The 143,198-nt window shown below is 57.8% G+C and overlaps 1 long non-coding RNA gene across 1 annotated transcript; it reads left to right on the top strand.

The window, feature by feature from the left end:
* The first annotated feature begins 78,726 nt into the window (after positions 1 to 78,726).
* On the top strand, positions 78,727 to 135,286 carry LOC140399334 (uncharacterized). The gene is made up of 2 exons (XR_011937679.1): positions 78,727 to 78,942; positions 133,409 to 135,286. It is a non-coding gene; the product is annotated as an uncharacterized lncRNA (long non-coding RNA).
* The last annotated feature ends 7,912 nt before the right edge of the window (positions 135,287 to 143,198 follow it).

Here is a 143,198-nt window from a genome sequence, read left to right as displayed (position 1 = left end):
CATACGTCAGTCCCGTCATCCCAGGAATCAGTCTGGTAAACCTTCTCTGCACTCCCACAAGAGCAAGAACATCCTTCCTCAGAGAAGGAGACCAAAACTGCACACAATACTCCAGGTGTGGTCTCACCAGGACCCTGTATAATTGCAGCAACACATCCCTGCTTCTGTACTCGAAACCTCTCGCAATGAAGGCCAGCATACCATTTTCCTTCTTTATCGCCTGCTGCACCTGCATATTTACCTTCAGTGACTGGTGTCCGAGGACACCCAGGTCTCGTTGCACATTCCCCCCTCCTAATTTATGGCCATTCAGATAATAGTCTGCCTTCTCGACTTTGCTACCAAAGAGGATAACCTCACATTTTTCCAAATTATACTGCGTCATTTTTCCCACTCACTCAGCCTGTCCAAATTACACTAAAGGATTTCTGCATCGTCCTCACAGCTCACCCTCCCACCCAGCTTTGCACCGATCCCTGCGGTACCCCACTGGTCACTGCCTGCCACTTGGAAAAAAACCCATTAATTCCTGCTCTTTGTTTCCCGTTTGCCAACCGGTTTCCTGTCCACCTCAATACACTTCCCCCAATCCCATGAGCTTTAATTTTACACGCTAATCTCTCTCTTATGTGGGACTTTGCCGAAAGCCTTCTGAAAGTCCAAATAAACCACACTGTTATGGCCCAGGGTTTAGCAAACTCCAAAGTACAGCATGGAGTTCACCTGACCCACAACTTTTAATAGCCTGTGGTACGGGGAGCACACGGCCCACTCTACAGGTGTGATGCAACCGAGATCTAAAGTACTTTTAAAACAAAACCGTGTTATTTATGAATCCAGTTAACCCTTTATAAACCCACAGTAAACATCTTAACAACAACACCAATAATCCCCACAGATACAATATTCTATAAGTAACCCTTCATAACTTTCCGAACAACATTCATAAGACCAAAAGACCCAGTTTACAGAAAGACAGCAGGTTTAAATTCTCTACAGAAATAAGTATTACTTTGAAATCACCCAAATAAACACTCTTAACTTGTAGAGATATCCATACACATCTGCACACTTTCACTGCAGCTCTCCACTCTGAAAACTAAACTAAAACACACGACTTTGTGCCGTTCCCCGGCCTTTTCCCCGTAACCCCCGCACATTGTTTCTGTTCAAATAATCATCCAACACCCTCTGGAACGCCTCGATTGACGCTGCCTCCACCGCACTTCCAGGTCGTGCATTCCAACCACTCGCTGGGTGAAAAGGCTTTTCTCACGTCACGTTTCCTTCTTTCGCAAATCACTCGTCCGCGTTCTCTCCTTCTTGATCCGTTTACGAGCAGGAACAGTTTCTCCCCGTCTACCCTCTCCAACCCAGCTCGTCACCTTGAACATCTCTTTCAAATCTCCTCTCAGCCTTCTCACCTCCAAGGAGAACGGACCCAATCTCTCCAATCAATCCTCAGTTTCTCAACCCCGGAACCGTTCTTGTGAACCTCTTCTGCGCTCTCTCCAATGTGTTCACATCCTTCCTGTAGAGTGGTGCCCAGAACTGTGCACAATGTTCCAGCTGAGGTCTAACTAGTGTCTTGTATAAGTTCAGCATAACCTCCTTGTTCTTGTCCTCTCTACCCCTATTAATAAACTCCGACTTCTATCTGCTTTATTAACTGCTCTCTCCACCTGCCCTGCCACCTTCAATGATTTATGCACAGATGCACCCAGCTCCCTCTGCTCCTGCACCTCTGTAAGAATTGTACCCCTTGTTTTAAACTGTCTCTCCATGTTCTTCCTACCAAATGAATCACTTCTCCCCGCTAAATATTATGACCACACTCTACAAAGAAAATATTCATGTGGCTGGAAAGCACTTTGTGACATCCTCAGGCTGAGAAAGGTGCCATATAAATGCAGGTCTTCTCTTTTTTTTATCCTCGCCTCAGCTCGTGCGTCTCCTCAGGGTTGAGCAGGGCGCTGACACTCAGAGTCCAGGCCGCAGGGGGGCAAGGCAGCAGAGAGAGCCTTCAGTGCGGCCGAGAGCTATCTCTCAGCCTGAGTCAACACTGCCTGGAAAGAAGGGCAGGAAACAAAGGCAGAAAGTAAACATCCACTTGTTCTCTGAACTTTCGATCGAGGCACCTGAACCATTTCCCAAGTGAGTAGTCCCTCACCATCGCAGTCCTGGAGCTTCTGCTGTGCGCTGGGTGCGCTGGTGGAGATTGTTTCTGTCCTGGTACCGACCCTGTACAACAATCAATAAATAGGTCGAGTTATTGAGTTACCGACTGGCTTTCTTGCCTCACGATTCTTCACTTTGGATCAATACCTGAGAATGTAAGCTTGCAAAATTACCCGCTGCAAACAAGTCAGGCTGGGGGCACGAAGTAATTGTTCCATAGTTAGCAACAGGGGAACATTCAGGGGCTGACAATCCTTCAGGATTACCCAGCAATTGGAGATTAATCTCCAGGATTATCCAGAACAGCAGTCTTGGGGACAGCATTAAAAAATTCCATGCACTTTTCTTAAAATACTTCACTCTATTAATTATTAAAAACATTTATTCAAGGCCCACTCCAGGACTCCACTTGAGTCTACAACGGTTATTGATGGAGCAAAGTATTTCCGGGTCAGGAAGAGGAATCATGGGGCCTGGTTCTTTTCCTGCTTCCAGGCCCTTTATTTCCTGGTTCTGTGCCTCTATTTATAAAGGCCGTGGATAGGTTGGGTTTCAGAATGATGCACTTTACAACCACCAGGCAATTAACACAACTTGGTCAGTCATCTTATACAAAAGCTCCGTTTCTTTGAACCTGATCCTATGCAATGATCAGACAACATCCAAAAGACTTGAATCTCAAGCACCACAAACAACAATCCCATGTACAAATGAGAATATCTTGAACTGGCAGCTGTATATTCTATTGGCACAGGACTCGAGGATTCACATCCAAATTTAATGGTAAAACCATCCAGTAAATTAGCACCAGCTCATTCCCCTGCGATAACGTGCTATTACTACACATAGAAGAGGGCTTTGTTAACAGAAAAAATACACTTTGCTTTGAGTGATAAATATTTGCTCATTTTAAAGTGAAGCTAACCACATTTGCAAACGCCCGGATCATTCAAAAGGGAAACAAAATCCCGCAGATGCCGTAAATCTGAACTGCAAACCGAAAATTCTGGAAATGTTCAGCAAGTTGGCGAGCATCTCGGGGAGAGAGAAACAGATTCAATGCTTCAGATCCACCAGCTGCACTAGTCCTGGTGAACGGTCACCTCTCTCTCCCTCTGACAGGCATGTTGAGTGTTTCTAACATTACCCATTCCCATTGGAGCAAAAATAACCCCTTTTCCCAGCCCTCGACAAACAACGCAAACCTTACTACCTCTCATTTCCCTTCAGTAACAAACCCAGCATCAACTGCCTGAGATCTGCTTAGGCACAACATTCAACAAATTTCCAAATGAAAGTTGAAGTATGAAGAAAATATAAACAGTGTCAAAGCAATAAATTGATAATTAAAAAAAAAATTGTGATTAATAAAAATGGCCACCAAAGAGAGCCAAGCAGCAGATCTAACCAATAAAATCAGTTTTTGTCTTTTCACTTATGGGGCAGGGCCAGACACAGACTCGGCCCCAAATCCTGGTACCAGAGAGTGAGGAGGAGACCAGGGCTGAGCGAAGTAATTGGGTTTAATTAATGCCAACCTTGCGTTTGCTACTGGCAGTGCAGAATCCGTGCCAGCCTCAGCATATGAGATGATACGAGGAATGGGCTCTGAGGAGAGAGTGGTCACTGATGTCGAACTTGTCCTGCGCCCCAGAGGTGATATCGAGCGGCCACCACCCAGATGACCTTTCACATGTGAGTTGTTCATGTCGGACATAAGGATCCTCCCTCCCACTGACCACATGTCCGTTCTCCTGCAGGATCTCCAACCGAGGGGCCACCCCTCCTCCCGACTTCCAAGAGAACACAACGGGCGGAGAGCTCCGAGGATGCCACCATCGATGCTGTCATCCCACAGCGTAGAGGCACACACACTCGGTGGGCGGAAGTAGTGGACAGGCTCCTGGGGCACCTTCTGGTGAGCACCACACAGTTTCAGATGCACATCAGGTGAAGGAAGGAATGCCTGGGGGGGCGGGGGGGGGGGGGGGGGGGGGGGGGTTTCTGCTGGATCCAGGACGCAGTTGGGTCCCAGTCAGATGCTGAGCCGCTGGGCCAGGTTTACCCGGAGCTGTGTCAGTCGCTAGGGTGCGGCCTTGAGATTGAGAGGGGGGGGTGTCAGCGACACTTCAGCGGGTCCATAGCCGATTGGAGGAGTCCCAGAGGCTATGAGCGCAGGAGATCGCGTCAGCAATGCGTGGCACTGAGGCCAACACTGCTCAGCAGCATGAGTGGTGGGGTCCAAGGCATTGGTCAGTCAGTGACGGCCTTGGCCTCGGGCCTGGACTGCAGGTCCCAATCACTGGGGAACGTCTCCTTGATGCAGGTGGACCTTTCCGAGGTGCCCCAGAGCATCTCCCGGTCACTGAGGACCGTGTCCCAGATGCAGGTGGACATTGATCAGGCACTGCAGAGCGTGGCGCAGTCTCAGAGGGGCATCGCTGAGGGCGTCGACGCCGTGGTGACAATGGGCAGCCGCAGGGTGGGCGAAGCCAGATATTGGAGGGGCCACTGGAGCTCACTCCAGCCACCCAGCCTCCCCTCCACCCAGCCACCCAGCCTCCCCTCCACCCAGCCACCCAGCCTCCCCTCCACCCAGCCACCCAGCCTCCCCTCCACCCAGCCTCCCCTCCACCCAGCCACCCAGCCTCCCCTCCACCCAGCCACCCAGCCTCCCTCCACCCAGCCACCCAGCCTCCCCTCCACCCAGCCACCCAGCCTCCCCTCCACCCAGCCTCCCTCCACCCAGCCACCCAGCCTCCCCTCCACCCAGCCACCCAGCCTCCCCTCCACCCAGCCACCCAGCCTCCCCTCCACCCAGCCACCCAGCCTCCCCTCCACCCAGCCACCCAGCCTCCCCTCCACCCAGCCACCCAGCCTCCCTCCACCCAGCCTCCCCTCCACCCAGCCACCCAGCCTCCCCTCCACCCAGCCACCCAGCCTCCCCTCCACCCAGCCACCCAGCCTCCCCTCCACCCAGCCACCCAGCCTCCCCTCCACCCAGCCTCCCTCCACCCAGCCACCCAGCCTCCCCTCCACCCAGCCACCCAGCCTCCCCTCCACCCAGCCACCCAGCCTCCCCTCCACCCAGCCACCCAGCCTCCCCTCCACCCAGCCACCCAGCCTCCCCTCCACCCAGCCACCCAGCCTCCCTCCACCCAGCCTCCCCTCCACCCAGCCACCCAGCCTCCCCTCCACCCAGCCACCCAGCCTCCCCTCCACCCAGCCACCCAGCCTCCCCTCCACCCAGCCACCCAGCCTCCCCTCCACCCAGCCACCCAGCCTCCCCTCCACCCAGCCTCCCCTCCACCCAGCCACCCAGCCTCCCCTCCACCCAGCCACCCAGCCTCCCCTCCACCCAGCCACCCAGCCTCCCCTCCACCCAGCCACCCAGCCTCCCCTCCACCCAGCCTCCCCTCCACCCAGCCACCCAGCCTCCCCTCCACCCCAATGTGATCCCCAGGTCCCTATGGGCACCGATCAAGGAGGAGGGAGCGTTGATGGGGGTGGGGGGTGATGTTGGGTTGGATGGGGAGGGGGGGGGTGATGTTGGGTTGGATGGGGAGTGGGGTGGGGGGTGATGTTGGGTTGGATGGGGAGGGGGGAGGGGGTGATGTTGGGTTGGATGGGGAGGGGGGGTGATGTTGGGTTGGATGGGGAGAGGGGAGGGGGTGATGTTGGGTTGGATGGGGAGTGGGGGGGTGATGTTGGGTTGGATGGGGAGGGGGTGATGTTGGGTTGGATGGGGAGGGGGGGTGATGTTGGGTTGGATGGGGAGGGGGGGAGGGGGTGATGTTGGGTTGGATGGGGAGTGGGGAGGGGGTGATGTTGGGTTGGATGGGGAGGGGGGAGGGGGTGATGTTGGGTTGGATGGGGAGGGGGGGTGATGTTGGGTTGGATGGGGAGTGGGGGGGGGTGATATTGGGTTGGATGGGGAGTGGGGAGGGGGTGATGTTGGGTTGGATGGGGAGGGGGGAGGGGGTGATGTTGGGTTGGATGGGGAGGGGGGGTGATGTTGGGTTGGATGGGGAGGGGGTGATGTTGGGTTGGATGGGGAGGGGGGTGAGATGACAGACAAAGCCACATGCTATGAGATGAGGACCAGGGTGAGGGACTCCCTGGCCCTTTGGGAATGCCGTCTCTCGCCGTCGCATGTCCTCCATCCTCCGGCTGCTCCCGTGGGTCCTCCCCGGGCTCGTCTTCCAGCCCCTCCTGGTCTGGCTCCTCCTCGGAGGTGTCCGCATGTTTCTCCCCTCCTCTACATCCACCTGTCGTCTCGCGTAATCATTAGTACCCATCCCTAATTACCCTTGAACCGAGTGACTTCCTCGGCCACTTCAGAGGGAATTTAAGAGTCAGGCATATTGATAATCATTGTGTCGATATTTATCCCGGGGGCCACGTTCACTGGTGTATCTCACTCGTGCATTCAGCCAAATGGAGAAATACACTCACTGAATCTCTGGTGCTGGATTCTCTGATTTCGAGACTGTGCTGATGCTGTGGTGAAAACGGTGGCCTTTTCCGCCCCATTTTGCTGGGGGCGAGCAGGGAGGCAGCATGGAGCTCGCAGCTTTAGCTGCCCATACGGGCCCCCACACATCCGGTTCAGAAGCGACTGCGCCGTGCCCCATGGCGGACAGCCCGCGAACGTGGACCGCCAAAGTAGTGCCCCCCTCCGACCGTGCGCCCCGGGCCGCCCGCCAACATTGCCCCCAGCCCCGAATGAAACCCGCCCTGCCCGCTGATCGGCCCAACCTCCGACTCTGACCGCGCCAGGCCGCCAAGCGAGGATCCCGGGCGGCGTGAGCACACGTAACCCACGCCGTTGGGAATTCGGCCGGTCGGCAACGGAGCATCGAGTGGTGGGACTCAGGCAATGGCCTGAGGCGGTGAATACGCGGCGCGGCGCACTCCTAGAGTACGCCACTTTTCAGGGGGGGCGGAGAATTGAAAACCGCGGAAATTCAGCACCAAAACTTATTCTCCGCCCCGTTGCCTAACGCGATTTCGGGGTGTGTTGAATCCGGCCCCTGGTTTTTGAGTTTAAAATGTGATTACTTCTAACTTATGGGAAAGCGAAAAGAAGGAGGCGGCTATTTGGGACTGTGAGGAGCAGATGTGTCATTCCCCGGAACGTTTGTGAATCTTTGGAATTCTCTCTCCCAGACAATCGGGGTCCTCAGTGGTTGAGCAGATTCGAAACAGAGGTCCGCAAGCTTTTTTGGAACACAGGAAATTAAGGGAATTGGAGATAGGGCGGCAAGTGGAACTGAGGTAGAAGATCGGACATGATAGTATTGGACAGTGGAGCAGCCTCGAGGGGCTGAATGGCCTCCTCCTGCTCCTGTGACCTCCCCTCTCGCTGTTCAGCTTCACACAGGAAGGAAGACCACTTGGGTGAGGTTGTCATGCACAGGGATCCAGCACAGACCATTCCCGACAGAATGGTACTTTGCCCAAAGCACCGATGCATAGGAACTAGAGGAGGCCATTCCGCCCCTCCAGCCTGTTCTGTCATCCCTTCAGGCCGGGCCTGATCTGTAACATAATTCCATCTGGACTTTGTCCAGTCCTAACCTATCAATCCCAGATTTAAAATTTATTGAGCAGACTTTGGCTGCTTTTTTGTGGGAGAGAGTGCCACACTTTGAGCAGTTTTTGTGAAGTGTTTCTGAATCTCACTCCTGACTGGCCTGGTTCATAAAGAAAAAGCAGCTTCCTCCCGCTGAGGAGTGCACGGCGCGATCGGAGGCATCAGGTGTTTCGCAGTAACTTGCCCGAAAGTGGCCTCGCCTTCCCCGGGGTTTGAAAGTCTTTCACTCGGAGTGATCAAGGAAAACTCTGAAAGCCTTTGATCCTCGTCTGTGCAGACCTGTGTCGACAAGCGAAGGCAACAGCTGCAGACGCCCCTCAGTCAGGCTGGGCAACTTCACTTTAATCACCGCAGAGGGAGGGAAGGCGGAGGAACGAACAACGAGAGGGAAAATAATCCAGAGGAGACTGAAACCTAGATCAAAGCGGATCAACGAAGAATGAGAAAGCAGATGCCAGAGGAACCGTCACCGTCTGCACTGTAAATTCGATGATAAATTCTATGACATTTGCACAATTCCAACAGTTGCCCCATGCAAGGGGAACTCTTTAGGTACAGACCTGCTTGTTGGTTGGCAAGCTGTTCGACTCTGCTGGGCATCGCTCCTGAGCCGTCATCTTCCACTTATTGGGCAGCACAGAAGGAGGATGGAGATGGAACCCAATCAGTCAATCCCATTCCCCTGTCCCAGCCCAGCGACTCAACGTGTTTATTTCACTCAAGCACCCATCCAATTTCTTTTCAAAATGATTCTTTTTTCCCCCTTAATAGAACATCGAACATAGAAAAATACAGCACAGAACAGGCCCTTCGGCCCACGATGTTGTGCCGAACCTTTGTCCTAGATTAATCATAGACTATCATAGAATTTACAGTGCAGAAGGAGGCCATTCGGCCCTTTGAGTCTGCACCGGCTCTTGGAAAGAGCACCCTACCCAACGTCAACACCTCCACCCAACACCAAGGGCAATTTTGGACACTAAGGGCAATTTATCATGGCCAATCCACCTAACCTGCACATCTTTGGACTGTGGGAGGAAACCTGAGCACCCGGAGGAAACCCACGCACACACGGGGAGGATGTGCAGACTCCGCACAGACAGTGACCCAAGCCGGAATCGAACCTGGGACCCTGGGGCTGTGAAGCAATTGTGCTATCCACAATGCTACCGTGCTGCCCTTAAGAACAAATAAATCTACACTATATCATTTTACCGAAATCCATGTACCTATCCAATAGCTGCTTGAAGGTCCCTAATGTTTCCGACTCAACTACTTCCACAGGCAGTGCATTCCATGCCCCACTACTCTCTGGGTAAAGAACCTACCTCTGATATCCCTCCTATATCTTCCCATTCACCTTAAATTTATGTCCCCTTGTAATGGTTTGTTCCACCCGGGGAAAAAGTCTCTGACTGTCTACTCTATCTATTCCTCTGATCATCTTATAAACCTCTATCAAGTCTCTCCTCATCCTTCTCCGTTCTAATGAGAAAAGGCCTAGCACCCTCAACCTTTCCTCGTAAGACCTACTCTCCATTCCAGGCAACAGCCTGGTAAATCTCCTTTGCACCTTTTCCAAAGCTTCCACATCCTTCCTAAAATGAGGCGACCAGAACTGTACACAGTACTCCAAATGTGGCCTTACCAAAGTTTTGTACAGCTGCATCATCACCTCACGGCTCATAAATTCAATCCCTCTGTTAATGAACGCTAGCACACCATAGGCCTTCTTCACAGCTCTATCCACTTGAGTGGCAACTTTCAAAGATGAATGAACATAGACCCCAAGATCTCTCTGCTCCTCCACATTGCCAAGAACTCTACCGTTAACCCTGTATTCCGCATTCATATTTGTCCTTCCAAAATGGACAACCTCACACTTTTCAGGGTTAAACTCCATCTGCCATTTCTCAGCCCAGCTCTGCATCCTATCTATGTCTCTTTGCAGCCGACAACAGACCTCCTCACTATCCACAACTCCACCAATCTTCGTATCATCTGCAAATTTACTGACCCACCCTTCAACTCCCTCATCCAAGTCATTAATGAAAATCACAAACAGCAGAGGACCCAGAACTGATCCCTGCGGTACCCCACTGGTCACCCTGTGTGGTAGTATGTATTGGGGGTCATGTGGGACTGGAAGCCCTAATGTCATTGGCTGACAGATCCCGGGTCCTGGTTGGCCGTTGACCTCTAGCTCCGCCCTGAAGGCGGAGTATAAGAAGCCGGAGTCTTCCCCCGCAGGCCAGTTTACTATCGAGCTGCGGGGGAACAGACACGCTTAATAAAGCCTCATCGACTTCACTCTATTCGTCTCACGGAGTCTTTGTGCGCTACACCCTGATAAGTAGTGAGTTCCAGGTCACTATCACTCGCTGCCTGAGAAGGTCCTTCCTCACATTCCCTCCCCCCGCATCTCTACCCAAAGCCTCAAATCAATGTCCATCACCTTGGACCATCAGCCAAAGGGAAGAGCTTCTCTCTCTTCCTTATCTGAACCTGCTAAAATCTTGTACCCCTTTAACAAATCTCCCCGCAAACTCCCTCTGGAATTAATTTCAGCCCCATATCAATGTACTGGCTTCCCATGCAGTATAAGTCCTGTAAAGCTCACCAAGGTTCCTTCGACAACACCTTCCAAACCCACGGCCACTACAATCTAGAAGGACAAGAGCAGCAGATACCCGGGAACCCCACCACCTGGAGGTTCCCCTCCGAGTCACTCACCACCCCGACTGGGAAATATATCGCCGTTCCTTCACTGTCGCTGGGACAAAATCCTGGAACTCCCGCTCTAACAGCACTGGGGGTGTACCTACACCACATGGACAAGAAGGCAGCTCACCACCACCTCCTCGAGGGCAATGGGATGGACAATAATTACTGTCCTAGCCACCGACATTCACATACTTTATAGGAATAAAAAGTCCTCCCTTCGACACAGCGACGCAATCGCAGATCGAGCTTTCAGTGACCTGTGCCAATGGAGACGGGACACTGGCCTCATCCAGTCTCCTGTTCTTCAAGCTTCAGATATTACCAGCTTCCCTCCTGAAGCTGCTGAATCCTGTCGGGTCAGGGTTCAACTGGTGACTCCCCAACACCTCATCCAACTTGCCACGTGTTGGCTGAGATGGTGCAAATCGAGGCCACTCCATCCCTCCAGCCTTTTCTGCTATTTATAATAATAACCCACTCAGTCCCACTCCTTCCCCCCCACCCTCCCTGCCTTTTCACTGCAGCCCTGCATTTTTCTGCTCTTCAGATATTAATCTAATTCCTTCCTGAAGCTGCCTCCACCGCTCTCTCAGGCAGTGTGTCCCAAACCCTAACCACTCACTGTGTGTGAAACCGTCTCCCCATATTCCCCATTGCTGCTTCTGTCCATCACTTTAACTCTGTGGCCTCTGGTTCTCGATTCCTTTCGCAATGGGAACACTTTCTCTCGATCTACTCTGCCCAGGCCCCACATCATTCTGAACACCTCACCGCTCCAATTTCCCCTCAACCTTCTCCAAGGAACGTCGTCTCAACTCCTCCAATCTCGCTCCGTAACTGACGTTTCTCACCCCTGGAACCAATCTTGTGAATCTTTCCTTGAGGATCATCCTTAACTCCACTTTCCTGCCTGTTGCCCGTAACCTTTGACCAGGGCCCGGGTGCTAGGTGGGTGTCTGCGCTCATTGCCCGAAATGGATCCTCAATCGCTGTCCAGACTCAACAACCTGAGACTCATGGCTGAACATTCCGGAACAGAAGAAGACGGGACCGACAGCTTCTGGTTTTTAAAACAAAAAACAGCCCACAGGAAACCCACAAAGCCGCCAAAAGATCTTTTGCCGCTCTCAGCAACTGTCAGGTTTTTAACAAAAACAATCAGTTAAACCGTCAGGGAACAACAGGATTGATTCCAGTCGCAAAACCTGTGAAGAAATTCTTCAGGAAGAATGAGAGTTCCTGGTCAATGTTGAGGAGTTTGTGACGTTAGGGAGACCTGTGGACAGCAGCATTCAGGAGGGGGCCAGAAAAATCCTGGCCAGAAGTGAAGGGCTTCAATCTTCAGCAAGATAGATTGGAGTCACCTCACTGGAATAAAGGTAAAGGAACTCGTTGATTTGAGAGGACCCCGTATGGGGATCTCGAGAGATCTGGTGAAATTCCTTCCTGTGTGTTTCCATTGTTCCCATTTATTTTATTTTATCATTTATTGTCTGTGGACCCATAACCAGGATGTGTCTTTAAGCAGAAGAGTGCTTGCCAGGACAAAAATTCTGAGGTGGAAATGACAAACGTTCGCACGCAGCGACCCGTCCTGTGCAACCACGAGGAATCTGTTCAAGCCTTGCACCTTTTTTGAATTCCCCGGGGGCTTGGGATGGCCTTTGCTTTCTCCATGCCAACACCGCAACCAATCAGAATTGACTTGCCAATCAGTCAGAACCCTTTTCTCCTCTAACATAAATTGTTGTGATGGTTTGAAATTTGGAATTCTTGTGTTTGTCCTGATGAGTGCAAGGTTAAAAACTTCAGCAACATGTGTCTCTCTTCAGCAAAATTGAAGTTCTGCATCACAAGCCACTGAATGAAGATTTGAATGCTACACCCGCCCCCGCCCCCCCCTCCCATTGGGCATTACAATGCGAGGCTGGAGTTCCCACATGAAGGTCAGGAGTGTTGTGGGTGACTGGATGGAGATGGGTCATTTGTACCTGGTCTGTGGAAGGATTGAAAACCTTTCCCCACTCTGCACTTCCTGCTGTTCATGGTTCTTTTCCCCCATTCCCAAAACATTTGGCAGCAAAATACCAACATTGAACAAAAAGACAACCAAAAAAGACACAAAATCTCTGCTCACCGTCTCCATTTTACGCTCTCACCCTGATGAAAGAAGGTAGACTCTGCATTTCTATAGCACCGTTCACCACCTCAAGACATACGAACATATGTGTCAGGAGCAGGAGGAGGCCTTTCGGCCCCTCGAGCCTGCTCCGTCATTCAATAAGAACAAAGAACAAAGAACAAAGAACAAAGAAAAGTACAGCACAGGAACAGGCCCTTCGGCCCTCCAAGCCCGTGCCGACCATGCTGCCCGTCTAAACTAAAATCTCCTGCATTTCCGGGGTCCGTATCCCTCTATTCCCATCCTATTCATGTATTTGTCAAGATGCCCCTTAAATGTCACTATCGTCCCTGCTTCCACCACCTCCTCTGGCAGCGAGTTCCAGGCACCCACTACCCTCTGTGTAAAAAACTTGCCTCGTACATCTACTCTAAACCTTGCCCCTCTCACCTTAAACCCATGCCCCCTAGTAATTGACCCCTCTACCCGGGGAAAAAGCCTAAATAAGAAATAAGATCGTATCTGACCTGACTGTGGCCTCAACGTTCCTGTCTGTCCCCCATAACCTTCGACTCACTCGTCAATCAAGAATCTATCCAAAGATAAAAGCAAATTACTGTGTATGCTGTAACCCAAGAACAGAAAATACTGGACAATCTCAGCAGGTCTGGCAGCGTCTGTGGAGAGAGAAGGGGGCTAACGTTTCCAGTCTGGATGACTGTCAAAGCTTTGTCATGGCCACCTTTACTGAGACTAACTTTCAAATTCAGATTGAATAATTGAATTTAAATTCCACCATCTGCCGTACTGGGATTTGAACCCTCGTCCCCAGAGCATTAGTCTGGGCCTCTGGATTACTGACCCAATTACATTACTGCTATGCCACCATCTGCCCATAAATCAGGCAAGTCTGAACTGCTTTGAAAAACGGCTAATCTGTCGACAGACGTAGCTTTAACTGGAGCGCAGAGAGCAAACTGCTTAATGTCTGCAAAATGCCCGATAACTTAGCTCCACCCTGCAACATCACCATCTTATCGACCTGAAATCTAATTAACTCCACAGGGAATTCCCCTTAAAACAAGCAAAACTGCATTGGTCCAAACTTTCTAAGATGGTTTAACGGTACCCCTGGCCCCCAGAACCGTTGTTGTCTTACAAACTAGGATTTATTTTAAAACATGACTACAGCAGTCGCACACACTAACCCAGGACTTTAACCCTTACTGCTCCAAATACCTATAATACAATAAATCTGAAATAGAAACAGAGCCCTGCAGACTCACACAAACTCTTTTTCTCGCTCCAGAAAATGCTTCTCTGTTTTTATTCCCTTTCACAAATCCATGTTGACTCTGCCCGGTTAGGTTGGGATTTTCTAAGTGTCTTCCTATAATCGGCTTCATAATCGATTCCAGCATTTTTCCAATTACAGGCTTTAGGCTAAGTGGTCAGTCGCTTGCCTTATCCGGAAGAGTGATGAGTAGATGGTATCCCTTCTCGTAGGACTGAAACTAATTTGTGCACAGCAAGATCCCTCAAACGGCAATGCAATATACCAAATAATCAGTCATATTTAGTGAGGGATAAATACTGGGCAGGAAGCTAGGGAAACCTGCCCTGCTCTGAAATAGTTCCTGTATCCTTTAAATACACCTGACAGTAGGTATTTAGGTCAATACTATCTCCAACAGCACTCGCTCAGTACTGACCCTCTGACAGTGCGGCACTCCCTCAGTACTGACCCTCTGACAGTGCAGCACTCCCCCAGTACTGACCCTCTGACAGTGCAGCACTCCCCCAGTACTGACCCTCTGACAGTGCGGCACTCCCTCAGTACTGACCCTCTGACAGTGCGGCACTCCCTCAGTACTGACCCTCTGACAGTGCAGCACTCCCCCAGTACTGACCCTCTGACAGTGCGGCACTCCCTCGGTACTGACCCTCTCACAGTGCAGCACTCCCTCAGTACTGACCCTCTGACAGTGCAGCACTCCCTCAGTACTGACCCTCTGACAGTGCAGCACTCCCTCAGTACTGACCCTCTGACAGTGCAGCACTCCCTCAGTACTGCCCCTCTGACAGTGCAGCCCTCCCTCAGTACTGACCCTCTGACAGTGCAGCACTCCCTCATTACTGACCCTCTGACAGTGCAGCACTCCCTCAGTACTGACCCTCTGACAGTCCAGCACTCCCTCAGTACTGACCCTCTGACGGTGCAGCACTCCCTCAGTACTGACCCTCTGACAGTGCGGCGCTCCCTCAGTACTGACCCTCTGACAGTGCGGCACTCCCTCAGTACTGACCCTCTGACAGTGCGGCGCTCCCTCAGTACTGACCCTCTGACAGTGCGGCACTCCCTCAGTACTGACCCTCTGACAGTGCAGCACTCCCCCAGTACTGACCCTCTGACAGTGCGGCACTCCCTCGGTACTGACCCTCTGACAGTGCAGCACTCCCTCAGTACTGACCCTCTGACAGTGCGGCACTCCCTCGGTACTGACCCTCTGACAGTGCGGCGCTCCCTCAGTACTGACCCTCTGACAGTGCGGCACTCCCTCAGTACTGACCCTCTGACAGTGCAGCACTCCCCCAGTACTGACCCTCTGACAGTGCGGCATTCCCTCGGTACTGACCCTCTGACAGTGCAGCACACCCTCAGTACTGACCCTCTGACAGTGCGGCACTCCCTCAGTACTGACCCTCTGACAGTGCGGCACTCCCTCAGTACTGACCCTCTGACAGTGCAGCATTCCCTCAGTACAGACCCTCTGACAGTGCAGCACTCCCTCAGTACTGACCCTCTGACAGTGCGGCACTCCCTCAGTACTGACCCTCTGACAGTGCGGCACTCCCTCAGTACTGACCCTCTGACAGTGCAGTGCTCCCTCAGTACTGACCCTCTGACAGTGCAGCACTCCCTCAGTACTGACCCTCTGACAGTGCGGCACTCCCTCAGTACTGACCCTCTGACAGTGCAGCACTCTCTCAGTACTGACCCTCTGACAGTGCAGCGCTCCCTCAGTACTGACCCTCTGACAGTGCGGCACTCCCTCGGTACTGACCCTCTGACAGTGCGGCGCTCCCTCAGTACTGACCCTCTGACAGTGCGGCACTCCCTCAGTACTGACCCTCTGACAGTGCAGCACTCCCCCAGTACTGACCCTCTGACAGTGCGGCATTCCCTCGGTACTGACCCTCTGACAGTGCAGCACACCCTCAGTACTGACCCTCTGACAGTGCGGCACTCCCTCAGTACTGACCCTCTGACAGTGCGGCACTCCCTCAGTACTGACCCTCTGACAGTGCAGCATTCCCTCAGTACAGACCCTCTGACAGTGCAGCACTCCCTCAGTACTGACCCTCTGACAGTGCGGCACTCCCTCAGTACTGACCCTCTGACAGTGCGGCACTCCCTCAGTACTGACCCTCTGACAGTGCAGTGCTCCCTCAGTACTGACCCTCTGACAGTGCAGCACTCCCTCAGTACTGACCCTCTGACAGTGCGGCACTCCCTCAGTACTGACCCTCTGACAGTGCAGCACTCTCTCAGTACTGACCCTCTGACAGTGCAGCGCTCCCTCAGTACTGACCCTCTGACAGTGCGGCACTCCCTCAGTACTGACCCTCTGACACTGCAGTGCTCCCTCAATATTGCCGGGATATCCTCAGCTGATCCCTTCTTGCATCACTGATGATTGATTGGGAAAGTGTGGCTGAGGCAGTGTTGTAAAATTAAACCTTCCATATTAATCTTTCAACGACCCTGTTTGATGTTTTGCTCGGATCCAGCGCCAGGTCCTGTTGGCCACAGAAGGAAGATTCAGGGCCGTTTACCGCCTGATATTCAGCTGGGGAGTCCTTCCCCCTCTGTTCCACAAAGGTGGACACAGCAGTGTCGGTGAGAGGATTCGCCAACAACATGCTGCTCAGTTTAAGAGCTTGTTGACAGAGTCGCAATCCTCGTTCACTTTCAAAATAATTTAGAGAACTGAATAATCAGGAATACTGGTGGGTTATTTCCTGGCCTCCCCTTCCCTGGGAGTATTGCTGCATCTGGGTACATTTGCAAAAAGATAAGACAGCATTTAGAACAAGGGCTTTGCTCAAGGCACCTTAACACAGCACAGTATTGATCAGCACTGTTTGCACTATTGCTTCTCCAAGTCACTACTTTACCTTCAACTTTTGTTGGGAACTCAAGGCAGGTCTGGGCGTAAAGCCTTCTCTGGCCTGTGATGAGTGTTTCAAAACCAACAGGATTTGAAATTCATGCTCCGATCTTGAACAGCTGGGCTGCTTTTAGATTCTTATCCTTACCCTCCTGCCTCACATTCTCCCTGCCTCGATTTTCTTTTTTAAACGATTTAGAATACCCAATTCATTTTTTCCAATTAAAGGGCAGTTTGGCGTGGCCAATCCACCCACCCTGCACATCTTTGGGTTGTGGGGGCGAAGCCCACGCAGACACGGGGAGAATGTGCAGACTCCACAGATATGCGGAGGGACAGGTAGTTGAGGAATCAGGGAGGCTGCAGAAGGACTTGGACAGGCTAGGAGAGTGGGCACAGAAGTGGCAGATGGAATACAATGTGGGCAAGTGTGAGGTCATGCACTTTGGTATGAAGAATAGAGGCGTAGACTATTTTCTAAATGGGGAAATGCTTAGGGAATCAGAAGCACAAAGGCACTTGGGAGTCCTTGTTCACGATTCTCTTAAGGTTAACGTCCAGGTTCAGTCGGCAGTTAGGAAGGCAAATGCAATGTTAGCATCCATGTCGAGAGGGCTAGAATACAAGACCAGGGATGTACTCCTGAGGCTGTATAAGGCTCTGGTCAGTTCCCGATTGGAGTATTGTGAGCAGTTTTGGGCCCCGTATCTAAGGAAGGATGTGCTGGCCTTGGAAAGGGTCCAGAGGAGGTTCACAAGAATGATCCTTGGAATGAAGAGCTTGTCGTACGAGGATCAGTTGAGGACTCTGGGTCTGTACACGTTGGAGTTTAGAAGGATGAGGGGGGATCTTATTGAAACTTACAGGATACAGCGGGGCCTGGATAGAGTGGATGTGGAGAGGATGTTTCCACTTTTGGAAAAACTAGGACCAGAGGACACCATCTCAGACTGAAGGGACGATCCTTTAAAACAGAGATGAGGAGGAATTTCTTCAGCCAGAGGGTGGTGAATCTGTGGAACTCTTTGCCGCAGAAGGCTGTGGAGGCCAAATCACTGAGTGTCTTTAAGACAGAGATAGATAGGTTCTTGACTAATAAGGGGATCAGGGGTTTTGGGGAGAAGGCAGGAGAATGGGGATGAGAAAATAATCAGCCATGGTTGAATGGCGGAGCAGACTCGATGGGCCGAACAGCCTCATTCTGGTCCTACGTCTTACGGACCCAAGTTCAAACGAGTTAACGGTAAGTTCAGGCTGGATATCAGGAAGTTTGCTTAATGCAAAGAATAATCAACATGTGGGACAGACTTCTGAAAATCCTGGACTCATTTAAGAAACATTTGGACATCAGCATCGGGGGAACAGGCTGGTCTCTCTGAATTGGGTTTCTAGGCACTGGGCGGCCTTTCTCCGGCCTTTATTTCTTGGACCATGTCAAAGACCGTTGGGAGGTTTGAGAAATTACATCAAATTGTGTTACTGGGAAGAATAAACAAGCCTGCGGATAGAACCAAGACTTTCTCACTGGATCCTCTTTGACGTAAATGTCGTTGCAACTGAAGGTAAACAGGACTCCGATCGGTAAACACGCACAATTAAACGGCAGCCTCGGAATTCGATTGGGCTGGTAGTGTGGGTGTGTGGCAGAGGCATTAGGGCGCTGGCAAACCTGCTCCCAATGCCAACCACTCTACCAGTTCCCTTGTCAGTGCCACATTGCCAGCTGGGTCAGCCTCGCTCTTCTCATGTCGGGATGCTGCTCTCGGTATCTGGGGCCTTGGCCCAAAGCTGCCTGAGGTCACCCACTCTGAGAACCCCGGGAGTGTAGAAGGAGGCCAATCGGCCTATCAAATCTGCACTGACCCTCCGAAAGAGCGCACCAACTAGGCACAGCACCCCCCCCCCCCCCCCCTCCCGCCCACCACCCCAACCCCGTGAACCTAGCTTTGACACAGGGTCATCTGGTCTCGAAACGTTAGCTCTTTTCTCTCCCTACAGACGCTGCCGGACCTGCTGAGATTTTCCAGCATTTTCTCTTTGGTCCCCGCGGATCTGCACATCGATCGTGGCATATCCGAACCTGCACATCCTTGGACTGTGGGAGGGAACCGGAGCACCCGGAGGAAACCCACGCAGACACGGGGAGGACGTGCAGACTGCGCTCAGTCACCCGAGGCCGGAGTTGAACCCGGGTCCCTGGCGCTGTGAGGCGGCAGTGCTGAGCGGTGTGCCACCGTGTCACCACGTCCGAAATATCCTGAGTGAAAGCACGGCAGCCATTCACTGCCCAGACTTCCCACAGGGAGCGGCTGAGATGAATAACGTAGGTGTGCTTAAAGTGACGTTGGATTAACACATGAGGGAGAAAGGCACAGCAGGCTGTGGTGATGGGGCGAGAGCAACAGGGGTGGGAGGACGCTCGTCTGGAGCACGAACACCGCATAAAACAGATGGGCCGAATGGCCTGTTTCTGTGCTGCAGATGCTGAGTAATCAGTTGTACCGAGGAAACACTTTCAACGAACGAGGCCAGATGAACGAGGCACTTCGTCCCTCTCCTTGGCAGTCCCTCAGGGTCTTCCACTGCAGGGGGATGCGTTCTGCGGTGGTTCAATAGTTCCAGCAGAGGGCGGCAGAGTGGAGCCGCTGATTGGCTGTTGTGGGGAGAATTTGCATCAGTGCATCGCGGTCACTGTATCCAGAAGGTGTACCTGAGCAAGACACCCTCCGTGTTCAAGTGAAGGCAAGCATCCAGCAGAGGGCAGCAGAGCGGAGTTGCTGATTGGCTCTTGCGGGGAAAATTTGCAGCAGTGCATTGTGGTCACTGTATCCAGAAGGTGTACCTGAGCAAGACACCCTCCGTGTTCAAGTGAAGGCAAGCACCCAGCAGAGGGCAGCAGAGCGGAGCTGCTGATTGGCTGCTGCGGGAAATATTTGTATCAGTCACTGTATCCAGAAGGTGGTTTGTGGAGGAGCTGTTGTCAAGTGACAGTTAAACCCCAAACACTTCTTCAGTGTTTCCCTCCTTACCTCCTTCTCTAACCAAAAAAAACCCCAATCACTGTAAGGATCCCAGCCGAGTAAAGATCAAGAGGGAGACTCGAGGGCAGGTAGAAGTAGAAAGAAGTTGAACCATGACGTCACAGCCAGCAGGTAAGTGATTGGCTGGTGACTGGTAAGTAGTTTTTCTTTTCCCTGAGGTGTGTTGATAAGGTAGGGTTTTTCTATTTCTATTTTATTTATTTTTATCATGTGATTGGTAACAATTTTCTTTTTTTTTCCTTTTTCATTTATCTATTATTTGATATTATAGTTGGACTAAGTTAAGCTTAAGATTAAAAATGGCAGGAGATCTCAGACCCGTGTTATGCTCTTGCTCAAAGTGGGAGCTCAGGGACGTAGCTGATGCCCCTGACTCCTTCACGTGCGGGACGTGTGTCCAGCTGCAGCTCGTGTTAGACCGCATGACGGCTCTGAAGCTGCGGATGGACTCACTTTGGAGCATCTGCGATGCTGAGGAGGTCGTGGATAGCACGTTTAGCGAATTGGTCACACCACAGATTAGGATTGCTGAGGGAGAAAGGGAATGGGTGACCAAAAGGCAGAGAAAAAGCGGGAAGGCAGTGCAGGTGTCCCCTGCGGTCATCTCCCTCCAAAACAGATATACCGCTTTGGATACTGTTGGGGGAGATGACTCACCAGAGGAAGGCAGTAGTAGCCAGGTTCATGGCACCGTGGCTGGCTCTGCTGCACAGAAGGGCGAGAAAAAGACTGGCAGGGCTATAGTCATAGAGGATTCAATCGTAAGGGGAGTAGACAGGCGTTTCTGTGGTCAAAAGCGAGACTCCCGAATGGTATGTTGCCTCCCGGGTGCACAGGTCAGGGATGTCTCAGATCGGCTGCAGAATATTGTGAAGGGGGAGGATGAACAGCCAGTTGTCATGGTGCATATAGGCACCAACGATATAGGTAAAAAATGGGATGAGGTCCTACAAGCAGAATTTAGGGAGTTAGGAGCCAAGTTAAAAAGTCGGACCTCAGAGGTAGTAATCTCAGGATTACTACCAGTGTCACGTAGTAGTCAGAGTAGAAATGAAAGAATAGGCAGGATGAATGCGTGGCTTGAGAGATGGTGACGGAGGGAGGGGTTCAGATTTTTGGGTCATTGGGACCGGTTCTGGGGGAGGTGGGACTACTACAAATTGGACGGTCTACACCTGGGCCGGACTGGGACCAATGTCCTTGGGGGTGCTTTTGCTAACGCTGTTGGGGAGGGTTTAAACTAATGTGGCAGGGGGATGGGAACCAAATGAGGAGGTTAGTGGACAGTAAGGAGGTAGTAACTAAAGCCTGTAAGGAACTAGATCATGAAGTCAGCGTGACTAAGGGGAAGAGTAGGCAGGGAGCAGATGATGAACGCAAAGGCACTGGTGGTCTGAGGTGCATTTGTTTTAATGCAAGAAGTATAGTAGGTAAGGCAGATGAACTTAGGGCTTGGATTAGTACCTGGGAGTATGATGTTATTGCTATTACTGAGACTTGGTTGAGGGAAGGGCATGATTGGCAATTAAATATCCCAGGATATCGATGCTTCAGGTGGGATAGAGAGGGAGGTAAAAGGGGTGGAGGAGTTGCATTACTGGTCAGAGAGAATATCACAGCTGTGCTGAAGGAGGGCACGATGGGGGATTCGAGCAGTGAGGCGATATGGGCAGAGCTCAGAAATAGGAAGGGTGCGGTAGCAATGTTGGGGCTGTACTACAGACCTCCCAACAGCGAGCGTGAGATAGAGGTACAAATATGTAAACAGATTATGGAAAGATGTAGGAGCAACAGGGTGGTGGTGATAGGAGATTTTAATTTTCCCAACATTGACTGGGATACACTTAGTGTCAGAGGTCTAGATGGAGCAGAATTTGTAAGGAGCATCCAGGAGGGATTTTTAGAGCAGTATGTAAATAGTCCAACTCGGGAAGGGGCCATACTGGACCTGGTGTTGGGGAATGATCCCGGCTAGGTGGTTGAAGTTTCAGTCGGTGATTACTTTGGGAATAGCGATCGCAATTCCGTAAGTTTTAGAATACTCATGGACAAAGACGAGAGTGGTCCTAAAGGAAGAGTGCTAAATTGGGGGAAGGCTAACTATACCAAAATTCAGCAGGAGCTGGGGAATGTGGATTGGGAGCAGTTGTTTGAAGGTAAATCCACATTTGAAATGTGGGAGTATTTTGAGGAAAGGTTGATTAGAGTGCAGGACAGACATGTCCCTGTGAAAATGAGGGATAGAAATGGCAAGATTAGGGAACCATGGATGACAGGTGAAATTGTGAGACGAGCTAAGAGGAAAAAGGAAGCATACATAAGGTCTAGGCGACTGAAGACAGACGAAGCTTTGGAAGAATATCGGGAATGTCGGACCAATCTGAAACGAGGAATCAAGAAGGCTAAAAGGTGTCATGAAATATCTTTAGCAAACAGGGTTAAGGAAAATCGCAAAGCCTTTTATTCATATTAAGGAGCAAGAGGGTAACTAGAGAAAGGGTTGGCCCACTCAAGGACAAAGGAGGAAAGTTATGCGTGGAGTCAGAGGAAATGGGTGAGATTCTTAATGAGTACTTTGCATTGGTATTCACCGAGGAGAGGGGCATGACGGATGTTGAGGTTAGGGATAGCTGTTTGATTACTCTAGGTCAAGTCGGCATAAGGAGGGAGGATATGTTGGGTATTCTAAAGGGCATTAAGGTGGACAAGTTGGGCAGCACGGTGGCGCAGTGGGTTAGCCCTGTTGCCTCACGGCGCTGAGGTCCCAGGTTCGATCCCAGCTCTGGGTCACTGTCCGTGTGGAGTTTGCACATTCTCCCCATGTTTGCGTGGGTTTCGCCCCCAAAACCCAAAGATGTGCAAGGTAGGTGGATTGAACACGCTAAATTGCCCCTTAATTGAAAAAAAGAGGGAAAAAAAGGTGGACAAGTCCCCAGGTCCGGATGGGATCTATCCCAGGTTACTGAGGGAAGTGAGAGAGGAAATAGCTGGGGCCTTAACAGATATCTTTGCAGCATCCTTGAACACGGGTGAGGTACCGGAGGACTGGAGAATTGCTAATGTTGTCCCCTTGTTTAAGAAGGGTAGCAGGAATAATCCAGGTAATTATAGACCGGTGAGCCTGACGCCAGTGGTAGGGAAGCTGCTGGAGAAGATGCTGAGGAATAGGATCTATTGCCATTTGGAAGAAAATGGGCTTATCAGTGATAGGCAACATGGTTTTGTGCAGGGAAGGTCATGTCTTACCAACTTAATTAAATTCTTTGAGGAAGTGACAAAGTTGATTGATGAGGGAAGGGCTGTAGATGTCATATACATGGACTTCAGTAAGGCATTTGATAAGGTTCCCCATGGTAGGCTGATGGAGAAAGTGAAGTCTCATGGGGTCCAGAGTGTACTAGCTAGATGGATAAAGAACTGGCTGGGCAACAGGAGACAGAGAGTAGTGGTGGAAGGGAGTTTCTCAAAGTGGAGAAAGGTGACTAGTGGTGTTCCACAGGGATCCGTGCTGGGACCACTGTTGTTTGTGATATACATAAATGATCTGGAGGGAGGTATAGGTGGTCTGATTAGCAAGTTTGCAGATGACACTAAGATTGGTGGAGTAGCAGATAGTGAAGGGTACTATCAGAGAATACGGCAGAATATAGATAGATTGGAGAGTTGGGCGGAGAAATGGCAGATGGAGTTCAATCCGGGCAAACGCGAGGTGATGCATTTTGGAAGATCCAATTCAAGAGCGAACTATACGGTATATGAAAAAGCCCTGGGGAAAATTGATGTACAGAGAGATCTGGGTGTTCAGGTCCATTGTACCCTGAAGGTGGCTGCGCAGGTCGATAGAGTGGTCAAGAAGGCATACAGCATGCTTGCCTTCATCGGACGGGATATTGAGTCCAAGAGTCGGCAGGTCATGTTACAGTTGTATAAGACTTTGGTTGGGCCACATTTGGAATACTGCGTGCAGTTCTGGTCGCCAAATTACCAGAAGGATGTGGATGCTTTGGAGAGGGTGCAGAGGAGGTTCACCAGGATGTTGCCTGGTATGGAGGGTGCTAGCTATGAAGAAAGGTGGAGTAGATTAGGATTATTTTCATTAGAAAGACGGAGGTTGAGGGGGACCTGATTGAGGTCTACAAAATCATGAGAGGTATAGGCAGGGTGGATAGCAAGAAGCTTTTTCCCAGAGTGGGGGACTCAATTACTAGGGGTCACGAGTTCAAGGTGAGAGGGGAAAAGTTTAAGGGAGATATGCGTGGAAAGTTCTTTACGCAGAGGGTGGTGGGTGCCTGGAACGCTTTGCCAGCGGAGGTGGTAGAGGCGGGCACGATAGCGTCATTTAAGATGTATCTAGACAGATACATGAATGGGCAGGGAGCAGAGGGATACCGATCCTTAGAAAATAGGCGACAGTTTTAGATAGAGGATCTGGATCGGCACAGGCTGGGAGGGCCGAAGGGCCTGTTCCTGTGCTGTAATTTTTCTTTGTTCTTCTTTGTTCCCATCCTGGACAGGTAGACTCTACCACAGGTGGGGCCAGCTGGTGATCGATGAGGTGGGTGGGTGGAAATCCCATTGGCCGGCTACAGGAAAACGCGGCAGGCGGTCGGAAGAATCCCGCCCAATTTCCTTCTCCCATTGTGGAAAATTTCCTCCCACAGTCCAAAGATGTGCGGGTTGGGTGAATTGGCCAATGATAAATTGCCCTTAATGTCCAAATTGCCCTTGGTGTTGGGTGGAGGTGTTGAGTTTGGGTAGGGTGCTCTTTCCAAGAGCCGGTGCAGACTCAAAGGGCCGAATGGCCTCCTTCTGCACTGTAAATTCAATGATAATCTATGATTAATCTAAGACAAAGGTTCGGCACAACATCGTGGGCCGAAGGGCCTGTTCTGTGCTGTATTATCTATGTTCTATGTTCTATGTTCTATTGTAACAGTGGAATACGCGTCTCTCCTGATATCCATCGTCTCTGGGAAAAGCATCATGGATGCAGGGTTAGCATTCCGAAAAACAAGAATGAAGAAAATTGGAAGAGTAATCGGCAGGAAACTTGGGGAAACCTGGGGAGTAAGTTTATGTCCTCGAACTTTCTCAAAGGAAAGTTAAAAACCCGTCTGCCTTGAGTAGCGACTAAAATAACAAAACCCATTGAACACACGGCCTTCTCCGCTGCTGGGGCTGAGGTGAGTGAGAGGCAGATTGAGGTGGGTGAGAGGCAGATTGAGGTGGGTGAGAGGCAGATTGAGGTGAGTGAGAGGCAGATTGAGGTGGGTGAGAGGCAGATTGAGGTGGGTGAGAGGCAGATTGAGGTGGGTGAGAGGCAGATTGAGGTGAGTGAGAGGCAGATTGAGGTGGGTGAGAGGCAGATTGAGGTGGGTGAGAGGCAGATTGAGGTGGGTGAGAGGCAGATTGAGGTGAGTGAGAGGCAGATTGAGGTGGGTGAGAGGCAGATTGAGGTGAGTGAGAGGCAGATTGAGGTGGGTGAGAGGCAGATTGAGGTGAGTGAGAGGCAGACTGAGGTGAGTGTGAGGCAGATTGAGGTGAGTGAGAGGCAGATTGAGGTGAGTGAGCGGCAGATTGAGGTGAGTGAGAGGCAGTTTGAGGTGAGTGTGAGGCAGATTGAGGTGAGTGAGAGGCAGATTGAGGTGAGTGAGAGGCAGACTGAGGTGAGTGTGAGGCAGATTGAGGTGAGTGAGAGGCAGATTGAGGTGAGTGAGCGGCAGATTGAGGTGAGTGAGAGGCAGTTTGAGGTGAGTGTGAGGCAGATTGAGGTGAGTGAGAGGCAGATTGAGGTGAGTGAGAGGCAGATTGAGGTGAGTGAGAGGCAGATTGAGGCGAGTGTGAGGCAGATTGAGGTGAGTGTGAGGCAGATTGAGGTGAGTGAGAGGCAGATTGAGATGAGTGAGAGGCAGATTGAGGTGAGTGAGAGGCAGATTGAGGTGAGTGAGCGGCAGATTGAGGTGAGTGAGAGGCAGTTTGAGGTGAGTTTGAGGCAGATTGAGGTGAGTGAGAGGCAGATAAGGTGAGTGAGAGGCAGATTGAGGTGAGTGAGAGGCAGATTGAGGCGAGTGAGAGGCAGATTGAGGTGGGTGAGAGGCAGATTGAGGTGAGTGAGAGGCAGATTGAGGTGAGTGAGGGGCAGATTGAGGTGAGTGTGAGGCAGTTTGAGGCGAGTGAGAGGCAGATTGAGTTGAGTGAGAGGCAGATTGAGGTGAGTGAGAGGCAGATTGAGGTGAGTGAGAGGCAGATTGAGGTGAGTGAGAGGCAGATTGAGGTGAGTGAGAGGCAAATTGAGGTGAGTGAGAGGCAGATTGAGGTGAGTGAGAGGCAGATTGAGGTGAGTGAGAGGCACATTGAGGTGAGTGAGAGGCAGAATGAGGTGAGTGAGAGGCAGATTGAGGTGAGTGAGGCAGATTGAGGTGGGTGAGAGGCAAATTGAGGTGAGTGAGAGGCAGATTGAGGTGGGTGAGAGGCAGATTGAGGTGAGTGAGAGGCAGATTGAGGTGAGTGAGAGGCAGATTGAGGTGGGTGAGAGGCAAATTGAGGTGAGTGAGAGGCAGATTGAGGTGAGTGAGAGGCAGATTGAGGCGAGTGAGAGGCAGATTGAGGTGAGTGAGAGGCAGATTGAGGTGGGTGAGAGGCAAATTGAGGTGAGTTAGAGGCAGATTGAGGTGAGTGAGAGGCAGATTGAGGTGGGTGAGAGGCAGATTGAGGTGAGTGAGAGGCAGATTGAGGTGAGTGAGAGGCAGATTGAGGTGAGTGAGAGGCAAATTGAGGTGAGTGAGAGGCAGATTGAGGTGAGTGAGAGGCAGATTGAGGTGAGTGAGAGGCAGATTGAGGTGGGTGAGAGGCAGATTGAGGTGAGTGAGAGGCAGATTGAGGTGAGTGAGAGGCAGAATGAGGTGAGTGAGAGGCAGATTGAGGTGAGTGAGAGGCAGATTGAGTTGAGTGAGAGGCAGATTGAGGTGAGTGGGAGGCAGATTGAGTTGAGTGAGAGGCAGATTGAGGTGGGTGAGAGGCAGATTGAGGTGGGTGAGAGGCAGATTGAGGTGAGTGAGAGGCAGATTGAGGTGGGTGAGAGGCAGATTGAGGTGAGTGAGAGGCAGATTGAGGTGAGTGAGAGGCAAATTGAGGTGAGTGAGAGGCAGATTGAGGTGAGTGAGAGGCAGATTGAGGTGAGTGAGAGGCAGATTGAGGTGGGTGAGAGGCAGATTGAGGTGAGTGAGAGGCAGATTGAGGTGAGTGAGAGGCAGAATGAGGTGAGTGAGAGGCAGATTGAGGTGAGTGAGAGGCAGATTGAGTTGAGTGAGAGGCAGATTGAGGTGAGTGGGAGGCAGATTGAGTTGAGTGAGAGGCAGATTGAGGTGGGTGAGAGGCAGATTGAGGTGGGTGAGAGGCAGATTGAGGTGAGTGAGGGCAGTAGTCCAGAGTTGAGGGAGAAAGCTGAGAGGGTGGATTAATATCCTTGAGTTCTGCTTTGACTGACTGTGTGTGCTCGTCACCGGGTCCATGTTGATGGGCTCGTCACCGGGTACATGTTGATGGGCTCCTCACCGGGTACATGTTGATGTGCTCCTCACCGGGTCCATGTTGATGGGCTCCTCACCGGGTACATGTTGATGGGCTCCTCACCGGGTACATGTTGATGGGCTCCTCACCGGGTACATGTTGATGGGCTCCTCACCGGGTACATGTTGATGTGCTCCTCACCGGGTACATGTTGATGGGCTCCTCACTGGGTCCATGTTGATGGGCTCCTCACCGGGTACATGTTGATGGGCTCCTCACCGGGTACATGTTGATGGGCTCCTCACCGGGTACATGTTGATGGGCTCCTCACCGGGTACATGTTGATGGGCTCCTCACCGGGTACATGTTGATGGGCTCCTCACCGGGTACATGTTGATGTGCTCCTCACTGGGTCCATGTTGATGGGCTCCTCACCGGGTACATGTTGATGGGCTCCTCACCGGGTACATGTTGATGGGCTCCTCACCGGGTACATGTTGATGGGCTCCTCACCGGGTACATGTTGATGGGCTCCTCACCGGGTACATGTTGATGGGCTCCTCACCGGGTACATGTTGATGGGCTCCTCACCGGGTACATGTTGATGTGCTCCTCACTGGGTCCATGTTGATGGGCTCCTCACCGGGTACATGTTGATGGGCTCCTCACCGGGTACATGTTGATGGGCTCCTCACCGGGTACATGTTGATGGGCTCCTCACCGGGTACATGTTGATGGGCTCCTCACCGGGTACATGTTGATGGGCTCCTCACCGGGTACATGTTGATGGGCTCCTCACCGGGTACATGTTGATGGGTTCCTCACCGGGTACATGTTGATGGGCTCCTCACCGGGTACATGTTGATGGGCTCCTCACCGGGTACATGTTGATGGACTGTGAGGGAGCTGACTAGACGGATTACTGACTATCTCATATTGACAGCTCCCTGGTTCAGGTCTCCCCACAACGTCTCTATGGCTACCTGTAGCCATCTGGGATGGCCACGTCCTGATTACAAAATGGACACTTGCAAAGAATGCAGGGAAAATTGGACAATGCTAAGAAACAAGCAGGTGCAAGCTCTGTCTGTTAAATAGAACCTTAAGCTCTCAGACAGGACAGAGACTGCCAAACGATCTACATACTAATGAGCCATCTCCAGGGAAACATTTCGATACACAATGTTAAGGTAGACACCCCGGCGCCAGAAGAGACTAAAACAAAGCAGACCAGCGGTCACCTAGGACACGCCCTCAATCAGGGAACCACCCCTCTATTGGAGGAAGGTTGATACGACTGATTGGGAAAGACCCAATTAGTTGAGGCCAAGTTCAAGGCCCGCCCAAAAGCGCGCGAAGCCCTTTTCAGTATAAAAGGTATCCCCCAAGGGAGAATCTTCCTCCTTTGGCTTTGGCTCTCAGTGAAGAGAGAGACCAGCCTAGCAGCTGCACCAGACCAAGTAAGTCCCAAGTCAATGCACGCTACGAGATAGACGCTCCTAGTTACTGCCCTGTAAACAGCTCAACCCAGCAGCCTCCGAACCGAGCAACGGCCATTGTTCCTCTGACTGAGTGGGCACCCGACGCTAAGTATAGGCTTTAGTAATAGTGGTCGTTTAGTTTGTAGAGTTTATGCATGAGTAGGTTTGACTGTGTGTAAATAAATGAGCATTGCTTTTGAACTTACTAACTGGTGTATCGAGTCATTGATCAGTATTCGGTTCTGAACCTTGTGGCGGTGTCGAAAGATACCTGCCGACTCTTGAGCAAACGTGATTAAACAGAGCCAAATTAAGAAACAGCCAAAGTTAGCAACATACCCCAAACCCCTTCATCATTTTAAAGGTCTCTATAACATCCCCCTGTCTCCTTTCTGGGGAAAGGCTCCACAGTCGTTGCAGTTTTTCCTGGTGATTATAACGGCTGTGATCTCTCGCTCCCGCCTGCCGTGGGTGTGATAGCGGCGGGAGGGGGAAATATCCATTTCCTGTCAGCAGAAAACATGCCGTAATCGTCCACTCCGGCCCTCAATGGCGGCACGCTATTCCCGCCGTGTCCTGTTGGGAATGTGATTAGAATATCATCAATGCTCATTATCAGGGCAGCTCTTCGCAATCATACCCACCCACCCCCCAATTAAAATCTTCACACGATGTGACATCTAATCGAGCAAAGAGGAAGCATTCACAAGAGGATGTGAGGAACAGGTGCAATTCTATTTACATTGGTGGAAAGTATCTACATGTGGTGACCAGCTGAGCCACCATTGTGCTGCTAGTATTGCTGATCTACCGAACCTTTCTGCCCTGTCTCGGTGCATCCCGGCATTCCCGGCATCCACAGCAGAGGTGGAGGCGGCCTCCTGTCTGCCTCGCCCTGTTGTCAGTGATGACTTTGGCCGGCGTCCTGAAGAGGGCGGAGACCTGGAGGGCCCCGGCCTACTCTGCATGACCTGTTGCAGAACAGGTGCATCCTCATTGGCCTGTGGAGCCGGCACAAACAGAGGGGATTGGCTGCACACTCCTGGATTCACCTGGGTGAATGGCCCTGGGTGTCCATGACCTCATCCACATGGGTACCTGCGGGCCCCTGGCTGATGCCTCGATGAGAAGGGGAACCTGGGGTGATATAGAATCATAGAATGTACAGTGCAGAAGGAGGCCATTCGGCCCATCGAGTCTGCACTGGCCCTTGGAAAGGGCACCCTATTTAAGCCCCCACCTCCAGCCGTATCCCCGGAAACCCAGTAACCCATCTTAAACGTTTTGGACCCTAAGGGACAATTTAGCCGGGCCAATCACCTAACCTGCACATCTTTGGACTGTGGGAGGAAACCGGAGCACCCGGAGGAGACCCACGCACACACGGGGAGAACGTACAGACTCCGCACAGACAGTCACCCGAGGCGGGAATTGAACCCGGGACCCTGGATGTCATCACCCCCCCCCCCCTCTCACATACCCATTGCTGGATGCTGTCAATGATGACAGCGATGGAGGGTAACTCCCACAGCAGCACAGGGCCATTGGAAATAAAGGGCCAGTGGCCCTGGGCACTTGGCTGTGCTGCCTGTGAAAGAGAGTCGAGATAATTTGATCTCTGCCACCCAGCCATCAGCCTGGGACCTCTCCTTCTTATTGTGAGTAAGCTTGGCCTGCAATGACACAGCTGCAGAGAGTTTGACCAGGAAGCATGCCAGGGCAGATGATAAGGATGCCTTCCTTGCCTTGTGCAGAGTGGCATATTAAAACAAACTTTATTACTGACACAGTATTAAAATATCAGGAAGTAGCTGAAAATGACCCCTTAAACAATGCTAATCAATACAGTGACACAATAACCCTTAACTGCTATCTTTACTCCCACTCAAACAACACAACCATCTCCGATCCCAATCCACTTTTAAATACAGTGAGCACTCAGGAATACCTGCTGCACACAGATTCCCGGGTACTCCACTTTGAGAAAGCGACACTGCTTTAAAGAAAAGAGCTGAATCCTGTCAGAACCAGACAGAAACTCTGGCTGTATTTCCTCAGAAGCTGCTTCTCAGCTTGTTTCAGCTTCCAGCCCATTCGGAGCTGTGAAGAAGCTGCTTGTCTGTCTGCACACATATCTTTAACTGAACTGCAGTGGGAGTGGATGCTTGACTGCTGCTCACATCCCAATCTAAAACTCAATTAAAACTGCTTTTCTGCAAAATATCTTAAAAACACTACTGCAGCAGTCATATACACTAACCCAGACTTGTACCCTAGCTCCTCCCATTAATTACATCATCTTACCAAGCTGGAATCTAATTAACTCCACAGGGAATCCCCTTAAACCAAACACAACTCCATAAGCCCAAGCTTTTTACATGCCTTAATTTCACCTCTGGCTCCCAAAAACTTTCAAACCAGGATTTTTAAAAACACTACTGCAGCAGTCATATACACTAACCCAGACTTTTACCCCTTACTGCTCCACATATATATATATAATGATTCTCCGTTTCAGCAGCTAAGTGCTGGTGCCAGTGGAGCAGGTGTAGTCTTTTCAGACCAAGAAATCGGGGTGAAACCCTCACCGATTCTGGTACCGGCGAGGGGCTAGCTCCGCCCGATCGTCGGGCGACAAAAAATCGCACCCCAGATCTCTGAAATTCCGACCTCAATCACAATCCCTTCTCTCGTGGATATCTTTACCCAGTCGAAGTCTGTTTATCTTTTAAAATGAGCCAATGTAACCAGATTTTCTTAAGTTAAAGAAAGAGTGAGTTTTGTGAGAAGAAAATAGCCAGCGACACACGGATTCGAATTGAGAAATGAGACCAAAATTAAAGTTAAGAAGATATGCAGATCCGTCTTTAGCTTGATTTTCCGTTGGGAGTAGATGGTGAAAGTTTGCAGGCGTTAGGCTGGGTGATTCCAGTTGCCCTGACTTCGGCAGTTAGTTTGGAGATTCCTGCAGATTTCCTGAAAGGCATTTTCCTGCTTTCCTTTCAACTGTGGCTTTGCTGACAACCAGCGAGAGACTTTACCTGCCAGTGTAGGAATGCCGAGTAAATACTCTTCAGCTGTGACCACTACAGCACACACTAGCACAGTGGAACTACAACACTAGACTAGTACGCCAGGACCAGCGTTGCAGTTAGTTTTTAATCCCTTTTCTTGTGAATTCCTGGAAGGGAATACACAAACATGTCTGGGATATAACTCAAGGGAGATCGTTTCTGCTGAGGTGGTAATCATAGAATTTACAGTGCAAAATCAGCTTCCATTATCTCCACAAGAGATTACACTTCAGTTTACATTGCATCTCATCCTTTGAATGTCTTTGTCTGTAAAAGGGTGCGACATTCCATTGTCTGTCTCAGGACTGAATTTTTCCACATAGGAATTTCAACAAGTGGTGACTTTGCAGTCACAGCCAGGTTTTCTTGTATGTTCTTTTAAAAAATACACACGCCTTATTTAAAAGTTCAATATGTCTGTATGTAATCCGAGGCTATGATCCATTGTCATGCCGATTGTCATTCGGCGAACGTGTGAGGGGCTTGCGAGGGTGTGAGCTGAGAGGGAGGTGAAGGCAGAGGCGGACATACACTTTTGGGGGCCCCGTGCTCTCCCTCTTTGCAGTGGTTCCACGTCACACTACGCCTCCTGGTGGTGTGAAAGCCGGCCCCCAATGACGCCGAGCGCTGCCCCAAATGACATCAAGCCTCGCTCCAGTTGCTTTGAGCCCTGCCCACAATCACCACCCTTGACAACCGTGTGTGCTCCTTGGTTGCCTGGCCTGGTGGTCTCTGTTCTTCTAGTTTGGTTCCCGCCCTGACCTGGAGGTTGAGAGCCACCCTGCTGCTTACCATAATGGCCACTGACCAGCTGGGCAGGCTCGCACCCCGATGTTAGGTCGGTGACCTCACTTTTTCCTCAGGCTGCTCCCGCCGGACCGAATGCCAGAAACCCGGCAGCTGCTTTGCACCTTTTCCCAGGAAAGCTCAGAAACTTCACAACAATCCAGGAGATCCTGAACTGTTCCAAGTCTCCACCACCGCTCAACGTCTGGCAAACTGTTTTCCCGCTCTATAGGGGAATCCACCAATCAGAGCCTGATGCTGTTCTGTATTTCCTGCTGATAGGTTCATTTGAATTTGTGTTTCTTGAGCCTATCAGCAAATTCAGAGCTGCCAAGGCTCCGATTGGTGTTCCCACCACAACAGTCACCTCTCAGTATGGTGCCTCCCCCCCCCATGAGCATCCCCCCCGCTCCCACCCCCGCTGCAGCGCTGCGCGTTTCATTGGAAGCGCACTTCTGGGTGAAGGTTGATTCGCTCAGGCCCTGTGGCTGAGACCATTTGTTTGTTGGCGCCGCTGTATCTATCGCGGTTCCCTGGCGGGTGGAGTTGGTGCCCAGCACTGCGGACACCCTCCCGAGCCAGGCTGATGATCTTGCTGGACCTCCCGTGGGTACGGAGGGTCATGGGGGACCGCGGAACTGTCCAGAAGGTGACCCAGCGAGGCATCGCTAAACAGGGAGGCTGGACGCTTCCTGTTTCTTGGAGGGGCATCCGTCTCCTGGAGCAGTCCTGGGCCACAGGCGCCGAAAGCTGTGTACGTGGCTGCAATTTGAAAATGGTGTCCGGAGCGTGGATCTGCGGAGGTCTCGGCGGGGGGCGACTGAATCACAGGTGGCCCACTGGCTGAACGGTATTGTTTCCAGCCGATGAAGACTTAGCGAGGCGGCAGATGGACAATTGGGCCATGATAATAATAATAATCATAATCGTTTATTGTCACAATAGGCTTCAAATGAAGTTACGATGAAAAGCCCCTAGTCCGCCACATTCTGGCGCCTGTTCAGGGAGGCCGGTACGGGAATTGAATACGCTGTTGGTCTTGTTCTGCATTACAAGCCGGCTGTTTAGCCCACTGTGCTAAACCAGCCCCTATGAAAACCTGCCAATGCGGTCAGTCAGGGAAAATCCTCTTCTGCTGCCCGCCACCACGTGGAGTCCGAGGATAATCCCGGCCCAGAGTTTCCATTCTGGCATCATCCTTGTAAATCCCGTCTGTACCCCCCCCCCCCCCCCCCCCCCCCCCCCCCCCCCCCACTGTGAGTCCAGAGCTGGACGCCAGGGTCCAAGTGTGGTCTATATGTACAAATTTAACCGAATCTCTCTGCTTTTGAATTCCATTCACTCTGTTTTGTTACTTCAAAGGATTTGTGAATCTATATCCCTGGGTCCATTTTCACCCGCAACCCCCCGCTCCAGTCAGAACTAGTTATTCTGCTGCTTCATAGCTCCAGGGTCCCAGGTTCGATTCCCCGCTGGGTCACTGTCTGTGCGAAGTCTGCATGTTCTCCCCGTGTCTGCGTGGGTTTCCTCCGGATGCTCCGGTTTTCTCCCACAGTCCCGAAAGACTTTCTGAATTCTCCCTCTGTGTACCCGAACAGGCGCCGGAATGTGGCGACTAGGGGCTTTTCACAGTAACTTCATTGCAGTGTTAATGTAAGCCTACTTGTGACAATAATAAAGATTATTATTATTATTATTATTAAAAAGGAAATCCAGTTCAGACCAGTTCTCGTCATTTCCACGTTTCCCTAATTTTTCCTCCTGACATTCAGGAATACCCCCGGGGTTTTGTGGGGTCCTCCTGGTTTCGCGATCTACCTTTGTCAGGAACCCCACCGCAGTCGCAGAGGGGATGGGGGGGTGGGGGGGGGGGGTGGGTGCAGTGTAAATTACATAGAATTTACAGTGCAGAAGGAGGCCATTCGGCCCATCGAGTCTACACCGGCTCTTGGAAAGAGCACCCTACCCAAGCCCACACTTCCACCCTATCCCCATAACCCAGTAACCCCACCCAGCACTAAGGGCAATTTTGGACACTAAGGGCAATTTATCATGGCCAATCCACCTAACCTGCACATCTTTGGACTGTGGGAGGAAACCGGAGCACCCGGAGGAAACCCCCGCACACACGGGGAGGATGTGCAGACTCCGCACAGACAGTGACCCAAGCCGGAATCGAACCTGGGACCCTGGAGCTGTGAAGCAATTGTGCTATCCACAATGCTACCGTGCTGCCCATAAATGGTCTCTCACAGCTATTTCCCTGCTCGGGGGCTGGGGGTGGGGGTGGGGGGGGGGGGGGGGGGTGGGGGGGAGGGTCTGATATTCTCCCCCAGAAGTTCAGAAGAGAGACGGGTAGACTCCCTGTGGAAAATCAGGTCCACATGTATTTTCGAGCTGAAGAACATTGCCTGGCCAGAGGATGCCATTTCAGGACAACTGGTTAGAAAAAAAAGTTTCTGAAACAGTTTTTACTCTGTTTATTTAATCGGAGCGGCAATATCCTCAGGCAAAGGGGGAGGACTGGGCAGATATAGGGAGCAATTGGAGCTGATAGTCTATCAACTCAAACAGTCACATAGAGAAAAAAAGCAGAGGGGAAAATGAGACGAGGGTGGGAGGGGGAGGGGGTAAACGTACTGAAATGATGATAAGTAAATAACCGAGAGATAAATAACTTATTGATGGTGCAATCCCTCAGCTTTTACTTTGGAAACCAAAAGAGGTTTTTTTCCAAGCCCTTTCCCCTGACACGAGGGTACAGACTCCCACGCCCACGGTCAGCCTGCTGGCGGGTCCTGAGGGACGCGGCTTCGAGAACATCAACATACTGGCTGAAAACTGCTCCAGCTGCTCTGCCTGGGCCTCCAGGATCTGAGGTTACCAAGCAACAGAGGCCTAGCAGTCCTCTGAACCATAACGGGGGATGGGAACGAGACAAGCACAGGCCCATTCTCCATCCCGTCTAAAACGGAACGATATGGGGGGTGGCGGGGGCGGGGGAAGCAGAATTTTGGCCTCTACACTTTGCAAACTTTCAACTATTTACCGTACCAGATAATTTAAAGGGACACCTATTGGTCAGGGTAAAAACTAGGCCGCACCTTCCGCTGCCTGGCTCCTGAACGCTGGAGTGCGACCACTCCCTGCTTCTCCACCTCTCCTCCTACTCTCCTTAAGACTCACCTCTTCGATTTTGACCACCTGCTGCAGTACATGTGCTCGGTGTCACACGCTGATCACTCTCCCCTGAGCACCTTGGGACATTTTAATATGTTACAGGTGCGTTGTAAATATAGGTTGTTGTTGCCATTCAGAACTCTGTTCTGGACCAAATTATGAGAAGGATTGGAGGTGCCACTGCTGTTTACTTCTTCCAACGCTGCATGACTTTTGAAACAGTGAGTGCTGATGACATCTTCAGGCAAACTAGCTGGAGTGGAGTTGCTGGCACCACAAGAGACATCAATAACAAGCGCAGAGAAGTCAAACAGGATTCCTGCTCAGTGCAGCTTATTTCACTCCAGTTTCCTCACTTCCAAACTGCTGCATGGTAACTGAGTGTAATAAGGCCAGACTTCAACACCATTCGCTGTTCAACAGATAGCACACCGGGCACAGGAGTCTGGGGGAGGGGGGAGGGGTGAGTCTCGTCCGGCCCTCCCACCACTTGCCAAGGTTCGTGTGCTGAGCGAGATTTGGTGACGCTCCGGCACATCTATCGCAATCATTCACCCAACCAGTTTGATAGACACCGGTTTGCTGGCAACCTGCTTGGGGGGGGTGGGGGGGGTGGGGGTGGGGGTGGGGGGGGGTGGGGGGGGGGGGGTGGCAGAGTGGGACCGGGCTCTGAAATAAAACGTTTCCTCTCTCTAGGGCATTTCACAACCTCGAACTCTCAGAAACGTCAAGTACTTTAGAAGTGTCCTCATTGCAATGTAGGTGATGGGGCAGCCAATTTGCACACAGCAAGCCCTCACAAACAGCTACGTGAGGTAATCTGTGCCAGGCATCTTGGTTGAGGGGTTAAATGTTAGGCGCAGGACATCAGGGAGGACAAACGTTTTCTTCAAAATAGTGACCAAGGAATCTTTCATCTCCAGCCGAGAGAGGCGATGAATTCTGTTTAATGTGTCATCTAAATGACAGCACTTCTGTCAGTGCAGCATTCCCTCAGTACTGACCCTCTGACAGTGCAGCACTCCCTCAGTACTGACCCTCTGACAGTGCGGCACTCCCTCAGTACTGACCCTCTGACAGTGCAGCACTCCCCCAGTACTGACCCTCTGACAGTGCGGCGCTCCCTCAGTACTGACCCTCTGACAGTGCGGCACTCCCTCAGTACTGACCCTCTGACAGTGCAGCACTCCCTCAGTACTGACCCTCTGACAGTGCGGCACTCCCTCAGTACTGACCCTCCAACAGTGCAGCACTCCCTCAGTACTGGCCCTCTGACAGTGCAGCACTCACTCAGTACTGACCCTCTGACAGTGCCCATTCCCTCAGTACTGACCCTCTGACAGTGCGGCACTCCCTCAGTACTGACCCTCTGACAGTGCCCATTCCCTCAGTACTGACCCTCTGACAGTGCGGCACTCCCTCAGTACTGGCCCTCTGACAGTGCAGCACTCCCTCAGTACTGACTATCTGACAGTGCCCATTCCCTCAGTACTGACCCTCTGACAGTGCGGCACTCCCTCAGTACTGACCCTCTGACAGTGCAGCGCTCCCTCAGTACTGACCCTCTGACAGTGCGGCGCTCCCAGAGTACTGACCCTCTGACAGTGAGGCACTCCCTCAGTACTGACCCTCTGACAGTTCGGCACTCCCTCAGCACTGACCCTCTGACAGTGCGGCACTCCCTCAATACTGACCCTCTGACAGTGCGGCACTCCCTCAGTACTGACCCTCTGACAGTGCGGCACCCCCTCAATACTGACCCTCTGACAGTGCGGCACTCCCTCAGTACTGACCCTCTGACAATGCGGCACTCCCTCAATACTGACTCTCTGACCGTGCGGCAGTCCCTCAGTACTGACCCTCTGACAGTGCGGCACTCCCTCAGTACTGACCCTCTGACAGTGCGGCACTCCCTCAGTACTGGAGGGAGAGTTTTGCAGGGTGGAGTGTTTTGCGGGGTGGAGTGTTTTGGGGAGTGCAGTGTTTTGGGGGATGGAGAGTTTTGGGGGGTGGAGTGTTTTGGGGGTGGAGAGTTTTGGGGGGTAGAGTGTTTTGGGGAGTGCAGTGTTTTGGTGGACGGAGAGTTTTGGGGGGTGGAGTGTTTTGGGGTGGAGAGTTTTGGGGGTGGAATGTTTTGGGGATGGAGAGTTTTGGGGGTGCAGTGTTTTGGGGGGTGAAGAGTTTTGAGGGGTGCAGTGTTTTGGGGATGGAGAGTTTTGGGGGTGGAGTGTTTTGGGGGATGGAGAGTTTTGGGGGGTGGAGTCTTTTGGGGGATGGAGTGTTTTGGGGGGTGGAGTGTTTTGGGGATGGAGAGTTTTTTGGGGTGGAGGGTTTTGGGGGTGGAGAGTTTTGGGGGGTGTCGTGTTTTGGGGAGTGCAGTGTTTTGGGGGGTGGAGAGTTTTCGGGGGGTGGAGAGTTTTGGGGGGTGGAGAGTTTTGGGGGGTGGAGTGTTTTGTGGAGTGCAGTGTTTTGGGGGGGGTGGAGAGCTTTGGGGGGTGGAGAGTTTTGGGGGGTGCAGTGTTTTGGGGGTGCAGTGTTTTGGGGGGTGCAGTGTTCTGGGGGTGCAGTGTTTTGGGGGGTGCAGTGTTTTGGGGTGGAATGTTTCAGGCTGTAGAGAGTTCAGGATGTTAAAGCTGTGGAGAATTTTGGGGGTTTGGAAGGTTTTGGGGTTCCGGTTAGTCTGAGGGTGGTGAACAGTTTGGGTGGTGGTGTATTTGGGGAAGGGCAGACTTTGGGGATTGGAGACTTTTGGGGATTGGAGACTTTTGGGGATTGGAGACTTTTGGGGATTGGAGAGTTTTGGGGATTGGAGAGTTTGGGAGTTTTGGGGATTGGAGAGTTTTGGGGATTGGAGAGTTTTGGGGATTGGAGAGTTTTGGGGGAATTGGAGAGTTTTGGGGATTGGAGAGTTTTGGGGATTGGAGAGTTTGGGAGTTTTGGGGATTGGAGAGTTTTGGGGATTGGAGAGTTTTTGTGGGATTGGAGAGTTTTGGGGATTGGAGAGTTTTGGGGATTGGAGAGCTTTGGGGATTGGAGAGTTTGGGGAGTTTGGGGGATTGGAGAGATTGTGGGTGTGGAGAGTTTGGGTGGAGCGATTGTGTGTGTGGAGAGTTTGGGGGTGATGATTTTGAGTTGGAGAGATTGGGGGTTTGGAGAGCTTTGGGGTGTGGAGAATATTGGGGGGAACAGTTTTACGGAGTTGGAGAGTTCGGGCTGAGCATCACAGCTCCAGGGTCCCAGGTTCGATTTCCCGCTGGGTCACTGTCTGTGCGGAGTCTATACGTTCTCCTCGTGTCTGCGTGGGTTTCCTCCAGGTGCTCCGGTTTCCTTCCACAGTCCAAAGATGTGCAGGTTAGGTGGACTGGCCATGATAAATTGCCCGTAGTGACTAAAAAAGGTTAGGAGGGGTAATTGGGTTATGGGGATAGGGTAGAAATGAGGGCTTAAGTGGGTCGGTGTCATGCTCCTCGTGTGCGATGTGGGAGCTCAGGGACACGTCCACTGTCCTGGCTCCTTCACGTGCAAGAAGTGTGTCCAGTTGCAGCTCCTGTTAGACCGCTTGACGGCTCTGGAGTTGCGGATGGACTCACTTTGGAGCATCCGCGATGCTGAGGACGTCGTGGATAGCACGTTTAGCGAGTTGGTCACACCGCAGGTGAAAGGTACTGAGGGAGATAGAAAATGGTTGACCAAAAGACAGAGCAAGAGTAGGAAGGCAGTGCAGGTGTCCCCTGCGGTCATCTCCCAGCAAAACAGATATACCGCTTTGGATACTGTTGAGGGAGATGGCTCACCAGGGGAAGGCAGCAGCAGCCAAGTTCATGGCACCGTGGCTGGCTCTGCTGCGCAGCTGGGCAGGAAGAAGAATGGCAGGGCTATAGTGAGAGGGGACTCAATCGTAAGGGGAATAGACAGGTGGTTCTGCAGACGCAATCGAGACTCCAGGATGGTATGTTGCCTCCCTAGTGCAAGGGTCAAGGATGTCTCGGAGCGGCTGCAGGACATTCTGGGGGGGGGGGGAGGGTGAACAGCCAGCTGTCGTGGTGCACATAGGCACCAACGATATAGGTAAAAAACGGGACAAGGTCCTACAAGCTGAATTCAGGGAGTTAGGAGTTAAACTAAAAAGTAGGACCTCAAAGGTAGTATTCTCAGGATTGGTACCAGTGCCACGAGCAAGTCAGAGTAGGAATGTCAGGATAGATAGGATGAATGTGTGGCTCAAGAGGTGGTGCAAGAGGGAGGGATTTAAATTCCTGGGGCATTGGATCCGGTTCTGGGGGAGCAAACCAGACGGTCTGCGCCTGGGCAGGACTGGAACCGATGTCCTAGGGGAGGTATTTGCTAGACATGTTGGGGAGAGTTTAAACTAATGTGGCAGGGGGATGGGAACCGATGCAGGAAGTTGGAAGGTAGTAAAACAGGGACAGAAACAAAAGGCAGTAAGGGGGAAAGTGTAAGGCAGAGAAGCCATAGTCAAAAATCAAAAAGGGCAACAGTACAAGGTACAGTGACTGAGGGGAGCTCAGTGAATAGGACCAAGAATACTAAAAGGAATAAAACTGGAAGTAAAAACATTAATGGTAAGCGACACGGCAGGTTCAACGACAAGGAAAATTAGGAGAAAAGTTAAGAGGAAATATAACTTAGGAGAGGTTACTGATCGAGGTGTTAAGATTCAGAACAGAGGTAAAACAGCCAACATAAGTGTACTTTACCTGAATGCTCGTAGTATTCGGAATAAGGTAAATTAGTTGATGGCGCAAATCATCGTGAATGACTATGATTTAGTGGCCATTACTGAAACATGGTTAAAGGATGGTCACGACTGGGAGTTAAATATCCGAGGGTGTCAAACTATTCGGAAGGACAGAGTGGATGGTAAGGGAGGTGGTGTAGCTCTGTTAATTAAGGATGACATCCGGGCAATAGTAAGGGATGACATGGGTGCTATGGAGGATAAGGTTGAATCCATTTGGGTGGAAATCAGGAATAGTAAGGTGAAAAAGTCACTGATAGGAGTAGTCTATAGGCCACCAAATAGTAACATTATGGTGGGGCAGGCAATAAACATGTAGAAATGGTTACAGCAGTTATCATGGGGCATTTTAATCTACGTGTCGATTGGTTTAACCAGGTCGGTCAAGGCAGCCTTGAGGAGGAGTTTATAGAATGTATCCGCGATAGTTTCCTAGAACAGTATGTAATAGAACCTATGAGGGAACAAGCGGTCCTAGATCTGGTCCTGTGTGATGAGACAGGATTGATTCAGGATCTCATAGTTAGGGATCCTCTCGGAAGGAGCGATCACAATATGGTGGAATTTAAAATACAGATGGAGGGTGAGTAGGTAAAATCAAACACTAGTGTTTTGTGCTTAAACAAAGGAGATTACAATGGGATGAGAGAAGAACTAGCTAAGGTAGACTGGGAGCAAAGACTTTATGGTAAAACAGTTGAGGAACAGTGGAGAACCTTCCAAGTGATTTTTCACAGTGCTCAGCAAAGGTTTATACCAACAAAAAGGAAGGACGGTAGAAGGAGGGAAAATCGACCGTGGATATCTAAGGAAATAAGGGAGAGCATCAAATTGAAGGAAAAAGCATACAAAGTAGCAAAGATTAGTGGGAGACTAGAGGACTGGGAAATCTTTAGGGGGCAATAGAAAGCTGCTAAAAAAGCTATAAAGAAGAGTAGGATAGATTATGAGAGTAAACTTGCTCAGAATATAAAAACAGACAGTGAACGTTTCTACAAATATATAAAACAAAATAGAGTGGCTAAGGTAAACATTGAACCTTTAGAGGATGAGAAGGGAGATTTAATAATGGGGGATGAGGAAATGGCTGAGGAACTGAACAGGTTTTTTGGGTCGGTCTTCACAGTGGAAGACACAAATAACATGCCAGTGACTGATGGAAATGAGGCTATGACAGGTGAGGACCTTGAGAGGATTGTTATCACTAAGGAGGTAGTGATGGGCAAGCTAATGGGGCTAAAGGTAGACAAGTCTCCTGGCCCTGATTGAATGCATCCCAGAGTGCTAAAAGAGATGGCTAGGTAAATTGCAAATGCACTAGTGATAATTTACCAAAATTCACTAGACTCTGGGGTGGTCCCGGCGGATTGGAAATTAGCAAACGTAACACCACTGTTTAAAAAAGGAGGTAGGCAGAAAGCGGGTAATTATAGGCCAGTGAGCTTAACTTCGGTAGTAGGGAAGATGCTGGAATCTATCATCAAGGAAGAAATAGCGAGGCATCTGGATGGAAATTGTCCCATTGGGCAGACGCAGCATGGGTTCATAAAGGGCAGGTCGTGCCTAACTAATTTAGTGGAATTTTTTGAGGACATTACCAGTGCGGTAGATAACGGGGAGCCAATGGATGTGGTATATCTGGATTTCCAGAAAGCCTTTGACAAGGTGCCACACAAAAGGTTGCTGCATAAGATAAAGATGCATGGCATTAAGGGGAAAGTAGTAGCATGGATAGAGGATTGGTTAATTAATAGAAAGCAAGGAGTGGGGATTAATGGGTGTTTCTCTGGTTGGCAATCAGTAGCTAGTGGTGACCCTCAGGGATCAGTGTTGGGCCCACAATTGTTCACAATTTACATCGATGATTTGGAGTTGGGGACCAAGGGCAATGTGTCCAAGTTTGCAGACGACACTAAGGTGAGTGGTAAAGCAAAAAGTGCAGAGGATACTGGAAGTCTGCAGAGGGGTTTGGATAGGCTAAGTGAATGGGCTAGGGTCTGGCAGATGGAATACAATGTTGACAAATGTGAGGTGATCCATTTTGGTAGGAATAACAGCAAAAATGATTATTATTTAAATGATAAAATATTAAAACATGCTGCTGTGCAGAGAGACCTGGGTGTGCTAGTGCATGAGTCGCAAAAAGTTACAGGTGCAACAGGTGATTAAGAAGGCAAGAGGGATGGAGTTTAAGACTAGGGAGGTTATGCTGCAATTGTATAAGGTGTTAGTGAGGCCACACCTGGAGTATTGTGTTCAGTTTTGGTCTCCATACTTGAGAAAGGACGTTCTGGCACTGGAGGATGTGCAGAGGAGATTCACTAGGTTAATCCCAGAGCTGAAGGGGTTGGATTACGAGGAGAGGTTGAGTAGACTGGGACTGTACTCGTTGGAATTTAGAAGGATGAGGGGGGATCTTATAGAAACATATAAAATTATGAAGGGAATAGATAGGATAGATGCGGACAGGTTGTTTCCACTGGCGGGTGAAAGCAGAACTAGGGGGCATAGCCTCAAAATAAGGGGAAGTAGATTTAGGACTGAGTTTAGGAGGAATGTCTTCACCCAAAGGGTTGTGAATCTATGGAATTCCTTGCCCAGTGAAGCAGTAGAGGCTCCTTCATGAAATGTTTTTAAGATAAAGATAGATAGTTTTTTGAAGAATAAAGGGATTAAGGGTTATGGTGTTCGGGCCGGAAAGTGGAGCTGAGTCCACAAAAGATCAGCCATGATCTCATTGAATGGTGGAGCAGGCTCGAGGGGCCAGATGGCCGACTCCTGCTCCTAGTTCTTATGTTCTTATGTTCTGCACTGTATGTTCTATGTTCTGTGGAGTGCTTCTGAATTGAGAGTCTGTGGGTGAAGAGTATGGGGGTGTAGAGTTTGGGATGTGGGGAGATTGGGGTGTGGAGTTAGAGGGTGGAGAGCTTGGGGTTGGATGATTTGGAGTGTGAAGAATTTGGGTGTGTGAAGAATTTGGGGGGGTGGAGAGTTTGGTGGATGGAGAGTTTAGGGAAGGGGAGTGTTGTGGTTGGAGAGTTTTGGGGGGGGTTTGGGGGGGTGGGATGGAGACTTTGGTAGTTGGGGCAATTGGGACTGTGGAGGGTTTTGGCATTCTGGATAATTTTTGGGATGGAGGGTTAGGGGTGGGGAGTTGGAGTGTGGAGTGTTTAGTGGTGGAGTGTTTGAGGTGTGGAGTGTTTGGGGAGTGGAGGGTTTGGAGTGTGGAGGGTTTGGGGTGTGGAGTGTTTGGTGGTGGAGTGTTTGGGGTGTGGAGGGTTTGGGGTGTGGAGTGTTTGGGGTGTGGAGGGTTTGGTGGTGGAGTGTTTGGGGTGTGGAGGGTTTGGGGTGTGGAGTGTTTGGGGTGTGGAGGGTTTGGGGTGTGGAAGGTTTGGGGTGTGGAGGGTTTGGTGGTGGAGTGTTTGGGGTATCGAGGGTTTGGGTTGTGGAGTGTTTTGGGTGTAGAGGGTTTGGGGTGTGAAGGGTTTCGGGTGTGGAGTGTTTGGGGTGTGGAGTGTTTGGGGTGTAGAGGGTTTTGGGTGTATAGGGTTTGGGATGTGGAGTGTTTGGGGTGGAGAGGGTTTGGGGTGTGAAGGGTTTCGGGTGTGGAGTGTTTGGGGTATAGAGGGTTTGGGGGGTAGAGTATTTGGGGTGTGGAGTATTTGGGGAATGTAGGGTTTGGTGGTGAAGTGTTTGGGGTGTGGAGTGTTTGGGGTGTAGAGGGTTTGGGGGGTGGAGTGTTTGGGGTGTGGAGTGTTTGGGGTGAGTAGGGTTTGGTGGTGGAGTGTTTGGGGTGTAGAGGGTTTGGGGTGTGGAGTGTTTGAGGTGTAGAGGGTTTGGGATGTGGAGTGTTTGGGGTCTGGAGTGTTTGGAGAGTGGAGGGTTTGGGGGTGGAATGTTTGAGGTGTGGAGGGTTTGGGGAGTGGAGTGTTTGGAATGTAGAGGGTTTGGGGTGTGGAGGGTTTTGGGGGTGGAGTGTTGAGGTGTAGAGGGTTTGGGGTGTGGAATGTTTGGGGCGTGGAGGGTTTGGGGTGTGGAGGGCTTGGGGTGTGTAGGGTTTGGGGTGTGTAGTGTTTGGGGGTGTAGTGTTTGGGGTGTGGAGGGTTTGGGGTGTGGAGTGTTTGGGGGTGGAGTGTTTGGGGTGTGTAGAGTTTGGGGTGTGGAGGGTTTGGGGTGTGGAGGGTTTGGGGGTGGAGTGTTTGGGGTGTGGAGGGTTTGGGGTGAGGAGTGTTTGGGGGTATGGAGGGTTTGGATGTGGAGGGTTTGGGGTGGGGTGGGGTGTTGGAGGGTGGGGAATTTGGGATGTGGAGGGTTTGGGGGTGGAGTGTTTGAGGTGTAGAGAGTTTGGGGGTAGGAGTGTTTGGGGTGTGGAGTGTTTGGGGTGTGGAGTGTTTGGGGTGTGGAGGGTTTGGGGTGTAGAGGGTTTGGGGGTGGAGTGTTTGAGGGGTAGAGGGTCTGGGGGTGGAGTGTTTGGGGTGTGGAGGGTTTGGGGGTGGAGTGTTTGAGGTGTAGAGGATTGGGGGGTGGAGTGTTTGGGGGGTGGAGGGTTTGGGGGTGGAGTGTTTGAGGTGTAGAGGGTTTGGGGGTGGAGTGTTTGGGGTGTGGAGGGTTTGGGGGTGGAGTGTTTGGGGTGTGGAGGGTTTGGGGGTGGAGTGTTTGGGGTGTGGAGGGTTTGGGGGTGGAGTGTTTGGGGTGTGGAGGGGTTGGGGGTGGAGTGTTTGGGGTGTAGAGGTTTTGGGGGCGGAGTGTTTGGGGTGTGGAGGGTTTGGGGGTGGAGTGTTTGGGGTGTGGAGGGGTTGGGGGTGGAGTGTTTGGGGTGTAGAGGTTTTGGGGGCGGAGTGTTTGGGGTGTGTAGGGTTTGGGGATGGAGGGTTTGGGGTGTGTAGGGTTTGGGGGTGGAGAGTTTGGGGAGGTGGAGAGTTGGGGAGGTGGAGAGTTTGGGGAGGTGGAGAGTTTGGGGAGGTGGAGAGTTGGGGAGGGTGGAGAGTTTGGGGAGGTGGAGAGTTGGGGAGGGTGGAGAGGTTGGGGAGGGTGGAGAGTTTGGGGAGGTGGAGAGTTGGTGAGGTGGAGAGTTTGGGGAGGGTGGAGAGTTTGGGGAGGTGGAGAGTTGGGGAGGGTGGAGAGTTTGGGGAGGGTGGAGAGTTTGGGGAGGTGGAGAGTTGGGGGAGGGTGGAGAGTTTGGTGAGGTGGAGAGTTTGGGGAGGGTGGAGAGTTTGGGGAGGTGGAGAGTTGGGGGAGGTGGAGAGTTTGGGGAGGTGGAGAGTTTGGGGAAGGTGGAGAGTTTGGGGAGGTGGAGAGTTTGGGGAGGTGGAGAGTTTGGGGAGGTGGAGAGTTGGGGAGGTGGAGAGTTTGGGGAGGTGGAGAGTTTGGGGAGGGTGGAGAGTTTGGGGAGGTGGAGAGTTGGGGAGGGTGGAGAGTTTGGGGAGGTGGAGAGTTTGGGGAGGTGGAGAGTTGGGGAGGTGGAGAGTTTGGGGAGGTGGAGAGTTTGGGGAGGGTGGAGAGTTTGGGGAGGTGGAGAGTTGGTGAGATGGAGAGTTGGGGAGGTGGAGAGTTGGGGAGGTGGAGAGTTTGGGGAGGTGGAGAGTTTGGGGAGGGTGGAGAGTTTGGGGAGGTGGAGAGTTGGTGAGATGGAGAGTTGGGGGAGGTGGAGAGTTGGGGAGGTGGAGAGTTGGGGAGGGTGGAGAGTTTGGGGAGGTGGAGAGTGTGGGGAGGTGGAGAGTTGAGGGAGGTGGAGAGTTGGGGGAGGTGGAGAGTTGGGGAGAGTGGAGAGTTAGGGAGGGTGGAGAGTTTGGGGAGGTGGAGAGTTGGGGAGGGTGGAGAGTTGGGGAGGTGGAGATTTGGGGAGGTGGAGAGCTGGGGAGGGTGGAGAGTTGGGGAGGTGGAGAGTTGGGGAGGTGGAGAGTTGGGGGAGGGTGGAGAGTTTGGGGAGGTGGAGAGTTGGGGGAGGGTGGAGAGTTGGGGGAGGTGGAGAGTTGGGGAGGGTGGAGAGTTTGGTGAGGGTGGAGAGTTTGGGGAGGGTGGAGAGTTGGGGAGGGTGGAGAGTTTGGGGAGGTGGAGAGTTTGGGGAGGTGGAGAGTTGGGGGAGGGTGGAGAGTTTGGGGAGGTGGAGAGTTTGGGGAGGTGGAGAGTTGGGGGAGGGTGGAGAGTTGGGGGAGGTGGAGAGTTGGGGGAGGGTGGAGAGTTTGGGGAGGTGGAGAGTTGGGGAGGGTGGAGAGTTTGGTGAGGGTGGAGAGTTTGGGGAGGGTGGAGAGTTGGGGAGGGTGGAGAGTTTGGGGAGGTGGAGAGTTTGGGGAGGTGGAGAGTTGGGGGAGGGTGGAGAGTTTGGGGAGGTGGAGAGTTTGGGGAGGTGGAGAGTTGGGGAGGTGGAGAGTTTGGGGAGGTGGAGAGTTTGGGGAGGTGGAGAGTTGGGGAGGTGGAGAGTTTGGGGAGGTGGAGAGTTGGTGAGGTGGAGAGTTGGGGAGGTGGAGAGTTTGGGGAGGTGGAGAGTTGGGGGAGGGTGGAGAGTTTGGGGAGGTGGAGAGTTTGGGGAGGTGGAGAGTTGGGGAGGTGGAGAGTTTGGGGAGGTGGAGAGTTTGGGGAGGTGGAGAGTTGGGGAGGGTGGAGAGTTTGGTGAGGGTGGAGAGTTTGGGGAGGGTGGAGAGTTTGGGGAGGTGGAGAGTTTGGGGAGGTGGAGAGTTGGGGGAGGGTGGAGAGTTTGGGGAGGTGGAGAGTTTGGGGAGGTGGAGAGTTGGGGAGGTGGAGAGTTTGGGGAGGTGGAGAGTTTGGGGAGGTGGAGAGTTCGGGAGGTGGAGAGTTTGGGGAGGTGGAGAGTTGGTGAGGTGGAGAGTTGGGGAGGTGGAGAGTTTGGGGAGGTGGAGAGTTGGGGGAGGGTGGAGAGTTTGGGGAGGTGGAGAGTTTGGGGAGGTGGAGAGTTGGGGAGGTGGAGAGTTTGGGGAGGTGGAGAGTTTGGGGAGGTGGAGAGTTGGGGAGGGTGGAGAGTTTGGTGAGGGTGGAGAGTTTGGGGAGGGTGGAGAGTTGGGGAGGGTGGAGAGTTTGGGGAGGTGGAGAGTTGGTGAGGTGGAGAGTTTGGGGAGGTGGAGAGTTTGGGGAGGTGGAGAGTTGGGGAGGTGGAGAGTTTGGGGAGGTGGAGAGTTTGGGGAGGGTGGAGAGTTTGGGGAGGTGGAGAGTTGGTGAGATGGAGAGTTGGGGGAGGTGGAGAGTTGGGGAGGTGGAGAGTTTGGGGAGGTGGAGAGTTTGGGGAGGGTGGAGAGTTTGGGGAGGTGGAGAGTTGGTGAGATGGAGAGTTGGGGGAGGTGGAGAGTTGGGGAGGTGGAGAGTTGGGGAGGGTGGAGAGTTTGGGGAGGTGGAGAGTGTGGGGAGGTGGAGAGTTGAGGGAGGTGGAGAGTTGGGGGAGGTGGAGAGTTGGGGAGAGTGGAGAGTTAGGGAGGGTGGAGAGTTTGGGGAGGTGGAGAGTTGGGGAGGGTGGAGAGTTGGGGAGGTGGAGATTTGGGGAGGTGGAGAGCTGGGGAGGGTGGAGAGTTGGGGAGGTGGAGAGTTGGGGAGGTGGAGAGTTGGGGGAGGGTGGAGAGTTTGGGGAGGTGGAGAGTTGGGGGAGGGTGGAGAGTTGGGGGAGGTGGAGAGTTGGGGAGGGTGGAGAGTTTGGTGAGGGTGGAGAGTTTGGGGAGGGTGGAGAGTTGGGGAGGGTGGAGAGTTTGGGGAGGTGGAGAGTTTGGGGAGGTGGAGAGTTGGGGGAGGGTGGAGAGTTTGGGGAGGTGGAGAGTTTGGGGAGGTGGAGAGTTGGGGGAGGGTGGAGAGTTGGGGGAGGTGGAGAGTTGGGGGAGGGTGGAGAGTTTGGGGAGGTGGAGAGTTGGGGAGGGTGGAGAGTTTGGTGAGGGTGGAGAGTTTGGGGAGGGTGGAGAGTTGGGGAGGGTGGAGAGTTTGGGGAGGTGGAGAGTTTGGGGAGGTGGAGAGTTGCGGGAGGGTGGAGAGTTTGGGGAGGTGGAGAGTTTGGGGAGGTGGAGAGTTGGGGAGGTGGAGAGTTTGGGGAGGTGGAGAGTTTGGGGAGGTGGAGAGTTGGGGAGGTGGAGAGTTTGGGGAGGTGGAGAGTTGGTGAGGTGGAGAGTTGGGGAGGTGGAGAGTTTGGGGAGGTGGAGAGTTGGGGGAGGGTGGAGAGTTTGGGGAGGTGGAGAGTTTGGGGAGGTGGAGAGTTGGGGAGGTGGAGAGTTTGGGGAGGTGGAGAGTTTGGGGAGGTGGAGAGTTGGGGAGGGTGGAGAGTTTGGTGAGGGTGGAGAGTTTGGGGAGGGTGGAGAGTTTGGGGAGGTGGAGAGTTTGGGGAGGTGGAGAGTTGGGGGAGGGTGGAGAGTTTGGGGAGGTGGAGAGTTTGGGGAGGTGGAGAGTTGGGGAGGTGGAGAGTTTGGGGAGGTGGAGAGTTTGGGGTGGTGGAGAGTTGGGGAGGTGGAGAGTTTGGGGAGGTGGAGAGTTGGTGAGGTGGAGAGTTGGGGAGGTGGAGAGTTTGGGGAGGTGGAGAGTTGGGGGAGGGTGGAGAGTTTGGGGAGGTGGAGAGTTTGGGGAGGTGGAGAGCTGGGGAGGTGGAGAGTTTGGGGAGGTGGAGAGTTTGGGGAGGTGGAGAGTTGGGGAGGGTGGAGAGTTTGGTGAGGGTGGAGAGTTTGGGGAGGGTGGAGAGTTGGGGAGGGTGGAGAGTTTAGGGAGGTGGAGAGTTGGTGAGGTGGAGAGTTGGGGAGGTGGAGAGTTTGGGGAGGTGGAGAGTTGGGGGAGGTGGAGAGTTGGGGGAGGTGGAGAGTTTGGGGAGGTGGAGAGTTTGGGGGGAGGGTGGAGAGTTTGGGAGGTGGAGAGTTTGGGGGGGTGGAGAGTTTGGGGAGGTGGAGAGTTGGGGAGGTGGAGAGTTTGGGGAGGTGGAGAGTTTGGGGGGGTGGAGAGTTTGGGGAGGTGGAGAGTTGGGGAGGTGGAGAGTTTGGGGAGGTGGAGAGTTTGGGGGGGTGGAGAGTTTGGGGAGGTGGAGAGTTTGGGGAGGTGGAGAGTTGGGGAGGGTGGAGAGTTTGGGGAGGTGGAGAGTTTGGGGGGGTGGAGAGTTTGGGAGGGTGGAGAATTTGGGGAGGTGGAGAGTTGGGGAGGGTGGAGAGTTTGGGGAGGTGGAGAGTTTGGGGGGGTGGAGAGTTTGGGAGGGTGGAGAGTTTGGGGAGGTGGAGAGTTGGGGAGGGTGAGAGTTTGGGGAGGTGGAGAGTTTGGGGGGGTGGAGAGTTGGTGAGGTGGAGAGTTGGGGGAGGTGGAGAGTTGGGGGAGGTGGAGGGTTTGGGGAGGTGGAGAGTTTGGGGAGGTGGAGAGTTGGGGAGGTGGAGAGTTTGGGGAGGGTGGAGAGTTGGGGTATACTGCGCTGGATTCTCCGCCGGCGGGAGTCTCCGTTTTGCGGGCAGCCCAGGGGTTTTCCCCGACGGCGTGGGGCTGCCCCACAATGGGAAACCCCATTGACCGGCCAGCGTAATGGAGAATCCCGCCGGCGGGGGTGAACCAGACATCTGGGACAGAGAATCCCCCCCAGAGTGTTTCGGAGTGGAGAGATTTGGGGGTGGACAGTTTGGGTGTGGAGAGTTTGGGTACAGAAAATTTGGGGGTGGAGTTTTGGGATAGAGTGTTTGGGGGGGTTGGGCCTGGGGGCTAGAGTGTCTGGGGCGGTAAGTTTGCGGATTGCGGATAGTATGGGGGTGGAGAGTTTGGAGGTGCAGGGTTTGGGATTATGGTGAGGTTTGGGTGGAGAATTTGGGGCAGCAAAGGTTGGAGCTGGGGAGTTGGGTGCTGCAGTGTTTGGGGGTGAAGAGTTTGGGGGGTGGAGAGTTTTGGGGGCTGGAGAGTTTGGGGAGGGTGGAGAGTTTGGGGGGAGTGTTTGGGGGGTGGAGGGTTTGGGGAGAGTGGAGAGTTTGGGGAGGTGGAGAGTTTGGGGAGGTGGAGAGTTTGGGGAGGTGGAGAGTTGGGGAGGTGGAGAGTTTGGGGAGGTGGAGAGTTTGGGGAGGGTGGAGAGTTTGGGGAGGTGGAGAGTTGGGGAGGGTGGAGAGTTTGGGGAGGTGGAGAGTTTGGGGAGGTGGAGAGTTGGGGAGGTGGAGAGTTTGGGGAGGTGGAGAGTTTGGGGAGGGTGGAGAGTTTGGGGAGGTGGAGAGTTGGTGAGATGGAGAGTTGGGGGAGGTGGAGAGTTGGGGAGGTGGAGAGTTTGGGGAGGTGGAGAGTTTGGGGAGGGTGGAGAGTTTGGGGAGGTGGAGAGTTGGTGAGATGGAGAGTTGGGGGAGGTGGAGAGTTGGGGAGGTGGAGAGTTGGGGAGGGTGGAGAGTTTGGGGAGGTGGAGAGTGTGGGGAGGTGGAGAGTTGAGGGAGGTGGAGAGTTGGGGGAGGTGGAGAGTTGGGGAGAGTGGAGAGTTAGGGAGGGTGAAGAGTTTGGGGAGGTGGAGAGTTTGGGGAGGTGGAGAGTTTGGGGAGGTGTAGAGTTTGGGGAGGGTGGAGAGTTTGGGGAGGTGGAGAGTTGGGGAGGGTGGAGAGTTGGGGAGGTGGAGATTTGGGGAGGTGAAGAGCTGGGGAGGGTGGAGAGTTGGGGAGGTGGAGAGTTGGGGAGGTGGAGAGTTGGGGGAGGGTGGAGAGTTTGGGGAGGTGGAGAGTTGGGGGAGGGTGGAGAGTTGGGGGAGGTGGAGAGTTGGGGAGGGTGGAGAGTTTGGTGAGGGTGGAGAGTTTGGGGAGGGTGGAGAGTTGGGGAGGGTGGAGAGTTTGGGGAGGTGGAGAGTTTGGGGAGGTGGAGAGTTGGGGGAGGGTGGAGAGTTTGGGGAGGTGGAGAGTTTGGGGAGGTGGAGAGTTGGGGGAGGGTGGAGAGTTGGGGGAGGTGGAGAGTTGGGGGAGGGTGGAGAGTTTGGGGAGGTGGAGAGTTGGGGAGGGTGGAGAGTTTGGTGAGGGTGGAGAGTTTGGGGAGGGTGGAGAGTTGGGGAGGGTGGAGAGTTTGGGGAGGTGGAGAGTTTGGGGAGGTGGAGAGTTGGGGGAGGGTGGAGAGTTTGGGGAGGTGGAGAGTTTGGGGAGGTGGAGAGTTGGGGAGGTGGAGAGTTTGGGGAGGTGGAGAGTTTGGGGAGGTGGAGAGTTGGGGAGGTGGAGAGTTTGGGGAGGTGGAGAGTTGGGGGAGGGTGGAGAGTTTGGGGAGGTGGAGAGTTTGGGGAGGTGGAGAGTTGGGGAGGTGGAGAGTTTGGGGAGGTGGAGAGTTTGGGGAGGTGGAGAGTTGGGGAGGGTGGAGAGTTTGGTGAGGGTGGAGAGTTTGGGGAGGGTGGAGAGTTTGGGGAGGTGGAGAGTTTGGGGAGGTGGAGAGTTGGGGGAGGGTGGAGAGTTTGGGGAGGTGGAGAGTTTGGGGAGGTGGAGAGTTGGGGAGGTGGAGAGTTTGGGGAGGTGGAGAGTTTGGGGAGGTGGAGAGTTGGGGAGGTGGAGAGTTTGGGGAGGTGGAGAGTTGGTGAGGTGGAGAGTTGGGGAGGTGGAGAGTTTGGGGAGGTGGAGAGTTGGGGGAGGGTGGAGAGTTTGGGGAGGTGGAGAGTTTGGGGAGGTGGAGAGTTGGGGAGGTGGAGAGTTTGGGGAGGTGGAGAGTTTGGGGAGGTGGAGAGTTGGGGAGGGTGGAGAGTTTGGTGAGGGTGGAGAGTTTGGGGAGGGTGGAGAGTTGGGGAGGGTGGAGAGTTTGGGGAGGTGGAGAGTTGGTGAGGTGGAGAGTTGGGGAGGTGGAGAGTTTGGGGAGGTGGAGAGTTGGGGGAGGTGGAGAGTTGGGGGAGGTGGAGAGTTTGGGGAGGTGGAGAGTTTGGGGGGAGGGTGGAGAGTTTGGGAGGTGGAGAGTTTGGGGGGGTGGAGAGTTTGGGGAGGTGGAGAGTTGGGGAGGTGGAGAGTTTGGGGAGGTGGAGAGTTTGGGGGGGTGGAGAGTTTGGGGAGGTGGAGAGTTGGGGAGGTGGAGAGTTTGGGGAGGTGGAGAGTTTGGGGGGGTGGAGAGTTTGGGGGGGTGGAGAGTTTGGGAGGGTGGAGAATTTGGGGAGGTGGAGAGTTGGGGAGGGTGGAGAGTTTGGGGAGGTGGAGAGTTTGGGGGGGTGGAGAGTTTGGGAGGGTGGAGAGTTTGGGGAGGTGGAGAGTTGGGGAGGGTGAGAGTTTGGGGAGGTGGAGAGTTTGGGGGGGTGGAGAGTTGGTGAGGTGGAGAGTTGGGGGAGGTGGAGAGTTGGGGGAGGTGGAGGGTTTGGGGAGGTGGAGAGTTTGGGGAGGTGGAGAGTTGGGGAGGTGGAGAGTTTGGGGAGGGTGGAGAGTTGGGGTATACTGCGCTGGATTCTCCGCCGGCGGGAGTCTCCGTTTTGCGGGCAGCCCAGGGGTTTTCCCCGACGGCGTGGGGCTGCCCCACAATGGGAAACCCCATTGACCGGCCAGCGTAATGGAGAATCCCGCCGGCGGGGGTGAACCAGACATCTGGGACAGAGAATCCCCCCAGAGTGTTTCGGAGTGGAGAGATTTGGGGGTGGACAGTTTGGGTGTGGAGAGTTTGGGTACAGAAAATTTGGGGGTGGAGTTTTGGGATAGAGTGTTTGGGGGGGTTGGGCCTGGGGGCTAGAGTGTCTGGGGCGGTAAGTTTGCGGATTGCGGATAGTATGGGGGTGGAGAGTTTGGAGGTGCAGGGTTTGGGATTATGGTGAGGTTTGGGTGGAGAATTTGGGGCAGCAAAGGTTGGAGCTGGGGAGTTGGGTGCTGCAGTGTTTGGGGGTGAAGAGTTTGGGGGGTGGAGAGTTTTGGGGGCTGGAGAGTTTGGGGAGGGTGGAGAGTTTGGGGGGAGTGTTTGGGGGGTGGAGGGTTTGGGGAGAGTGGAGAGTTTGGGGGGTGGAGAGTTTTTGGGGGGTGGAGAGTTTTGGGGGCTGGAGAGTTTGGGGAGGGTGGAGAGTTTGGGGGGAGTGTTTGGGGGGTGGAGGGTTTGGGGGGTGAGTTTGGGGGGTGGAGAGTTTGGGAGGGTGAGTTTGGGGTGTGTGGAGTGTTTTGGGGGGTGGAGTGTTTGGGGGGGAGTGTTTGGGGGGAGTGGAGAGTTTGGAGGGGGTGAGTTTGGGGGGGTGAGTTTGGGGGGGGGGGTGTTTGAAGGGGTGGAGAGTTTTGGAGGGCGGAGAGTTTGGGGGGGGTGAGTTTGTGAGTTTGGAGAGTTTGGGGGGGGTGAGTTTGTGAGTGTGGAGAGTTTGGGGGGGTGAGTTTGGGGGGGTGGAGAGTTTGGGGGGGTGGAGAGTTTGGGGGGGTGAGTTTGGGGGGTGGAGAGTTTGGGGGGGTGAGTTTGGGGGGGGTGGAGAGTTTGGGGGGGTGAGTTTGGGGGGTGTGGAGAGTTTGGGAGGGAGTGTTTAGGGGGAGTGGAGAGTTTGGAGGGGGTGAGTTTGGGGGGTGGAGAGTTTGGGGGGCTGAGTTTGGGGGGGGTGGGGGGGTGAGTTTGGGGGGGTGGAGAGTTTGGGGGGGTGAGTTTGGGGGGTGGAGAGTTTGGGGGGCTGAGTTTGGGGGGGGTGGAGAGTTTGGGGGGGTGAGTTTGGGGGGGTGGAGAGTTTGGGGGGGTGAGTTTGGGGGGTGGAGAGTTTGGGGGGGTGAGTTTGGGGGGGTGGAGAGTTTGGTGGGGGTGAGTTTGGGGGGGTGTGGAGAGTTTGGGAGGGAGTGTTTAGGGGGAGTGGAGAGTTTGGAGGGGGTGAGTTTGGGGGGTGGAGAGTTTTGGGGGGTGAGTTTGGGGGGGGTGGAGAGTTTGGGGGGGTGAGTTTTGGGGGGGGGGTGGTGGAGAGTTTGGGAGGGAGTGTTTGGGGAGAGTGGAGTATCAAAATTATTTTGTCTAATTCTTTCAAATTCGACCTGGTTCTTTCCTTAGATTTCTAAACTTCTGTCTGTAAGATTCTGGCACTCGTCCATCTGCACTTAAAATGTTTTTTCGCACCTCATCATAATCCCTAGATGCAAATACTTCACTCGCTCTATCTAACAACTTTGTTTGAACCAATATTACCTACATGCTCTTTGGCCAGTTCATTTGTTTAGCGACTTTCTCAAATGATATTTTAAAAAAAGGTTTCCACATCTTGCTCATCAAATTTTGGCAGTGCTTGAATGTATTTAAATATATCTCCACTAGGCTGTTGACTAGGATATGTTATTCCTTCCTCCGAGACTTTCCTTAACTTCTCCCTTTCATGCCAACATTTTAAGTTGATGTTCTCTCCCTCTCTCCATTCCCTTTTCCTCTCTCTCTCCTTGCTCGTTTCCTCCGCCTTTAATTCCAATTCAAGCTGTCTCAGTTCTTTATCATGTTGCAACTGTATCATTTGTAATTGAATTTCAGGAAATTCCAATGATTCCAACTGTGTCTCTGGCAAATTTAAATGCTAAACTGTTGCTTGAATTATCTCTGCCTTCCTCAGTCCTTCAGGTAAAGTCAGCGGCAGTTCTTCCAACAAATCGATGGTTTGTTCCAACCACCCTTTGTAAACCATCCAGAACGACCTATTCACACCCAGGAAACTCGTAGCCACTAAGAGAGTCACTCCCTATTTAAGCTGAGAGGAGTATCAACACCTAAAAGCAAACAGCGGTTCCTCACACACTCACTGTCTTTAAGTTCATTGATCCCGAGACGAACTAAGAATTAGACTGTTTACTCCCGGTAAAGGGCACAAATTTTGTTAAGATAGTGGACAAGAGCCCAAACAGTTTTTGTATTTGTCAAACTGTAAGGAAAGGATACTTGACCCCAGGAGCGATGAATCTGATCGAAAGATATCTTTTATGTTAAAACAAACTTTAATTTCAACTCAGAATTAACAGCATTAACATCAAAGGAATAACTTTACAATTAACAGTTAACCAGTTCTTAAACACAAAGGAAACACTTGAACTTACTACCTACTCCTGCCACTAATTCCAATTAAGCAACCCAATACTGTTCAAACGCCACTTATAAATAAAGTTAACAAAACAGGGGTCGGGATTCTCCGATAATGGGGCGATGTGTTGACGCCGTTGTTAACGCCAGAGTGTTTTATGACGGCGTCATCTGGCCGCTTGGAGCAGCGATCCTGCGCCACAGAGGGGGCCAGCATGGCACTGGGGCGCTTCACGGCACTCCAGCTGCCGATACGGGCGCCAGCATGGGCAGTGCGGGTCCACGCATGCACACCACGGCCGGGGTGGGTCCACGCATGCGTGTGGGTTGCTGTCTCCGCGCCGGCCCCTGGACAATATGACCGAGCCCTACAGGGGCCCGCCGCGGAGGAACATAGGCCCCCCCTCCCGGAATTAGCCCGCCCGCCGATCGGTAGCCCCCGATCGCGGGCCTGGCCACTGTGGAGGCCCCCCCCCCGGAGTGAGATTCCCCCTTCCCCCCACCAGGACGGCCCCCGCAGCCAGAACGCCGAGGTCCCGGCGGGTAGGACCACACGCGAACGACGCCGGTGGGACTCGGCCGAACTCGGTGGGCATTCGGCCCGTCAAGCGCGGAGAATCGCCAGGTCGGCCACGTTGAGCAGCCCCCGACTGGCGCCGCGGCGACCGTGCCGGCGCCATTGTGTCGGTGGGGCGTTGCGGGATTCCCCCCCCCCCCACCCCCTCCCCCCGCAATTCTCTGACCCGCCGTGGGATCAGAGAATCCCGCCCAGGTTAGTTGCCTATCTGTGTATATAATGTTTAGAGAAACACTTCTGTCTTGTCAGAGTCTTGTCAAACTCTAATCCTGCGGCAAACTACTGTTCAACTTAAAATCTTATAATAGACTGCAAAACTATAGATAGACCTGGCTCCTCGCATTAATTACATAATCTGTATCCCATGGTTACACAGTGGTTAGCACTGCTGCCTCACAGTGCCAGGGACCCGAGTTCAGTCCCAACCTTCGCTGAATTTCATTGTGGAATCTGCACGTTCTGCCCGTGTCTGTGTGGGTTTCCTCCGGGTGCTCCGGTTTCCTCGCACTGTCCAAAGATGTGCACTTTAGTTGGGGTTCTGGGGAGAGGGCCTAGGCAGGGTGCTCTTTTGGGGGTTTAGTGCAGACTCGATGGGCTGAATGGTCTCCTTCTGCACTGTAGGGATTCTCTGTACAAGTATGAAATATTATATTCATCACAATTGGCACAGAGAAAAGCAAATCAAACTGATTGAGAACTTTATTTAGAAGTGATCTTTCAACTGTATCAGTTTGCTGACTTGGAATAATAATAATCTTGTTCGTGTCACAAGAAATGAAATGAAACTGAAAAATGAAACGAAAATCGCTTATTGTCACAAGTAGGCTTCAAATGACGTTACTGTGAAAAGCCCCTAGTCACCACATTCCTGCGCCTGTTTGGGGAGGCTGGTACGGGAATTGAACCGTGCTGCTGGCCTGCCTTGGTCTGCTTTAAAAGCCAGCTCTTCAGGCCTGTGCTAAAACAGCCCCAAGTTGGCTTACACTGCAATGAAGTTACTGTGAAAAGCCCCGAGTCGCCACACTTCGGCGCCTGTTCGGGTACACAGAGGGAGAATTCAGAATGTCCAATTTACCTAACAGCACGTCTTTCGGGACTTGTGGGAGGAAACCCGAACCCCCGGAGGAAACCCACGCAGACACGGGGAGAACGTGCAGAGTCCAGACAGACAGTGACCTAAGCCGGGAATTGAACCCGGGACTGTGGTGCCGTGAAGCTACAGTGCTAACCACTGTGCTACCGTGCTGCCCATATGTATAGTTGCAGGTGTAGGGATTAAGTTAAAGTTTTTTCCTTTATTTGAACTGTTAACTTAGCACTGTTACTTTGTTGTGAATGTGATTGATTCTGTGCATAAATTATAGTTTATTTTAGCACAAAAGACACCCATTGGTGAGTGCTGTCACTCCTGGGGTGAAGTATCCTTTACTCCTTTACAGTTTTACAAATTGCAAATCGTTGGGTTCTCATCTGGGATCCTGACCGCGGGGTTGTGGGTGTGGTCTGGGGCTGTGCAGCGTGGTGCAGTGGTGAGGTGAAATGCTGTGGTCAGCAGTGCTGAATGGTTCATTCTTTTAAGGGGGGAGGTGTGATGAAAGTAGGAACTTGAGATATATTGTATTATATGCATTTGGTGCAGTAAGGGTTAGAAACCTGGGCTAATGTGTGTATTACTGCTGCAGTAATGTTTTTATAAAAACCCTGGTTTGAAAGCCAGCTAGGCTTTGTGGAGGCAGAAGTGTGATTAAAGCATCGTAAAAGTTTGGGCGGATGGATTTTTATTTTATATTAAGAGGGTTCCCTGCGGAGTAGATAATTAGAGACATTGTGTTCCGCTCAGTGAGATGATGTAGATAATGGGAGGAGCCTGGGGTGGAAGCAGTCGGGAGTTGCGGTTTTCAGGGTTAGGTTTTGGCTGGAAGGTGAGCAGGTCTCTTTCTTTAAAGTAATCTCAAAAGATCTCTCTTTCTCAAAGTGAAGGATCCAAGACATCTCTGTACAACAGGTATTCCTGAGAGCTAACTGCATTTAAAAGTGGATTGAGGTCTGAGATGGTTTGTTGTTGTTTGAGTGGGAGTAAAGATAGCAGTTAAGGGCAATTGTGTCACTATTGATTCGCATTGTTTAAGGGGTAATTGTAAGCTATTTTTGGGGAGATGTTAAAGATTTTAATACTGGGTTAGTGATAACATTTGTTTTAATATACCACATCCCTATTTGTGCATTAAATCCCTACTGGAGCGAGGAATCCTGTCCTCACAGACTTACAAAATTAAAATAAGACATTGGGGTTTCTGTCCAGTATCCAGGGGCAGCACGGTAGCATTGTGGATAGCACAATTGCTTCACAGCTCCAGGGTCCCAGGTTCGATTCCGGCTTGGGTCACTGTCTGTGCGGAGTCTGCACATCCCCCCCATGTCTGCTTGGGTTTCCTCCGGGTGCTCCGGTTTCCTCCCACAGTCCAAAGATGTGCAGGTTAGGTGGATTGGCCGTGATAAATTGCCCTTCGTGTCCAAAATTGCCCTTAGCGTTGGGTGGGGTTACTGGGTTATGGGGATAGGGTGGAGGTGTTGACCTTGGGTAGGGTGCTCTTTCCAAGAGCCAGTGCAGACTCGATGGGCTGAATGGCCTCCTTCTGCACTGTAAATGCTATCATCTATGAATCCTCAACACTCTTGGGGTCTGATTCACGATCACAATTTTCTGTACAACGCAGTGCTGTGTGTTGCACTGCGGTGCAATACTGCACTGAGGTGCAGTGTGATGATGTGCTGTGTGTTGCACTGCGGTGCGGCGCGATACTGCACTACACTGCAGCGAGGTGCAGTGTGATGATGTGCTTTGTGTTGCACTGCGGCGCGATACTGCACTACACAGCAGGCGAGGTGCTGTGTGATGATGCGCTGTGTGTTGCACTGCGGCGCGATACTGCACTACACTGCAGGCGAGATGCTGTGTGATGATGCGCTGTGTGTTGCAGTGCGGTGCGATACTGCACTACACTGCAGGCGAGGTGCAGTGTGATGATGCGCTGTGTGTTGCACTGCGGTGCGGCGCGATACTGCACTACACTGCAGGCGAGGTGCAGTGTGATGATGCGCTGTGTGTTGCACTGCGGTGCGATACTGCACTACACTGCAGGCGAGGTGCTGTGTGATGATGCTCTGTGTGTTGCACTGCGGTGCGATACTGCACTACACTGCAGGCGAGGTGCTGTGTGATGATGCGCTGTGTGTTGCACTGCGGTGCGATACTGCACTACACTGCAGGCGAGGTGCTGTGTGATGATGCTCTGTGTGTTGCACTGCGGTGCGGCGCGATACTGCATTACACTGCAGGCGAGGTGCTGTGTGGTGATGCGCTGTGTGTTGCACTGCGGTGCGATACTCCACTACACTGCAGGCGAGGTGCTGTGTGGTGATGCGCTGTGTGTTGCACTGCGGTGCGGCGCGATACTGCACTACACTGCAGCTAGGTGCAGTGTGATGATGTGCTGTGTGTTGCACTGCGGTGCGGCGCGATACTGCACTACACAGCAGGCGAGGTGCTGTGTGATGATGCTCTGTGTGTTGCATTGCGGTGCGGCGCGATACTGCACTACACTGCAGACGAGGTGCTGTGTGATGATGCGCTTTGTGTTGCACTGCGGTGCGGCGCGATACTGCACTACACTGCAGGCGAGGTGCAGTGTGACAATGTGCTGTGTGTTGCACTGCAGTGCGATACTGCACTACACTTCAGGCGAGGTGCAGTGTGATGATGCGCTGTGTGTTGCACTGCGGTGCGGTGCGATACTGCACTACACTGCAGGCGAGGTGCTGTGTGATGATGCGCTTTGTGTTGCACTGCGGTGCGGCGCGATACTGCACTACACTGCAGGCGAGGTGCAGTGTGACAATGTGCTGTGTGTTGCACTGCAGTGCGATACTGCACTACACTGCAGGCGAGGTGCTGTGTGATGATGCGCTGTGTGTTGCACTGCGGTGCGGCGTGATACTGCACTACACTGCAGGCGAGGTGCAGTGTGACAATGTGCTGTGAGTTGCACTGCGGTGCGGTGCGATACTGCACTACACTGCAGGCGAGGTGCAGTGTAACAATGTGCTGTGTGTTGCACTGCAGTGCGATACTGCACTACACTGCAGGCGAGGTGCTGTGTGGTGATGTGCTGTGTGTTGCACTACGGTGCGATACTGCACTACACTGCAGGCGAGGTGCAGTGTGATGATGCGCTGTGTGTTGCACTGCAGTGTTGCGCGATACTGCACTATACTGCAGGCGAGGTGCAGTGTGATGATGCGCTGTGTGTTGCATTGCGGTGCGATACTGCACTACACTGCAGGCAAGGTGCAGTGTGATGATGCGCTGTGTGTTGCACTGCGGTGCGGTGCGATACTGAACTACACAGCAGGCGAGGTGCAGTGTGATGATGCGCTGTGTGTTGCACTGCGGTGCGATACTGCACTACACTGCAGGCGAGGGGCAGTGTGATGATGTGCTGTGTGTTGCACTGCGGTGCGATACTGCACTACACTGCAGGCGAGGTGCAGTGTGATGATGCGCTGTGTGTTGCACTGCGGTGCGATACTGCACTACACTGCAGGCGAGATGCAGTGTGATGATGTGCTGTGTGTTGCACTGCGGTGCGATACTGCACTACACTGCAGGCGAGGTGCAGTGTGATGATGCGCTGTGTGTTGCACTGCGGTGCGGCGCGATACTGCACTACACTGCAGGCGAGGTGCTGTGTGGTGATGTGCTGTGTGTTGCACTGCGGTGCAATACTGCACTACACTGCAGGCGAGGTGCTGTGTGGTGATGCGCTGTGTGTTGCAGTGCGGTGCGATACTGCACTACACTGCAGGCGAGGTGCAGTGTGATGATGCGCTGTGTGTTGCAGTGCGGTGCGATACTGCACTACACTGCAGGCGAGGGGCAGTGTGATGATGCGCTGTGTGTTGCACTGCGGTGCGGCGCGATACTGCACTACACAGCCGGCGAGGTGCAGTGTGATGATGCGCTGTGTGTTGCACTGCGGTGCGATACTGCACTACACTGCAGGCGAGGTGCAGTGTGATGATGCGCTGTGTGTTGCAGTGCGGTGCGATACTGCACTACACTGCAGGCGAGGGGCAGTGTGATGATGCGCTGTGTGTTGCACTGCAGTGCGGCGCGATACTGCACTACACAGCAGGCGAGGTGCAGTGTGATGATGCGCTGTGTGTTGCACTGCGGTGCGATACTGCACTACACAGCAGGCGAGGTGCAGTGTGATGATGCGCTGTGTGTTGCACTGCGGTGCGATACTGCACTACACTGCAGGCGAGGGGCAGTGTGATGATGCGCTGTGTGTTGCACTGCGGTGCGATACTGCACTACACTGCAGGCGAGGTGCAGTGTGATGATGCGCTGTGTGTTGCACTGCAGTGTTGCGCGATACTGCACTACACAGCAGGCGAGGTGCTGTGTGGTGATGCGCTGTGTGTTGCATTGCGGTGCGATACTGCACTACACTGCAGGCGAGGTGCTGTGTGATGATGAACTGTGTGTTGCACTGCGGTGCGTCGCGATACTGCATTACACTGCAGGCGAGGTGCAGTGTGATGATGCGCTGTGTGTTGCACTGCAGTGTTGCGCGATACTGCACTATACTGCAGGCGAGGTGCAGTGTGATGATGCGCTGTGTGTTGCATTGCGGTGCGATACTGCACTACACTGCAGGCAAGGTGCAGTGTGATGATGCGCTGTGTGTTGCACTGCGGTGCGGTGCGATACTGAACTACACAGCAGGCGAGGTGCAGTGTGATGATGCGCTGTGTGTTGCACTGCGGTGCGATACTGCACTACACTGCAGGCGAGGGGCAGTGTGATGATGTGCTGTGTGTTGCACTGCGGTGCGATACTGCACTACACTGCAGGCGAGGTGCAGTGTGATGATGCGCTGTGTGTTGCACTGCGGTGCGATACTGCACTACACTGCAGGCGAGATGCAGTGTGATGATGTGCTGTGTGTTGCACTGCGGTGCGATACTGCACTACACTGCAGGCGAGGTGCAGTGTGATGATGCGCTGTGTGTTGCAGTGCGGTGCGATACTGCACTACACTGCAGGCGAGGTGCAGTGTGATGATGCGCTGTGTGTTGCAGTGCGGTGCGATACTGCACTACACTGCAGGCGAGGGGCAGTGTGATGATGCGCTGTGTGTTGCACTGCGGTGCGGCGCGATACTGCACTACACAGCAGGCGAGGTGCAGTGTGATGATGCGCTGTGTGTTGCACTGCGGTGCGATACTGCACTACACAGCAGGCGAGGTGCAGTGTGATGATGCGCTGTGTGTTGCACTGCGGTGCGATACTGCACTACACTGCAGGCGAGGGGCAGTGTGATGATGCGCTGTGTGTTGCACTGCGGTGCGATACTGCACTACACTGCAGGCGAGGTGCAGTGTGATGATGCGCTGTGTGTTGAACTGCAGTGTTGCGCGATACTGCACTACACAGCAGGCGAGGTGCTGTGTGGTGATGCGCTGTGTGTTGCATTGCGGTGCGATACTGCACTACACTGCAGGCGAGGTGCTGTGTGATGATGAACTGTGTGTTGCACTGCGGTGCGTCGCGATACTGCATTACACTGCAGGCGAGGTGCAGTGTGATGATGCGCTGTGTGTTGCACTGCAGTGTTGCGCGATACTGCACTATACTGCAGGCGAGGTGCAGTGTGATGATGCGCTGTGTGTTGCATTGCGGTGCGATACTGCACTACACTGCAGGCAAGGTGCAGTGTGATGATGCGCTGTGTGTTGCACTGCGGTGCGGTGCGATACTGAACTACACAGCAGGCGAGGTGCAGTGTGATGATGCGCTGTGTGTTGTACTGCGGTGCGATACTGCACTACACTGCAGGCGAGGGGCAGTGTGATGATGTGCTGTGTGTTGCACTGCGGTGCGATACTGCACTACACTGCAGGCGAGGTGCAGTGTGATGATGCGCTGTGTGTTGCACTGCGGTGCGATACTGCACTACACTGCAGGCGAGATGCAGTGTGATGATGTGCTGTGTGTTGCACTGCGGTGCGATACTGCACTACACTGCAGGCGAGGTGCAGTGTGATGATGCGCTGTGTGTTGCACTGCGGTGCGGCGCGATACTGCACTACACTGCAGGCGAGGTGCTGTGTGGTGATGTGCTGTGTGTTGCACTGCGGTGCAATACTGCACTACACTGCAGGCGAGGTGCTGTGTGGTGATGCGATGTGTGTTGCAGTGCGGTGCGATACTGCACTACACTGCAGGCGAGGTGCAGTGTGATGATGCGCTGTGTGTTGCAGTGCGGTGCGATACTGCACTACACTGCAGGCGAGGGGCAGTGTGATGATGCGCTGTGTGTTGCACTGCGGTGCGGCGCGATACTGCACTACACAGCAGGCGAGGTGCAGTGTGATGATGCGCTGTGTGTTGCACTGCGGTGCGATACTGCACTACACAGCAGGCGAGGTGCAGTGTGATGATGCGCTGTGTGTTGCACTGCGGTGCGATACTGCACTACACTGCAGGCGAGGGGCAGTGTGATGATGCGCTGTGTGTTGCACTGCGGTGCGATACTGCACTACACTGCAGGCGAGGTGCAGTGTGATGATGCGCTGTGTGTTGCACTGCAGTGTTGCGCGATACTGCACTACACAGCAGGCGAGGTGCTGTGTGGTGATGTGCTGTGTGTTGCACTGCGGTGCGGCGCGATACTGCACTATACTGCAGGCGAGGTGCAGTGTGATGACGCGCTGTGTGTTGCACTGCGGTGCGGCGCGATACTGCACTATACTGCAGGCGAGGTGCAGTGTGATGATGCGCTGTGTGTTGTACTGCGGTGCAATACTGGACTACACTGCAGGCGAGGTGCAGTGTGATGATGCGCTGTGTGTTGCACTGCGGTGCAATACTGCACTACACAGCAGGCGAGGTGCAGTGTGATGATGCGCTGTGTGTTGCATTGCGGTGCGATACTGCACTACACAGCAGGCGAGGTGCTGTGTGATGATGAACTGTGTGTTGCACTGCGGTGCGGCGCGATACTGCACTACACTGCAGGCGAGGTGCTGTGTGATGATGCGCTGTGTGTTGCACTGCGGTGCGATACTGCACTACACAGCAGGCGAGGTGCTGTGTGATGATGAACTGTGTGTTGCACTGCGGTGCGGCGCGATACTGCACTACCCTGCAGGCGAGGTGCTGTGTGATGATGCGCTGTGTGTTGCAATGCGGTGCGATACTGCACTACACTGCAGGCGAGGTGAAGTGTGATGATGCGCTGTGTGTTGCACTGCGGTGCGATACTGCACTACACTGCAGGCGAGGTGCAGTGTGATGATGCGCTGTGTGTTGCACTGCGGCGCGATACTGCACTACCCTGCAGGCGAGGTGCTGTGTGATGATGCGCTGTGTGTTGCAATGCGGTGCGATACTGCACTACACTGCAGGCGAGGTGAAGTGTGATGATGCGCTGTGTGTTGCACTGCGGTGCGATACTGCACTACACTGCAGGCGAGGTGCTGTGTGATGATGCGCTGTGTGTTGCAATGCGGTGCGATACTGCACTACACTGCAGGCGAGGTGCAGTGTGATGATGCGCTGTGTGTTGCACTGCGGCGCGATACTGCACTACCCTGCAGGCGAGGTGCTGTGTGATGATGCGCTGTGTGTTGCAATGCGGTGCGATACTGCACTACACTGCAGGCGAGGTGAAGTGTGATGATGCGCTGTGTGTTGCACTGCGGTGCGATACTGCACTACACTGCAGGCGAGGTGCTGTGTGATGATGCGCTGTGTGTTGCACTGCGGTGCGATACTGCACTACACTGCAGGCGAGGTGCTGTGTGATGATGCGCTGTGTGTTGCAATGCGGTGCGATACTGCACTACACTGCAGGCGAGGTGAAGTGTGATGATGCGCTGTGTGTTGCACTGCGGTGCGATACTGCACTACACTGCAGGCGAGGTGATGTGTGATGATGCGCTGTGTGTTGCAATGCGGTGCGATACTGCACTACATTGCAGGCGAGGTGATGTGTGATGATGCGCTGTGTGTTGCACTGCGGTGCGATACTGCACTACACAGCAGGCGAGGTGCTGTGTGATGATGAACTGTGTGTTGCACTGCGGTGCTGCGCGATACTGCACTACACAGCAGGCGAGGTGCTGTGTGATGATGCGCTGTGTGTTGCACTGCGGTGCGGCGCGATACTGCACTACACTGCAGGCGAGGTGATGTGTGATGATGCGCTGTGTGTTGCACTGCGGTGCGATACTGCACTACACTGCAGGCGAGGTGATGTGTGATGATGCGCTGTGTGTTGCACTGCGGTGCGATACTCCACTACACTGCAGGCGAGGTGCTGTGTGATGATGCGCTGTGTGTTGCACTGCGGTGCGATACTGCACTACACTGCAGGCGAGGTGCTGTGTGGTGATGTGCTGTGTGTTGCACTGCGGTGCGATACTGCACTACACTGCAGGCGAGGTGCTGTGTGATGATGCGCTGTGTGTTGCACTGCGGTGCGATACTGCACTACACTGCAGGCGAGGTGATGTGTGATGATGAACTGTGTGTTGCACTGCGGTGCGGCGCGATACTGCACTACACTGCAGGCGAGGTGCAGTGTGATGATGCGCTGTGTGTTGCACTGCGGTGCGATACTCCACTACACAGCAGGCGAGGTGCAGTGTGATGATGCGCTTTGTGTTGCACTGCGGTGCGATACTCCACTACACAGCAGGCGAGGTGCTTTGTGATGATGCGCTGTGTGTTGCACTGCGGTGCGATACTGCACTACACTGCAGGCGAGGTGATGTGTGATGATGCGCTGTGTGTTGCACTGCGGTGCGATACTGCACTACACTGCAGGCGAGGTGCAGTGTGATGATGCGCTGTGTGTTGCACTGCGGTGCGATACTGCACTACATTGCAGGCGAGGTGCAGTGTGATGACGCGCTGTGTGTTGCACTGCGGTGCGGCGCGATACTGCACTATACTGCAGGCGAGGTGCAGTGTGATGATGCGCTGTGTGTTGTACTGCGGTGCAATACTGGACTACACTGCAGGCGAGGTGCAGTGTGATGATGCGCTGTGTGTTGCACTGCGGTGCAATACTGCACTACACAGCAGGCGAGGTGCAGTGTGATGATGCGCTGTGTGTTGCATTGCGGTGCGATACTGCACTACACAGCAGGCGAGGTGCTGTGTGATGATGAACTGTGTGTTGCACTGCGGTGCGGCGCGATACTGCACTACACTGCAGGCGAGGTGCTGTGTGATGATGCGCTGTGTGTTGCACTGCGGTGCGATACTGCACTACACAGCAGGCGAGGTGCTGTGTGATGATGAACTGTGTGTTGCACTGCGGTGCGGCGCGATACTGCACTACCCTGCAGGCGAGGTGCTGTGTGATGATGCGCTGTGTGTTGCAATGCGGTGCGATACTGCACTACACTGCAGGCGAGGTGAAGTGTGATGATGCGCTGTGTGTTGCACTGCGGTGCGATACTGCACTACACTGCAGGCGAGGTGCAGTGTGATGATGCGCTGTGTGTTGCACTGCGGCGCGATACTGCACTACCCTGCAGGCGAGGTGCTGTGTGATGATGCGCTGTGTGTTGCAATGCGGTGCGATACTGCACTACACTGCAGGCGAGGTGAAGTGTGATGATGCGCTGTGTGTTGCACTGCGGTGCGATACTGCACTACACTGCAGGCGAGGTGCTGTGTGATGATGCGCTGTGTGTTGCACTGCGGTGCGATACTGCACTACACTGCAGGCGAGGTGCTGTGTGATGATGCGCTGTGTGTTGCAATGCGGTGCGATACTGCACTACACTGCAGGCGAGGTGAAGTGTGATGATGCGCTGTGTGTTGCACTGCGGTGCGATACTGCACTACACTGCAGGCGAGGTGATGTGTGATGATGCGCTGTGTGTTGCAATGCGGTGCGATACTGCACTACATTGCAGGCGAGGTGATGTGTGATGATGCGCTGTGTGTTGCACTGCGGTGCGATACTGCACTACACAGCAGGCGAGGTGCTGTGTGATGATGAACTGTGTGTTGCACTGCGGTGCTGCGCGATACTGCACTACACAGCAGGCGAGGTGCTGTGTGATGATGCGCTGTGTGTTGCACTGCGGTGCGGCGCGATACTGCACTACACTGCAGGCGAGGTGATGTGTGATGATGCGCTGTGTGTTGCACTGCGGTGCGATACTGCACTACACTGCAGGCGAGGTGATGTGTGATGATGCGCTGTGTGTTGCACTGCGGTGCGATACTCCACTACACTGCAGGCGAGGTGCTGTGTGATGATGCGCTGTGTGTTGCACTGCGGTGCGATACTGCACTACACTGCAGGCGAGGTGCTGTGTGGTGATGTGCTGTGTGTTGCACTGCGGTGCGATACTGCACTACACTGCAGGCGAGGTGCTGTGTGATGATGCGCTGTGTGTTGCACTGCGGTGCGATACTGCACTACACTGCAGGCGAGGTGATGTGTGATGATGAACTGTGTGTTGCACTGCGGTGCGGCGCGATACTGCACTACACTGCAGGCGAGGTGCAGTGTGATGATGCGCTGTGTGTTGCACTGCGGTGCGATACTCCACTACACAGCAGGCGAGGTGCAGTGTGATGATGCGCTTTGTGTTGCACTGCGGTGCGATACTCCACTACACAGCAGGCGAGGTGCTTTGTGATGATGCGCTGTGTGTTGCACTGCGGTGCGATACTGCACTACATTGCAGGCGAGGTGCAGTGTGATGATGAACTGTGTGTTGCACTGCGGTGCGGCGCGATACTGCACTACACAGCAGGCGAGGTGCTGTGTGATGATGAACTGTGTGTTGCACTGCGGTGCGGCGCGATACTGCACTACACTGCAGGCGAGATGCAGTGTGATGATGCGCTGTGTGTTGCACTGCGGTGCGATACTGCACTACACTGCAGGCGAGGTGCAGTGTGATGATGTGCTGTGTGTTGCACTGCGGTGCGATACTGCACTACACTGCAGGCGAGGTGCTGTGTGATGATGTGCTGTGTGTTGCACTGCGGTGCGATACTGCACTACACTGCAGGCGAGGTGCTGTGTGTAATGTTCTGCTGTGATATGCGGTGCTCTGGTTACGGTGCTATGCAGCGCTGTGTTGCATTCCGCATTGTGGTGCTGTGCTGTGTGACACATTCGGTGCCATGCTGTGCTGTGCCGTGCCATGCGGCGCTATGCCATGCTGTGTGGCGCAGTGCGGTGCCTTGCTGCACCATCTGTTGCCGTGCTCTCCCTTGTGTTGCCATGTGATCATCTTTATGTAAGTGTCACAAGGAGGCTTACATTAAAACTGCAATGAAGTTACTGTGAAAACCCTGTGCATGCCGTGCCGTGTGTTGGCGTGTGGTTCCGTGTGGTTCCGTGTGGTTCCGTGTGGTTCCGTGTGGTTCCGTGTGATGCTTTGCCAGGAGGCAGAGTACAAATGGCAGGTCAGCCTGTGAACGGGCAGGTGGAGAGGGAGAACGCGACGGTCTGGAAGACCGTCCTACTGACCCTGCGGTCCAGGAATCTCCCAGTTTCTCACTGGCAGGAGGTCCTCCCCGATGCGCTCCACTCTATTAGGTCCCTCCTTTGCACGGTCACAAACCAGACTCCTCATGACCGTTTGTTTGTTTTCCCTAGGGAAGCTACCTCAGGGGCCTCGCTGCCGCCCTGGCTGATGACACCGGGTCCAGTCCTCCTCCGAAAACACATTCGGAGCCATAAGACCGACCCCCTGGTAGAGAGGCTCCAGCTCCTGCACTCCAACCCACACTATGCGTACGTCGAACACCCCGATGGCCGGCAAGATACCGTCTCCCTCCGGGACCTGGCGCCCGCAGGCTCCACCACCACTCCCACTACTGCATCCCCCACACTCTGTCCCGTCCAACCTCCCATGCTCAGCGCCCCCACCCCATATAGTTCCCGCGCTCCCTCCCACCCGCCGCACCGGTCCACAGGAATGAAGCTCCGGAAGAGCCGCTCCCGGAGTCCACGCCTGTGCCCGCTCCGGACCCACTTCCACAGCCACCCGAAGCGGCTGCAACACCAGTGCTTCGGCGGTCGCAACGTACGATCCGGGCACCGGACCAACTGTATCTATGAGCCCATCACCCCCGCCGGACTTCATTTTTTAATCAGGGGGTGAATGTGGTGAATGTATAATTACTGATAATTCACCAGTGCACTGTGTTATGTTATCAACCCTGTGGGTTCTACCTATGGGCCATTGTGCGGCTTCACCCACAGGGGATATGTTGGGGCCTGTACGGGCTCTGCCCATGGCTCCACCCCCTTTACAGGAAGTATAAGAGCTGCCGACCTGCGGGGCCGCCTTCAGTGTTGTACCGGTCACAGGCAGGCTCAGTTCTAAGCTGATTAAAACCACGGTTTACTTCTCCACGTGTCGTCGAATGAATTGATGGTCGCACCACCCCCTTTGTGTGACATCACCCCTCCAGCGCTCCAGCCCGTTCAAACCGCCAACGTTCCCAGGATCAGTTCAATGAATGAACCAAAGTGTTTTGAGAACATGGGGAAACAACACAATCTTCTTCTTGACATTGCCAGGTGTTGCTCCCAGCAGCAACCTGGAGATTAATCCTTCAATCCTGGAAACTCCAGGACATTTTGGAGAGTGTTGGCAACCTCTCTCGCAGCCCACAGCGTTGCTGACAGTAATTGCAGCGTTTTTTTCGATGGAGAAGGGAGGTATTGTGTTCCCGGTCTCCAGCTGCACTGTAACAAAACCTTGGCACAGCATCCTCCGGTTACTCCATCGAGAACCACCGTTCAATTGTCACAGCATCACCAGTAATCCAGTTTCCTATGTATAAAAGAATCATGATTTACAAAATTGTTTACAGGAATGCGCCCCACTGTTAGAAATTACTGGGAGCAAAGTTTCCTCAGATTCCGACAGTTAGAAAAAGGACTCAGCAATAGGCAGCGTTTACACCTCAGTTGCTTCCAGCGAGGACTGAGACCACTGCACGCAAAATGTTGCGCCAATACATCCGATGTGACTGGACCCTGCCCAGCGCCCACTCCCGTCAGCCACACATTATTATAGGAGCCACTTACAGTCAAAACAGATGCTGGTTCAAGCAGCAACACGGCACATGTTCCATCGGATGATATTTTGTAATTAGCACAAGATCTCACTCGGTTTTGGAAAGTTTTTTTTCACACTCCAATTGTACATTTATTTCACCCTCAGGTGTCCCCGAAGCCTTCGTCCCTTCCAGTGAAAAATAAGAAAATGCCAAGACACAGAGGCCGATATTCGGGCCCTATTCTGTCCACAGGATAACGGGCTCCACCACACCTCACCCACTGGGAGGGTGGCTATTGGACTAGCAGGGGCACCACAGCTGCGGCTTTAGTCACGTCTCTCCGCCACAACACCGACCCTTTTTTCATCGAGGAAAGGAATTTGCATTTCTCTATCCCCGTTTACAACCTCGTGACATCAAAGAGTTTTAAAGCCAATGAAGTGTTTCTCAACGACAAGGACTGTTATCAGGTGGGACGTCAAGATGCTCACAGCATGATGCCAAAGGCAGCACTGTCATACTGCGAGAGAGGCCCCCGACAGTGCCGCACTCCCTCAGTACTGACCCTCCAACAGTACCGCACTCCCTCAGTACTGACCCTCTGACAGTGCGGCACTCCCTCAGTACTGACCCTCTGACAGTGCAGCACTCCCTCAGTACTGACCCTCTGACAGTGTAGCACTCCCTCGGTACTGACCCTCTGACAGTGCGGCACTCCCTCAGTACTGGCCCTCTGTCAGTGCAGCACTCCCGCAGTACTGCCCCTCTGACAGTGCAGCGCTCCCTCAGTACTGACCCTCCAACAGTACCGCACTCCCTCAGTACTGACCCTCTGACAGTGCGGCACTCCCTCAGTACTGACCCTCTGACAGTGCAGCACTCCCTCAGTACTGACCCTCTGACAGTGTAGCACTCCCTCGGTACTGACCCTCTGACAGTGCGGCACTCCCTCAGTACTGGCCCTCTGTCAGTGCAGCACTCCCGCAGTACTGCCCCTCTGACAGTGCAGCACTCCCTCAGTACTGACCCTCCAACAGTGCAGCACTCCCTCAGTACTGACCCTCTGACAGTGCAGCACTCCCTCAGTACTGACCCTCTGACAGTGCAGCACTCCCTCAGTACTGACCCTCTGACAGTGCGGCACTCCCTCAGTACTGACCCTCTGACAGTGCAGCACTCCCTCAGTACTGACCCTCTGACAGTGCAGCACTCCCTCAGTACTGACCCTCTGACAGTGCGGCACTCCCTCAGTACTGACCCTCTGACAGTGCAGCACTCCCTCAGTACTGACCCTCTGACAGAGCAGCGCTCCCTCAGTACTGACCCTCTGACAGTGCGGCACTCCCTCAGTACTGACCCTCTGACAGTGCGGCACTCCCTCAGTACTGACCCTCTGACAGTGCGGCACTCCCTCATTACAGCTGCTGAGCGGGAGTTTGGACAATCTCCTGGATTCTCGAGACGATGGGACCCCTGATTTTTGAAAACTCAGAGCTAAGCACCGAGACCCAGCCTGAGTCTCCGACTCGTTCGAGCAGAGCTCTTTGTTCAGTCTCCCTGTGGCCAGGTCTCAGCACTGACCCCAGATAAACCCCAGATACGTGTTGAGTGTTTGAGTGTGGGGCTGTCTGGATGGTGTTGTGATGGTCTGAATGATGAGGTTATGAATCAGGAGTGTGATTTGCAGTGGGTGTTCACGTACTGAGATTCCAAGAGCATATTCCTGCATCAATCTCTTCCCAGCTCCCTGGTAAGTACAGAACTCGGCCATCAATTGATTTCGGCTCCCGTAACTGACTCTTGGAGATGTTTACGGTAAATCCCCGCACATCAGAAGCAAATTGCAGCATCTTTGACTCTTGTTACACTGCGTAGTAAAACCCGGCAGTACTGCAGGGTTAACCCTTCCAACACCACAACCCTACCCCCCAAACCCCACCCCCATTGCCCCCGGATGGGAGAGGAGGTCCCCTCCTTGTGGGGACAAGGTGGACTCTGATAATCGCTGTGGAATGGTGCCTTCAGCAGAGCCACCCAACAACAACAACAACTTGTATTTGTACAGCGCCCTTGGCATCCTAAAACATCCCAGGGTGCATCGCAGGAGCCTTACACAGCAACATTTGACTCAGAGTCACATTGGACAAAAAAAAAAGCAGATGGCCAAAGAAATGTGATCAAAGAAGAGTATTAAAACAGGACAGAGAGGTGGAGAGGGTCAAGGGGGGGAGCAGAAGCAGGCCATTCAGCCCATCGAGTCTGCTCCACCATTCAGTGGGATCATGACCGATTTGATTTGATAGTCCTCTGCACAAGGGGCCTAAATTGGAGGAGGGCAGAGATCCCGGAGGGATTTTTAGGCCGGAGGGGTTTGCAATCGGATAGGTGCGGCCATGGAGAGATTTGATCCCAAAGATGAGAATTTGAAATGAACAGATTGTGCGAATAGGACTTGACCCCAATATGGCACCACATGTTAAACAGGGGGAAGGAAAGGGGAGGTAGATTTGGGGGAAAATGGAGCAATGTTTTTGTCATGATAAGCAAATTTGCAACCAATGAACACTCAGAATAGGACACAACCAATGGGCAGTCAGGACACTCAGAGGTGGCATCACCACAAGGGGGCATGACATGAACACTATAAAAGGGATGAGGCACTCACACCCTGCCTCTTTCCAAAGACAGACATCTAGAGAGTTAGACAGGGTTGATCAGCAGCATCACACCCCAGCACGTGGCTTAGAGCAAGCTGGCACAGTTAGACTGAGTTACTACAGTTAGATTAGCAGAGAGTCAAACTCATTTGAGAACTGTGTTAATAGTTCAATAAACACGTTGAACTCATTTCAGAGTCTGGAGCATCCTTTAGTTAAGACTGCATCAAGTAGCAGCCTGTGTTACCAGGAGTGACTGTTCAATTTATTTAGTTCAACTCAGCAAGATCCGTGACAACCAGTTACCGAATACGGACACAATGGACAAGATTCAGGCTCCTCATCAGCTCAGGACCACCGGCAATCTCAGTGCCAACTGGCGATCATTCAAGCAGAAATTTCAACTATACGTGGAAGCATCCGCGCTCAATGGCGCGGCCGATGCGCGGAAGATAGCTCTTCTACCCACCACTGCGCGTGACCATGCGATAGAGATCTGCAACTCCTTTCACTTTTCCGAAGGGCAGGACAAAATGAAGTACCAAACCATCCTGGACAAATTCGACAGCCACTGCGAGGTGGACACCAACAAAATCTTCGAGCGCCACGTCTTCAAGCAGAGGATGCAAGGTAAAGGTGAATCCTTGAACTCCTATCTAACTAACCTTAGACTGCTAGCGCGATCCTGCAACTTCGGTGATATCACTGACTCCATGATCAGAGACCAAATCGATCCTCTGCGAGAGCAATTGTTGAAAATCCAGCACATGCCCCTGCCAGTGGCGATTGAAATGTGTACTGTGCTTGAGCACTCTAAAAATCGCTATTCACAGCACAAAACGGCAGAAAGTGAAAAACCACCCTCCCACGGGGTGGAGAGTGTTCCGGCCACCTCCCGGATGCAGCGCCCCCACATTGACGAAAGCGGCCATTTCGCTCGCTCTTCCCGGGGGCAATGCGATCGGGAACACGAAGTGGCCGAAAACCGCACTGCGCAGGCGCAGACGTCCGAGAACCGCACCGCGCATGCGCAACGACGCACTGAGCGCCATGACGCCGATGTCATGACGTGCGCGAACTGCGGCACCGCCCATTTTTTAAAAAACTGCCCTGCAAGAGGCAGACGCTGTTTAAACTGTGGGAAACCAAATCACTATGCAGCCCTGTGCAGATCTGCACCACCAGTCAGGAAGCAGCGCTCCCAATTCCGACAGCGGCGCATCAGAAGTGTGCAACACCAAATGCATGACTCTGATCCAGGCAGTGCGACGGACCCAAATGATGAATACCTGGACAACACTTACCGAGTGGGCATTGTTACAAAGTGCGAATTCGCCACACCGGACACATCGCGAGTCCAATCAATCCTGGCCGTGGATCCCGAGGACGAATGCCATGCAGTGATGAAGGTCAACCACTGCCCCATCCAGTTCAAACTGGACACAGGTGCTTCCGCCAACCCGATTTCGCAGGTGGACTTCAAGAGAATCAAGAAGCCCCCACAATCCTTCCAGCTGCCTGCAAACTGCTGGACTACAATGGAAACACACTCAAGGCACTGGGGTCCTGCCATCTGCAGGTGTCCAGCCGACACACACAAGCAAGCGTACTCTTCGAGATTGTTAAACCAGACAGGGCGTCCCTGCTAGGTGTGCACGCCTGCAAGCAACTGAACCTCATTCAAAGGGTCTACAGCATGGTGCCGCCCCATTCGGATCTTCAGGCCAGCATCGACAACATCCTAACCCAGTACCCAGATGTATTTCGCGGTTTGGGCATGCTGCCGTACGAGTACAAGATTCTACTGCGGCCTGATGCCAAGCCAGTGGTCCACGCACCACGACGTGTCCCTGCTCCACTGAGAGAGCGCCTGAAGGCAGAGCTCACGAGTCTACAACAAAAAGGCATCATCTCCAAGGTCACTGAACCAACCGACTGGGTCAGCTCGATGCTATGCGTAAAGAAGCCTTCGGGGGACTTACCCACCTGCATTAACCCCAAGGATCTGAACAAAAACATTATGCGGGAACATTACCCCATCCCGAAGAGGGAAGAAATCCCGAGCGAGGTGGCACACGCGCGCTTCTTCACAGAATTGGGCGCATCCCAAGGATTTTGGCAAATCCAACTTGAAGAATCCAGCAGAAGGCTCTGCCCCTTCAACACACCTTTTGGCAGATTCTGCTACAACCGAATGCCATTTGGCATCATCTCGGCATCAGAGATTTTCCATTGCATCATGGAACAGCTGATGGAGGGAATAGACGGGGTTGGTGTCTACGTTGACGATATCATAATCTGGTCCACAACCCCAGAGGAACATGTGTTGCGACTCAAGAAAGTATTCCGACGCATACATGAACATGGCCCCAAGCTAAACAGGTCCAAGTGCTGTTTTGGGACATCCACGCTGAAGTTCCTGGACGATCAGATTTCACAACACGGTGAGCGCCCGGACACAGACAAAATTAAAGCCATCGAGGCAATGGAAGTCCCCGAGGACAAGAAGGCAGTACTGTGCTTCCTGGGAATGGTCAATTTCCTTGGCAAGTTCATCCCGAAATTGGCCACACACACCACGGCCCTACGCAACCTGGTGAAAAAATCAACCGCCTTTGAGTGGAAGGCGGAGCACCGAACAGAGTGGCTGGAGCTGAAAGCCAAGCTCACCACTGCACCCGTCCTTGCATTCTTTGACCCAGACCGAGAGACCAAGATATCCACAGATGCGAGTCAGGATGGCATTGGGGCGGTGTTGCTTCAAAGAGACGACACATCATCCTGGGTACCAGTAGCATACGCGTCATGGGTAATGATACCCACTGAGACCAGATATGCGCAGATTGAGAAGGAGTGTTTAGGTCTTCTCACCAGCATCCTCAAATTTCATGGTTATGTCTACAGCTTGCCAACATTTACTGTTGAGACGGATCATAGGCCTCTGGTCCACATCGTCCAAAAGGACCTGAACGACATGATGCCTCGTTTGCAGAGAATTCTGCTCAAACTCCGGAGGTATGATTTCAATTTGGTGTACACACCTGGCAAGGAGCCCATCATCGCCGATGCATTGTCCCACTCCGTCAACTCACCCAGTGAACCACTGGAGATCATCCAGCACATTGAATTGCAGGTACAACTGTGTGCAAGCACTCTCCCGGCAACAGGTGAGAAGATCGTTCTCATCCGAGAAGAGACGGCCAAAGACCCCCTGTTGCAGCGAGTCATCCACAACCTCAGCAATGGCTGGCAGAAAGCGCAATGCCCTCAATTCTACAACGTCAAGGACGACCTGATGCTGATCGACGGCATCCTGCTCAAGCTGGACAGGATAGTCATCCTGCTACATCTCCAGAGCATGGTGCTGTGGCAGATTCATGAGGGACACCTGGGAAATAGAAAAGTGCAGACGCAGGGCCCGGCAAGCTGTCTACTGGCCCGGCATCAACCAGGACACCACGGACATGGTCCTGAACTGCGAAACCTGTCAGAGGTTCCAACCAGCGCAGAGCAAGGAGACGCTCCAACCACATGACCTAGAGACCTCCCTGTGGTCCAAGGTTGGCATTGACCAATTCCACGCGAATGGTCGCGACTATATCTTAATCATCGATTACTTTTTGAACTATCCTGAGGAGCTGAAGCCGGACCGTCACGGACCGTCATCAAAGCGTGCAAAGAGACATTCTCACGGCATGGCATCCCGAACACCGTCATGAGTGACAAGGGCCCGTGCTTCCACAGCCGAGAATGGTCCACGTTTGCCAATAGCTACAATTTCAGGCATGTCACCTCCAGTCCGCACTATCCGCAGTCCAATGGCAAAGTGGAAAAAGGGGTGCACATCGTTAAGCAGCTCGTCCGCAAGGCGTCGGACTCCGCTTCCGACATACACCTTGCACTATTGCGTACCAGGCGACTCCCTTGTCCACTGGCATGTCGCCAGCTCAACTGCTGATGAACAGGGACCTGCGGACGACTCTTCCAGCCATACACCTGCCCAACCTTGACCACCTCCCGGTGCTGCAGAAGATGCAGCAGCTTCGCGACAGCCAGCAGCAGGGCTATGCCGCAATGGCCACCGATCTGGACGTGCTATCCCCGGCAGACACGGTCAGGATCAAGATACCGGATGGTGGGTGGTCTGCTCCGGCTGTCGTTGTTTGACAGGCCGCGCCCAGATCCTATGTCATACGTATGGCTGATGGCTCCATTGTGCGAAGGAATCGAAGGGCACTGCGAAACGTTGCTTGCCCACAACCACTTTCCCCTCCATTTCCACATGTCGAATTGCCGCCTCCAGACACCTCGAACCACGAGGCCACCAGTCGTGCCTCCCACTTGCCTGTCAAGACATCGTCATCTCCTCCACCACCTCTCCGGCGGTCGACGAGGATCAGACGCAAGCCGCAGAGACTGGACTTATGGGCATTGGTTTTGTTTGTTCTGTTCTGTATTCCTCAGTCAGTCACATTAGACAGACACACTCACATGTATTTACATCTAAAACACCAGGGGGAGATGTCATGATATGCAAACATGTAACCAATGAACACTCAGAATAGGACACAACCAATGGGCAGTCAGGACACTCAGAGGTGGCATCACCACAAGGGGGCATGATGTAAACACTATAAAAGGGATGAGGCACTCACACCCTGTCTCTTTCCACAGACAGACATCTAGAGAGTTAGACAGGGTTGATCAGCAGCATCACACCCCAGCACGTGGCTTAGAGCAAGCTGCTACAGTTAGACGGAGTTACTACAGTTAGATTAGCAGAGAGTCAAACTCATTTGAAAACTGGGTTAATAGTTCAATAAACACGTTGAACTCATTTCAGAGACTGGAGCATCCTTTAGTTAAGACTGCATCAAGTAGCAGCCTGTGTTCTCTGAAGCAGCATAACACAACAGTTTTCTTCTGCCAAATGCAATGAGTCTGTGTTTGGTTGGCCAGATGTTGTATTGTTTTACATTGAGATGCAGCCCTGATCACTCGATCAAGGTTGTCTGATGAGGAGAGATTGGGGAGACTGGATCTGTATTCTCGAAGAACGAGGGGGTGACCTTATTGAAACTTCCACAATTCTTACCGGGTTAAGGTGGATAATCAGCCATGATCTAATTGGATGGCTGAATGGGCCCAGTGGGACAATTGGGCTACTCATGTTCCGATGCTCCTATAGCATTGGGAGCTGCTGTTGGGAGCCACATTGAACCCTGGGCACTAAATAGATACTAGATGAAGTTAGCGTTGATGGAAAGCAAAAGAAAGGACAAAATGATCTTACATTTAAATTGGGCATTTTCCAAACCTGTGACCTCTACCATCTAGAAGGCCGAGGGCAGCAGATACCTGGGAACACCAACAGCAAGTTCCTCTCCAAGTCACCCACCACCCTGACTGGCAAATACATCAGCCATCCTTCAGTGGCTCTGGGATTTCTGCCCTAACAGCACTGTGGGTGAACCTACACCTCAGGGCCTGCAGCAGTTCAAGAAGGCAGCTCACCACCAGCCTTGTCATGGGAAACTAGGGATGGGCAATAAACGCTGACCTTCCCAGGAACACCGACATCCCAGGAAAGAATTTTCAAAAACACGCATGGTGTGGGTTATAAATACCGTATAGACTGTTGTGTATACAGACACTGTTTTTGTCAAGATCGCTGCTTGAGAGCTAATCAGCACAGACAATGGACAATGACTTACTTGTGATGGCAACGGGGAGGGTGGAGGCAGGACAGTTCATTGGTCAGATACTGTTGTCAGGGGCAGGTGTCTTGTATCAAATCAATCATGCTTCACCTCTGCACCAGGACAGCAACGTTACACCTGGATATCGACTGGACAAACTCCACCACCAATCAATGTCAAATCTTTCAGTCCTTCCCCTTCACCAAAGTTGGGAAATTCCACTGTGCAACAATCTGGCACTAGCCCTCACATTGCAACATCTCAATTCCTGCTCAGTAATCATGTGTGGGCCTGACTGCATCGGGAAATGTTCCCCAGGTACACCCACTGTGCTGTCAGGGAGGAAATGCCAGGATTTTGACCCGGCGACAGCGAAGGAACAGCCAATATATTTCCGATGGTGAGTGGCTTTGAGGGGAACTTGCAGGTGGTGGTTCCATGTATCTGTTGCTCTTGTCCTTCTAAGTGCTGGGGGCTGCGGGTGTGGAAGGTGCTGTCGAAGGAGCCTTGCCGAGTTACTGCAGGGCATTTTGTGGATGGTACACACGGCTGCCCCTGTGCGTCGGTGGTGGAGGGAGTGAATTTCAGAGGTGGTGGGTGGGTTGCCAATCAAACAGGTTGCTTTGTCCTGGATGGTGTTGAGCTCTTTGAGCGTTGTTGGAGCTGCACTTATCCAGGCAAGGGGGGAGTATTCCACTTGACTTGTGCCTTGTAGATGGCGGACAGGCTTTTGGGGGGGGGGAGGTGAGTTGCTCGCTACAGGATTCCCAACCTCTGACCTGCCCGGGTAGGTAGCCACCAGTTCAGTTTCTGGTCAATGGTTACCCCCAGGATGTTGATTGTGGGGGATTCAGCGATGGTAATGCCATTTGATGCGACCATCAATTCACGCGAGACAGAGAGTTGAAGTGAACAGTGGCTTTAATCAACTAGAACTGTGCCTACCTGGGACTGCTCTGCACTGAGAGCCGCCTACAGGGCAGCTGCTCTATATACCTCCCCTCAAGAGGGCGGAGCCAGGGGCGAAGCCCACCAGGGCACCAACATGATACAAGCGGTGTAATACAGTACAATGGTCCATAGGTGGAGCCCACAAGGGCAACAGCGTGATACAATGCAACACAGTGGTGAATGGTTACCATAATATGTTCACCACACCATTGAATGTCAAGGACAGATGATTGGAGATGGTCATCGCCTGGTGTGAATATTACTTGCCCAATCTTGGATATTGTCCAGGTTCTGGAGGAGATTACAGGAGTAAGGAGGTGCAATGGAGGGGTTTGACAATAAAGATGACAAAGCAGTGGTCCCGTGGTGACATAAAGTTGACATGAGGAAGATGGAGATGGAATGGAAAAGGATCACCTGTCGACCGAGTTTGGAGGCGAGGGAGAGAAGTCCCGGAGGCGAGGGAGAGAAGTCCCGGAGGCGGGGGAGAGAAGTCCCGGAGGCGAGGGAGAGAAGTCCCGGAGGCGAGGGAGAGAAGCCCCGGAGGCGAGGGAGAGAAGTCCCGGAGGCGAGGGAGAGAAGTCCCGGAGGCGAGGGAGAGAAGTCCCGGAGGCGAGGGAGAGAAGTCCCGGAGGCGAGGGAGAGAAGTCCCGGAGGCGAGGGAGAGAAGTCCCGGAGGCGAGGGAGAGAAGTCCCGGAGGCGAGGGAGAGAAGTCCCAGAGGACGGACGGTTGGAGATATTTCTGTGAGTTCAGAGGTCAGCATAAGACCCAGAAGTGGCTGAGACGTTGTCCAGTCAGCAACGTTAAACTCCAGTCAGGCACCAGTCTGTGGGTGAAGCTGAAAGTCCAGAGGGATCAGTCCGACACTCACTGGGAAGCAGCAGCTTCAACGAGGCAACTTTCCCAAAAGGGAAACAGAAAATTCGGGAAACACTCAAAAGCTCAACGTGGGCCAGAGGATCGGGCTGGTGAACGGTGGTAGATTTGAAATGTTAACATCTGTTTCTTACTCCATGGGTACTGTCTGACCGGCAGAGGATTTCAAAGAACAATACAGCACAGGAACAGGCCCTTCGGCCCTCCAAGCCTGTACCGGTGATACCACCCTTGGCCAAACCCTCAGCCCTTCCTTGTGCCGTATCCCTCTATACCCGTCCTATCCGTGTGTTTGTCGAGGTGCCTTTGGAACGCCGTTAATGTATCTGCTCCCACAACCTCCAGCACTTTCCGTTTCAATTTTTAGATTTCCAGCGTCTGTTGTATTTTAATTTTGTTTCAAAAATACTTCATTGGCTGGAAGGTACTTGGAGGCGTGAGCAGATTGTCAAAGCGCTTTCCCAAAGTGCCTTGGTTTATGACTGATTATGAGCGTCACACCAGGTAACAGATTGCATGGCACTTGTAGGCACAGGCTTCTAACGGAGTTGGTATATTTGGGGGACATTACCCATTAACAGAACCAAGGTCATTCTTCGCACCATTTAGTTTTATTGCAACATGATGCAGGCTGACACAAAGTTAAAAATCTTCCAGCTAGTTAGTGATCAAACTTGCAACATCGCAATATGACGGAGGTTTCATTGTTAAATGAGTCAAACAGTCGATGGGCTGGTAGAAAAAGGTTTCCTTCCAGCAGGCGCAACGAGGGGTCGAGACTGACCCTAGCAGACTGACCCCCCCAGCACGGCCAGACGGACCCCCATCTCCGTGAGACTGACCCCCATCTTGGTGAGACTGACCCCAGCAGACTGACCTCCCCAGCTCGGCCAAACTGACCCCCATCTCAGCGAGACTGACCCCCAGCTCCGAGAGACTGACCCCCAGCTCCGAGAGACTGACCCCAGCTCCGTGACTGACCCCAGCTCCGAGAGACTGACCCCCAGCTCCGAGAGACTGACCCCCAGCTCCGTGACTGACCCCCAGCTCCGAGAGACTGACCCCCAGCTCCGTGACTGACCCCCAGCTCCGAGAGACTGACCCCCAGCTCCGTGACTGACCCCAGCTCCGAGAGACTGACCCCCAGCTCCGAGAGACTGACCCCCAGCTCCGAGAGACTGACCCCAGCTCCGAGCGACTGACCCCCAGCTCCGAGAGACTGACTCCCAGCTCCGAGAGACTGACCCCAGCTCCGAGAGACTGACCCCAGCTCCGAGAGACTGACCCCCAGCTCCGAGACTGACCCCAGCTCCGTGACTGACCCCAGCTCCGAGAGACTGACCCCAGCTCCGAGAGACTGACCCCCAGCTCCGAGAGACTGACCCCCAGCTCCGAGAGACTGACCGCCAGCTCCGAGACTGACCCCAGCTCCGTGACTGACCCCAGCTCCGTGACTGACCCCAGCTCCGAGAGACTGACCCCAGCTCCGTGACTGACCCTCAGCTCCGAGAGACTGACCCCCAGCTCCGAGACTGACCCCAGCTCCGTGACTGACCCCAGCTCCGAGAGACTGACCCCAGCTCCGTGACTGACCCCAGCTCCGTGAGACTGACCCCCAGCTCCGTGACTGACCCCCAGCTCCGTGACTGACCCCCAGCTCCGTGACTGACCCCCAGCTCCGTGACTGACCCCAGCTCCGAGAGACTGACCCCCAGCTCCGAGAGACTGACCCCCAGCTCCGTGACTGACCCCAGCTCCGTGAGACTGACCCCAGCTCCGAGAGACTGACCCCCAGCTCCGAGAGACTGACCCCCAGCTCCGAGACTGACCCCAGCTCCGAGAGACTGACCCCCAGCTCCGAGAGACTGACCCCAGCTCCGAGAGACTGACCCCCAGCTCCGAGAGACTGACCCCCAGCTCCGAGACTGACCCCAGCTCCGAGAGACTGACCCCCAGCTCCGAGAGACTGACCCCAGCTCCGTGACTGACCCCCAGCTCCGTGACTGACCCCCAGCTCCGAGAGACTGACCCCAGCTCCGAGAGACTGACCCCCAGCTCCGAGAGACTGACCCCCAGCTCCGAGAGACTGACCCCCAGCTCCGTGACTGACCCCCAGCTCCGTGACTGACCCCCAGCTCCGAGAGACTGACCCCAGCTCCGTGACTGACCCCCAGCTCCGAGAGACTGACCCCCAGCTCCGTGACTGACCCCAGCTCCGAGAGACTGACCCCCAGCTCCGAGAGACTGACCCCCAGCTCCGAGAGACTGACCCCAGCTCCGAGCGACTGACCCCCAGCTCCGTGACTGACCCCCAGCTCCGAGAGACTGACCCCAGCTCCGAGAGACTGACCCCAGCTCCGTGACTGACCCCCAGCTCCGTGACTGACCCCAGCTCCAAGAGACTGACCCCAGCTCCAAGAGACTGACCCCCAGCTCCGTGACTGACCCCCAGCTCCGTGACTGACCCCAGCTCCAAGAGACTGACCCCAGCTCCAAGAGACTGACCCCCAGCTCCGTGACTGACCCCCAGCTCCGTGACTGACCCCAGCTCCGAGAGACTGACCCCCAGCTCCGAGAGACTGACCCCCAGCTCCGAGAGACTGACCCCAGCTCCGAGCGACTGACCCCCAGCTCCGAGAGACTGACCCCCAGCTCCGAGAGACTGACCCCAGCTCCGAGAGACTGACCCCAGCTCCGAGAGACTGACCCCAGCTCCGTGACTGACCCCAGCTCCGAGAGACTGACCCCAGCTCCGAGAGACTGACCCCCAGCTCCGAGAGACTGACCCCCAGCTCCGAGAGACTGACCCCCAGCTCCGAGACTGACCCCAGCTCCGTGACTGACCCCAGCTCCGTGACTGACCCCAGCTCCGTGACTGACCCCAGCTCCGAGAGACTGACCCCAGCTCCGTGACTGACCCCCAGCTCCGAGAGACTGACCCCAGCTCCGAGACTGACCCCAGCTCCGAGACTGACCCCAGCTCCGTGACTGACCCCAGCTCCGAGAGACTGACCCCAGCTCCGTGACTGACCCCAGCTCCGTGAGACTGACCCCCAGCTCCGTGACTGACCCCCAGCTCCGTGACTGACCCCCAGCTCCGTGACTGACCCCCAGCTCCGTGACTGACCCCAGCTCCGAGAGACTGACCCCCAGCTCCGAGAGACTGACCCCCAGCTCCGTGACTGACCCCAGCTCCGTGAGACTGACCCCCAGCTCCGAGAGACTGACCCCCAGCTCCGAGAGACTGACCCCCAGCTCCGTGACTGACCCCCAGCTCCGTGACTGACCCCCAGCTCCGAGAGACTGACCCCAGCTCCGAGACTGACCCCAGCTCCGTGACTGACCCCAGCTCCGAGAGACTGACCCCCAGCTCCGAGAGACTGACCCCAGCTCCGAGAGACTGACCCCCAGCTCCGAGAGACTGACCCCCAGCTCCGAGACTGACCCCAGCTCCGAGAGACTGACCCCCAGCTCCGAGAGACTGACCCCCAGCTCCGAGAGACTGACCCCAGCTCCGAGAGACTGACCCCCAGCTCCGAGAGACTGACCCCCAGCTCCGAGAGACTGACCCCCAGCTCCGTGACTGACCCCCAGCTCCGTGACTGACCCCCAGCTCCGAGAGACTGACCCCAGCTCCGTGACTGACCCCCAGCTCCGAGAGACTGACCCCCAGCTCCGTGACTGACCCCAGCTCCGAGAGACTGACCCCTAGCTCCGAGAGACTGACCCCCAGCTCCGAGACTGACCCCAGCTCCGAGCGACTGACCCCCAGCTCCGTGACTGACCCCCAGCTCCGAGACTGACCCCCAGCTCCGAGAGACTGACCCCCAGCTCCGAGAGACTGACCCCAGCTCCGAGAGACTGACCCCCAGCTCCGTGACTGACCCCCAGCTCCGAGAGACTGACCCCAGCTCCGTGACTGACCCCAGCTCCGTGACTGACCCCAGCTCCGAGAGACTGACCCCCAGCTCCGTGACTGACCCCCAGCTCCGAGAGACTGACCCCAGCTCCGAGAGACTGACCCCCAGCTCCGAGAGACTGACCCCAGCTCCGTGACTGACCCCAGCTCCGTGACTGACCCCAACTCCGTGACTGACCCCAGCTCCGAGAGACTGACCCCCAGCTCCGTGACTGACCCCAGCTCCGAGAGACTGACCCCAGCTCCGAGAGACTGACCCCCAGCTCCGAGAGACTGACCCCCAGCTCCGTGACTGACCCCCAGCTCCGAGAGACTGACCCCCAGCTCCGTGACTGACCCCAGCTCCGTGACTGACCCCAGCTCCGTGACTGACCCCAGCTCCGAGAGACTGACCCCCAGCTCCGTGACTGACCCCCAGCTCCGTGACTGACCCCAGCTCCGAGAGACTGACCCCAGCTCCGAGAGACTGACCCCAGCTCCGAGACTGACCCCAGCTCCGTGACTGACCCCAGCTCCGAGAGACTGACCCCAGCTCCGAGAGACTGACCCCCAGCTCCGAGAGACTGACCCCCAACTCCGAGACTGACCCCCAGCTCCGTGACTGACCCCCAGCTCCGAGAGACTGACCCCCAGCTCCGTGACTGACCCCAGCTCCGAGAGACTGACCCCCAGCTCCGTGACTGACCCCAGCTCCGTGACTGACCCCAGCTCCGTGACTGACCCCAGCTCCGTGACTGACCCCCAGCTCCGAGAGACTGACCCCCAGCTCCGAGAGACTGACCCCCAGCTCCGTGACTGACCCCAGCTCCGTGACTGACCCCAGCTCCGTGACTGACCCCAGCTCCGTGACTGACCCCTGCTCCGAGAGACTGACCCCCAGCTCCGTGACTGACCCCAGCTCCGAGAGACTGACCCCAGCTCCGAGAGACTGACCCCCAGCTCCGAGAGACTGACCCCCAGCTACGAGAGACTGACCCCCAGCTCCGAGAGACCGACCCCCAGCTCCGAGAGACTGACCCCAGCTCCGAGAGACCGACCCCCAGCTCCGAGAGACTGACCCCCAGCTCCGAGAGACTGACCCCCAGCTACGAGAGACTGACCCCAGCTCCGAGAGACTGACCCCCAGCTCCGAGAGACTGACCCCCAGCTACGAGAGACTGACCCCCAGCTCCGAGACTGACCCCAGCTCCGTGACTGACCCCCAGCTCCGAGAGACTGACCCCCAGCTCCGTGACTGACCCCAGCTCCGAGAGACTGACCCCAGCTCCGTGACTGACCCCAGCTCCGTGAGACTGACCCCCAGCTCCGTGACTGACCCCCAGCTCCGTGACTGACCCCCAGCTCCGTGACTGACCCCAGCTCCGTGAGACGGACCCCAGCTCCGAGAGACTGACCCCCAGCTCCGAGAGACTGACCCCCAGCTCCGAGAGACTGACCCCCAGCTCCGTGACTGACCCCCAGCTCCGTGACTGACCCCCAGCTCCGAGAGACTGACCCCAGCTCCGAGACTGACCCCAGCTCCGTGACTGACCCCAGCTCCGAGAGACTGACCCCCAGCTCCGAGAGACTGACCCCAGCTCCGAGAGACTGACCCCCAGCTCCGAGAGACTGACCCCCAGGTCCGAGACTGACCCCAGCTCCGAGAGACTGACCCCCAGCTCCGAGAGACTGACCCCCAGCTCCGTGAGACTGACCCCAGCTCCGAGAGACTGACCCCCAGCTCCGAGAGACTGACCCCCAGCTCCGAGAGACTGACCCACAGCTCCGTGACTGACCCCCAGCTCCGTGACTGACCCCCAGCTCCGAGAGACTGACCCCAGCTCCGTGACTGACCCCCAGCTCCGAGAGACTGACCCCCAGCTCCGTGACTGACCCCAGCTCCGAGAGACTGACCCCCAGCTCCGAGAGACTGACCCCCAGCTCCGAGACTGACCCCAGCTCCGAGCGACTGACCCCCAGCTCCGTGACTGACCCCCAGCTCCGAGACTGACCCCCAGCTCCGAGAGACTGACCCCCAGCTCCGAGAGACTGACCCCAGCTCCGAGAGACTGACCCCCAGCTCCGTGACTGACCCCCAGCTCCGAGAGACTGACCCCAGCTCCGTGACTGACCCCAGCTCCGTGACTGACCCCAGCTCCGAGAGACTGACCCCCAGCTCCGAGAGACTGACCCCCAGCTCCGAGAGACTGACCCCCAGCTCCGAGAGACTGACCCCAGCTCCGTGACTGACCCCAGCTCCGTGACTGACCCCAGCTCCGTGACTGACCCCAGCTCCGAGAGACTGACCCCCAGCTCCGTGACTGACCCCAGCTCCGAGAGACTGACCCCCAGCTCCGAGAGACTGACCCCCAGCTCCGAGAGACTGACCCCCAGCTCCGAGAGACTGACCCCCAGCTCCGAGAGACTGACCTCCAGCTCCGAGAGACTGACCCCAGCTCCGAGAGACTGACCCCCAGCTCCGAGAGACTGACCCCCAGCTCCGTGACTGACCCCCAGCTCCGAGAGACTGACCCCAGCTCCGAGAGACTGACCCCAGCTCCGTGACTGACCCCCAGCTCCGAGAGACTGACCCCAGCTCCGTGACTGACCCCAGCTCCGTGACTGACCCCAGCTCCGTGACTGACCCCAGCTCCGAGAGACTGACCCCCAGCTCCGTGACTGACCCCCAGCTCCGTGACTGACCCCAGCTCCGAGAGACTGACCCCAGCTCCGAGAGACTGACCCCCAGCTCCGAGAGACTGACCCCAGCTCCGAGAGACTGACCCCCAGCTCCGAGAGACTGACCCCCAGCTCCGAGAGACTGACCCCCAACTCCGAGACTGACCCCCAGCTCCGTGACTGACCCCAGCTCCGAGAGACTGACCCCCAGCTCCGAGAGACTGACCCCCAGCTCCGTGACTGACCCCAGCTCCGTGACTGACCCCAGCTCCGTGGCTGACCCCAGCTCCGTGACTGACCCCTGCTCCGAGAGACTGACCCCAGCTCCGAGACTGACCCCCAGCTCCGAGAGACTGACCCCCAGCTCCGTGACTGACCCCAGCTCCGTGACTGACCCCAGCTCCGTGACTGACCCCAGCTCCGTGACTGACCCCAGCTCCGTGACTGACCCCTGCTCCGAGAGACTGACCCCAGCTCCGTGACTGACCCCCAGCTCCGTGACTGACCCCAGCTCCGAGAGACTGACCCCCAGCTCCGAGAGACTGACCCCCAGCTACGAGAGACTGACCCCCAGCTCCGAGAGACTGACCCCAGCTCCGTGACTGACCCCAGCTCCGAGAGACCGACCCCCAGCTCCGAGAGACTGACCCCCAGCTCCGAGAGACTGACCCCCAGCTACGAGAGACTGACCCCAGCTCCGAGAGACTGACCCCCAGCTCCGAGAGACTGACCCCCAGCTACGAGAGACTGACCCCCAGCTCCGTGACTGACCCCAGCTCCGAGAGACTGACCCCCAGCTCCGAGAGACTGACCCCCAGCTCCGTGACTGACCCCAGCTCCGTGACTGACCCCAGCTCCGTGACTGACCCCAGCTCCGTGACTGACCCCAGCTCCGAGAGACTGACCCCAGCTCCGAGAGACTGACCCCCAGCTCCGTGACTGACCCCCAGCTCCGAGAGACTGACCCCAGCTCCGTGACTGACCCCCAGCTCCGAGAGACTGACCCCAGCTCCGAGAGACTGACCCCAGCTCCGAGAGACTGACCCCCAGCTCCGTGACTGACCCCAGCTCCGTGACTGACCCCCAGCTCCGAGAGACTGACCCCCAGCTCCGTGACTGACCCCCAGCTCCGAGAGACTGACCCCCAGCTCCGTGACTGACCCCAGCTCCGTGACTGACCCCAGCTCCGTGACTGACCCCAGCTCCGTGACTGACCCCCAGCTCCGAGAGACTGACCCCCAGCTCCGAGAGACTGACCCCCAGCTCCGTGACTGACCCCAGCTCCGAGAGACTGACCCCCAGCTCCGAGAGACTGACCCCCAGCTCCGAGACTGACCCCAGCTCCGAGAGACTGACCCCAGCTCCGAGAGACTGACCCCAGCTCCGAGAGACTGACCCCAGCTCCATGACTGACCCCCAGCTCCGAGAGACTGACCCCCAGCTCCGTGACTGACCCCCAGCTCCGAGACTGACCCCAGCTCCGAGAGACTGACCCCAGCTCCGAGAGACTGACCCCCAGCTCCGTGACTGACCCCAGCTCCGAGAGACTGACCCCAGCTCCGAGAGACTGACCCCCAGCTCCGTGACTGACCCCAGCTCCGAGACTGACCCCCAGCTCCGAGAGACTGAGTCATACAAGAGTGACAGAATTTGGACGATGAAGGTGACCATTCGGCCCATTGTCCCTGCGCCAGTTCCTTCTCGTTAATCCTGACTCTTTCCCCATAGCCCTGTAGGTCTTCCAGCTCGCTTCCAGCTTTACCGGACAGTTCCGTCCACTCTTCCAAAGGAAAGTAAACTGACCGGAATGTAAAATGGGATGCCAATCCAACATTTCCCAGTGTGCACTGCCCCCCCCAAGCTGAATTGGATTGGATTTGATTTATTGTCACACGTACCGAGGTACGGGGATGAGTATTGTTCTGTGTACAGTCCAGACAGATCGCTCCATACATGGAATAACATAGGACATACATAACTACCCAAAGTAAATAGATGGACACAGACATCAGGTGAAACATACGGAGTACTACTCAGTAGAGAAGATGTGTGAAGAGATCAGTTCAGTCCATAAGAGGGTCATTCAGGAGTCTGGTAACAGCGGGGAAGAAGCTGTTTTTGAATCAGTTAGGGCGTGTTCTCAGACTTTTGTATCTCCTGCCCGATGGACGAGGTTGGAAGAGGGAATAACCCTGGGTGGGAATTTAGAATCCCGACAGTGTAGAAGGAGGCCATTCGGCCCATCGAGTCTGCGCCGGCCCACTGATAGAGCACCCTAGCTAGGCCCACTCCCCCGCCCTATCCCCGTAACCCCACCTGACCTACACATCCATGGGCACGAAGGGCAACTTTATCGTGGCCAACCCACCAATCCCGGACACCTTTAGGCCTGCGACTCAGATCCTAACCGAGCACCGGTTATATCAGCGAAAGGATCGAGCAGCTCTCCTCACAGTTGCACTAAATTTGCGAATTGTTTGAAGAAACGCCATCATTCTGTTATCCAACACATTCGCAGGGCTGGATTCACCCTCACTGAGCCGAAGTGCAGAGGATCTGTGGCGATTTATGTCATAAAAATTGGCGCCTGCCCCTCACCGTTGCTGCGACCGGTGAGGGACTATTAACCGTGCCGTGTAAATCCCCCGGCTCCCACCATGAATCGGCTGGAGAATGGCCGGGTGCGTGGCCGCACATTCGCATGGTGACGACCTGCAGCGGTCAGGCTGTAAAACCTGCCTCCGGCCGCGTCCGGGCCCAACCTGCCAGATAGGGCCCTCCCGGCCACTCCGTGGCCACCCCCTCACCAATCCCTCCTGCCCTCGCGGAAGCCCCCCCCCCCCCGGCCAGCAGCACGACTCCCGTCCAACTGTGACCGCTGGACTGAGTCCGCAGCCGCCACACAGGGTTCCTGACCGCTGGACAGAATCCGCAGCCACGACCCCGTGTTCCTGACGGCTGGACAGAGTCCGCAGCCTCCACACCGTGTTCCTGACCGCTGGACAGAGTCCGCAGCCACGACCCCGGGTTCCTGACCGCTGGACAGAGTCCGCAGCCGCCACACCGTGTTCCTGACCGTTGGACAGAGTCCGCAGCCGCCACACCGTGTTCCTGACGGCTGGACAGAGTCCGCAGCCTCCACACCGTGTTCCTGACCGCTGGACAGAGTCCGCAGCCACGACCCCGGGTTCCTGACCGCTGGACAGAGTCCGCAGCCGCCACACCGTGTTCCTGACGGCTGGACAGAGTCCGCAGCCACGACCCCGTGTTCCTGACCGCTGGACAGAGTCCGCAGCCGCCACACCGTGTTCCTGACGGCTGGACAGAGTCCGCAGCCTCCACACCGTGTTCCTGACCGCTGGACAGAGTCCGCAGCCACGACCCCGTGTTCCTGACCGCTGGACAGAGTCCGCAGCCACGACCCCGTGTTCCTGACGGCTGGACAGAGTCCGCAGCCGCCACCCCGTGTTCCTGACCGCTGGACAGAGTCCGCAGGGGCCACCCCGTGTTCCTGACCGCTGGACAGAGTCCGCAGCCACCACACCGTGTTCCTGACCGCTGGACAGAGTCCGCAGCCACGACCCTGGGTTCCTGACCGCTGGACAGAGTCCGCAGCCGCCACACCGTGTTCCTGACCGCTGGACAGAGTCCGCAGCCACGACCCCGTGTTCCTGACGGCTGGACAGAGTCCGCAGCCGCCACCCCGTGTTCCTGACCGCTGGACAGAGTCCGCAGGGGCCACACCGTGTTCCTGACCACTGGACAGAGTCCGCAGCCGCCACCCCGTGTTCCTGACCGCTGGACAGAGTCCGCAGCCACGACCCCGGGTTCCTGACCGCTGGACAGAGTCCGCAGCCGCCACACCTTGTTCCTGACCGCTGGACAGAGTCCGCAGCCACGACCCCGTGTTCCTGACGGCTGGACAGAGTCCGCAGCCACGACCCCGTGTTCCTGACGGCTGGACAGAGTCCGCAGCCGCCACACCGTGTTCCTGACCGCTGGACAGAGTCCGCAGCCGCCACACCGGGTTCCTGACGGCTGGACAGAGTCCGCAGCCGCCACACCGTGTTCCTGACCGCTGGACAGAGTCCGCAGCCACGACCCCGTGTTCCTGACCGCTGGACAGAGTCCGCAGCCGCCACACCGTGTTCCTGACCGCTGGACAGAGTCCGCAGCCGCCACACCGTGTTCCTGACCGCTGGACAGAGTCCGCAGCCACGACCCCGTGTTCCTGACCGCTGGACAGAGTCCGCAGCCGCCACACCGTGTTCCTGACCGCTGGACAGAGTCCGCAGCCACGACCCCGTGTTCCTGACGGCTGGACAGAGTCCGCAGCCACGACCCCGTGTTCTTGACGGCTGGACAGAGTCCGCAGCCGCCACACCGTGTTCCTGACCGCTGGACAGAGTCCGCAGCCGCCACACCGGCTTCCTGACGGCTGGACAGAGTCCGCAGCCGCCACACCGTGTTCCTGACCGCTGGACAGAGTCCGCAGCCACGACCCCGTGTTCCTGACCGCTGGACAGAGTCCGCAGCCGCCACACCGTGTTCCTGACCGCTGGACAGAGTCCGCAGCCACGACCCCGTGTTCCTGACCGCTGGACAGAGTCCGCAGCCGCCACACCGTGTTCCTGACGGCTGGACAGAGTCCGCAGCCGCCACACCGTGTTCCTGACCGCTGGACAGAGTCCGCAGCCACGACCCCGTGTTCCTGACCGCTGGACAGAGTCCGCAGCCGCCACACCGTGTTCCTGACCGCTGGACAGAGTCCGCAGCCACGACCCCGTGTTCCTGACCGCTGGACAGAGTCCGCAGCCGCCACACCGTGTTCCTGACCACTGGACAGAGTCCGCAGCCGCCACACCGTGTTCCTGACCGCTGGACAGAGTCCGAAGCCACGACCCCGTGTTCCTGACCGCTGGACAGAGTCCGCAGCCGCCACACCGTGTTCCTGACCGCTGGACAGAGTCCGCAGCCATGACCCCGTGTTCCTGACGGCTGGACAGAGTCCGCAGCCGCCACACCGTGTTCCTGACCGCTGGACAGAGTCCGCAGCCGCCACACCGGGTTCCTGACCGCTGGACAGAGTCCGCAGCCACGACCCCGTGTTCCTGACGGCTGGACAGAGTCCGCAGCCGCCACACCGTGTTCCTGACGGCTGGACAGAGTCCGCAGCCGCCACACCGAGTTCCTGACCGCTGGACAGAGTCCGCAGCCGCCACACCGTGTTCCTGACCGCTGGACAGAGTCCGCAGCCACGACCCCGTGTTCCTGACCACTGGACAGAGTCCGCAGCCACGACCCCGTGTTCCTGACCGCTGGACAGAGTCCGCAGCCGCCACACCGTGTTCCTGACCGCTGGACAGAGTCCGCAGCCACGACCCCGGGTTCCTGACCGCTGGACAGAGTCCGCAGCCACGACCCCGGGTTGCTGACCGCTGGACAGAGTCCGCAGCCGCCACACCGAGTTCCTGACCGCTGGACAGAGTCCGCAGCCGCTACCCCGTGTTCCTGACCGTTGGACAGAGTCCGCAGCCGCCATCCCGTGTTCCTGACCGCTGGACAGAGTCCGCAGCCACGACCCCGGTTTCCTGACCGCTGGACAGAGTCCGCAGCCACGACCCCGTGTTCCTGACCACTGGACAGAGTCCGCAGCCGCCACACCGTGTTCCTGACCGCTGGACAGAGTCCGCAGCCACGACCCCGTGTTCCTGACCGCTGGACAGAGTCCGCAGCCACCACACCGTGTTCCTGACCTCTGGACAGAGTCCGCAGCCGCCACCCCGGTTTACTGACCGCTGGACAGAGTCCGCAGCCGCCACACCGTGTTCCTGACCGCTGGACAGAGTCCGCAGCCACGACCCCGTGTTCCTGACCGCTGGACAGAGTCCGCAGCCGCCACACCGTGTTCCTGACCGCTGGACAGAGTCCGCAGCCGCCACCCCGGGTTCCTGACTGCTGGACAGAGTCCGCAGCCACGACCCCGTGTTCCTGACCGCTGGACAGAGTCCGCAGCCACGACCCCGGGTTCCTGACCGCTGGACAGAGTCCGCAGCCACGACCCCGTGTTCCTGACCGCTGGACAGAGTCCGCAGCCACGACCCCGGGTTCCTGACCGCTGGACAGAGTCCGCAGCCACGACCCCGGGTTCCTGACCGCTGGACAGAGTCCGCAGCCACGACCCCGTGTTCCTGACCACTGGACAGAGTCCGCAGCCACGACCCCGTGTTCCTGACCGCTGGACAGAGTCCGCAGCCGCCACCCCGTGTTCCTGACCGCTGGACAGAGTCCGCAGCCGCCACCCCGGGTTACTGACCGCTGGACAGAGTCCGCAGCCGCCACACCGTGTTCCTGACGGCTGGACAGAGTACGCAGCCGCTACCCCGTGTTCCTGACCGCTGGACAGAGTCCGCAGCCGCCACACCGTGTTCCTGACCGCTGGACAGAGTCCGCAGCCGCTACCCCGTGTTCCTGACCGCTGGACAGAGTCCGCAGCCGCTACCCCGTGTTCCTGACCGCTGGACAGAGTCCGCAGCCGCTACCCCGTGTTCCTGACCGCTGGACAGAGTCCGCAGCCGCCACCCCGTGTTCCTGACCGCTGGACAGAGTCCGCAGCCGCCACACCGTGTTCCTGACCGCTGGACAGAGTCCGCAGCCGCTACCCCGTGTTCCTGACCGCTGGACAGAGTCCGCAGCCGCCACACCGTGTTCCTGACCGCTGGACAGAGTCCGCAGCCACGACCCCGGGTTCCTGACCGCTGGACAGAGTCCGCAGCCACGACCCCGTGTTCCTGACCACTGGACAGAGTCCGCAGCCGCCACACCGTGTTCCTGACCGCTGGACAGAGTCCGCAGCCACGACCCCGTGTTCCTGACCGCTGGACAGAGTCCGCAGCCACGACCCCGTGTTCCTGACCGCTGGACAGAGTCCGCAGCCACGACCCCGTGTTCCTGACGGCTGGACAGAGTCCGCAGCCACGACCCCGTGTTCCTGACCACTGGACAGAGTCCGCAGCCGCCACACCGTGTTCCTGACCACTGGACAGAGTCCGCAGCCGCCACACCGTGTTCCTGACCGCTGGACAGAGTCCGCAGCCGCTACCCCGTGTTCCTGACCGCTGGACAGAGTCCGCAGCCGCTACCCCGTGTTCCTGACCGCTGGACAGAGTCCGCAGCCGCTACCCCGTGTTCCTGACCGCTGGACAGTGTCCGCAGCCGCCACCCCGTGTTCCTGACCGCTGGACAGAGTCCGCAGCCGCCACACCATGTTCCTGACCGCTGGACAGAGTCCGCAGCCGCTACCCCGTGTTCCTGACCGCTGGACAGAGTCCGCAGCCGCCACACCATGTTCCTGACCGCTGGACAGAGTCCGCAGCCACGACCCCGGGTTCCTGACCGCTGGACAGAGTCCGCAGCCACGACCCCGTGTTCCTGACCACTGGACAGAGTCCGCAGCCGCCACACCGTGTTCCTGACCGCTGGACAGAGTCCGCAGCCACGACCCCGTGTTCCTGACCGCTGGACAGAGTCCGCAGCCACCACACCGTGTTCCTGACCTCTGGACAGAGTCCGCAGCCGCCACCCCGGTTAACTGACCGCTGGACAGAATCCGCAGCCGCCACACCGTGTTCCTGACCGCTGGACAGAGTCCGCAGCCACGACCCCGTGTTCCTGACCGCTGGACAGAGTCCGCAGCCGCCACACCGTGTTCCTGACCGCTGGACAGAGTCCGCAGCCGCTACCCCGTGTTCCTGACCGCTGGACAGAGTCCGCAGCCGCTACCCCGTGTTCCTGACCGCTGGACAGAGTCCGCTGCCACGACCCCGGGTTCCTGACCGCTGGACAGAGTCCGCAGCCACGACCCCGGGTTCCTGACCGCTGGACAGAGTCCGCAGCCACGACCCCGTGTTCCTGACCACTGGACAGAGTCCGCAGCCGCCACACCGTGTTCCTGACCACTGGACAGAGTCCGCAGCCGCCACACCGTGTTCCTGACCGCTGGACAGAGTCCGCAGCCGCCACCCCGTGTTCCTGACCGCTGGACAGAGTCCGCAGCCGCCACCCCGTGTTCCTGACCGCTGGACAGAGTCCGCAGCCGCCACCCCGGGTTACTGACCGCTGGACAGAGTCCGCAGCCGCCACACCGTGTTCCTGACGGCTGGACAGAGTCCGCAGCCGCTACCCCGTGTTCCTGACCGCTGGACAGAGTCCGCAGCCGCCACACCGTGTTCCTGACCGCTGGACAGAGTCCGCAGCCGCTACCCCGTGTTCCTGACCGCTGGACAGAGTCCGCAGCCGCTACCCCGTGTTCCTGACCGCTGGACAGAGTCCGCAGCCGCTACCCCCGTGTTCCTGACCGCTGGACAGAGTCCGCAGCCGCCACCCCGTGTTCCTGACCGCTGGACAGAGTCCGCAGCCGCCACACCGTGTTCCTGACCGCTGGACAGAGTCCGCAGCCGCTACCCCGTGTTCCTGACCGCTGGACAGAGTCCGCAGCCGCCACACCGTGTTCCTGACCGCTGGACAGAGTCCGCAGCCACGACCCCGGGTTCCTGACCGCTGGACAGAGTCCGCAGCCACGACCCCGTGTTCCTGACCACTGGACAGAGTCCGCAGCCGCCACACCGTGTTCCTGACCGCTGGACAGAGTCCGCAGCCACGACCCCGTGTTCCTGACCGCTGGACAGAGTCCGCAGCCACGACCCCGTGTTCCTGACCGCTGGACAGAGTCCGCAGCCACGACCCCGTGTTCCTGACGGCTGGACAGAGTCCGCAGCCACGACCCCGTGTTCCTGACCACTGGACAGAGTCCGCAGCCGCCACACCGTGTTCCTGACCACTGGACAGAGTCCGCAGCCGCCACACCGTGTTCCTGACCGCTGGACAGAGTCCGCAGCCGCTACCCCGTGTTCCTGACCGCTGGACAGAGTCCGCAGCCGCCACACCGTGTTCCTGACCGCTGGACAGAGTCCGCAGCCACGACCCAGGGTTCCTGACCGCTGGACAGAGTCCGCAGCCACGACCCCGTGTTCCTGACCACTGGACAGAGTCCGCAGCCGTCACACCGTGTTCCTGACCGCTGGACAGAGTCCGCAGCCACGACCCCGTGTTCCTGACCGCTGGACAGAGTCCGCAGCCACGACCCCGTGTTCCTGACCGCTGGACAGAGTCCGCAGCCACGACCCCGTGTTCCTGACGGCTGGACAGAGTCCGCAGCCACGACCCCGTGTTCCTGACCACTGGACAGAGTCCGCAGCCGCCACACCGTGTTCCTGACCGCTGGACAGAGTCCGCAGCCGCCACACCGTGTTCCTGACCGCTGGACAGAGTCCGCAGCCACGACCCCGTGTTCCTGACCGCTGGACAGAGTCCGCAGCCACGACCCCGGGTTCCTGACCGCTGGACAGAGTCCGCAGCCACGACTCCGTGTTCCTGACCACTGGACAGAGTCCGCAGCCACGACCCCGGGTTCCTGACCACTGGACAGAGTCCGCAGCCGCCACACCGTGTTCCTGACCGCTGGACAGAGTCCGCAGCCACGACCCCGGGTTCCTGACCGCTGGACAGAGTCCGCAGCCACGACTCCGTGTTCCTGACCGCTGGACAGAGTCCGCAGCCACCACCCCGTGTTCCTGACGGCTGGACAGAGTCCGCAGCCACGACCCCGTGTTCCTGACCACTGGACAGAGTCCGCAGCCACGACCCCGTGTTCCTGACCGCTGGACAGAGTCCGCAGCCGCCACCCGGTGTTCCTGACCACTGGACAGAGTCCGCAGCCGCCACCCCGGGTTCCTGACCACTGGACAGAGTCCGCAGCCGCCACCCCGGGTTCCTGACCACTGGACAGAGTCCGCAGCCGCCACACCGAGTTCCTGACCGCTGGACAGAGTCCGCAGCCGCTACCCCATGTTCCTGACCGCTGGACAGAGTCCGCAGCCGCCACACCGTGTTCCTGACCGCTGGACAGAGTCCGCAGCCACGACCCCGTGTTCCTGACCGCTGGGCAGAGTCCGCAGTCACGACCCCGTGTTCCTGACCGCTGGACAGAGTCCGCAGCCACGACCCCGTGTTCCTGACCTCTGGACAGAGTCCGCAGCCGCCACCCCGGGTTACTGACCGCTGGACAGAGTCCGCAGCCGCCACACCGTGTTCCTGACCGCTGGACAGAGTCCGCAGCCACGACCCCGGGTTCCTGACGGCTGGACAGAGTCCGCAGCCACGACCCCGGGTTCCTGACCGCTGGACAGAGTCCGCAGCCACGACCCCGGGTTCCTGACCGCTGGACAGAGTCCGCAGCCACGACCCCGTGTTCCTGACCGCTGGACAGAGTCCGCAGCCATGACCCCGGGTTCCTGACCGCTGGACAGAGTCCGCAGCCACGACCCCGGGTTACTGACCGCTGGACAGAGTCCGCAGCCACGACCCCGTGTTCCTGACCGCTGGACAGAGTCCGCAGCCACGACCCCGTGTTCCTGACCGCTGGACAGAGTCCGCAGCCACGACCCCGTGTTCCTGACCGCTGGACAGAGTCCGCAGCCGCCACACCGTGTTCCTGACCGCTGGAAAGAGTCCGCAGCCACGACCCCGGGTTCCTGACCGCTGGACAGAGTCCGCAGCCACGACCCCGGGTTCCTGACCGCTGGACAGAGTCCGCAGCCACGACCCCGTGTTCCTGACCGCTGGACAGAGTCCGCAGCCGCCACCCCGGGTTCCTGACTACTGGACAGAGTCCGCAGCCGCCACACCGAGTTCCTGACCGCTGGACAGAGTCCGCAGCCGCTACCCCGTGTTCCTGACCGCTGGACAGAGTCCGCAGCCGCTACCCCGTGTTCCTGACCGCTGGACAGAGTCCGCAGCCACGACCCCGGGTTCCTGACCGCTGGACAGAGTCCGCAGCCGCCACACCGTGTTCCTGACCGCTGGACAGAGTCCGCAGCCGCTACCCCGTGTTCCTGACCGCTGGACAGAGTCCGCAGCCGCCACACCGTGTTCCTGACCGCTGGACAGAGTCCGCAGCCACGACCCCGGGTTCCTGACCGCTGGACAGAGTCCGCAGCCGCTACCCCGTGTTCCTGACCGCTGGACAGAGTCCGCAGCCGCCACACCGTGTTCCTGACCGCTGGACAGAGTCCGCAGCCACGATCCCGTGTTCCTGACCGCTGGACAGAGTCCGCAGCCACGACCCCGGGTTCCTGACCGCTGGACAGAGTCCGCAGCCGCCACACCGTGTTCCTGACCGCTGGACAGAGTCCGCAGCCGCCACCCCGTGTTCCTGACCGCTGGACAGAGTCCGCAGCCGCCGCCCCATGTTCCTGACCGCTGGACAGAGTCCGCAGCCACGACCCCGGGTTCCTGACCGCTGGACAGAGTCCGCAGCCACGACCCCGTGTTCCTGACCGCTGGACAGAGTCCGCAGCCGCTACCCCGTGTTCCTGACCGCTGGACAGAGTCCGCAGCCGCCACACCGTGTTCCTGACCGCTGGACAGAGTCCGCAGCCACGACCCCGTGTTCCTGACCGCTGGACAGAGTCCGCAGCCGCCACCCCGTGTTCCTGACCGCTGGACAGAGTCCGCAGCCACGACCCCGGGTTCCTGACCGCTGGACAGAGTCCGCAGCCGCCACACCATGTTCCTGACCGCTGGACAGAGTCCGCAGCCGCCACACCGTGTTCCTGACCACTGGATAGAGTCCGCAGCCGCCACCCCGTGTTCCTGACCGCTGGACAGAGTCCGCAGCCACGACCCCTTGTTCCTGACGGCTGGACAGAGTCCGCAGCCGCCACCTCGTGTTCCTGACCGCTGGACAGAGTCCGCAGCCACGACCCCGTGTTCCTGACCGCTGGACAGAGTCCGCAGGCGCCACCCCGTGTTCCTGACCGCTGGACAGAGTCCGCAGCCACGACCCCTTGTTCCTGACGGCTGGACAGAGTCCGCAGCCGCCACCCCGGGTTCCTGACCGCTGGACAGAGTCCGCAGCCTCGACCCCGTGTTCCTGACCGCTGGACAGAGTCCGCAGCTGCTACACCAGGTTACTGACCGCTGGACGGAGTCCGCAGACACGACCCCGGGTTACTGACCGCTGGACAGAGTCCGCAGCCGCCACACCTTGTTCCTGACCGCTGGACAGAGTCCGCAGCCACGACCCCGGGTTACTGACCACTGGACAGAGTCCGCAGCGGCCACACCGTGTTCCTGACCGCTGGACAGAGTCCGCAGCCACGACCCCATGTTCCTGACCACTGGACAGAGTCCGCAGCCGCCACACCGGGTTCCTGACCACTGGACAGAGTCCGCAGCCGCCACCCTGGGTTCCTGACCGCTGGACAGAGTCCGCAGCCGCCACACCGTGTTCCTGACCGCTGGACAGAGTCCGCAGCCACGACCCCATGTTCCTGACCACTGGACAGAGTCCGCAGCCGCCACCCGGTGTTCCTGACCGCTGGACAGAGTCCGCAGCCACGACCCCGTGTTCCTGACGGCTGGACAGAGTCCGCAGCCACGACCCCGTGTTCCTGACCGCTGGACAGAGTCCGCAGCCGCCACACCGTGTTCCTGACCGCTGGACAGAGTCCGCAGCCACGACCCCGTGTTCCTGACTGCTGGACAGAGTCCGCAGCCGCCACACCGTGTTCCTGACCTCTGGACAGAGTCCGCAGCCTCGACCCCGTGTTCCTGACCGCTGGACAGAGTCCGCAGCCACGACCCCGTGTTCCTGACCGCTGGACATAGTCCGCAGCCGCCACCCCGTGTTCCTGACCTCTGGACAGAGTCCGCAGCCTCCACCCCGTGTTCCTGACCTCTGGACAGAGTCCGCAGCCACGACCCCGTGTTCCTGACCTCTGGACAAAGTCCGCAGCCTCGACCCCGTGTTCCTGACCGCTGGACAGAGTCCGCAGCCACGACCCCGTGTTCCTGACCGCTGGACATAGTCCGCAGCCGCCACCCCGTGTTCCTGACCGCTGGACAGAGTCCGCAGCCACGACCCCGGTTTCCTGACCGCTGGACAGAGTCCGCAGCCTCGACCCCGTGTTCCTGACCGCTGGACAGAGTCCGCAGCTCGACCCCGTGTTCCTGACCGCTGGACAGAGTCCGCAGCCACGACCCCGTGTTCCTGACCTCTGGACAGAGTCCGCAGCCGCCACCCCGGGTTACTGACCGCTGGACAGAGTCCGCAGCCGCCACCCCCGTGTTCCTGACCGCTGGACAGAGTCCGCAGCCTCGACCCCGTGTTCCTGACCGCTGGACAGAGTCCGCAGCCTCGACCCCGTGTTCCTGACCGCTGGACAGAGTCCGCAGCCACGACCCCGTGTTCCTGACCTCTGGACAGAGTCCGCAGCCACGACCCCGTGTTCCTGACCACTGGACAGAGTCCGCAGCCTCGACCCCGTGTTCCTGACCGCTGGACAGAGTCCGCAGCCACGACCCCGTGTTCCTGACCGCTGGACAGAGTCCGCAGCCACGACCCCGTGTTCCTGACCGCTGGACAGAGTCCGCAGCCGCCACCCCGGGTTCCTGACCGCTGGACAGAGTCCGCAGCCACGACCCCGGGTTCCTGACCGCTGGACAGAGTCCGCAGCCGCCACCCCGGGTTCCTGACCGCTGGACAGAGTCCGCAGCCTCGACCCCGTGTTCCTGACCACTGGACAGAGTCCGCAGCCACGACCCCGTGTTCCTGACCTCAGGACAGAGTCCGCAGCCACGACCCCGTGTTCCTGACCACTGGACAGAGTCCGCAGCCTCGACCCCGTGTTCCTGACCGCTGGACAGAGTCCGCAGCCACGACCCCGTGTTCCTGACCGCTGGATAGAGTCCGCAGCCACGACCCCGTGTTCCTGACCGCTGGACAGAGTCCGCAGCCGCCACCCCGGGTTCCTGACCGCTGGACAGAGTCCGCAGCCACGACCCCGTGTTCCTGACCGCTGGACAGAGTCCGCAGCTGCTACACCAGGTTACTGACCGCTGGACGGAGTCCGCAGCCACCACACCTTGTTCCTGACCGCTGGACAGAGTCCGCAGCCACCACCCCGTGTTCCTGACCGCTGGACAGAGTCCGCAGCCACGACCCTGTGTTCCTGACCGCTGGACAGAATCCGCAGCCGCTACACCAGGTTACTGACCGCTGGACGGAGTCCGCAGCGGCCACACCGTGTTCCTGACCTCTGGACAGAGTCCGCAGCCACGACCCCGTGTTCCTGACCACTGGACAGAGTCCGCAGCCACGACCCCATGTTCCTGACCACTGGACAGAGTCCGCAGCCGCCACACAGGGTTACTGACCACTGGACAGAGTCCGCAGCCACGACCCCGTGTTCCTGACCACTGGACAGTGTCCGCAGCCGCCACCCGGTGTTCCTGACCGCTGGACAGAGTCCGCAGCCACGACCCCGTGTTCCTGACCACTGGACAGAGTCCGCAGCCACGACCCCGTGTTCCTGACCGCTGGACAGAGTCCGCAGCCGCCACCCTGGATTCCTGACCGCTGGACAGAGTCCGCAGCCACGACCCCGTGTTACTGACCGCTGGACAGAGTCCGCAGCCGCCACACCGTGTTCCTGACCGCTGGACAGAGTCCGCAGCCGACACACCGTGTTCCTGACCGCTGGACAGAGTCCGCAGCCACGACCCCGTGTTCCTGACGGCTGGACAGAGTCCGCAGCCACGAACCCGTGTTCCTGACCGCTGGACAGAGTCCGCAGCCGCCACACCGTGTTCCTGACCGCTGGACAGAGTCCGCAGCCGCCACACCGTGTTCCTGACCGCTGGACAGAGTCCGCAGCCACGACCCCGTGTGCCTGACCACTGGACAGAGTCCGCAGCCTCGACCCCGTGTTCCTGACCGCTGGACAGAGTCCGCAGCCACGACCCTGTGTTCCTGACCGCTGGACAGAGTCCGCAGCTGCTACACCAGGTTACTGACCGCTGGACGGAGTCCGCAGCGGCCACACCGTGTTCCTGACCTCTGGACAGAGTCCGCAGCCACGACCCCGTGTTCCTGACCACTGGACAGAGTCCGCAGCCACGACCCCATGTTCCTGACCACTGGACAGAGTCCGCAGCCGCCACACCGTGTTCCTGACCGCTGGACAGTGTCCGCAGCCGCCACCCGGTGTTCCTGACCGCTGGACAGAGTCCGCAGCCACGACCCCGTGTTCCTGACCACTGGACAGAGTCCGCAGCCACGACCCCGTGTTCCTGACCGCTGGACAGAGTCCGCAGCCACGACCCCGTGTTCCTGACCGCTGGACAGAGTCCGCAGCCGCCACCCTGGATTCCTGACCGCTGGACAGAGTCCGCAGCCACGACCCCGTGTTACTGACCGCTGGACAGAGTCCGCAGCCGCCACACCGTGTTCCTGACCGCTGGACAGAGTCCGCAGCCGCCACACCGTGTTCCTGACCGCTGGACAGAGTCCGCAGCCACGACCCCGTGTTCCTGACGGCTGGACAGAGTCCGCAGCCACGACCCCGTGTTCCTGACCGCTGGACAGAGTCCGCAGCCGCCACACCGTGTTCCTGACCGCTGGACAGAGTCCGCAGCCGCCACACCGTGTTCCTGACCGCTGGACAGAGTCCGCAGCCACGACCCCGTGTTCCTGACGGCTGGACAGAGTCCGCAGCCACGACCCCGTGTTCCTGACCGCTGGACAGAGTCCGCAGCCGCCACACCGTGTTCCTGACCGCTGGACAGAGTCCGCAGCCGCCACACCGTGTTCCTGACCGCTGGACAGAGTCCGCAGCCACGACCCCGTGTGCCTGACCACTGGACAGAGTCCGCAGCCTCGACCCCGTGTTCCTGACCGCTGGACAGAGTCCGCAGGCACGACCCCGTGTTCCTGACCGCTGGACAGAGTCCGCAGCCACGACCCCGTGTTCCTGATCTCTGGACAGAGTCTGCAGCCGCCACCCCGGGTTACTGACCGCTGGACAGAGTCCGCAGCCGCCACCCCGTGTTCCTGACCGCTGGACAGAGTCCGCAGCCTCGACCCCGTGTTCCTGACCGCTGGACAGGGTCCGCAGCCTCGACCCCGTGTTCCTGACCGCTGGACAGAATCCGCAGCCACGACCCCGTGTTCCTGACCTCTGGGCAGAGTCCGCAGCCACGACCCCGTGTTCCTGACCACTGGACAGAGTCCGCAGCCTCGACCCCGTGTTCCTGACCGCTGGACAGAGTCCGCAGCCACGACCCCATGTTCCTGACCACTGGACAGAGTCCGCAGCCGCCACACCGGGTTCCTGACCACTGGACAGAGTCCGCAGCCACGACCCCGTGTTCCTGACCACTGGACAGTGTCCGCAGCCGCCACCCTGGATTCCTGACCGCTGGACAGAGTCCGCAGCCACGACCCCGTGTTACTGACCGCTGGACAGAGTCCGCAGCCGCCACACCGTGTTCCTGACCGCTGGACAGAGTCCGCAGCCGCCACACCGTGTTCCTGACCGCTGGACAGAGTCCGCAGCCACGACCCCGTGTTCCTGACCGCTGGACAGAGTCCGCAGCCACGACCCCGTGTTCCTGACCGCTGGACAGAGTCCGCAGCCGCCACACCGTGTTCCTGACCGCTGGACAGAGTCCGCAGCCGCCACACCGTGTTCCTGACCGCTGGACAGAGTCCGCAGCCACGACCCCGTGTTCCTGACGGCTGGACAGAGTCCGCAGACACGACCCCGTGTTCCTGACCGCTGGACAGAGTCCGCAGCCGCCACACCGTGTTCCTGACCGCTGGACAGAGTCCGCAGCCGCCACACCGTGTTCCTGACCGCTGGACAGAGTCCGCAGCCACGACCCCGTGTGCCTGACCACTGGACAGAGTCTGCAGCCTCGACCCCGTGTTCCTGACCGCTGGACAGAGTCCGCAGCCACGACCCCGTGTTCCTGACCGCTGGACAGAGTCCGCAGCCACGACCCCGTGTTCCTGACCTCTGGACAGAGTCCGCAGCCTCGACCCCGTGTTCCTGACCGCTGGACAGAGTCCGCAGCCACGACCCCGTGTTCCTGACCTCTGGACAGAGTCCGCAGCCACGACCCCGTGTTCCTGACCACTGGACAGAGTCCGCAGCCTCGACCCCGTGTTCCTGACCGCTGGACAGAGTCCGCAGCCACGACCCTGTGTTCCTGACCGCTGGACAGAGTCCGCAGCCGCCACACCGTGTTCCTGACCGCTGGACAGAGTCCGCAGCCGCCACACCGTGTTCCTGACGGCTGGACAGGGTCCGCAGCCGCCACACCGAGTTCCTGACCGCTGGACAGAGTCCGCAGCCGCCACACCGAGTTCCTGACCGCTGGACAGAGTCCGCAGCCTCGACCCCGTGTTCCTGACCACTGGACAGAGTCCGCAGCCTCGACCCCGTGTTCCTGACCACTGGACAGAGTCCGCAGCCGCCACCCCGGGTTACTGACCGCTGGACAGAGTCCGCAGCCACGACCCCGTGTTCCTGACCGCTGGACAGAGTGCGCAGCCTCGACCCCGTGTTCCTGACCACTGGACAGAGTCCGCAGCCTCGACCCCGTGTTCCTGACCACTGGACAGAGTCCGCTGCCACGACCCCGTGTTCCTGACCGCTGGACAGAGTCCGCAGCCGCCACACTGAGTTCCTGACAGCTGGACAGAGTCCGCAGCCGCCACACCGTGTTCCTGACCGCTGGACAGAGTCCGCAGCCACGACCCCGTGTTCCTGACCGCTGGACAGAGTCCGCAGCCACGACCCCGTGTTCCTGACCGCTGGACAGAGTCCGCAGCCGCCACCCCGGGTTACTGACCGCTGGACAGAGTCCGCAGCCGCCACACCGTGTTCCTGACCGCTGGACAGAGTCCGCAGCCGCTACCCCGTGTTCCTGACCGCTGGACAGAGTCCGCAGCCGCCACACCGTGTTCCTGACCGCTGGACAGAGTCCGCAGCCGCCACACCGTGTTCCTGACCGCTGGGCAGAGTCCGCAGCCGCTACCCCGTGTTCCTGACCGCTGGACAGAGTCAGCAGCCGCCACACCGTGTTCCTGACCGCTGGACAGAGTCCGCAGCCACGACCCCGTGTTCCTGACCGCTGGACAGAGTCCGCAGCCGACACACCGTGTTCCTGACCGCTGGACAGAGTCCGCAGCCACGACCCCGTGTTCCTGACCGCTGGACTGAGTCCGCAGCCACGACCCCGTGTTCCTGACCGCTGGACAGAGTCCGCAGCCACGACCCCGTGTTCCTGACCTCTGGACAGAGTCAGCAGCCGCCACCCCGGGTTACTGACCGCTGGACAGAGTCCGCAGCCGCCACACCGTGTTCCTGACCGCTGGACAGAGTCCGCAGCCACGACCCTGTGTTCCTGACCGCTGGACAGAGTCCGCAGCCACGACCCCGGGTTCCTGACCGCTGGACAGAGTCCGCAGCCACGACCCTGTGTTCCTGACCGCTGGACAGAGTCCGCAGCCACGACCCCGTGTTCCTGACCGCTGGGCAGAGTCCGCAGCCACGACCCTGTGTTCCTGACCGCTGGACAGAGTCCGCAGCCACGACCCCGGGTTCCTGACGGCTGGACAGAGTCCGCAGCCACGACCCCGGGTTCCTGACCGCTGGACAGAGTCCGCAGCCACGACCCCGGTTTCCTGACCGCTGGACAGAGTCCGCAGCCTCGACCCCGTGTTCCTGACCACTGGACAGAGTCCGCAGCCTCGACCCCGTGTTCCTGACCGCTGGACAGAGTCCGCAGCCACGACCCCGTGTTCCTGACCTCTGGACAGAGTCCGCAGCCACCACCCCGGGTTACTGACCGCTGGACAGAGTCCGCAGCCGCCACCCCGTGTTCCTGACCGCTGGACAGAGTCCGCAGCCTCGACCCCGTGTTCCTGACCGCTGGACAGAGTCCGCAGCCTCGACCCCGTGTTCCTGACCGCTGGACAGAGTCCGCAGCCACGACCCCGTGTTCCTGACCTCTGGACAGAGTCCGCAGCCACGACCCCGTGTTCCTGACCACTGGACAGAGTCCGCAGCCTCGACCCCGTGTTCCTGACCGCTGGACAGAGTCCGCAGCCACGACCCCGTGTTCCTGACCGCTGGACAGAGTCCGCAGCCACGACCCCGTGTTCCTGACCGCTGGACAGAGTCCGCAGCCGCCACCCCGGGTTCCTGACCGCTGGACAGAGTCCGCAGCCACGACCCCGGGTTCCTGACCGCTGGACAGAGTCCGCAGCCGCCACCCCGGGTTCCTGACCGCTGGACAGAGTCCGCAGCCTCGACCCCGTGTTCCTGACCACTGGACAGAGTCCGCAGCCACGACCCCGTGTTCCTGACCTCAGAACAGAGTCCGCAGCCACGACCCCGTGTTCCTGACCACTGGACAGAGTCCGCAGCCTCGACCCCGTGTTCCTGACCGCTGGACAGAGTCCGCAGCCACGACCCCGTGTTCCTGACCGCTGGACAGAGTCCGCAGCCACGACCCCGTGTTCCTGACCGCTGGACAGAGTCCGCAGCCGCCACCCCGGGTTCCTGACCGCTGGACAGAGTCCGCAGCCACGACCCCGTGTTCCTGACCGCTGGACAGAGTCCGCAGCTGCTACACCAGGTTACTGACCGCTGGACGGAGTCCGCAGCCACCACACCTTGTTCCTGACCGCTGGACAGAGTCCGCAGCCACCACCCCGTGTTCCTGACCGCTGGACAGAGTCCGCAGCCACGACCCCGTGTTCCTGACCGCTGGACAGAGTCCGCAGCTGCTACACCAGGTTACTGACCGCTGGACGGAGTCCGCAGCGGCCACACCGTGTTCCTGACCTCTGGACAGAGTCCGCAGCCACGACCCCGTGTTCCTGACCACTGGACAGAGTCCGCAGCCACGACCCCATGTTCCTGACCACTGGACAGAGTCCGCAGCCGCCACACAGGGTTACTGACCACTGGACAGAGTCCGCAGCCACGACCCCGTGTTCCTGACCACTGGACAGTGTCCGCAGCCGCCACCCGGTGTTCCTGACCGCTGGACAGAGTCCGCAGCCACGACCCCGTGTTCCTGACCACTGGACAGAGTCCGCAGCCACGACCCCGTGTTCCTGACCGCTGGACAGAGTCCGCAGCCGCCACCCTGGATTCCTGACCGCTGGATAGAGTCCGCAGCCACGACCCCGTGTTACTGACCGCTGGACAGAGTCCGCAGCCGCCACACCGTGTTCCTGACCGCTGGACAGAGTCCGCAGCCGCCACACCGTGTTCCTGACCGCTGGACAGAGTCCGCAGCCACGACCCCGTGTTCCTGACGGCTGGACAGAGTCCGCAGCCACGAACCCGTGTTCCTGACCGCTGGACAGAGTCCGCAGCCGCCACACCGTGTTCCTGACCGCTGGACAGAGTCCGCAGCCGCCACACCGTGTTCCTGACCGCTGGAAAGAGTCCGCAGCCACGACCCCGTGTGCCTGACCACTGGACAGAGTCCGCAGCCTCGACCCCGTGTTCCTGACCGCTGGACAGAGTCCGCAGCCACGACCCCGTGTTCCTGACCGCTGGACAGAGTCCGCAGCCACGACCCCGTGTTCCTGACCTCTGGACAGAGTCCGCAGCCTCGACCCCGTGTTCCTGACCGCTGGACAGAGTCCGCAGCCACGACCCCGTGTTCCTGACCGCTGGACATAGTCCGCAGCCACGACCCCGTGTTCCTGACCGCTGGACATAGTCCGCAGCCGCCACCCCGTGTTCATGACCGCTGGACAGAGTCCGCAGCCGCCACCCCGGGTTCCTGACCGCTGGACAGAGTCCGCAGCCACGACCCCGTGTTCCTGACCGCTGGACAGAGTCCGCAGCTGCTACACCAGGTTACTGACCGCTGGACGGAGTCCGCAGCGGCCACACCGTGTTCCTGACCTCTGGACAGAGTCCGCAGCCACGACCCCGTGTTCCTGACCACTGGACAGAGTCCGCAGCCACGACCCCATGTTCCTGACCACTGGACAGAGTCCGCAGCCGCCACACCGTGTTCCTGACCGCTGGACAGTGTCCGCAGCCGCCACCCGGTGTTCCTGACCGCTGGACAGAGTCCGCAGCCACGACCCCGTGTTCCTGACCACTGGACAGAGTCCGCAGCCACGACCCCGTGTTCCTGACCGCTGGACAGAGTCCGCAGCCACGACCCCGTGTTCCTGACCGCTGGACAGAGTCCGCAGCCGCCACCCTGGATTCCTGACCGCTGGACAGAGTCCGCAGCCACGACCCCGTGTTACTGACCGCTGGACAGAGTCCGCAGCCGCCACACCGTGTTCCTGACCGCTGGACAGAGTCCGCAGCCGCCACACCGTGTTCCTGACCGCTGGACAGAGTCCGCAGCCACGACCCCGTGTTCCTGACGGCTGGACAGAGTCCGCAGCCACGACCCCGTGTTCCTGACCGCTGGACAGAGTCCGCAGCCGCCACACCGTGTTCCTGACCGCTGGACAGAGTCCGCAGCCGCCACACCGTGTTCCTGACCGCTGGACAGAGTCCGCAGCCACGACCCCGTGTTCCTGACGGCTGGACAGAGTCCGCAGCCACGACCCCGTGTTCCTGACCGCTGGACAGAGTCCGCAGCCGCCACACCGTGTTCCTGACCGCTGGACAGAGTCCGCAGCCGCCACACCGTGTTCCTGACCGCTGGACAGAGTCCGCAGCCACGACCCCGTGTGCCTGACCATTGGACAGAGTCCGCAGCCTCGACCCCGTGTTCCTGACCGCTGGACAGAGTCCGCAGCCACGACCCCGTGTTCCTGACCGCTGGACAGAGTCCGCAGCCACGACCCCGTGTTCCTGACCTCTGGACAGAGTCCGCAGCCTCGACCCCGTGTTCCTGACCGCTGGACAGAGTCCGCAGCCACGACCCCGTGTTCCTGACCGCTGGACATAGTCCGCAGCCGCCACCCCGTGTTCCTGACCGCTGGTCAGAGTCCGCAGCCTCGACCCCGTGTTCCTGACCGCTGGACAGAGTCCGCAGCCTCGACCCCGTGTTCCTGACCGCTGGACAGAGTCCGCAGCCACGACCCCGTGTTCCTGATCTCTGGACAGAGTCTGCAGCCGCCACCCCGGGTTACTGACCGCTGGACAGAGTCCGCAGCCGCCACCCCGTGTTCCTGACCGCTGGACAGAGTCCGCAGCCACGGCCCCATGTTCCTGACCACTGGACAGAGTCCGCAGCCGCCACCCCGTGTTCCTGACCGCTGGACAGAGTCCGCAGCCACGACCCCGTGTTCCTGACCTCTGGGCAGAGTCCGCAGCCACGACCTCGTGTTCCTGACCGCTGGACAGAGTCCGCAGCCACGACCCCGTGTTCCTGACCTCTGGACAGAGTCCGCAGCCACGACCCCGTGTTCCTGACCACTGGACAGAGTCCGCAGCCTCGACCCCGTGTTCCTGACCGCTGGACAGAGTCCGCAGCCACGACCCCGTGTTCCTGACGGCTGGACAGAGTCCGCAGCCACGACCCTGTGTTCCTGACCGCTGGACAGAGTCCGCAGCCGCCACACCGTGTTCCTGACCGCTGGACAGAGTCCGCAGCCGCCACACCGTGTTCCTGACGGCTGGACAGGGTCCGCAGCCGCCACACCGAGTTCCTGACCGCTGGACAGAGTCCGCAGCCGCCACACCGAGTTCCTGACCGCTGGAGAGAGTCCGCAGCCTCGACCCCGTGTTCCTGACCACTGGACAGAGTCCGCAGCCTCGACCCCGTGTTCCTGACCACTGGACAGAGTCCGCAGCCGCCACCCCGGGTTACTGACCGCTGGACAGAGTCCGCAGCCACGACCCCGTGTTCCTGACCGCTGGACAGAGTGCGCAGCCTCGACCCCGTGTTCCTGACCACTGGACAGAGTCCGCAGCCTCGACCCCGTGTTCCTGACCACTGGACAGAGTCCGCTGCCACGACCCCGTGTTCCTGACCGCTGGACAGAGTCCGCAGCCGCCACACCGAGTTCCTGACAGCTGGACAGAGTCCGCAGCCGCCACACCGTGTTCCTGACCGCTGGACAGAGTCCGCAGCCACGACCCCGTGTTCCTGACCGCTGGACAGAGTCCGCAGCCACGACCCCGTGTTCCTGACCGCTGGACAGAGTCCGCAGCCGCCACCCCGGGTTACTGACCGCTGGACAGAGTCCGCAGCCGCCACACCGTGTTCCTGACCTCTGGACAGAGTCCGCAGCCGCCACACCGTGTTCCTGACCGCTGGACAGAGTCCGCAGCCACGACCCCGTGTTCCTGACCGCTGGACAGAGTCCGCAGCCACGACCCCGTGTTCCTGACCGCTGGACAGAGTCCGCAGCCGCCACCCCGGGTTACTGACCGCTGGACAGAGTCCGCAGCCGCCACACCGTGTTCCTGACCGCTGGACAGAGTCCGCAGCCGCTACCCCGTGTTCCTGACCGCTGGACAGAGTCCGCAGCCGCCACACCGTGTTCCTGACCGCTGGACAGAGTCCGCAGCCGCCACACCGTGTTCCTGACCGCTGGGCAGAGTCCGCAGCCGCTACCCCGTGTTCCTGACCGCTGGACAGAGTCCGCAGCCGCCACACCGTGTTCCTGACCGCTGGACAGAGTCCGCAGCCACGGCCCCGGGTTCCTGACCGCTGGACTGAGTCCGCAGCCACGACCCCGTGTTCCTGACCGCTGGACAGAGTCCGCAGCCACGACCCCGTGTTCCTGACCGCTGGACAGAGTCCGCAGCCGACACACCGTGTTCCTGACCGCTGGACAGAGTCCGCAGCCACGACCCCGTGTTCCTGACCGCTGGACTGAGTCCGCAGCCACGACCCCGTGTTCCTGACCGCTGGACAGAGTCCGCAGCCACGACCCCGTGTTCCTGACCTCTGGACAGAGTCAGCAGCCGCCACCCCGGGTTACTGACCGCTGGACAGAGTCCGCAGCCGCCACACCGTGTTCCTGACTGCTGGACAGAGTCCGCAGCCACGACCCTGTGTTCCTGACCGCTGGACAGAGTCCGCAGCCACGACCCCGGGTTCCTGACCGCTGGACAGAGTCCGCAGCCACGACCCTGTGTTCCTGACCGCTGGACAGAGTCCGCAGCCACGACCCCGTGTTCCTGACCGCTGGACAGAGTCCGCAGCCACGACCCTGTGTTCCTGACCGCTGGACAGAGTCCGCAGCCACGACCCCGGGTTCCTGACGGCTGGACAGAGTCCGCAGCCACGACCCCGGGTTCCTGACCGCTGGACAGAGTCCGCAGCCACGACCCCGGTTTCCTGACCGCTGGACAGAGTCCGCAGCCTCGACCCCGTGTTCCTGACCACTGGACAGAGTCCGCAGCCTCGACCCCGTGTTCCTGACCGCTGGACAGAGTCCGCAGCCACGACCCCGTGTTCCTGACCTCTGGACAGAGTCCGCAGCCGCCACCCCGGGTTACTGACCGCTGGACAGAGTCCGCAGCCGCCACCCCGTGTTCCTGACCGCTGGACAGAGTCCGCAGCCTCGACCCCGTGTTCCTGACCGCTGGACAGAGTCCGCAGCCTCGACCCCGTGTTCCTGACCGCTGGATAGAGTCCGCAGCCACGACCCCGTGTTCCTGACCTCTGGACAGAGTCCGCAGCCACGACCCCGTGTTCCTGACCACTGGACAGAGTCCGCAGCCTCGACCCCGTGTTCCTGACCGCTGGACAGAGTCCGCAGCCACGACCCCGTGTTCCTGACCGCTGGACAGAGTCCGCAGCCACGACCCCGTTTTCCTGACCGCTGGACAGAGTCCGCAGCCGCCACCCCGGGTTCCTGACCGCTGGACAGAGTCCGCAGCCACGACCCCGGGTTCCTGACCGCTGGACAGAGTCCGCAGCCGCCACCCCGGGTTCCTGACCGCTGGACAGAGTCCGCAGCCTCGACCCCGTGTTCCTGACCACTGGACAGAGTCCGCAGCCACGACCCCGTGTTCCTGACCTCAGAACAGAGTCCGCAGCCACGACCCCGTGTTCCTGACCACTGGACAGAGTCCGCAGCCTCGACCCCGTGTTCCTGACCGCTGGACAGAGTCCGCAGCCACGACCCCGTGTTCCTGACCGCTGGACAGAGTCCGCAGCCACGACCCCGTGTTCCTGACCGCTGGACAGAGTCCGCAGCCGCCACCCCGGGTTCCTGACCGCTGGACAGAGTCCGCAGCCACGACCCCGTGTTCCTGACCGCTGGACAGAGTCCGCAGCTGCTACACCAGGTTACTGACCGCTGGACGGAGTCCGCAGCCACCACACCTTGTTCCTGACCGCTGGACAGAGTCCGCAGCCACCACCCCGTGTTCCTGACCGCTGGACAGAGTCGGCAGCCACGACCCCGTGTTCCTGACCGCTGGACAGAGTCCGCAGCTGCTACACCAGGTTACTGACCGCTGGACGGAGTCCGCAGCGGCCACACCGTGTTCCTGACCTCTGGACAGAGTCCGCAGCCACGACCCCGTGTTCCTGACCACTGGACAGAGTCCGCAGCCACGACCCCATGTTCCTGACCACTGGACAGAGTCCGCAGCCGCCACACAGGGTTACTGACCACTGGACAGAGTCCGCAGCCACGACCCCGTGTTCCTGACCACTGGACAGAGTCCGCAGCCACGACCCCGTGTTCCTGACCGCTGGACAGAGTCCGCAGCCGCCACCCTGGATTCCTGACCGCTGGATAGAGTCCGCAGCCACGACCCCGTGTTACTGACCGCTGGACAGAGTCCGCAGCCGCCACACCGTGTTCCTGACCGCTGGACAGAGTCCGCAGCCGCCACACCGTGTTCCTGACCGCTGGACAGAGTCCGCAGCCACGACCCCGTGTTCCTGACGGCTGGACAGAGTCCGCAGCCACGAACCCGTGTTCCTGACCGCTGGACAGAGTCCGCAGCCGCCACACCGTGTTCCTGACCGCTGGACAGAGTCCGCAGCCGCCACACCGTGTTCCTGACCGCTGGACAGAGTCCGCAGCCACGACCCCGTGTGCCTGACCACTGGACAGAGTCCGCAGCCTCGACCCCGTGTTCCTGACCGCTGGACAGAGTCCGCAGCCACGACCCCGTGTTCCTGACCGCTGGACAGAGTCCGCAGCCACGACCCCGTGTTCCTGACCTCTGGACAGAGTCCGCAGCCTCGACCCCGTGTTCCTGACCGCTGGACAGAGTCCGCAGCCACGACCCCGTGTTCCTGACCGCTGGACATAGTCCGCAGCCACGACCCCGTGTTCCTGACCGCTGGACATAGTCCGCAGCCGCCACCCCCGTGTTCCTGACCGCTGGACAGAGTCCGCAGCCGCCACCCCGGGTTCCTGACCGCTGGACAGAGTCCGCAGCCACGACCCCGTGTTCCTGACCGCTGGACAGAGTCCGCAGCTGCTACACCAGGTTACTGACCGCTGGACGGAGTCCGCAGCGGCCACACCGTGTTCCTGACCTCTGGACAGAGTCCGCAGCCACGACCCCGTGTTCCTGACCACTGGACAGAGTCCGCAGCCGCCACACCGTGTTCCTGACCGCTGGACAGTGTCCGCAGCCGCCACCCGGTGTTCCTGACCGCTGGACAGAGTCCGCAGCCACGACCCCGTGTTCCTGACCACTGGACAGAGTCCGCAGCCACGACCCCGTGTTCCTGACCGCTGGACAGAGTCCGCAGCCACGACCCCGTGTTCCTGACCGCTGGACAGAGTCCGCAGCCGCCACCCTGGATTCCTGACCGCTGGACAGAGTCCGCAGCCACGACCCCGTGTTACTGACCGCTGGACAGAGTCCGCAGCCGCCACACCGTGTTCCTGACCGCTGGACAGAGTCCGCAGCCGCCACACCGTGTTCCTGACCGCTGGACAGAGTCCGCAGCCACGACCCCGTGTTCCTGACGGCTGGACAGAGTCCGCAGCCACGACCCCGTGTTCCTGACCGCTGGACAGAGTCCGCAGCCGCCACACCGTGTTCCTGACCGCTGGACAGAGTCCGCAGCCGCCACACCGTGTTCCTGACCGCTGGACAGAGTCCGCAGCCACGACCCCGTGTTCCTGACGGCTGGACAGAGTCCGCAGCCACGACCCCGTGTTCCTGACCGCTGGACAGAGTCCGCAGCCGCCACACCGTGTTCCTGACCGCTGGACAGAGTCCGCAGCCGCCACACCGTGTTCCTGACCGCTGGACAGAGTCCGCAGCCACGACCCCGTGTGCCTGACCACTGGACAGAGTCCGCAGCCTCGACCCCGTGTTCCTGACCGCTGGACAGAGTCCGCAGCCACGACCCCGTGTTCCTGACCGCTGGACAGAGTCCGCAGCCACGACCCCGTGTTCCTGACCTCTGGACAGAGTCCGCAGCCTCGACCCCGTGTTCCTGACCGCTGGACAGAGTCCGCAGCCACGACCCCGTGTTCCTGACCGCTGGACATAGTCCGCAGCCGCCACCCCGTGTTCCTGACCGCTGGACAGAGTCCGCAGCCTCGACCCCGTGTTCCTGACCGCTGGACAGAGTCCGCAGCCTCGACCCCGTGTTCCTGACCGCTGGACAGAGTCCGCAGCCACGACCCCGTGTTCCTGATCTCTGGACAGAGTCTGCAGCCGCCACCCCGGGTTACTGACCGCTGGACAGAGTCCGCAGCCGCCACCCCGTGTTCCTGACCGCTGGACAGAGTCCGCAGCCTCGACCCCGTGTTCCTGACCGCTGGACAGGGTCCGCAGCCTCGACCCCGTGTTCCTGACCGCTGGACAGAGTCCGCAGCCACGACCCCGTGTTCCTGACCTCTGGACAGAGTCCGCAGCCACGACCCCGTGTTCCTGACCTCTGGGCAGAGTCCGCAGCCACGACCCCGTGTTCCTGACCACTGGACAGAGTCCGCAGCCTCGACCCCGTGTTCCTGACCGCTGGACAGAGTCCGCAGCCACGACCCCATGTTCCTGACCACTGGACAGAGTCCGCAGCCGCCACACCGGGTTCCTGACCACTGGACAGAGTCCGCAGCCACGACCCCGTGTTCCTGACCACAGGACAGTGTCCGCAGCCGCCACCCGGTGTTCCTGACCGCTGGACAGAGTCCGCAGCCGCCACCCTGGATTCCTGACCGCTGGACAGAGTCCGCAGCCACGACCCCGTGTTACTGACCGCTGGACAGAGTCCGCAGCCGCCACACCGTGTTCCTGACCGCTGGACAGAGTCCGCAGCCGCCACACCGTGTTCCTGACCGCTGGACAGAGTCCGCAGCCACGACCCCGTGTTCCTGACCGCTGGACAGAGTCCGCAGCCACGACCCCGTGTTCCTGACCGCTGGACAGAGTCCGCAGCCGCCACACCGTGTTCCTGACCGCTGGACAGAGTCCGCAGCCGCCACACCGTGTTCCTGACCGCTGGACAGAGTCCGCAGCCACGACCCCGTGTTCCTGACGGCTGGACAGAGTCCGCAGCCACGACCCCGTGTTCCTGACCGCTGGACAGAGTCCGCAGCCGCCACCCCGTGTTCCTGACCGCTGGACAGAGTCCGCAGCCGCCACACCGTGTTCCTGACCGCTGGACAGAGTCCGCAGCCGCCACACCGTGTTCTTGACCGCTGGACAGAGTCCGCAGCCACGACCCCGTGTGCCTGACCACTGGACAGAGTCTGCAGCCTCGACCCCGTGTTCCTGACCGCTGGACAGAGTCCGCAGCCACGACCCCGTGTTCCTGACCGCTGGACAGAGTCCGCAGCCACGACCCCGTGTTCCTGACCTCTGGACAGAGTCCGCAGCCTCGACCCCGTGTTCCTGACCGCTGGACAGAGTCCGCAGCCACGACCCCGTGTTCCTGACCGCTGGACATTGTCCGCAGCCGCCACCCCGTGTTCCTGACCGCTGGACAGAGTCCGCAGCCTCGACCCCGTGTTCCTGACCGCTGGACAGAGTCCGCAGCCTCGACCCCGTGTTCCTGACCGCTGGACAGAGTCCGCAGCCACGACCCCGTGTTCCTGATCTCTGGACAGAGTCCGCAGCCGCCACCCCGGGTTACTGACCGCTGGACAGAGTCCGCAGCCTCGACCCCGTGTTCCTGACCGCTGGACAGAGTCCGCAGCCTCGACCCCGTGTTCCTGACCGCTGGACAGAGTCCGCAGCCACGACCCCGTGTTCCTGACCTCTGGACAGAGTCCGCAGCCACGACCCCGTGTTCCTGACCACTGGACAGAGTCCGCAGCCTCGACCCCGTGTTCCTGACCGCTGGACAGAGTCCGCAGCCACGACCCCGTGTTCCTGACGGCTGGACAGAGTCCGCAGCCACGACCCTGTGTTCCTGACCGCTGGACAGAGTCCGCAGCCGCCACACCGTGTTCCTGACCGCTGGACAGAGTCCGCAGCCGCCACACCGTGTTCCTGACGGCTGGACAGGGTCCGCAGCCGCCACACCGAGTTCCTGACCGCTGGACATAGTCCGCAGCCGCCACACCGAGTTCCTGACCGCTGGACAGAGTCCGCAGCCTCGACCCCGTGTTCCTGACCACTGGACAGTGTCCGCAGCCGCCACACCGTGTTCCTGACCGCTGGACAGAGTCCGCAGCCACGACCCCGTGTTCCTGACCGCTGGACAGAGTCCGCAGCCACGACCCCGTGTTCCTGACCGCTGGACAGAGTCCGCAGCCGCCACACCGTGTTCCTGACCGCTGGACAGAGTCCGCAGCCGCCACACCGTGTTCCTGACCGCTGGACAGAGTCCGCAGCCACGACCCCGTGTTCCTGACGGCTGGACAGAGTCCGCAGCCACGACCCCGTGTTCCTGACCGCTGGACAGAGTCCGCAGCCGCCACCCCGTGTTCCTGACCGCTGGACAGAGTCCGCAGCCGCCACACCGTGTTCCTGACCGCTGGACAGAGTCCGCAGCCGCCACACCGTGTTCCTGACCGCTGGACAGAGTCCGCAGCCACGACCCCGTGTGCCTGACCACTGGACAGAGTCTGCAGCCTCGACCCCGTGTTCCTGACCGCTGGACAGAGTCCGCAGCCACGACCCCGTGTTCCTGACCGCTGGACAGAGTCCGCAGCCACGACCCCGTGTTCCTGACCTCTGGACAGAGTCCGCAGCCTCGACCCCGTGTTCCTGACCGCTGGACAGAGTCCGCAGCCACGACCCCGTGTTCCTGACCGCTGGACATTGTCCGCAGCCGCCACCCCGTGTTCCTGACCGCTGGACAGAGTCCGCAGCCTCGACCCCGTGTTCCTGACCGCTGGACAGAGTCCGCAGCCTCGACCCCGTGTTCCTGACCGCTGGACAGAGTCCGCAGCCACGACCCCGTGTTCCTGATCTCTGGACAGAGTCCGCAGCCGCCACCCCGGGTTACTGACCGCTGGACAGAGTCCGCAGCCTCGACCCCGTGTTCCTGACCGCTGGACAGAGTCCGCAGCCTCGACCCCGTGTTCCTGACCGCTGGACAGAGTCCGCAGCCACGACCCCGTGTTCCTGACCTCTGGACAGAGTCCGCAGCCACGACCCCGTGTTCCTGACCACTGGACAGAGTCCGCAGCCTCGACCCCGTGTTCCTGACCGCTGGACAGAGTCCGCAGCCACGACCCCGTGTTCCTGACGGCTGGACAGAGTCCGCAGCCACGACCCTGTGTTCCTGACCGCTGGACAGAGTCCGCAGCCGCCACACCGTGTTCCTGACCGCTGGACAGAGTCCGCAGCCGCCACACCGTGTTCCTGACGGCTGGACAGGGTCCGCAGCCGCCACACCGAGTTCCTGACCGCTGGACATAGTCCGCAGCCGCCACACCGAGTTCCTGACCGCTGGACAGAGTCCGCAGCCTCGACCCCGTGTTCCTGACCACTGGACAGAGTCCGCAGCCTCGACCCCGTGTTCCTGACCACTGGACAGAGTCCGCAGCCGCCACCCCGGGTTACTGACCGCTGGACAGAGTCCGCAGCCACGACCCCGTGTTCCTGACCGCTGGACAGAGTGCGCAGCCTCGACCGCGTGTTCCTGACCACTGGACAGAGTCCGCTGCCACGACCCCGTGTTCCTGACCGCTGGACAGAGTCCGCAGCCGCCACACCGAGTTCCTGACAGCTGGACAGAGTCCGCAGCCGCCACACCGTGTTCCTGACCGCTGGACAGAGTCCGCAGCCACGACCCCGTGTTCCTGACCGCTGGACAGAGTCCGCAGCCACGACCCCGTGTTCCTGACCGCTGGACAGAGTCCGCAGCCGCCACCCCGGGTTACTGACCGCTGGACAGAGTCCGCAGCCGCCACACCGTGTTCCTGACCTCTGGACAGAGTCCGCAGCCGCCACACCGTGTTCCTGACCGCTGGACAGAGTCCGCAGCCACGACCCCGTGTTCCTGACCGCTGGACAGAGTCCGCAGCCACGACCCCGTGTTCCTGACCGCTGGACAGAGTCCGCAGCCGCCACCCCGGGTTACTGACCGCTGGACAGAGTCCGCAGCCGCCACACCGTGTTCCTGACCGCTGGACAGAGTCCGCAGCCGCAACCCCGTGTTCCTGACCGCTGGACAGAGTCCGCAGCCGCCACACCGTGTTCCTGACCGCTGGACAGAGTCCGCAGCCGCCACACCGTGTTCCTGACCGCTGGGCAGAGTCCGCAGCCGCTACCCCGTGTTCCTGACCGCTGGACAGAGTCCGCAGCCACGGCCCCGGGTTCCTGACCGCTGGACAGAGTCCGCAGCCGACACACCGTGTTCCTGACCGCTGGACAGAGTCCGCAGCCACGACCCCGTGTTCCTGACCGCTGGACTGAGTCCGCAGCCACGACCCCGTGTTCCTGACCGCTGGACAGAGTCCGCAGCCACGACCCCGTGTTCCTGACCGCTGGACAGAGTCCGCAGCCGACACACCGTGTTCCTGACCGCTGGACAGAGTCCGCAGCCACGACCCCGTGTTCCTGGCCGCTGGACTGAGTCCGCAGCCACGACCCCGTGTTCCTGACCGCTGGACAGAGTCCGCAGCCACGACCCCGTGTTCCTGACCTCTGGACAGAGTCAGCAGCCGCCACCCCGGGTTACTGACCGCTGGACAGAGTCCGCAGCCGCCACACCGTGTTCCTGACCGCTGGACAGAGTCCGCAGCCACGACCCTGTGTTCCTGACCGCTGGACAGAGTCCGCAGCCACGACCCCGGGTTCCTGACCGCTGGACAGAGTCCGCAGCCACGACCCTGTGTTCCTGACCGCTGGACAGAGTCCGCAGCCACGACCCCGTGTTCCTGACCGCTGGACAGAGTCCGCAGCCACGACCCTGTGTTCCTGACCGCTGGACAGAGTCCGCAGCCACGACACCGGGTTCCTGACGGCTGGACAGAGTCCGCAGCCACGACCCCGGGTTCCTGACCGCTGGACAGAGTCCGCAGCCACGACCCCGGGTTCCTGACCGCTGGACAGAGTCCGCAGCCACGACCCCGTGTTCCTGACCGCTGGACAGAGTCCGCAGCCACGACCCAGTGTTCCTGACCACTGGACAGAGTCCGCAGCCATGACCCCGTGCTCCTGACCGCTGGACAGAGTCCGCAGCCGCCACACCGAGTTCCTGACCGCTGGACAGAGTCCGCAGCCGCTACCCCGTGTTCCTGACCGCTGGACAGAGTCCGCAGCCGCCACACCGTGTTCCTGACCGCTGGACAGAGTCCGCAGCCACGACCCCGTGTTCCTGACCGCTGGACAGAGTCCGCAGCCACGACCCCGTGTTCCTGACGGCTGGACAGAGTCCGCAGCCACGACCCCGTGTTCCTGACCACTGGACAGAGTCCGCAGCCGCCACACCGTGTTCCTGACCACTGGACAGAGTCCGCAGCCACGACCCCGTGTTCCTGACCGCTGGACAGAGTCCGCAGCCACGACCCCGTGTTCCTGCCGCTGGACAGAGTCCGCAGCCACGACCCCGGGTTCCTGACCGCTGGACAGAGTCCGCAGCCACGACCCCGTGTTCCTGACCGCTGGACAGAGTCCGCAGCCGCCACCCCGTGTTCCTGACCACTGGACAGAGTCCGCAGCCGCCACCCCGGGTTCCTGACCACTGGACAGAGTCCGCAGCCGCCACACCGAGTTCCTGACCGCTGGACAGAGTCCGCAGCCGCTACCCCGTGTTCCTGACCGCTGGACAGAGTCCGCAGCCGCCACACCGTGTTCCTGACCGCTGGACAGAGTCCGCAGCCGCTACCCCGTGTTCCTGACCGCTGGACAGAGTCCGCAGCCGCCACACCGTGTTCCTGACCGCTGGACAGAGTCCGCAGCCACGACCCCGGGTTCCTGACCGCTGGACAGAGTCCGCAGCCGCTACCCGTGTTCCTGACCGCTGGACAGAGTCCGCAGCCACGACCCCGTGTTCCTGACCGCTGGACAGAGTCCGCAGCCGCCACACCGGGTTCCTGACGGCTGGACAGAGTCCGCAGCCGCCACACCGTGTTCCTGACCGCTGGACAGAGTCCGCAGCCACGACCCCTTGTTCCTGACGGCTGGACAGAGTCCGCAGCCGCCACACCGTGTTCCTGACCGCTGGATAGAGTCCGCAGCCACGACCCCGTGTTCCTGACCGCTGGACAGAGTCCGCAGCCTCGACCCCGTGTTCCTGACCGCTGGACAGAGTCCGCAGCCGCTACCCGTGTTCCTGACCGCTGGACAGAGTCCGCAGCCACGACCCCGTGTTCCTGACCGCTGGACAGAGTCCGCAGCCTCGACCCCGGGTTCCTGACCGCTGGACAGAGTCCGCAGCCGCCACACCGTGTTCCTGACCGCTGGACAGAGTCCGCAGCCACGACCCCGGGTTCCTGACCGCTGGACAGAGTCCGCAGCCGCTACCCCGTGTTCCTGACCGCTGGACAGAGTCCGCAGCCGCCACACCGTGTTCCTGACCGCTGGACAGAGTCCGCAGCCACGACCCCGTGTTCCTGACCGCTGGACAGAGTCCGCAGCCGCCACACCGTGTTCCTGACCGCTGGACAGAGTCCGCAGCCGCCACCCCGGGTTCCTGACCGCTGGACAGAGTCCGCAGCCACGACCCCGGGTTCCTGACCGCTGGACAGAGTCCGCAGCCGCCACACTGTGTTCCTGACCGCTGGACATCGTCCGCAGCCGCCACCCCGTGTTCCTGACCGCTGGACAGAGTCCGCAGCCGCCACACCGGGTTCCTGACGGCTGGACAGAGTCCGCAGCCGCCACACCGTGTTCCTGACCGCTGGACAGAGTCCGCAGCCACGACCCCTTGTTCCTGACGGCTGGACAGAGTCCGCAGCCGCCACACCGTGTTCCTGACCGCTGGATAGAGTCCGCAGCCACGACCCCGTGTTCCTGACCGCTGGACAGAGTCCGCAGCCACGATCCCGTGTTCCTGACCACTGGACAGAGTCCGCAGCCGCCACCCCGGGTTACTGACCGCTGGACAGAGTCCGCAGCCACGACCCCGGGTTCCTGACCGCTGGACAGAGTCCGCAGCCACGACCCCGTGTTCCTGACCGCTGGACAGAGTCCGCAGCCGCCACACCTTGTTCCTGACCGCTGGACAGAGTCCGCAGCCACCACCCCGGGTTCCTGACCGCTGGACAGAGTCCGCAGCTGCTACACCAGGTTACTGACCGCTGGACGGAGTCCGCAGCCACCACCCCGTGTTCCTGACCGCTGGACAGAGTCCGCAGCCACGACCCCGTGTTCCTGACCGCTGGACAGAGTCCGCAGCCGCCACCCCGGGTTACTGACCGCTGGACAGAGTCCGCAGCCGCCACACCGTGTTCCTGACCGCTGGACAGAGTCCGCAGCCACGACCCCGTGTTCCTGACCACTGGACAGAGTCCGCAGCCGCCACCCCGGGTTCCTGACCGCTGGACAGAGTCCGCAGCCGCCACACCGTGTTCCTGACCGCTGGACAGAGTCCGCAGCCACGACCCCGTGTTCCTGACCGCTGGACAGAGTCCGCAGCCACGACCCCGTGTTCCTGACCGCTGGACAGAGTCCGCAGCCACGACCCCGTGTTCCTGACCGCTGGACAGAGTCCGCAGCCGCCACACCGTATTCCTGACCGCTGGACAGAGTCCGCAGCCACGACCCCGTGTTCCTGACCGCTGGACAGAGTCCGCAGCCGCCACCCCGGGTTCCTGACCGCTGGACAGAGTCCGCAGCGCCACACCGTGTTCCTGACCGCTGGACAGAGTCCGCAGCCGCCACACCGTGTTCCTGACCGCTGGACAGAGTCCGCAGCCATGTCCCCGTGTTCCTGACCACTGGACAGAGTCCGCAGCCTCGACCCCGTGTTCCTGACCGCTGGACAGAGTCCGCAGCCACGACCCCGTGTTCCTGACCGCTGGACAGAGTCCGCAGCCACGACCCCGTGTTCCTGACCTCTGGACAGAGTCCGCAGCCGCTACCCCGTGTTCCTGACCGCTGGACAGAGTCCGCAGCCGCCACACCGTGTTCCTGACCGCTGGACAGAGTCCGCAGCCACGACCCCGTGTTCCTGACCACTGGACAGAGTCCGCAGCCGCCACCCCGTGTTCCTGACCGCTGGACAGAGTCCGCAGCCACGACCCCGTGTTCCTGACCGCTGGACAGAGTCCGCAGCCACGACCCCGTGTTCCTGACGGCTGGACAGAGTCCGCAGCCACGACCCCGTGTTCCTGACCGCTGGACAGAAACCGCAGCCACGACCCCGGGTTCCTGACCGCTGGACAGAGTCCGCAGCCATGACCCCGTGTTCCTGACCGCTGGACAGAGTCCGCAGCCACGACCCCGGGTTCCTGACCGCTGGACAGAGTCCGCAGCCACGACCCCGTGTTCCTGACCTCTGGACAGAGTCCGCAGCCGCCACACCGTGTTCTTGACCGCTGGACAGAGTCCGCAGCCGCTACCCCGTGTTCCTGACCGCTGGACAGAGTCCGCAGCCGCCACACCGTGTTCCTGACCGCTGGACAGAGTCCTCAGCCGCTACCCCGTGTTCCTGACCGCTGGACAGAGTCCGCAGCCGCCACACCGTGTTCCTGACCGCTGGACAGAGTCCGCAGCCACGACCCCGGGTTCCTGACCGCTGGACAGAGTCCGCAGCCACTACCCCGTGTTCCTGACCGCTGGACAGAGTCCGCAGCCGCCACACCGTGTTCCTGACCGCTGGACAGAGTCCGCAGCCGCGACACCGTGTTCCTGACCGCTGGACAGAGTCCGCAGCCACGACCCCGTGTTCCTGACCGCTGGACAGAGTCCGCAGCCGCCACACCGTGTTCCTGACCGCTGGACAGAGTCCGCAGCCGCCACCCCGGGTTCCTGACCGCTGGACAGAGTCCGCAGCCGCCACCCCGGGTTCCTGACCGCTGGACAGAGTCCGCAGCCACGACCCCGTGTTCCTGACCGCTGGACAGAGTCCGCAGCCACGACCCCGTGTTCCTGACCGCTGGACAGAGTCCGCAGCCGCCACCCCGGGTTCCTGACCGCTGGACAGAGTCCGCAGCCACGACCCCGTGTTCCTGACCGCTGGACAGAGTCCGCAGCCACGACCCCGTGTTCCTGACCGCTGGACAGAGTCCGCAGCCGCCACCCCGTGTTCCTGACCGCTGGACAGAGTCCGCAGCCGCCACACCGTGTTCCTGACCTCTGGACAGAGTCCGCAGCCACGACCCCGTGTTCCTGACCGCTGGACAGAGTCCGCAGCCACGACCCCGTGTTCCTGACCGCTGGACAGAGTCCGCAGCCGCCACACCGTATTCCTGACCGCTGGAGAGAGTCCGCAGCCACGACCCCGTCTTCCTGACCGCTGGACAGAGTCCGCAGCCGCCACACCGTGTTCCTGACCGCTGGACAGAGTCCGCAGCCTCGACCCCGTGTTCCTGACCGCTGGACAGAGTCCGCAGCCACGACACCGGGTTCCTGACCGCTGGACAGAGTCCGCAGCCACGACCCCGTGTTCCTGACCGCTGGACAGAGTCCGCAGCCACGACCCCGTGTTCCTGACTTCTGGACAGAGTCCGCAGCCGCTACCCCGTGTTCCTGACCGCTGGACAGAGTCCGCAGCCACGACCCCGTGTTCCTGACCGCTGGACAGAGTCCGCAGCCACCACACCGTGTTCCTGACCGCTGGACAGAGTCCGCAGCCACGACCCCGTGTTCCTGACAACTGGACAGAGTCCGCAGCCTCCACACCGTGTTCCTGACCGCTGGACAGAGTCCGCAGCCACGACCCCGTGTTCCTGACCGCTGGACAGAGTCCGCAGCCACGACCCCGTGTTCCTGACGGCTGGACAGAGTCCGCAGCCACGACCCCGTGTTCCTGACCGCTGGACAGAGTCCGCAGCCACGACCCCGGGTTCCTGACCGCTGGACAGAGTCCGCAGCCACGACCCCGTGTTCCTGACCGCTGGACAGAGTCCGCAGCCACGACCCCGGGTTCCTGACCGCTGGACAGAGTCCGCAGCCACGACCCCGTGTTCCTGACCTCTGGACAGAGTCCGCAGCCGCCACCCCGTGTTCCTGACCGCTGGACAGAGTCCGCAGCCGCTACCCCCGTGTTCCTGACCGCTGGACAGAGTCCGCAGCCGCCACACCGTGTTCCTGACCGCTGGACAGAGTCCGCAGCCGCTACCCCGTGTTCCTGACCGCTGGACAGAGTCCGCAGCCGCCACACCGTGTTCCTGACCGCTGCACAGAGTCCGCAGCCGCGACACCGTGTTCCTGACCGCTGGACAGAGTCCGCAGCCACGACCCCGGGTTCCTGACCGCTGGACAGAGTCCGCAGCCGCAACCCCGTGTTCCTGACCGCTGGACAGAGTCCGCAGCCGCCACACCGTGTTCCTGACCGCTGGACAGAGTCCGCAGCCGCGACACCGTGTTCCTGACCGCTGGACAGAGTCCGCAGCCACGACCCCGTGTTCCTGACCGCTGGACAGAGTCCGCAGCCGCCACACCGTGTTCCTGACCGCTGGACAGAGTCCGCAGCCGCCACCCCGGGTTCCTGACCGCTGGACAGAGTCCGCAGCCACGAACCCGTGTTACTGACCGCTGGACAGAGTCCGCAGCCACGACCCCGTGTTCCTGACCGCTGGACAGAGTCCGCAGCCACGACCCCGTGTTCCTGACCGCTGGACAGAGTCCGCAGCCACGACCCCGTGTTCCTGACCGCTGGACAGAGCCCGCGGCGGCCACACCGTGTTCCTGACCGCTGGACAGAGTCCGCAGCCACGACCCCGTTTTCCTGACCACTGGACAGAGTCCGCAGCCGCCACCCCGGGTTACTGACCGCTGGACAGAGTCCGCAGCCACGACCCCGGATTCCTGACCGCTGGACAGAGTCCGCAGCCACGACCCCGTGTTCCTGACCGCTGGACAGAGTCCGCAGCCGCCACACCTTGTACCTGACCGCTGGACAGAGTCCGCAGCCATGACCCCGTGTTCCTGACGGCTGGACAGAGTCCGCAGCCACGACCCCATGTTCCTGACCGCTGGACAGAGTCCGCAGCCGCCACACCGTGTTCCTGACCGCTGGACAGAGTCCGCAGCCACGACCCCGTGTTCCTGACCACTGGATAGAGTCCGCAGCCTCGACCCCGTGTTCCTGACCGCTGGACAGAGTCCGCAGCCACGACCCCGTGTTCCCGACCGCTGGACAGAGTCCGCAGCCACGACCCCGTGTTCCTGACCTCTGGACAGAGTCCGCAGCCTCGACCCCGTGTTCCTGACCGCTGGACAGAGTCCGCAGCCACGACCCCGTGTTCCTGACCGCTGGACATAGTCCGCAGCCGCCACACCGTGTTCCTGACCGCTGGACAGAGTCCGCAGCCTCGACCCCGTGTTCCTGACCGCTGGACAGAGTCCGCAGCCTCGACCCCGTGTTCCTGACCGCTGGACAGAGTCCGCAGCCACGACCCCGTGTTCCTGACCTCTGGACAGAGTCCGCAGCCACGACCCCGTGTTCCTGACCGCTGGACAGAGTCCGCAGCCACGACCCCGTGTTCCTGACGGCTGGACAGATTCCGCAGCCACGACCCCGTGTTCCTGACCGCTGGACAGAGTCCGCAGCCGCCACACCGAGTTCCTGACAGCTGGACAGAGTCCGCAGCCGCCACACCGTGTTCCTGACCGCTGGACAGAGTCCGCAGCCGCCACACCGTGTTCCTGACCGCTGGACAGAGTCCGCAGCCACGACCCCGTGTTCCTGACCACTGGACAGAGTCCGCAGCCTCGACCCCGTGTTCCTGACCGCTGGACAGAGTCCGCAGCCACAACCCCGTGTTCCTGACCTCTGGACAGAGTCCGCAGCCTCGACCCCGTGTTCCTGACCACTGGACAGAGTCCGCAGCCGCCACACCGAATTCCTGACCGCTGGACAGAGTCCGCAGCCTCGACCCCGTGTTCCTGACCGCTGGACAGAGTCCGCAGCCACGACCCCGTGTTCCTGACCGCTGGACATAGTCCGCAGCCGCCACACCGTGTTCCTGACCGCTGGACAGAGTCCGCAGCCTCGACCCCGTGTTCCTGACCGCTGGACAGAGTCCGCAGCCACGACCCCGGGTTCCTGACCACTGGACAGAGTCCGCAGCCTCGACCCCGTGTTCCTGACCGCTGGACAGAGTCCGCAGCCACGACCCCGGGTTCCTGACCGCTGGACAGAGTCCGCAGCCACGACCCCGGGTTCCTGACCGCTGGACAGAGTCCGCAGCCACGACCCCGTGTTACTGACCACTGGACAGAGTCCGCAGCCGCCACCCCGGGTTCCTGACCGCTGGACAGAGTCCGCAGCCACGACCCCGTGTTCCTGACCACTGGACAGAGTCCGCAGCCGCCACACCGTGTTCCTGACCGCTGGACAGAGTCCGCAGCCACGACCCCGTGTTCCTGACCGCTGGACAGAGTCCGCAGCCACGACCCTGGGCTCCTGACCGCTGGACAGCGTCCGCAGCCACGACCCCGTGTTCCTGACCGCTGGACAGAGTCCGCAGCCGCCACCCCGTGTTCCTGACCGCTGGACAGAGTCCGCAGCCACGACCCCTTGTTCCTGACGGCTGGACAGAGTCCGCAGCCGCCACACCGTGTTCCTGACCGCTGGACAGAGTCCGCAGCCACGACCCCGTGTTCCTGACCGCTGGACAGAGTCCGCAGCCGCCACACCGTGTTCCTGACCGCTGGACAGAGTCCGCAGCCACGACCCCGTGTTCCTGACCGCTGGACAGAGTCCGCAGCCACGACCCCGTTTTCCTGACCACTGGACAGAGTCCGCAGCCGCCACCCCGGGTTACTGACCGCTGGACAGAGTCCGCAGCCACGACCCCGGGTTCCTGACCGCTGGACAAGGTCCGCAGCCACGACCCCGTGTTCCTGACCGCTGGACAGAGTCCGCAGCCGCCACACCTTGTACCTGACCGCTGGACAGAGTCCGCAGCCACCACCCCGGGTTCCTGACCGCTGGACAGAGTCCGCAGCCTCGACCCCGTGTTCCTGACCGCTGGACAGAGTCCGCAGCCACCACCCCGTGTTCCTGACCGCTGGACAGAGTCCGCAGCCGCCACCCCGGGTTACTGACCGCTGGACAGAGTCCGCAGCTGCTACACCAGGTTACTGACCGCTGGACGGAGTCCGCAGCCACCACCCCGTGTTCCTGACCGCTGGACAGAGTCCGCAGCCGCCACCCCGGGTTACTGACCGCTGGACAGAGTCCGCAGCCGCCACACCGTGTTCCTGACCGCTGGACAGAGTCCGCAGTCACGACCCCGTGTTCCTGACCTCTGGACAGAGTCCGCAGCCACGACCCCGTGTTCCTGACCGCTGGACAGAGTCCGCAGCCGCCACCCCGGGTTACTGACCGCTGGACAGAGTCCGCAGCTGCTACACCAGGTTACTGACTGCTGGACGGAGTCCGCAGCCACGACCCCGTGTTCCTGACCGCTGGACAGAGTCCGCAGCCACGACCCCGTGTTCCTGACGGCTGGACAGAGTCCGCAGCCACGACCCCGTGTTCCTGATGGCTGGACAGAGTCCGCAGCCGCCACCCCGGGTTACTGACCGCTGGACAGAGTCCGCAGCCGCCACACCGTGTTCCTGACCGCTGGACAGAGTCCGCAGCCGCCACCCCGTGTTCCTGACCGCTGGACAGAGTCCGCAACCGCCACACCGTGTTCCTGACCGCTGGACAGAGTCCGCAGCCACGACCCCGTGTTCCTGACCGCTGGACAGAGTCCGCAGCCACGACCCCGTGTTCCTGACGGCTGGACAGAGTCCGCAGCCACGACCCCATGTTCCTGACCGCTGGACAGAGTCCGCAGCCGCCACCCCGGGTTCCTGACCGCTAGACAGAGTCCGCAGCCGCCACACCGTGTTCCTGACCGCTGGACAGAGTCCGCAGCCACGACCCCGTGTTCCTGACAACTGGACAGAGTCCGCAGCCTCGACCCCGTGTTCCTGACCGCTGGACAGAGTCCGCAGCCACGACCCCGTGTTCCCGACCGCTGGACAGAGTCCGCAGCCACGACCCCGTGTTCCTGACCTCTGGACAGAGTCCGCAGCCTCGACCCCGTGTTCCTGACCGCTGGACAGAGTCCGCAGCCACGACCCCGTGTTCCTGACCGCTGGACATAGTCCGCAGCCGCCACACCGTGTTCCTGACCGCTGGACAGAGTCCGCAGCCTCGACCCCGTGTTCCTGACCGCTGGACAGAGTCCGCAGCCTCGACCCCGTGTTCCTGACCGCTGGACAGAGTCCGCAGCCAGGACCCCGTGTTCCTGACCTCTGGACAGAGTCCGCAGCCATGACCCCGTGTTCCTGACCGCTGGACAGAGTCCGCAGCCACGACCCCGTGTTCCTGACGGCTGGACAGAGTCCGCAGCCACGACCCCGTGTTCCTGACCGCTGGACAGAGTCCGCAGCCGCCACACCGTGTTCCTGACCGCTGGACAGAGTCCGCAGCCGCCACACCGATTTCCTGACCGCTGGACAGAGTCCGCAGCCGCCACACCGTGTTCCTGACCGCTGGACAGAGTCCGCAGCCGCCACACCGTGTTCCTGACCGCTGGACAGAGTCCGCAGCCACGACCCCGTGTTCCTGACCACTGGACAGAGTCCGCAGCCTCGACCCCGTGTTCCTGACCGCTGGACAGAGTCCGCAGCCACAACCCCGTGTTCCTGACGGCTGGACAGAGTCCGCAGCCGCCACCCCGTGTTCCTGACCGCTGGACAGAGTCCGCAGCCTCGACCCCGTGTTCCTGACCACTGGACAGAGTCCGCAGCCGCCACACCGAATTCCTGACCGCTGGACAGAGTCCGCAGCCTCGACCCCGTGTTCCTGACCGCTGGACAGAGTCCGCAGCCACGACCCCGTGTTACTGACCACTGGACAGAGTCCGCAGCCGCCACCCCGGGTTCCTGACCGCTGGACAGAGTCCGCAGCCACGACCCCGTGTTACTGACCACTGGACAGAGTCCGCAGCCGCCACCCCGGGTTCCTGACCGCTGGACAGAGTCCGCAGCCACGACCCCGTGTTCCTGACCACTGGACAGAGTCCGCAGCCGCCACACCGTGTTCCGGACCGCTGGACAGAGTCCGCAGCCGCCACACCGTGTTCCTGACCGCTGGACAGAGTCCGCAGCCACGACCCCGTGTTCCTGACCGCTGGACAGAGTCCGCAGCCACGACCCCGGGTTCCTGACCGCTGGACAGAGTCCGCAGCCTCGATCCCGTGTTCCTGACCGCTGGACAGAGTCCGCAGCCACGACCCCGGGTTCCTGACCACTGGACAGAGTCCGCAGCCGCCACACCGTGTTCCTGACCGCTGGACAGAGTCCGCAGCCTCGACCCCGTGTTCCTGACCGCTGGACAGAGTCCGCAGCCACGACCCCGTGTTCCTGACCGCTGGACAGAGTCCGCAGCCACGACCCTGGGCTCCTGACCGCTGGACAGCGTCCGCAGCCACGACCCCGTGTTCCTGACCGCTGGACAGAGTCCGCAGCCGCCACCCCCGTGTTCCTGACCTCTGGACAGAGTCCGCAGCCACGACCCCGGGTTCCTGACCACTGGACAGAGTCCGCAGCCGCCACACCGTGTTCCTGACCGCTGGACAGAGTCCGCAGCCACCACACCGTGTTCCTGACCGCTGGACAGAGTCCGCAGCCTCGACCCCGTGTTCCTGACCGCTGGACAGAGTCCGCAGCCACGACCCTGGGTTCCTGACCACTGGACAGAGTCCGCAGCCACGACCCCGGGTTCCTGACCGCTGGACAGAGTCCGCAGCCACGACCCCGTGTTCCTGACCACTGGACAGAGTCCGCAGCCACGACCCCGTGTTCCTGACCGCTGGACAGAGTCCGCAGCCACGACCCCGGGTTCGTGACCGCTGGACAGAGTCCGCAGCCTCCACACCGTGTTCCTGACCGCTGGACAGAGTCCGCAGCCACGACCCCGTGTTCCTGACCGCTGGACAGAGTCCGCAGCCACGACCCCGTGTTCCTGACCGCTGGACAGAGTCCGCAGCCACGACCCCGTGTTCCTGACCACTGGACAGAGTCCGCAGCCACGACCCCGTGTTCCTGACCGCTGGACAGAGTCCGCAGCCACGACCCTGGGTTCCTGACCGCTGGACAGAGTCCGCAGCCGCCACCCCGTGTTCCTGACCGCTGGACAGAGTCCGCAGCCACGACCCTGTGTTCCTGACCTCTGGACAGAGTCCGCAGCCACGACCCCGTGTTACTGACCGCTGGACAGAGTCCGCAGCCACGACCCCGTGTTACTGACCGCTGGACAGTGTCCGCAGCCGCCACACCGTGTTCCTGACCGCTGGACAGAGTCCGCAGCCGCCACCGCGGGTTCCTGACCGCTGGACAGAGTCCGCAGCCGCCACACCGTGTTCCTGACCGCTGGACAGAGTCCGCAGCCACGACCCCGTGTTACTGACCGCTGGACAGAGTCCGCAGCCACGACCCCGGGTTCCTGACCACTGGACAGAGTCCGCAGCCACGACCCCGGGTTCCTGACCACTGGACAGAGTCCGCAGCCACGACCCCGTGTACCTGACCGCTGGACAGAGTCCGCAGCCGCCACACCGGGTTACTGACCGCTGGACAGAGTCCGCAGCCACGACCCCGTGTTCCTGACCGCTGGACAGAGTCCGCAGCCACGACCCCGGGTTCCTGACCACTGGACAGAGTCCGCAGCCGCCACACCGAGTTCCTGACCGCTGGACAGAGTCCGCAGCCGCCACCCCGTGTTCCTGACCGCTGGACAGAGTCCGCAGCCACGACCCCGTGTTCCTGACCGCTGGACAGAGTCCGCAGCCACGACCCTGGGTTCCTGACCGCTGGACAGAGTCCGCAGCCACCACCCCGGGTTCCTGACCGCTGGACAGAGTCCGCAGCCACCACCCCGTGTTCCTGACCGCTGGACAGAGTCCGCAGCCACGACCCCGTGTTCCTGACCGCTGGACAGAGTCCGCAGCCGCCACACCGTGTTCCTGACCGCTGAGTCAGTGCATCATCCGCGCGGTCGGGAACTCGGCCCATCGGAGGCGGAGCATCGGGGGGGCCCATCGGAGGCGGAGCATCGGGGGGCCCATCGGAGGCGGAGCATCGGGGGAGGGCCTTCAGGGGTCGCACTAACGGCATTCTAACGACATGCGGCGCGCGATACGATGACGCCATTTTGGAGGGGGCGGGGGATACGGAACCTGTGTCAAACAGGCGCGGCCCCCCGATTTTGGTGTCATGAGGGGTTCTCCGCCCGATCCCCAATTACAAAATCGGCGTTGGGGAAAGAGTGAGTCCCGTTCATGAAGATGAAACCATTTCATCAGCCTTCAATCGGTGCCATTGCTGTTAATCTAATTATTATGATTACCCCAGGTCGGTATCATTAACGGCCGAGCCTTAACGATTGGCGCCAACATTGCCAATGATGTGGCGATGAGGTGTGAGAGAAAAGTCCAAAATACTGCAGATGCTGGAGGTGTGAAATAAAATCCGAAAATTCTGGATAACCTGAGCAGGGCGGTCAGTGTCCGCGGAGAGAGGAAGGGAATCACTGTCGATGGGATTCTCCAGACCCGCTGATGTCGGTGGCGTTTATGTGTCCCGCCCGTCCTGCCACTGGGGGCGCCAGCTGCCAGAGTCTTCTTCGGCGGGGCTATGTTTCAGATCTAGACCAGAGGGAAGAGGGAAACTTCAGAGCCTTGGAGAGAGTGGAAGGAGGGAAGAGGCAGGACAGACGAATCAAGGAATAGTCTGTGATAAGATGGAGAGAAGGTGAGATGAAGGTAAAGATTGGATGCTGCAGCTGCCAATGGGAGTGGTAATGGGCAGAGAGTAAAGGGGCAGGTCTGGATGAGGTGTGAATGGCAACATCTGAATGAAATATGAAAGGGTGAAGAAAGAAGCGAGCCAGCGAAACGAAGAAAACCCTCCGAGCCAGATGGAGGTTGTGATCTAAAAGTTGCTGAGCTCAACATTCAGCCCAGGCGGCGGCCGAGGGCCAAAGGGAAAGGTGCGGTGCTGTTCCCCGAGCTTGCACTGAGGGTCACTGGAACACAGCCAGTGGGGGAAAGGTCAGAGTGGAAGCGAGGCGGAGAATTAAAGGGGCAGGATGGAAGCTCGGGGTTCTGGGCAGAGGTTTTCACAAAACGGTCACCCCCCCCCGTCTGCGCTTGAGGAGAAAACGTCGAGAACAGCGAATACAGTCGTCTAAACTGAAAGAAATACGAGTAAATTAATCAAATAAAAACAAAACACTGACAACGCTGGAAACTTGAAATGAAAACAGAAAATGCTGGATAAACTCAGCAGGTCTGGCGGCTTAGCACAGACAAGAAACGTTAACCCTGTTTCTCTCTCCGCAGAGGCTTCCAGACCTGCTGGCTTTATCCAGCACTTTCTCTTTTTATTGGAAATTATAACAAGTAAATCACTGTATCACTGTGAAGGGGTGTTTGGAGCCTTGGATGGTGAGAAAGCTAGAAGCAAGGTAACGGGTGATGCGAAGAATATTTTTGCATATCCCAATGAAAAGGATAAGTTGTGGAATAAACCTGTGTGCACTAAATCTCCACGCATTAATCCCCACTGCCTTCACGCTTAACGGCAGCACCGTAGCACAGTGGTTAGCACTGTTGCTTCACAGCGCCAGGCCCAGGTCCCGGTTTCGACTCCCGGCTTGGGTCACTGTCTGTGCGGAGTCTGCACGTTCTCCCCGGGTCTGCGTGGGTTTCCTCCGGGTGCTCCGGTTTCCTCCCCACAAGTCCCGAAAGACGTGCTGTTAGGTGAATTGGACATTCTGAATTCTCCCTCTGTATACCCGAACAGGCGGCGGAATGTGGCGACTAGGGGCTTTTCACAGTAACTTCATTGCAGCGTTAATGTGAGCCTATTTGTGACAATAATAAACATGGCCCGTAAAGCAAAAAACTTGCATTTTTCATCTCACCTTCAACATCCCATCAATGAAGCAATTTTGAAATGTAGACACTGTCCTAATGTAGAAAACCTGCCCGACAATTTGAACACAGCAAGATCCTAAACACAGCAACGTGATAATGACCGATCATCTGTTTTTAGAGATATTGGTTGAGGGATAAATATGGACCAGAATAAACCTCCCATGTTCTTCTGCAGGTAGTACTGTGGAATCCTCGGCACCCCTCGGAGAGAACAGACATTGCAGCACTCCCTCAGTATTGAATTTGGGTCTCTTTGGACGGATCCAAACCCACAGCATCCTGGATTCTGAAGCAGTGAGCCAGAGCTGACAGAGGACTACACTGTCACGTGGTACATAGTGGACACAGACTAAAGAAACCTTTCGCTGGATAACAGTATGCTTTAATAGAATGTCTTTGTCTTTTTGGAAATTATACACCCACTTACCCTCCAACATTCTGCCCCTTTCCTTCCCTTCCTGAAGGTACAGATTCAAGTTGGATTCCAAATTAGCCACTCGCCCTTTGGTATCTTGACCAGTTTATCATTCTCCATGTCGGACACTATAAAGAGAATGTTCACAGGTTGCTGAACCCTCACCGTCTAGCCTCTGTAAAACCCACACCAATTACCCAACACCCCTATGATCATTGATTTACATTGGCTCATACCTGCATACCAATTAGGAGCCCTCAAGCCCGCTCCGTCATTCAATAAGACCACAGTTGATCTGATTGTGGTCTCAGATCCACTTTCCCGCCTGCCCCCGATCACCTTTGATTACCTTGTTGATCAAGAATCTATCTGCCTTCGCCGTGAAGTGTTCAATGACCCGACTTCCCCTGATTTCTGGGAAAGAGAGTTCTCCAGACTGACAACCCTCTGAGAGAAAGGAATTCTCCTCACCTCTGTATTAACCGGTAGACCCCTTGGGTGGGATTCTCCACCCCCGCGCCGAAGTCCCCACGCCGTCGTGAACGCCGTCGAGGTTCACGACGGCGCGAAACAGCCCCTATCCCGACCGATTCAGGGCCCGATAATGGGCTAGGATCGGGGCCGCGTCATCTACACGCGCCAGGACTTGGCGCCGCATAAAGGCAGCGCCGCATACATGACACGGCCGGCGCCGCATAACTGCCGTCACCCGCGCATGCGTGGTTGCCGTCCTCTCCGAGTCCGCCCCGCAATAAGATGGCGGACGGAGCTTGCGGGGTTGCGGAAGGAAGGAGGTCCTCCTTCAGAGAGGACAGCCCGACGATCGGTGGGCACCGATCGCGGGCCACCCCACATTTGAGGTACCCCCCGGTGCAGGATCCCCCCCCCCCCCCCGCAGGCCGCCATCCCCAGCGTTCCCGCGCTGTTCCCGAAGGCAGCGACCAGGTGTGGACGGCGCCGGGGGAACCCGCCGTTTTGGGCTGGCCGCTCGGCCCATCCGGGCCTGAGAATAGCGGGGGTGCCGGGGAATCGCCATTTTGGGTGTCTCGGGCGATTCTCCGGCCTGCGCCGCGCAGAACTCGACGGGGCCGTTCCCGCCGCTTGGGAGAATCGCGGGAGGGCGTCGGACCGGCGTCCCAGGAAATTTTGGCGGCCCGGGCGATCCTCCCAACCGGCGCGGGAGTGGACAATCGCGATTTTTCAACCGCGTCCTCCAGTTCCAGTCTCTGCCACAAGGGGAACATCCTTTCAGCGCACCCCCCCCCCCCCCCGGTCAAATCCCCTCAGGATCTTCTATGTTTCAACAAGATCACCTCTCAGCCTTCTAAACTCCAATGGGTCCAGGCCGAACCTGGCCAACCCATTCCCATAAAGAAACCCTTTCACTCCAGGTATCTGTCAAGTGAACCGTCTCTGAACTAATTCTAATGCAATTAAAATAAGAAGATCAAAACTGTACCCAGTAATCGAGAGGTGCTCTCACCAATGTACATATTCTATTCCTGCTGTAACCCTGCAGCTGGCGATGATTGTCCCCCAGTGCTGATTGGACTGTGGATAACAGGTCAGCTGACAGATGTGTAACCGGGCCCCTGTGTAAATACCGCGGTGATGCTGAATAAACGTCTTTCTTGTGAACTCTACGGACTCCCCGTTTGCCGTTTACTTCAATTCGCCTTGGAACAAACACCAACATTCCATTCGCCTTCCTAATCACGCGATGTACCGGTGGACTAACCTTTGATGATTCATGTACCTGGACACCCAGGATCCCTCTGCACCTCACAGTTCCTCCATTTCGAAATTCGCATCCTTATTTTGAAACCCCTCTGCGGATTTCTCCCTCCCTAGCTCTGTAGCTTCCTCCAGACCCCTCCCAGGTCGCCGTGATCCTCCCACTTCGTCTGTCTTGTAGATCCCCAATTTTCACCCTGCCGTTGATCATCTCGAGTGAAAGCACCAAATTGGAAGGACAGTTTAAGCAAATCGAAAATGGATCTCTCTCGGGTAAATTGGAATTAGAGATTGGCAGGTACTCCTGCCATGCGGCAATAGGATCAGTCATGGTGTAATTAAATGGTGGACTATCCTACTGCTGCCTTATGGTCTATGGTCTTAGGGGCAACATTTAACGAGGCCTAACAAACAGATACATGGCAAGATGAAAGTGGTTAATACAAGTGAGAATCAGGCTGAATACAGAAAGTTTTGAGGGGAAGCAAAAAGTTATTAAGAGAAGCAAAGAGAGAGTCTGGCAACTAATATAAAAGGTAATCTATTGGGTGGAATTCTCCCCTCCTGCCTGTGGTGGGCGGGAGCAGGGAATCTAATATTCAGGCACCCAACAGCGTACATCGTGCAGCAATTTCCCCCAATGGTAGGTTAACGGCGGGTCCATCATTAGACCCATGGACCCGCCTGTGACACCGACTCGGATCAATACTCGCACCTGGGGTTGGGGAGTCCAGGGAGCCCGCCCCCGGTGAATAGTAAAAGAAGGAATGGGGCTAATTAGTGTCCAAAAAGAGGATTTACACAGAGGTATGGCTGACGTATTAAACAAATACCTTGCATCTGTCTATATGAAGGAAATTGTCCTGCCCATATTGAAAGAGGAGGCGGCTCAGATTCGAAATGGGCTAAGAATCGATAAGCCACCAGAACCAGATGGGAAGCATCTGAGGTTCCAGAATCGGCAGCACGGTAGCACAGTGGATAGCACAATTGCTTCACAGATCCAGGGTCCCAGGTTCGATTCCCGGCTTGGGTCACTGTCAGTGCGGAGTCTGCACATCCTCCCCGTGTGTGCGTGGGTTTCCTCCGGGTGCTCCGGTTTCCTCCCACAGTCCAAAGATGTGCAGGTTAGGTGGATTGGCCATGATAAATTGCCCTTAGTGTCCAAAATTGCCCTTAGTGCTGGGTGGGGTTACTGGGTTATGGGGATAGGGTGGAGGTGTGGCCCTTGGGTAGGGTGCTCTTTCCAAGAGCCGGTGCAGACTCGATGGGCCGAATGGCCTCCTTCTGCACTGTAAATTCTATGATAAGAAAAGGAAGGATGGAAATTGTGGTGGCAATAGCCATAATCTTCCAACCAGGGGAGGTGTCAGAAGGTTAGAGAATTGCAAAGGATGAACCCGGCAGCTACAGGTCAGTCAGTTTAACCTCAGTGGTGGCGAATATTGTTGAAAGGAGAATTCACAACAATTTTAATAACACTTGCACGAGGGTGGATTAATTAAGGAAAGGCAGCATGGATTTGTTATGGGAAAATTGTGTTCAATTAACTTGATTGAGTTTGCTGGATGAGGTAGCAGAGAAGGTTGATGTGGGTAATGTGGTTGATGTGGTGTATCTGGACTTCCAACAGGTGCTTGATAAAGTGCCACTTGTCAGCAAAGTTATAGCCTGTGCAATAAAAGGGATAGTAACAACATGGATACCGAGTGGCTAAGTGTCAGGAGGTTCTGGTGAACAAGTTGGTATTCTGACTGGAGGAAGTTCTCCAGGGGTGTGGAATAGGACTCCTGCTGTTCCTGATGTATAGAAATCACCTGGGACGTGGCTGTACAGAGCACAATTTCAAAACGTGTGGGTGATTCCAAACTTGGAAGTGTGAGAAGGATAGTGCCGAAGTTCCAAGAGCAGGTTGGTGGGATGGGCTGACGTGCCCCAGTTGAGATTTAATGGAGGGAAGTGAGAAATGCTTTGTTTTGGTCAGAAGAGCGAGGAGAGGCAATGGGCAGAATTCTCCCATTTTAAGGCTGTGCGGTGGCGGGTAGCTCCTGCAGCACCTGTGCCGACGACCAGAACGGCGGGATCCCATACCAGGGGCGAAATTCTCCCCCAACGGCACGATGTCCGCCGACTGGCGCCCAAAGGTGCGGAATGCTCATCATCTTTGGGGGCCGAACCCCAACATTGAGGGGCTAGGCCGACGCCGGAGGGATTTCCGCCCCGCCAGGTGGCGGAAACGGCCTTTGTTGCCCCGCCAGCTGGCGCGGAAATGACATCTCCGACCGTTGCGGAGGCGGAAGGGAAAGAGTGCCCCCACGGCACAGGCCCGCCCGCGGATCGGTGGGCCCCGATCGCGGGCCAGGCCACCGTGGGGGCACCCCCCGGGGTCAGATCGTCCCACGCCCCCCCCCCCAGGACCCCGGAGCCCGCCCACGCCGCCTGGTCCCGCCGGTAAATACCGGCTTTGATTTACGCCGGCGGGACAGGCAATTTCTCGGCGGGACTTCGGCCCATCCGGGCCGGAGAATCGAGCGGGGGGCCCGCCAACCGGCGCCGCCCGATTCCCGCCCCCGCCCAATCTCCGGTACCGGAGACTTCGGCAACCGGCGGGGGCGGGATTCACGGCGGCCAACGGCCATTCTCCGACCCGCTGGGGGGTCGGAGAATGACGCCCAAGATTCTGCACTTGGAACCCCGTTAATTACGAACAAGCGAATTCCTCTCCAAGTACTGGAGTGTCGGCATCTGATCTGTCCACCCACCATCAGCTGGTGAGTTTGAAGGTCCCGGCGTGACAATTAAACACCAATCCAGCTACTGCCATCGCTCTCTCCAGCCACCCCCCTTCCTTCACCACAACGTGCAGGGAAAGGCCAGAAGCCTCAAGAGGAAGTCTGTTCCTTGATTCATCCTCTCCCTGAGCCCGTCACCTGTGATAATAATAATAATCGCTTCTTGTCACAAGTAGGCTTCAATTAAGTTACTGTGAAAAGCCCCTAGTCGCCACATTCCGGCGCCTGTTCGGGGAGGCTGGTACGGGAATTGAACCGTGCGGCTGGCCTTGTTCTCCATTACAAGCTAAACCAGCCCCTCTATGTACTGCCTCCGGGGACTTCATCCATCCCCTTCCAATAAATGATGCGCTCTTCCTTTGATTCCCTTGTTTGTGAGCTTTCATTGCAGCCTTGTCAGGGCCCCTCCCCTCGGCCCTCCGTTCTTTGTCATCTTCATCCACCTCCTTGCCCCTCTGCTGCCGTTGTTAGCCCTCGCCCCCCCCCCCCCCCCCACTCCTTGCACTGCCCTCCTTCCACATTGCCCCCTTTCTTTGTCAGGCCACCCCCCAGCCCGGCCTTTGCTGCAGTGGCTGCCTGTGCCCCACAGCGTGGTGCTGTCCAGTCAGACACTGCTGTGTGGACCGGGGGGGGTAGGAGACGCCCTGGACTCCCCAACTCCAGGTGCGAGTATTGATCAGGAGCAGTGGGATCTGGGGATTCAAGGACATAAATTCTTGAAGGTGGTGGGACAGGTTGAGAAAGTGGCAGGCGTCATCCCGGGATTCGGGGTATGAAAGCAGGAATGTTAAGGTGGACCTTTACAAAACTCCGGTGTGGGCTCACTGGGGTATGGTGTCCAATTCTGGGCTTGCACTTTTGGAAGGGCCTGAAGGCCCAAGAGAGGGCGCAGAAAAGAATTAGGAGAATGGTTCTGGGGATGAGGAACTTCAGCTCGGGAGATAGTTTGGAGAGTTGACACTGTTCTTCTTGTAGCGGAGGAGGTTAAGAGGAGATTTGATCGAGGTTTTCCAAATCACGAGGGATCCGGACAGAACAGATCGAGAGGAACTGGTCCCATTGGTGGAAGGTTTGCGAAGCAGAGGGCACGTGATTGACAAAAGAATCAAAGTCAGGAAGAGGAAGAATCTCTCAGGCCGAGAGTGCTCAGCAAGGTGAGTGTACTGCTTGGGGGTGTGGAAGAGGCAGATTCAATCAGCTTCGAGAAGGGAAAATGTTTGCAGTGCTACAGGAGACTGGGCTAACAGGCCCAGCATGAAGTCAATGGGACGAATGGCCTCCTCCTGTACTGTGACCATTATTGTCAGGGGCTCAGGGTCAAATTTTATTTGAGAATGATTAACAGAAACTTGCATTCATCGACCACCTGGAGAATTTCTATATTAAAGGTGTTATATAAACTCCAGTTGTTATTGTCAAGCATATCAATGCCAACTCTGCCCACTTTCCAGCCGTCACTGGCCAATGGCCTGGCTGACGCGACCATAGGGGCCCTGGGCTAGTTGTAACATTCCCAACTCCCACTTGGGCTAATAAATGATCACAATTGGGCTCTGATTCACCCTGAACAGAGCCTTCAATAAGAGTAGATCCTCAGCAGTGAATATGTTCATTTTCGCTGCGATTTCAACGACCCGCTTATGTAAATTTGCGGTCCTGCACTGCGGCCGGGGTCATTGGGGGCGATGGAGCCGTTTACTGAGGATCTGCTGCTCTGCCCAGCCCAGCTGAACACCTACACTGAGCTCCAGTACACAGTGAATGTGCTGAATGGTGCAATTGTTCAGTGCCTGGGCTGCAGTGATTGAAGGCGCTGTGTTCACTGGAGAATGCAGGCAGCAGAGTGAACTGAGACTAATGCATCTATGAGTCAGCCTCCTCCTGCAGTAAATGTGAAGCGTTGTTAACCCATTCACAGCAGCATCTCAGCAACGCCCTCGCGGACGAGCTCAGCCTATGCTGCCATCGCAATAATTTCTCAGAGTACATTTCGATGTATTTTAGATTGAGTCAAACCACAAGGAAAAGTGGTGCGCTGTCAATGCAGCAACGCAGCGCAGGGTACAAATGTTACAATATAATCACAAACCCACTTAGACCCCCCAACCGTACAAACCCGCAAAGAAAAATCACAATAAATAGATCTCAAACAAGGAAAGGCTGCTGCGTTAATATGTTCTCTCGGGAGTTTAGAAGAACGAAAAATTATCTCATCAAAACCAGACGCGATTCTGAAGGAGGTCTGGTAGGGTGGGCGCACTGAGAAATTGTCATTTCCACTGGTCAGGGCTGGGGGGGGGGGACTCGGAAACACGGGGGGCCACAGTCTCCGGATACGGGAGGGTGATCATTTCGAACTGAGAGGGGGAGTAATTACTTCACTCAGGAGATTGAGAATCTTTGGAACCCCAGAGGGTTGTGGACTTTCTACCATTAATTGGATTGGATTGGATTTGTTTATTGTCACGTGTACCGAGGTACAGTGAAATATATTCTTCTGTGAGCAGCTCAACAGATCGTTAAGTGTATGGGAAGAAAAGGGAATAAAGAAAATACATAATAGGGCAACACAAGGTATACAATGTAACTACATAAGCACCGTATATTATCATAAATATTTAAGGCCGGGATGGACAGGTTTTTGGCGTCCCGGGCAGCAAAGTGAAGTTGAAGCCCAAGTTCAGCAATGATGACCTTGACGGTGGGACAGAGTCAACGGGGGGAATGGTCTACCACTGGTCCCACTTCAGGGGTGAAATTCTCCCGAAACGGCGCGATGTCCGCCGACTGGCGCCCAAAACGGCGCCAATCAGACGGGCATCGCGCTGCCCCAAAGGTGCGGAATGCTCCGCATCTTTGGGGGCCGAGCCCCAACATTGAGGGGCTAGGCCGGTGCTGGAGGGATTTCCGCCCCGCCAGCTGGCGGAAACGGCCTTTGTTGCCCCGCCAGCTGGCGCGGAAATGACATCTCCGGGCGGCGCATGCGCGGGAGCGTCAGCGGCCGCTGACAGTTTCCCGTGCATGCGCAGTGGAGGGAGTCTCTTTCGCCTCTGCCATGGTGGAGACAGTGGCGGAGGCGGAAGGGAAAGAGTGCCCCCATGGCACAGGCCCGCCCGCGGATCGGTGGGCCCCGGTCGCGGGCCAGGCCACCGTGGGGGCACCCCCCGGGGCCAGATCGCCCCGCGCCCCCCCCCCAGGACCCCGGAGCCCGCCGTTCAAAAGGTGGTTTAATCCACGCCGGCGGGACAGGCAATTTATCGGCGGGACTTCGGCCCATCCGGGCTGGAGAATCCAGCGGGGGGGCCCGCCAACCGGCGCGGCCCGATTCCCGCCCCCGCCGAATATCCGGTGCCGGAGACTTCGGCAACCGGCGGGGGCGGGATTCACGGCGGCCAACGGCCATTCTCCAACCCGGCGGGGGGTCGGAGAATGACGCTCCATATCTTCTTATTTTCTTCATCATCCTGGTGCCTTGCGACCCGGCAGATTCCCCCTGATCCTGGAATCCAGAACTGGTCATCAATAAATGCACTCGAGGTGATCTCCTTCGGCCCACTGTACCTGTGCTGCCTCTCAGAGAATTATCCAGTTAGTCCCATTGCCCCACGATGCACTGCAAGAACTCGTCAAGGCTCCTTAGGCAGCACCTTCCAAACCTACAACCACTGCTGTCTCGAAGGACAAGAGCAGCAGATACTTGGGAACCCCACCACCTGGAGGTCCCCCTCCGAGTCACTCACCATCCTGACTGGGAAATATATCGGCCGTTCCTTCACTGTCGCTGGGGCAACATCCTGCAACTCCCTCCCTAACAGCACAGTGGGTGTACCCACTGCACATGGGCTGGTGCGGTTCAAGAAGGCAGCTCACCACCGCCTTCTCAAGGGCAATTAGGGCTGGGCAATGAATGTTGGCCTAGCGAGTGATGCCCATGTCCCATAACGGAATAAAAATAAACAAAGTCCATGAGATGACACTGGGAGAAATGGTGAATTCTGGCGGGGATGTATGAGGGATAGTCTTTGGGCACCCCAGCTCTGCTTGGAATTTTGTGGTGGGATTATTTAATCCTGCCTGCGAGTTGTGCCAGGACATTGCTTTAACATTTGACCCAATCAGCAGCATCTCCAAATGCAACACCCTCTCGTTGTTTCACTGGAGGTTCAGCTCGGTTGCTGTCCTAGAATTGAACCTTCAAACCGGGGGCAAGAATGTTCCCACAGAGCTACGGCCAATATTTATTGAAGGTTCATGCGGATCAATTTCTATCTGATTTTCTGCTGTAACTCACTCTTTCCATAACCTTATCTCGATAATTCTTCCCTTCTTCATATCGACAGTTTATGAAAACCCATGTGTGACACCCCTTATCATAGATTTATGATTTTCCCTGGAAGAATGCGAGAACTCAGCATCACAGCAGCTACCTGGGAAATGAACATTCACTGCTCACGCACTTAGCATTAAAGTGCACATACATTAAAAACATTTCCTGTCAGGCTTTGCTGTCACGTTTTGTGCTGTGATGTAAATCGATTGACAGATCCGGCCATTTCAAAAAAACAAAAAACTTTTGTAAGTTGAAGAAAAGTTTCTACATCCGCTCCAACCAATCCATTGATTGACAGGCACTCTGCTTTGAAATGGAAATGGGGCACCATTTTGCCCTGGCAGGTTCAGGCAATGTAGCTGGAAGCTTTTTTATGACAACTGTAGTCATTCTGAATGCTTGGCTTTGTTTCAACACCTGTATTTGGTTTCAGCTCTGCAGATGGTCCAGTGATCCAAGAACAATTGTAATGACTAAAACTGAAGATTTGTGCTCCAGAACTGACCTTGTCCCTTGCCAAGCTGTCGCATTACAGATACAGCATTGGCATCTACCCAGCAATGCCCAGGTATGTCCTGTCCACAAAAAGCAGGACAAATCCAAAATGGTCAATTACCGGTGCATCAGTCTACTCTTCGTCATCAGTAAAATGATGGAATAGGCCATCAACAATGCTATCAAGCGGCACATACTC

This window comes from Scyliorhinus torazame, chromosome 22 (genome assembly GCF_047496885.1).
Source record: "Scyliorhinus torazame isolate Kashiwa2021f chromosome 22, sScyTor2.1, whole genome shotgun sequence".
NCBI lineage: Eukaryota > Metazoa > Chordata > Chondrichthyes > Carcharhiniformes > Scyliorhinidae > Scyliorhinus > Scyliorhinus torazame.
Note: the sequence above shows the minus strand (reverse complement) of the source record. Positions and strands in the feature narration are given on the sequence as shown.